This window comes from Blennius ocellaris, assembly GCF_963422515.1.
Source record: "Blennius ocellaris genome assembly, chromosome: 6".
Lineage (NCBI taxonomy): Eukaryota > Metazoa > Chordata > Actinopteri > Blenniiformes > Blenniidae > Blennius > Blennius ocellaris.
The window spans coordinates 16,346,027-16,477,053 of NC_137655.1; the positions used below are offsets into that span (position 1 = coordinate 16,346,027).

Here is a 131,027-nt window from a genome sequence, read left to right on the forward strand (position 1 = left end):
GGGTTCCCACACTACAGGTTGAGAACCATTGGTATCATGTGAGACAACAATTGTACTTTAAAAAGGTCAAACTGTGATCAAGCATCTTTTACAGCGAAATATAAGAATAATGGTGAGATAAGTGTGTCTTTAATTTGAATTTAGCACTGTAAAATTGAGTATTTACAATTGAGCTGAGGTTCAAATGCGGATCGAATGAATTTCATTAATTTGGCTTTGTGGTCTCAGTATTATTCTTAAGTCAACATATTTTACTTGCAGCACAAAATGCTGGGCCTCTAACTGGGTTAAAATCTGTCAGCAGTCGATTGTCGTATTCATAAAACAAGTGAGAAACCTTTGAACGACCTGAAATAGAGCGAGAAATCAGTGTGGAGAAATGTAGATCGTGTTGGAACAAGTTGAGAAACCAAACACTGTGAAATGACGAAACGTTCCCTTCGTTGACACAAAGCGTTTGTCGACGTGTCGCTCCGGTGTGTGTTTCCGATCAGCGCTCCTCTTCGGTGGGAAGGTGAAGGTGAATCCTGCACATCCCAAACAGATCGGCAGTATTGATCCACACTGTCGCGCCAGCGAGATTGTCAGAGGTGAGAGCGAGAGTCTTCGGGCATGACGTCGAACAATGTTGCTCCAAGTGTTTCATCCATCGATGTTCCTGTGTGATGTGATGAATGCGAACCACCTCCTTCCAGATGCGTATGAAAATGCCAGAAATCTGTGTGACCGGTATTACATGAACTCTCCTGAGCTGCTACTGGAGGAATTTAACGGTAATTACACTTTTGAAATGGGGGGGGGGGGGGGGTGGGGAAGTTAATGCATTAACTTTTTCCTGTCTGTGTTTGTAAGTTGTACGTTTTATTAATGAAAAAAACTGCAAAAAACACATTTTATGATGAAGTTTTCACTCACATTTACTATGATTTGACCTTTCAATCTGTATGATTTTAATATGCTTCAAGGCGGATTTGTGTTTGAAAAGTGACTCATGGGATGTTTTCTAATCGTGTCCCGACAGTCAAAGAGAAGAACTCGCCGGTCACAGTGGTTTATGTTCCGTCTCACTTGTATCACATGGTCTTTGAACTTTTTAAGGTGAGATTTGTCTCTTTGCATGTTTTTTTTTTTTGTTGTTGTTGTTCTTTCGTTCTAAAACATTTGCATCATTGTTGCAGAACGCCATGCGGGCCACCATGGAGCTGTATGGCGACAGCGTGAAGTATCCTCCCATCCGCGCACAGGTCGCTATGGGATCTGAAGATCTGACCGTCAAGGTCAGTTGACGGTCATTCATTCATTTCTCCACCAGTGTATTGTTGTTGTGTTCCTAAGAAGGTTGACTATTAAAGCTTGAAAGAACAACCGAGGAGCCTTGAGAGGGATGTATTATTTTGGGGCGGGGCTGAGCTTCATGTTCGTACTCTTCCGTGGTTCAAGGTGAGCGATCGCGGAGGAGGCGTGCCGCTGCGCAAGATCGACCGGCTGTTCACCTACACGTATTCCACGGCTCCTCGGCCGAGCATGGACGGCGCCCGCGCTCCTCCTCTGGTCAGTGCCGCACGTCCCGTCACCCAACCCGTGATTTCACGTCGTCGCCAGGCGACTAGATTGGGGCGACCGTGGCTCAGTTAGTAGGATTTGTCTTTTCAGTGCCACGGTTGGCAGTTAGATTCCCCACGTGTCCAGATGTCCCTGGAGCGAGACACTGAACACTTGAGTTGCTCATTGTGTGTGCTTGGATTCATCTCGATGGATGCAGGTTTGGTTCTGGGCGACTGCTTGAACAAGGTGTCCTCTAAAACCTGGCAGTCATTCTGGGGAGTTGTTTATTTTTTTTTCAAACAAATTTCATGCAGAACATTAACAAAACAATAAACAACCAACGATAACAATAGAGTAAAAGTTTGGCAGATCTTGGATCCACTGTACCTTTATTGTTGAATTCCACATATTCTTTTATTTTCCAATTTAATCAATTCCAGGTTTTTTGTTGTTTTAACATTCCTACGTTTAGTTTCCAATCTGTGTTCTTCCTCCTCTCATCAAAGTAAAACTGTAAGGTAAAGTGGACTGTGATCAGAAATATCAGAAACCCCTATTCGGTATTCTTTCACCCTGGAACAGTCACTTTTTAATTTTTTTTCATTAAGAAATAATCTAACCTGGAGTATGTGTCATGTGGAAATGAAGTGTGTATAATTCCCGGGAGCACATCCCCAGACATCTGTGAATCCAAAATCTCTTCAGGCTGTGTTGATTCATTTTGATATATATTTGTCTCTGAATAGTTGTGTCGAGGTATTTTGGTTTAATACTCCATTCAAATCACCACCAAATATACAGATACCCTCTGCTTCTGGCGCTGTAATGTGAAATAATGATTTGAATAATTGACTTGACACCACGACGTGCATTAACGTTACATCTTCCTCCAGCTTCTCCTTTACAATAAGGTATCTGCCCTCCTTTTCTTTTATTTCCTTTTAAGGTTCAAACTCGACTCCATTAGTTACCAGAATTGCAATCCCTCTTCTGTGACTTTATACATACGTTATAATACTTTAATTTTTTAAAGACATTCCTCCCAGAAAATGTCTATCATTGTCTGAAGATCGGAGTCAAGAGGTGAACTTTGTGAACTCCTCCATCCTTCCAGGTAGATTATAATTCTGGAACGTGCCGCCACTGGAGGACAACGTGGCTAATAATTGTAGACAAACACACGTCACCTCACGCACTCGAATCCAATCAGCACTCGCATTTATACACGTTTGAGTTTGAAAATGTGCATAAAAATCAAAAGCAAACTCTCAGCTGGGAGTTCATGGACGACTGCTGGGTACGAAATGTTTAATTGTACGTAGAATATTCGACTTTTCCACGTCTGGATCTCAGGCTCTTTAATCTCTCCGTGCTACTTCTTCATCCGGAGAAAGCCGATCAACTTGCACTGATTGCGACGGGTTCTTCGTTCCTCCACCCCCGGTTGTGACAAAGATGCATTTCTGTGGATTTGAATGTTTGAGAGCTCTCCCCTACCGACTTTCTCTTCAGGCTGGTTACGGGCACGGCCTGCCCATCTCGAGGCTGTACGCTCGCTACTTCCAGGGAGACCTGAGGCTGTACTCTCTGGAGGGTTACGGGACGGACGCCGTGATCTACATCCGGGTACGTCGGCAGCTCAAAGTCTCTCACTCGGCTTCCATTTGTTGCGCATTTGTCTCACTGGTTTTTTTTGTTAATTTCCAGGCGCTGTCCACAGAGTCCATCGAGAGGCTGCCCGTCTACAACAAGTCGGTCTGGAAACACTACAAGACCATACACGAGGCCGACGACTGGTGCGTCCCGAGCAAGGAGCCAAAGGACATGACCACATTTCGCAGTTTTTAGCCCCCCCGAGCAATAAACCATCCCGTAGCAAGACGCTACTTCTTCTAAATGCAGTATATGGAGGTCGAGGCGGCGCAGCAGTTTGAACACGCCAATAATCACTAGCCATCAGCGGTGCCAGGTGATTTTAGAACAGCGGGGGGATTTCTCATGCTGATGGGTCACATTCAAAATGTTACAAATACAAAATCTAAGTATTATCGGAGAACATGTTTGGTATTAAAGAACACATAGCAATGAGTTGAGGGGCTTCAATGTTGCTTTGGAGTTTATACTTCTAAGAGAAAAAGTGGAAAATGGTACAAAAATAAGTTGCTTTAGTTTGAGATTTATATTGTTTTGGGTCAAACTGTTTTTTTTAAGAATGCTACGTAGATGAAACATGGTCATGGTTGAGCATCTTTGCTGCTTTAGTTTTGCACGCAACAAAATGAGTGGTTTTTCCTGGTTCTATTCAATAATTTCCAAAACTCTGAAAACCTTTGGTACAACTTTAGCTCGTGAGTATTTTCTCCCGTAGCGTGTGTTTTAATTGAAGTATTAAGACTAGATATACTGTGGCCCACATTTTCCGTGTTCCACACAAAATGAACTGATCGTATTTGTACTTTGTCAAGAAAAAGAATCAAGATGTATTCAAGCAGTTATGAGCTGAAGACATTTTCTGCATTTTGTTTTTAAACTGGTGGTAACAAGAGGGTCGGTGGATTTATGCACCAAAAACACTCCATTTCAAATCCTGTGGTTTTTTTTCCCCCCCTACAATAATATTCAGTTGTAATGTCAGTTGTTACGCGTCTCCAAAATCCTGAACAAGTTACTGATCAATGAACAAAAAAAACACTCAACGTTTCAATAAAGCAACCTCGTGTCAAATGTTTGCACTTTTTACTGTATTGATGTGTGATACTTTTGCATGACGGCGATGAGAAACGACAGAGGAAGTGAAAATCAGTTTATTGATGGCACACGTACCGAGATTCGCCCTTTCGATTTCTATAAAAACAATTTTCATGCCGTGCCATGTGGATTTTAGTTCATAGGGGGGTCGTACTGGAGACGAGAGGAAGCACTGGGGGGGGGGGGGGGTCGTTAAGACTCCTCTACTGGCCTGGCGAGGCGGGATGTGTGAGCTGGTGTGTTTACGCGGAGCTTCGCCGTACCGTCTCTGCGCCACGGTCACGGCGAAGAGACAAAGAGCAGCGTTCATCTGGGTGAACGCTTATTTGTTTTCACTTTAGCAAAACGATCGTCTGCTATTCTACTTAGTAGAAAACATTAGACAGTAAAAAATAAACAATGGTATTTGAGTAGAAAAAAGGAAAAAAAAAAAAGATATGCAGTTATTCGGCACATGTATAAAACGGATTTATACATTTAAAACCTTGTCGCCTATCCAAGCTCAAAAGACAAATATAGTGCTTTGATTTTTTTATCTGTACAATAACTGTTCCTGCAAAGAGCAGTTTGGAAAACAGGTGTATATTAGCAAAAATATTTAAAAAAAAAAAAAGCTTACAAAAGCAGAATACATTTGACTTCCATAGGTACATGTGTGGATAATCTGCAAGAACTACATTAAATCAGGATACAGACTCTTCTAGCTTTTTAGTGGTAAAAATATTAGAATTTCATTTTTTTTGGTCACATACCTATCTTTTTGACATTCTCCATGTTTCAGTTGAACGGTCTTAAAAATAAAAAAACAAAAAAGAAACAGCCGCGGCCTCAGTCTGCAGTCGTCTTCTGTCAATGTTGTCGGCTTGAACAACAAACAGAAGGATGGGTAAATTCGTGAAACAAGACGTGTCCGTGTGTTTCTGCTTGGAGGTGGCAGTGGTGAGCGGACCCCACCCCTCACCCCTCACCCCTCACCCCTCACCCCTCAGCACACGGAGTCGGTGGGGATGGGGAGCCTCCCGCTGCGCCGGCCTTCCTTCTCACGCTTCTCCCTCTGCTTCTCCAGCTTCTCCTGGGCTTTGCGCATTTCCTTCAGCTTCTTCTTGATGTTGGAACGATCATTCTGACTCGACACACCAAGAGTCTAAGGGTAAAAAAAGGAAAGATTCCAAAAGTGGCATGATGCTTGTCGTTGCTCTACATCACTGGAGAGTTGCCGTACACGGCTACAGAATCAACACTAGAGCTCATACGACGATGTATAATCATATATGGTAAATATAAACATGTTGACGCTCCAGCAGCTCTCGTTTTTAGGAGAGTTTCAATAAAATTCGACATTTGACTAATCAAATAAACAGAGAATCTTCTGACTCAAGTCAAAAAGTTTGCCCAAACAAACCGTTGGTATTCATTTGGAGATCAAACTGGAATTTGTTTTTTTTACCTTTCAACAAATAAAACCAGAAAAGAAGCATTTTATACTTTTGGCCTTGAATGAAAAATCCTTTAAGCAGCTCCTCAACAAAATATGACTATCATGAGACTAAATTATACGAATCTACAACAAAGTGTAGCTTTATAAAAATCTACATTTGTAAACTTAATAAATACAACCTGAAAAAAAATGTCACAGTGTCAAGAGAACATTCGGCCACAAGGCGGCAGTCACATATTGTGAAAAACTTTCGCCATGGGTGAAACCTTTTGTGAGTCCAACTTCACTGTATCAGTGTTATTTTTTTTATTTATTTTTTTTTTTAAATAACTGAATAATTACTGACAATTTGTTGTCCTTTTGTTTACCTTCAACTTGTCACTGTCCAGGTTCAGGAGCTGCTGGCCGTCCACGCCCTTGGCAGTGAATTCAGGTGTGTATTGGTCCATGTTCATGCCCATCAACCAGTGACAGACCTGCTGATTGGTCCATTCCGAGACTGGACGGTTCTGCCACTGATACTCTTTGGACGTTGTGACTGGCTCGTCATCCAAGGTCTAATGGGGGGAAAAAAACCCAAAACGCATTACAAAAATGACACACCGACACAAACAAATAAGCGATGGAGACAGTTACTTCCACACATTAAAGGATTTCATTAACAGAAGAGCAGAATGGCAAAAAAAAGACAACAACCACACTGTATGCAAAAAAAAGTGCAGTGCAAGAAAAACAAGTCCTGAAGAAAGTCCCAAGTTATGTATGATGATCATACCGGAAAAAAAAAACTACAGCCAGCTGTATATATTATATTATATACATATGTGCTGATGCACATTTGCCGAGTTTCCACAGAAAAACCAAGCATGCACTGCCAGCTAATGACCACTGAAACTCTGATGCAGGTTTTTACTGAGAGCAGCCTCCGAAATGAGAGAAAGCAGATGTGAAACGTCACCGAGCAGGCAGCAGAGCATCCAGACATTGTTCTGTGGGCCACTGAAGCTCAAAAAAACCCAACATGAAACGCTGGTTTCGCAATTCTTGTAGGGGCAAAAAAAAAAAAAAAAAAAAAAGTATTAAACAGCACAGCTGCCGTAGGAGAAGCTCAGCCACAGGACTTGTTGTGACACACAACAAACGCAGCTTTGACACACACACACACACACATGCAGCTCTTATATTCCTTCTCCATTCACGATTTAATCTGTGCTATGAAAAGGAGGAGGGGAAGCTCAGAGAGCATGCTTTAGAATAGCCCCCCCTTTTCAGGCGCGACGGGGGAGGGGGGGGGGCGCCCCGCACGGCCCTTTTTTGTGACTGCGCAACAAGGAGAGCACTCACCTCGCTGGAAGAGAAGATTAAAGTGTGAGAGCGCCCAGACAGATTGGGCTCAGCAACTAACCCAGAGGTGTCTGAACTGGGACTGGCCGCGTTAGAATCATCTATGACTGAAAAACTCTGGAACAAGGTGGAGACAAGGAACGCATTTACTGAAGTAACACAGTACCAAATCAGCAGTTGTTGACGACCAGAAGCAAACACACACACACACACACACACACACACACACACACACACACACAGAGAACATGGAGAGGGACATGGGTTAACAGCGGTGCCGGCGCCGTGAGGGTCGGGATGAGTTATGCCGATTGATGATTAAAACGTGTTAAAAGTGGTGTCAAACAAGGTTATTAATTACGCACAATGATTGATCATTGTTTTTATTTTTAATGCAGCGCTAAACTAAAACCAAAGACCAAGTCCACCAGGGGGGAAAAAAACTATACTATGCGAGACGTTTCTACACGTTTCTACACCACGACAGTGTCAAAGAACACACACTCTAGTTTCTGGCATGAGGTAATGTTTTGTCTCCAGTACAGGCTGGTAAACTGTTGGATTTCCCAAAAAAAAAAAGGGGGGGGGGGATATTTTCTTACATGTAATGGGCGGGTTTTTTTTTTTTTTTTTTGGAATGAAGCAATTATTATCCAGACCTGCAGCTTGTTGCACCAGCAAGAGTGAGTTCAGAGTAGGAGTGTGAGTACGAGGCACACTTTATCTACGAGCTGCGCAGAACAGGTCGGATACAATACGACTTCCTGATTAGCCGGAGCAACGAGCCTTGAAAACCAAGTCTGGATCCTTGGGTTTCTTTCTGACGAGCCAAAAAGGATTTCTCATTAAAAAAAAAAAAAAAAGGAGAAAAAAAACTTGCTTCCCAAAACACTACCACATACCCACGAAAGGAGAAAAAACTGTGAATTATTTAGTGCACCAAAGCTGAGAGATTACAAATCCACAACGAGGATTGTTAGTAATGCTCTACAGTGTCATCTAAAAATCAAAGGTGAAACAAACAAAAAAAACATGTATACTGTACCAAATCTAACGAGCGACTGAATAAAGAAGACCAGGAGAGATTTGTCTGTTTGAAGGAAACATGGTTAAGAGATGAGTGTTCAGAGAGAGAATCACTGGTTAAAAAAAACACTTTCAGATACATCATAGTACTAAGCAGCCTCTTCACATGTTTCACGAGATGCAAAGTCACTGAAAAGCCACCAAATCCTTTCTTGCAAAGTCTCTCTGGTTGCTAACATGTGATCTGACTTACTGGAGCCTGATAATAAGACATCAGACTGACATCGTCCATCAGGTTACTATTATATGTTGTCATGATGCAGCATTAAAAAAAAAAAAAAAAGTAGAAGAATAAAAGGTGGAGAGCTAGAAAATATTGCAATTCTGTGACTCGCTGACCTTTCGTCTGAAACGTATTGAGGTCGTTCAAACTATCGGAGAGGTAAAGTCTCGTTCCAGCTGTGCTGGATGGAAACACTTCCTGCGTCTGAGGCGATACCTTATTCTTGCGCTCCTGGCTCGGCTCGCCGGCGGCCTCGCTGGCGGCGTACGGGAGGCTGCTGCTGGAGGACGAGGGCTCCCTGTCCCTGTCCCGCTCTTTGTCTCCGAACCAGGAGAAAGGCATGCAGGTCGGGATGGAGGTCATGGAGTCTGCGGGAGAGAGATTCCCTCCAGATTCCTCCAGTAACTCCGCTGAGCCCCTGGTCATTCCAGAGACAAGGGAGATGGGAGTTAGAGACACATGGGCCTTATCCAACAGGAACACTTAAAGAGCAGTGCAAAGGAGAATCCCAATAACCACATCTAAAAAGGAAAGAAATTAATTTCAGGGTCAATAATTCTTGGAATACTGCCATTTATGTTGCTAAATTTTGACCTTCTCAGCCAATGACTTTAGAACATTGTTTCTATTAGCGGCTCAGGAGGAATTTGCTGGCATGACTCAGACTCAATTTTACCACTAAGCGCTCTCCTCCAGTGGTAGCGAATGACTCACATGTCAGACATCGAGAACGATGTGTCAAAAGCCCCGAAGTGAAGTAAATGTCGATATTTTCTATGAATGGTAGACAACAGATAGTTGCAGTGATGTACCTGCTGTCCAAAGACGCCCTCATGGCCTCCTTGTCCTTCTTTCCTTTGCCACCTGACTTCCGTAGGCCCCTGTTTAACACAATCAATCTCTTCATTAAGAAAAAAACAACAACAAAAAAGCAGAAACACAAAACTAACAAAAAAAAGATTTTTTCAGATACGTGCCCAAAGTCTGGAAAGCGTCTTTTAGTTTTCCCCGCTGATGAAGCCTCGGTGAATTCCTCTGTAATGAAACAGAAATTATTAGTCTGAGCAGAACTGTATGGAAAAAACAACAAAAAACAAAAAAAACATTCTCAAGGCAACTTTTCCAGGACCCGTGTACCTTTGTGCTCCTTCCCCTTGCCTTTGGACTCCCTCTTCTTCACGTTGCGCATCAAACCGGAGGGCGAGTGTGGGGAGGAGTTGTGCTTCGGGGGCGACAGAGGGGGACTCCCGCTCTCCACGCTGTCGCCCTGCGACGGCGACAGCGACAGCGATGGGCTGCTGGAGGCCTCCGCCTTGCTCCTGGACGAATCCCTGGCCTCGCTCGGATCGTCTTTCACTGAATTCTCGGGAGAGTTGATGGACACCGGAAGGGACAGGCTCTCCTGCATGGACCTCCTCCTCCTGGGCGACTCTTGCTCCTCCTGCTCGTCCTCCTCTTCAGTTTCCTGTATAGACCAAGCGCATTATTTTTCCAAGGACAATGCTCGGAAGAGGGGAATACAAGCTATTTATAAAGCAGAACGCAGTTTTCTGCCTCATTAGGACGGTGAATTCTTTAAACATGAAAGAAAACGGAATCAAAGGATGTTCCCTGATGTATTTCAGAACTTGTAAAGATTTTTTTTTTTAAATTTTTTTTAACAACTCTGCCTTTTGAGAAAAGTGCTGCTTCGGCAGCACAACACCAGGTCGCACCTGCAAAACTTTCCTAAATATGGAATAGGACAGGGAAGGTCGGTGAATTAGTGGAATGTTTCAAACTCTTGTGTGCCGTTTCTATAGACGAGATGAAACCTCAGAGCGAGCGGGAATCCACCACGACAAACCCTCCAGTCAAATCATATGCTCCCAAAAATAAATAAATAACTAAATAAATCAACCTAACACTGTTGTCGTGGCGTTTGTCACAGACCTGAGAGTGACCCGAGGCCACGACCAGGTTTTCCTTCAGCTTGCTGCGAGACGGAGGCTGACGCTTGGCCTTCTGGGCCAGCAGGCCTTTGGCTCGGTGTGCACTCGTGTCCAGGCGCTCCGTTTCCGGGACAACCTCGCTCCAGTCCTGTTCTGTACCAGAGGAAACAAGAGGGTCACCGTCTTTATGACGGGGCATTTGTAAATGTTTAACGGCTTGGGCTGATGAAGGGTGTGACGTGCACATCCGTTCTGAAGTGTCAGTTTTCGTGGCGCTGCACCTTGCAGTGAGTCAACAGACTGCGTGTTGGTGACCGAGCCTTGGCTGCTCAGCCTCTCCTCCGCTGCAGAGTCCAGACCGGTCTGACTCTCTACAAGTGAAGGTCCTCTGGACTCCAGAGCGGTGATCTGTGGACAACAGTCACATCCAGGCTCAGTGTTGCTTCTCCAGGTCTGCTTGTATGAGCGTTCAATTTCCCCCGAGCTGAAAACCCACCCGGCTCTGCAGACTCTCCAGCTGCTCCTTGTACCACTTTTCTTTCTCATCTAAAATCTTCTTCAGGTCCTCTTCCTTTTTCACAAAGTCTATTTCTCTAGGGGGGGTAAACAAGGAAGTGCGAGTCCCATCAGCCTTCTAGTTTGTAAATGTTTCAGGCAAGTATGAGTCGAAACACAATATAGATTATTATTCTTAAATATCAACAAGTATATAATGTAGAGTCTAAAGGTCATTTCAGTCAACTTGAGTAAATCACTATCTGCAGCAACACTGAAAGACAAACCCACTTCTGCTGGAAGTCCTTGATCAGCTTCTTGGCTTTGTTGTACCGCTTGTCCAGAGTCTCGTACTGCGCCTGGGTCTCGCTCAGTTGTTCGTTCACACTTTTGCACAGAGCCTGCGCTTCCAGCCAGTAACTCTCCAGCTTCAGGATCTTGGCGCTGCCGTCCTCGATTTTTAGCTCCAGCGCAGACTCTCTTGCTTCCCACAGTGATCTGTCCTCCTCCGACGCCGCCAGCTGGACAGAAATGGGGCAATGTCACTTTGGTGAAATGACGTTTGCGAGCGGAAGGGTCACGCGTGTGGCACGTATTGTGTTAAATACGACTGGAGTGACTCCCACGGCATCCGAAATGACTTAATATGGAACATGTAATTACAAGAAGTAGCTTTGGAAAAATCATCAGTCACCATCGGTCATCAAAGGAATGAGGCAGTTCGCCAAGAATAAACAGTCAAATACAGGAAGTCCCATTAAAGTCCGTTTCTCTTTACATATGCCGGGTGTAACATTTAACATGTTTATGTTTCCATTGCATTTTTGGTTATATTGAGAGCAATTCGCATACCTTTTCATTTAGTTGGTTTATTTCAGCTGTGGCAATGCTGTGTTTGAGCTGCAGCTATGAGTGGGAAAAAACAAAACAAAACCATTTTACATGCATTGCATTAGTTGCCTAAATAAAACTACAGACAAAAAAAACCAGATAGAAAACCGTCTCATACTGATGAGTGATACCTCTTTGAACTTGAAGGCCATCTGAGAGCTGTCCATGTTGGTCGGTATGAACAAGGCCTCGGAGTCGGGCAACTCAAAAACCTCTACACTGCGCCCTGGAGAGAAATTCGATCCCAGGATCCTCTCGTCCATTCGGTCGTCGTCCTCATATCGCTCCTCCTGAAACGGGATTCCACGCATTGGCATTACATATTGGAAACAGCCGAAACACTCCCGATGCCCAAGAGCCTGGTGGGCATGTGCCAACGAACACTCCCAATGTGCAGCACGGCCTGGAGAGGAGCAGCGCAATCGCAATGTCATATTCAAACATCAGAGGGCGGGAACACAGGCCAGTCTGCGAGAGTTTAAAAACACATTTGAAGCATTGAACACCCCTAAAATAAACAGCTTCTCCATCGAGAAACAAGACAACCAACCAAACTGTATCCACTCACTGAAAACAGCTTGTCTTTGTCTGTCGACTCTAGTAAAGCTTACAATCATCCTCCGTGCAGTCACTCCGGTCACAAAAGCCGAGGCTTATGGGTTCAGACAGCAAATATTTCACAACTCTGGCAGGCGGATGGCGATTGCCGGGAACATTTTCCAACAGAATGACTACACATGACTCCTGGTCGATGTGTCTGGGAGGCGGCAAAGCGGCTGATATCCATGTTATCGTTATTACATGTTTCTCAGAAGCTTCTCAGAAGCTTCAGCATATCCAACATGGGGAGTTAAATCTTTAGTCCCGTCGTCTGAACCTCACGCGGCGACTGTCAACACACGGCGGTGTTGATCACGCGAACAGCTAAAAGTCATCAGAAGGACGAAAACTGTAATAAAGGACTGAAGAAGCCGACTCACCTCCTCTGTTGAATGTTCATATGGGTCGTCCAGGTGCTGCTGCTGCTGCTGCTGCTGGTTCTTCTCTTGCTCGAGTGTCTCGCTTATAAGGCGGGCCACCTCGCTCTGCGTTCCCGGCCTCTCTCGGCCAATCAGGAACCTGTTCATTTTTACATGTTAGTGCACTGAATAATGCAATATTTTAATTACAGCTTTGAAATGTCACACTGGAGTTGTTAAGTGTGCTTATGATAAATCATTAGCAGGAATAAACTCTTTCGCCATTTCTTTTAGGAAAGGAAGCACCAGACAGAATAGCTGAGATCATCTTTCAGAGGCAACACCCAGGAATTACCGGTACCTGCAGGACCTTTGCATTAAGACTCGTTTCACAAACATCCTTTGAACTGACCTCACTTTGCCTTTGGTGTTTTTTAGGACTGTAGCGGCAAACAGTTGGGTGACTCCCACCAGACTGACGCCATCCACCTCTACTATCTGGTCGTTCACTTGAATGCTGGAGAAAAGGAAGAGTAATTAACGGGCAAGATATCAGGCGTATCTATAGTAGAGCTATGTAGTACTGAAAATACTGTTACATCACTGTAGCTGGCAATCGAATTCGTCAAAAACATTTCTGGGCAGGAGAGAGAAAATAAGGCTCTTAGCTTGCTCGGGGGGGGGGCTCTAAATAAATCCAACCATTTCTGTCGTGTACATCATGGAGGGAATGAGGGATCCATTGTGTTTGTCACCAAAACAAGTATACAGAGTGTGAACCATGTCTTCAGACCAGAGGAGTCCAAGTCGTCTTAGTTTTGGGGCCATATTCAAATCAATTTGGTCTCAAATGGGTGGTAAATCAATAAATATATTATACCAATGTATGAGAAATTCAGAAGGATCCCTTCATTTGAGTAAAGATAGAACACTGCTTGCTGAAAATATTTACATTTAGTGGATTAAAAAAAAATCAACAGCTAATAAACATCTTGAAATCTTATCGACAACAGTGTAAACAAAGCTATGTCTCGTTCTGCATCCATTAGCATGTATATTCCCACAAATCTATCCTTACGGTATGTTGCATGCAAGCTATTGCCACATTGTGAGCAATAAGGCGGCAGGTTGTTTCTGCTGGATCGCCGGAAACATTGTTATTCTTCAGCACATTGTGATATCTGCTTTTGGATTCTGATCTCTACTCTACGCGGCACAGGGCAGCCGCTCGAGGTCAAATAAAGGAAAACGAGTTCCCTTTATTGAGAATTTGCAGATTTCGTCCGACACATTCACATGTGTGCTTTATGTCCATAAGCCACATGTACGACTGGTCTATTCTGTTCCATATGCATTACAAAGCATTTGGAGTTACTTAGTTTTTTTACAAAAACAGTGCATTTATGAGGGTCTCATTACTCACCGTCCATCTTTCTCCGCTGCGCCCTGCTCCGTTATGGTTTTCACAAAAATGCCAAGCTTTTCCAGACCCTGGTCAGCTCCCACTCCCATTCCTATGATACTGATACCAAGGCCATTGTCTCCTGAATGCAGAGACGTCGGTTAAAAAGGAAAACACAAATCACAAATACACATTCAAATTAGAATCATAATGTTGCGTGTTTACAAAAACGAATTCACAAATATCGAAGCTGTTTTTATATACATAGTCTTTACTGTAATCCGACGGTTCTTATCGAGGGCAGATACGGTCACGGAAATGTACGTCTATTCTTACGAACCCCACCTTTCTCAATCTCCACCGGAAACACATCCATCTTCTCCACTCTCTTCTCCAGCTCGTACTCTGCGGAGGCTGCCACCGGATCGACGTCATCATTACGCCGATCGTAGTCTTCATTAGAAAAGGTGCTGAAGACCTGCATCGAAACGTCAAAGTGTAAATTCAGTTTGCCAGGGGAAACTTTTATTCGCATTTTATTCCTTTGCTTTTGAAGCATTACTGAAGCCCAGAGAGCTGCTTAAGAGGCAGCAGTGAAAAAAAAAAAAAAAAAAATACACAACCAAGTTTAGTGATCCTCGAATTTGTTGTTGATCACTCCACATCAGACAAGACGTTTCAGAAACTTCCTCAGTTTCACTCGTGGTTTTAAGAAGTTGTGAACTTTTGCAGCGAGTCTCTTATAAAAAGTATGGGATGTGTCCCGAAGGCCGCTTGCTGCTTGCAATTATAAAGCAGACACACAGAGCACGGCAGTGGAAAGTAGGGCACAGCTGGGGAGAGCGAAGCAGTGCATGTACCAGAGATCAATATTTGGAAGCGACAAGTGTTGGCAGGGCTGAAACTGAATAGAAACAAGAACCCCTCCCAAAAAAAACTATTTCTGAGGTTTCAATAAGTAGATTTAATCAGTACTCAGCCTGACGGGTAGAACATCCAACTCTGCTTTGGTTTCCTTGAGCACTACCGAGCAGGAAGGGTTTTTGTTTTTTTTTAATAATCCACTCGGGGGTCACGCTAAAGTGCCTCAATGTTACGCAGAATATGGGCTCGGGATTATCCCCCATGGCAGGTTGGTGACAATAAATGTGCGATTTAGTTCGTTCTCAGTAATGTGAAGTTGCTGCCAAAAATAAAAACATTTATTTTGCTCATTAAAAAAAAAAAAAAATTAAACCTGGTTTCAGGGACAACTAGTCATTGCAAATTTAAAGCACTTATAAAAAAAAAAGAAAAAAAAGAGTAGATTAGGGTTTAGTGGACTCCATCAGGAGTTAATGCCTGATTATGGGGATGAAGCTGACAGTGGGTCGATAGCTTAAACATTATTAGTCTCTATTTGGGTGGAGTCACAATGAGGCAGGGTAAGAAAGCACAACTTGGAGATATCGCTGACCCAAGAAATACGTAGTTCATAATTTTTGACACAAGAGTGAAGTGTCTGAACTCAAAGTTTGTAAAGGGAAGCTGCAGAAATGGTACGGACGGAAAGAAAATGTAAAGAGACATTTGTAATTGAACTAAACTGATCTATTATACTTTTTTTGTAAAGTATCCTAAATCAGGAAAGTAATGGGCGTTTACAGCTGGGGCGAAAGAAAAATGATGGACATAGAAAAATATTAAATTATTATTGACAGGTTGTTTTAGAAACATTTGCTGAACTTCAACGCTTGTCAACAGACAAGGAAGTGACCGGATTATCATTTATACTGACCAGCAAGTGAATCATCTGCAAAGTCGCATAGTTGCCAGTTTGCACAATTTTGTTTTAAATTACAGGAGGCACATACTGGCACGGCACACATGAATAATTAACTAGATGCGTCATTTCTAGTCCATTTTCTGCCCTTTTCTGAAAAAAAAACAAAACATTATAGGATCCCAGCAAGACTTGATTAAGGCGACTGCCATGAGGTTGTGTGATGTCATCGAGTACAGGCTTCTACTCTTGGTGACACTCTGAAGTTTGGACCTAAAAGCGAGTCAACACTCTGTTCTCTCCGGATCCTCCGATCGAAGCCCAAAACGCTTCCAAACTATGTCTGTGAGATACAACCTTTTCTGTTTCACAACGTCCCACTGATTGTCAGTTTCATAAAACTGCATTGTGTCACCTTGACTCTAAATGTAGAGGTCATGTATGGGTAAGGTTCCCCTGGCAGGTACTTTCTTCACACGCACTCGTGCAGCGTGAAGCGAAGAGAGGTTGGACACTGGCCGAGTCTCTACAATAGTATTGTTGCTCTCCGGAGTTGAGGCAGGAATGCTATTCATGGGGCCCCGATCTCCCGTCAACTCGAGGGAGACCTTCACTGCTCGCGCGACCTCGGCGTTTCACACTTCGTATTTCCAGAAGTTCAAAATCTACGCCTAACTAACCCTCCCATCTCCAAAAAAAAAACCCACATGTTGCATTACTTACCTTTGGAACACAAATGTAATCTAATGCAAAAAAAAAAGAATGTCTCTATTTCAACTTTACTAAAATATGCAGAGTTCAAGTGAATCTTGTGAATTAGAAGACAAGAGGAAAATGTATTTTTTTCTACAGAAAAGTGTAAAAATGTCCCATATTTGGAAATTGAACAAACTGAATTGGTTGAAGCTTTTTTTGTCTTGTCGTTAAATCAAAAAGATATTTCAAAAACATTTGTTTTAATGAGCTCAGCTGTATTTATTGTTTTGTTTCAACAAAAGCAACCGTTATCACAATTAAAATTTGAAAAAAACAAAAACAAAATATGTTATATAACGACTGCTGACAAAACAATGACCTCTTCAATAATATTCTAACGTTTTGATATGGATCCGTAACGGAAATGTTTGCGTCGACATAGGATAAAAACAGTTTAATCTTTGCATTTTGAAAATTAAATCATGAAACTAGGGCAGACGGACTTTCCACCGCGGGGTTAAAAATAATTTTTAAGTAAGATTTTGACAACATCCGTACATAAAAGCTCGTGGAAAAACCCTGAAAGGAGGGAGCCCCGTTACATCCTGGGCTGTAACACCTCGCTGTGTCGCAGCTTGGCTTCTATCTTCCCTCCGTCCCCTGACTTTCCTTGTTGCCATGGACTCCTGGGCCTTTTTCAAACAATGTTCTGTTCTTCGCTGAAACCCAATCACTCAACCACGGTGTTCTTTAGAAGAACGGCGGAAATCAAGTCTTGCTATCAGCCTCTCCCACACACAAACACAAATACACAGCTCGTCATGTTGTTGTCAAACAAAGCAGTAACTTTGTTAAGAGGCAGATCAATGCATCCTTGTGTTTACATGAGCAGGGAATTCAACATGTTTTAAGGCTAAATTCTGCCTTTAAATCACTGCTTATATAGTCGCTAGCTTTCCAACGTGAATCAGCCGACTGTTACGTTGTGAAAATATTTCCATTCATTCCTAAACACAAGCTTTCAGTAAGATATGTACATTTGTTTTGGTCCGCCTTTTACAACTCGAGCGGTTTGTCTTCACTGTGTGTGTTCACATGCATTCTTGCCCACACTGAAGCTGCTCTTTCCATCTTTCCCTCGTTCCCCTCTCAACAGAATACCACTGTGGGAAATGAGTCAGCAGCTGTAAGGAACAAGCGAGCCAGCGAAACCTCGAGCCATTGCAAAAAAAGAGAAAGAAAACGAGGGCCGACCACTGAATTGGTGAGTCCATAATGTGAGCAGACCGACAAAAAGGCAACAACTCCAAACATGTTGTGGGAGTGAGCGGGAGCAGAAGTGGTGGCCTGGCATAGCTCACAGAACAATTTAGAAGAAAAATAAAATAAAAAATGAGGCCCGGTTTTTGATCCTGGACAGATCAAACTGTACCGAGCGCGACCTGTCGGCGTGATCTTAAAAGAGACGAGCGCATTGTGGAGTTCACACTCGTTGACACAAAGCGACCTGACAGGAAGAAGTGAAGTCAGAGCCACGATGGAATCAAGTTTCCAAAAGCGCTACTTGAACTGGTTCGACAGGTTTTGTTTATAAATGGCCTACAAAAGCGACTCTTGTCCTGCAAGGATCGCGAAAAGAGATAACGCACAAATATCAGCAGACCCTTACTGGAAATGCAAAACCTAACGTGCTTGCCCTTAATCGCAGGAGGAAAAACATTTGAAAGCAATGACAATCAAGTGCAAAACTCATTCCACGCCAAGTTGTTTTAATGAGCAGCATTGATGCGATGGCATTAGCATTCACGCCCGTCTTGTGGGAGAGTCACCCCAGCAGGCCAGGTGGCTGCAGGGAGATCAGATCCTCACTGACTGTTCGAAAGGAGGGCGGAGCCACGTCGGACACATTCCTCAGCAGGAGACCCGTCTTGGTTAGGAAGTGGAAAGCGTAACACGACGGGACGAGGTGCCTGTGGGTTTGCAGTCGTGACGTTTCATCCGGGCCCTTTTGGATTTGCGCCGATCACGGAAGATCGAGAGAGGAGTGTCTGTCCTGGGGAAATTCTATACTTATAAACCAGTTCATTCACCGTAATGTCATTTCACATCTTCTGTGAGGACACTTAAAGGCACCGAATATTTTTTTTTTTGGGGGGGGGGTTGGGGGGGTGGTTAAACAATCTTAATTCATGCTGAAAACTGTGTTCCAATTGTCAAACGAAATGTCTGTAGACGTTAAACAAACTGTGGGCGCGTTGAAACGATATTAAAGGAGTGTGTGCTTAGACAGCTGCTACTGTCCACAGTGCAGTAACTCAACAACAAAAAAAAGATATGCTGAATTCTTCCAGTTACAATAAAATGTGCAAACTTTTCACCACACCCCTCTATTCAGGAATGGACAATGTGGTATGCGGTCAATTGACCAACAACTGCTACTGATAGTCATGCTGACGTTGTGAAAGCAGGGTTCAGCGGCAGGTGCGGATCCCGAGCTAAAGTGCTCTGGCATAATGGTGAACTGGTACATGACGAGTATTTCCAGCCATGTCCTTGTGTGCGGTCTGCCACCACAAAAAAAAAAAAAAAAGACCCTCCTGAAGTAGAAGTAACTCCGAATATACAAAGCATACCTGCAGTGATAATGACAATGCAATTTTTTTTTGTCCCCGGGCATATAAACGCACCTCGAGCAGAGAATGTTCATTGCTCGATAACTCTTGGCTTTTTGCCAAACCGACAAGCGTCAGTGAGAAAGTCGACATCAATACACGCATCTATAGACTTTCAAATAACTGATGTGAGGTTGAAAAGTTGTTTTTTTCCCCATTAAGAACATGCCTGGGCACGCAAGCTTTATTAATGAAGCGAGTTTTATTATTTAGTTATCTTCTCTAATGAAGACCAGATATATAATTTAAAGTGACGGTACAATATTTATTCTGCACATAGAGCCAGGGGAATCAAAAAAAACTTTGCAGCCGACACATCAGCAATTTCAAGCCCTGTTGAAAATGCAACTCAACTAGATATAAAGAATACTCTTTAAAAAAAAAATCATACTTTGTAAAGGGACCACAGCACTTTTTTTTAATAATAAAAAAAAAACATCCAGTTGGTATGCAACTTTAGTTCTTTTCGGATCGAGAAGATGAAATATATAGAATATATTTGGCAGATAATTGGCTTTACTTGCCTCGAAGGCTCTCGCTCATGAAAGTTTCTCCTTCCAAGCCTAATGAAGGTGATGCATGTTTACATCAGACTTCTCCCGCGCTTCACAAAGAGAACCGTTCTTCCTCGGAGCACGTCTCCTCTGTCAAAAAGACTTGAGTTTCGCGGGGATCTAATCCCGCTGCGAGTCCAAAGTACAAAGCACTTCCTCTCTGCCAGTCAGCAACAGCTCCAGTGTGCTCGTTCTCTTTGGCAGCTCCGATTAGCAGAGACTGAGCAAAAGATGTTGTGAGAGCAGAGAGGCTTCAACTAGCTTCAGGTACAGGTTCATTCTGAGGGTTGGCACTGATAAAAAAAAAAAATGGGGGGGGTTCCTTAATATTGATTGATATGTGTGTGCATCCTCAACTGCTCCTTTTTGATTCTTATATGTGCTCTCTCGGCAATGAAATGGCGTAAAGACCAGGGGGGGGAGTAATATTCGCCATCAGTTAACTGAACACACTGGCACAAGCAATAGTTTGAGCATTTCGAGGGGCTGACAGTTTGTCTAGAGTATAAAATGATTCACAAGCACTTTATGTTAGCTGTACGACAAAGCTAAAGCACTGTGAAACAATCAAATAAGCTATTCTATATAAAACACATTTATCCAGTAAAATCATTAAAGTTTTTTTCTTCAACTGCAGAACATCAATTTAAAAAAAAAAAGAATTCTGATTTAAATGTTTATGTTTTGATCAAATCAATTGAATATCGGTGAAAGGTGAATAACTGGTAGTTTTAGGGTATATTAGGTGGTAACGTCTTATAAATACAGCTTTAACTCCAGTTCCAGTGTCCTGAAACAAGTAGTGGAAAAGATTTAAAAGCTCTAAATTGACACAAACTCACAAATAAAGACAACATTTCGCCAGTGTTGCTGCCCTTTGTGTCACAACGGTGACGAAGAGTGAGGAGAGTCCAGCCACGGTCCGCTATACTGACCATGAAGCCATGTTCTCTGTCATAGCTTCAAGCTGAGCGGATGAGGCACATCATTGTTTGTGTCCCCTTCACTTCAGGTCAGTCTCTGGTCCCCTCTCCCAGGACCCCCTGCCAGGCTGACTGCGGTGGGGAGGGGGGATCCACACCCTGAGATAACAGTACATTTTAAGGTCTGGATAAACACCAAGCTGTGTGGAATGCTTTGCAATGATTTGTCACCCCTCCCCTCCCAATTTTGCTGATACGTTGATTAGATATGGTGGTCGTGGAAAATCAGTGGTGGATGACAACATTGGTAGTTCCACCTCTCCCCGAAAACACCTACTGGAAATGTTTACAAAGACAATGTGCCAAAAAAGATAACTCCCAGTACTGAGAAACGTGAATAATGCTTGACAAACAAAAATGACAAAGAAAACAAACACGACGACGTTGTTATCCGTTTGCTTAAAAGGCCCGCTTTATGTCACAGTTCAGATCTGTCTATTCATAAAATGGGAAATAAATCAGCGCCGTCCGATCTAGCAAAAGTCTTGTTTCACGAATAGGGGTGTCCTTGAGCAAGTGGATAGACCAAGTGCCTTGCATGTGTGGGTGTGGATGTGATGAACAGTGTAAAGAGCTTTGGGGACTGCTTTACACGCTGGAAAACTGCTCTACAAGTGAAATCCATTGACCATAATAGATCCCATGTATGGACCTGTACAACACATTTTTCCAAGGTGTCTCGCTAAAGAACACTTTGACACATAAGGTACTTTACACTTTGACAGGTAAGATGGGTGATTGTTCACACAATGTCACAATGGGAAGAGGACCAACTTGAGCCACAACTGTCCTGTAATTGAAAGATTAAAGAAAATTGAATTTGAAATAAGATAACTTATCCAGGTTTTGTTGAGGAGATTTGTTGAGAAGTGTGAATGATCTATCCGAAATCCTCTGAAGCATGTCAGACAAAAAGTCCCTTATGAATGCAACCCATTATTCCCATTAGAAGGGGAACTACCCTCAATGAGTAAAAGTACCCATCATATCGTCTGACTCAGCAGTGACCCCAGGTCTCTGACTTGACGGCCTCAAGTTTCACATTTGCGCCGTCTTCTTCGCGCGGTTCGTCCTCAGCTGGAGCTCAACTTTTAGAGGGTCTGAGTCAAAGTCCACATCAGATCCAAAAATACAAATATAATGAACAACCCTGCTTCACACCCCCGAGGTTTTCCATTATCTGCTGCAGGATTAACGAGAGGAGGCTGTCAAACTGCCTGCCTCCATACTCACAAAGATTACACAAAGTATAGTCTACATATTCTTAATGCTGGTAAAGCTCGTCTGATGACATACTACAGCAGCTGTGATGTCTGCGCACTCAACGGCCAAGCATTCATTCCCAGCATCCACTTTATTTGTCCCGCGTCTGCAGGAAAACAGCGTGGTCAGACACCATTACCGAGTCAGAGGGACAGTTTAGAACTAAAGTACCATGCAATGTGATTTCGGCGCTTCAGCTTGGTCACAGACTGTCTTATGCAAACAACTCAAAAGCTACTCACCAGGATGGGATCTGTGGAGAACTTGATTTTCCTCTTTATGGGAGGCTCATCCTCATCCGACAGTCCCGGGGCCTCATAACAGTCATCGTCTTCCCTGTACAGGCGATCCTCCGCATCTTCCTCATCATCCTTCTCCTCCTCCTCCTCCCGCTCCTCTTCCATGAGGAGCTGGTCGACATCCCTGTCGTCAACAAACGCTGCATTCTCTATGCCATACACTACAGGAGAGGCCCTATCCATTTCTTCCTCCTGCTCGCCCTCCTCCTCGTCTTCATCATGCAGTTCTTCGCTGTCCAGGCCCACAGCCAAAGCGTCTTCTTGTCTCTCTTCCTTTGTATGTTCCTGAAATCTACTTTCACTTGCAGTCAGTGCTCGTCCATGTCCTTCTTTTGATATGCTCTGGGAGCCACCGTTCTGTTTTTCTGGTGAAAACGTCGTTTTCACGTCAGGTTTTATGTCACCGTCTTGTTGCAGCATCTGCTCCTCAAAAACGTTATCTTCAACGCTCTCATCCTCATTCTCGTCACTCTCCGACGATTCATTCTGAACCACTACCAGTTCGGCCCGGACCACGTTGACCCCCTTGGACTCCAACGGTGAGGTCTGGCTGGGTGATTTCTCCCCAGTGGGGCTGTATCCCACGCCGTCATTACTTTTAGCCCTGTTGGTGTTCTGAATGCCACCAGCTGATGGAGGAAGCTGCTTAATATCCATCTGGGGCGCACTATGTGGCTTTCCTCCATCTCCACCAACAGATGTCCTAATAAATCCATCGCTCGATGACGAGGAGGACTTGTAGCCATGGCCAAGTGGGGTTGTTTGCTGTGGCGAAAGAGGTTTTTGAGAGACATCAGCAGTCAAAAAAGTAGACTTGGACGATGAGCCGGTAAGTGGAAATGTTGGTTTCGCAACATTTGTGTCGACTGAAGTTTTGTTACATTTATCTTTGCCAGTGGGTTCAGGTACTGTTGAGGAGTCTGTGGCGTCTTTTCCATGTGAAGTCATCCTAAGTGAGCCGTCTCTCGTTGGAGAGGTCGCCACGACGTGTTCAGTGGTACTGTGTGGTTTAGCAGACACCATTCCTCTTTTAGCAGCAGCTGTGTTGTTGTTTTCCGAGTCATTTTCAACTATATAATTTTCTAACCTCTTTGACATGGGCCCTGCATTCAGTGACACTCGAGACGTGGGCCGTTTCTCGCCATCAGTCTTGTCATCCGGGCGACTTTTAGCCGTTGCTGATGGGGTTTGCTCTGGTTTGATAGCTGCCTCCGAAGAGCCTGACATTCTCCTTGTGTTTTTCCCCTCATCCGAGGCACTTCCCAAGGACAAACGATTTACTACTCTGTTTGGAGATTGCTTCTCAGCTCCAGGCTGCTCTTTGATGCCCCTTTCAAAGAGTTTTCTGGTCACAGAAAACTTCTCTGCCAGTGCCACTTTGTCAATTTCCACATCTTCCCCCTTGGGTGTTTTATCTAAAGCGTTGCTTTCTGGACTCGCAGCGTTGCTGACATTGACTTTGCTGGCTGGTAATTGCACCTTCGGCGGGGACACCGGGGAAACTTCAGACTTTAAAGTAGTTTTTCCTTCTTGGCACTCCGGTTGCTGCTGACCGTCCATCTGGAGGAAAATGTTCTTTATCTTGTTCACCCTGGTTCCAAAAGGCCTTCCCCTGGAGTCTTCCCGGGTGTCACTCGATCCATTTGCAAAGGTTCTGGAAGGGCCTTCGGCTTTAGATCCGTCAAAGGAGCACTTGATGGCGTGAAAGTCCGATTTGTATGCGTTTCTGTGAGGGGACGCGCTCCTGAGGGTCCTCTCGCCCCCTTTGTTTTCCGCCTTGATCATTCTGCTTGTCTGTGGGGAACAGGCTAATCTGAACGGCGAGTTTCCGAGAGGGTGTTGTTGTTGTTGACAGACAATTATCCCCGACGACTTCACGCAAGAGGTGCCATGGGTTCCGGCGGAGTTTCAACTATTCACAAGCAAGGAAGTCATCTGAAGAGGGGGAAAACAAGACGAGAGAGGCTATTAACACTAAGTCGATAGTGATTTTACTATACATATATAGCGATATTTTTTTTAAAGTAGCTTGAAACAAACAGGTTGGACGTGACATCGGTAACTTGCTGGCTAGCAGCTTCCCGACACAGCCGTGTGTATTAATGGTGACTGCTCCCAGCGCGAGCGAAGGTTCAAACGAGCCCATTAACCGCAAAACTCTTTTTTTTTTTTAATCGAACCACAAACTTCTGGCGTACTTCTCCCAAGAGGTCGAACATTCGACCCTGCCGCTGATGCCGTTTAAAGCTGGCGAACACCAGTGGAACGCCGTGCCGAAACTTCTGCGGTGACGGACGCGAGTCTCAACAATTGAATTGTGGCTTTTTAACCCGTTGGAAACGTTCACGCGAGTTTCACGCGCAACTTTGGGAGCCACCCTCACCTTTTCTTTTCTTTTTTTTCCCCAGCTGCTCCATCGTGGTAAGACGCCGAAGGATCGCCCATGGCCCCGATTATTTCCAGTCTGAAAGTTGTCCTGTCTTCTCCGTGCTCTCCGCCATCATTCCCCGCTCCAGCAGCGTTTTTTTTCCCTCCTCCTCCTCCTCCTCTCCGCACTTCCAGACCTGCCCGCGGGCTGCGCGCGCTCACGAGCCTGTCTGTGCCGCGGCGGCGCGCGGCGCAGGCTCGAGCGGCACGCACGGAGAGCACGCACACATTCCAGGCTGTAACCCCCACCGCTGCCCCCCCCCCCCTCCCTCTCTCTCTCTCTCTCTCTCTCTCTCTCTCTCTCTCTCTCTCTCTCTCTCTCCACCCTCCTCCTTCTTCTTCGAACTCCCCCGAGATTTCTCCACCACTGCACGAGCTCAGACGCACCAGGAGCGGTGGAGAGGAAAGGAAAGGCGTGGGAACAGGCTCACTGTACCCGAGCTCACCTCGACAAAAGTCCACACCTGGACCGCAAAAAAAACAACTCTCTACTGATCAGGGATCAGTTATACTATCCATGCTCTTCCCACTTGTGGGGAAACAGAAATGAGGCCTTTTCACCTGTGTGTGCAGTGCAGAGTGTTATTGCTGGTGTAATAATCAGTTACACATTAAGTTCAATAACCTGCCACAGCAGGAACACCAGCACGATCTTAAAGCAGTGATAAAGTAAATATCTTGTTTGATGATGAGGTGATGTCATCAGTTTTATCTTGCCATGTGTTTTTAAACAAAACGTATGTTAGGAAATGAAGGCAATGGCATTGAGAGAGCAGAGAACAGCACACGAATAATAATAATAATAATAAACAAAGGATTCATTACATGCAGTGCTTTACAAACGTTTTAGGCAGGTATAGGAAAAATGCTGATACAAAAGCCTATTTTGTCTTTTAACTTACGTCATTTTGATTGTTAATAAATAACAAATCGATAACAACTCAACTGTACTTATGACAACTCCTTCCTCTGTCTTCTTGCAATCGTGTTATATGATAAGAAAAGACAGGGAGTGGAAGAAGACAACCAGGACTCCGTCTTCTTCAAAATAAAAAACAAGCTGACCCAAAAAAACATTAATTCAAACATTTTTTTATCATTGTATAACCAGAGGAAGCTGTATAGATCATGACCTTTTAGAGGGTTATCACAGATAAACACTCACAAGACAAGCTCACACCTTCACCCAATTTAGAATCATACATTAACCTAATTTTTATTCAGTCGTATATTGACTAGTAACAGCAAGTTTCATCTTTATAAAGTTAGTGGAACATTACCAATGAAATATTATCTTCCACAGTCAAATTATGCCATCATTTAACTTAAAATGATACTGTTTCTTCACAATAATTTTTTTTTACCAACTACCTGTCCACAATTATCCACCATTCAAAATGAAATCACAGTACAATTCAAAAGTTATCAGACATAACCTGACGCTAACACATTTGTCCTTTTATTTCCATTCAGTCACAAAATATTATTAACTCTGCGGCTGACATCAGGATTTAATTCACTCTGATGAACCCTCAAAATCATGCCTCGTTTTCTCCACACAGGTTTGCTCCTTCAGATCTCTCCTCTTACATTTTACTGTTGTTGGTTTTCAGACCTTCAATTTTTAAAGCTCAAAAGCATCAACAGCTGACAAGTTACACGTATTCATAATGTAGCAGGAGCTTCTGTGGAATTTGCGTCCATCTTTTTTGGTTTTGCACTCACAGCAACACCGTTTCATAGAATGAATAAAGCTGAATTCAGTCAATTTGTTCCAATTTCAAGGCCCTTGTGGTTCAAGCTGCCGTCACATTGCTGTCGCTGTCTTTTACACTAGTGCCCTTGAACACAACTGCTTTTCAGATTGTCTGAAAATGATGGTTTAGAATGCAGGGAAATACGTTTTGTGAGGAAAGATAAGTTTTTGTTACCTCTTAATCCTATTGGATGTCTTCCTAATTCACATGTATCTTGGGAAAGACACTTTATGACGGTGCTCAGAGTTTTCATCAGTCTAAAGATCCCCTGTTATTTAGGTGGTGAGGTGTCGCGACCCGATATCTACATTCTTCTGCGTACCCTCTACTCATAGAAGGTTACGAGCAACAAGGAGGCAAGATGAGACAAGTTTATAGCACATAGGTATACTGTACACAAAGCCATGACAGGCAGTGTCTTTTCTGTTTTTTAACCACATCCATCCAGGTGGTTGCACCTGAAGCAAAGAGATCTGCTATGAAAACACACCAGCAACTTTTTTTTCCCCAGAGGTTTCTGAGTGTGACTCATTTACTGAACAGGCCACCCGGTGTCTCTGTGTAGACGGGCTAATTGCTGTGTGTCTCATTTTCTCTGCAGCATTGTTAAATTATCTACCGACAATGCTTGGGCCTCGATATCATCAATGTTACTGACACAGATTTTTTTTTTTAATGGAATCTTTGCTTTCGATAAGACTAAATAACATATATTAAGGACAAAACCCTCAAACCAAACCAAGTGGGATCCTAGGTTTTGCGTTTTGTTATTTAAAGTCATCAACAGTATAACTCTAAAGTAGGGCGAGAGGCAAGCTTCTCTTTTGAAGCCACTTACTTGATGTGCCACATTGTGTGGATTCTGCCTCAGTATTTCATTATGCAACGTGCTCATTGCACAACTCAAATTTATCTGTTAAGACTATACATGACCTCAATTTAAATAGGTCACCGTGGAGAGATCCTATATCCTGCACAAAACTGACTCTGCCTGCAGATACTGTTTTGGGTCATTTTGCAAATATTTAATTCATTTGGCCGAATTCATCTGTTAAAGTGGTTCCACAGTAATGTGAAACTCCTAATGTAGCTGTAGGATGAAAACTCTCAAAACACAGGGCCAGTACTTTGTGCAGTACTTGTTATTTGAAAAAAAAAAGCAGTGGACGTTCGCTCCCACACTATATAGCTGACAGTTACTGCATTACAGATTGGTTTGAATCACAAAATTAAGCCATTCTGGGTTTTTTTGTTTTTTTTGAGTTTTTTTCTGCTTTGCTGCAAAGATGCTGAGTGTGAGCAGAGTTAGATCTCCTCAGTGGCTCAGAACCTACATTGCAAAAATATCATCTTAACTGACCCAGGAAACTGAAGCTGCATGATCGAGAGGGAAAACATCGGGTTTGAGTTACACTTGGCAATCAACAGAATACATATTCCCAATATGATGAATGGTGACAAAGTTTAATCCCAAGTTGTATTAACAGATTTATTTGATTATCCAATGAGTATTCCTTTATTTTTTGTATAATGATTATGTATGAAAACACATCCTGTATTTTGGGAGCTCAACCTTGTATGCACTGAAAAGAGCGTTATGTAACAAAACACAAAGAGCACAGTAATTATTGATAAACGGGGTGATACTGTACCAAGAGGATTAAACAGATGGTGATCTAATTTTCAGGGAGATTGCTCATGTTTTTCAGTTGCCTAAAGAGAGTTCCCATTTACATTTTTCATTGCACGATGAATTAAAGATTCAAAAACCCAGCTCACACTTTCCTTCCAAATAGCATTGTTTTGTGAACTGAAAGATCAGAGTCCCTTCACAATATATTAACAAATCAGAGATTCCTGGCTGTGTGTGCCTATTGTTTCCAATTAATGTCAAGCATCCAAAAGTTTTAAAAAGAGATTTCTGGAAAAGTTCCAGTCCTCAGGCATTTCCTCTGGAGTTATCTGCCCCCACATTCCATGTGAGAACAGATTATCTGATATGGGAGCATTCATCCTCTTATACCCAGTCATGTAAATAGGTTTAAATCACATTTTGTTTTTTTGTTTTTTTTTACAGGGTACAATATGTCTTCTTCACATTTTACTCTGCTCAGTTGTTTCATGTAAAGCCACAACAATAAAGTCGTGAAAATATCAACCTGGCAGTGAAAAATGTCTGCAGTGCCAATTATAGTCCACACTTCTTCAAACATCACTTCCTTTGACTGTGGACTTTAAAGTGGCAGTGTGGTAAATTTAAGTAATGTCAAATTCGAGCATTCATTAACAGCATTAATCATGTAATATTTTTTTTTTTTTTTTGGGGGGGGGGGGGGGGGGGGGGGGGGGGGGGGTATTTGAAGTTAATAATTACCAAAACCGCCAGTCACTGTTATATTTACTATACAGTCCTACATTCTTCTCATTCGACTGATTTGACATTAGATGGATGAACAAGACTGGACAGGTCAGGATCGGATTGGATGTTAACTTGAGCACACAATGTTGTTTTTTTATTATCAGGTTTTTTTTTTTCTTTTCCAAGTTTTGTTGCAAAAATAGAATGTAATGTCAACTATGCTCCTTTAAAAAAAAAATCCAAATCACATTTGTGTTGAGTAAATAAATCCCAAACCATCACTTTGCAAGAAGAAACATTAACATTTAACAGGAATTTGGTTTAAAACTTGCTTTGTTCTAAAAAAAAAAATGCTTAACTTTACAATAGTTCTGCATCCTGGCAGTGGCAGAAATCTTTCCTCATCAGCATGCGAAATTGTGCACATGAGGGTTGCATGTGTCCACATGTTTACAATTTCCAGCTTGCAGGAGCATCTCCTAGCAACTGCGGGCCTCGGAAGCCATATAGACACAGTTCAGTGGGCTGGGAGGAACACTGCACACCTCACTGCAGCCAAGCCCGGGGTCCCTATGGCAACATTTCAGACAACAATGTACTGTATGAAGAAAATGGAAAAGAGAGCAGACGATCTGAGTCTGAGTAGTGAACGGAATCATTGAGAGAATGTTTCAAACTGACAGCTGTCAGCCAAAACCTTTCTCCAAACTCCTGTCTTGTGGTAACCCCCACTCCCCTCTTATACATATACTACTGAATAGTCTTTTAATCACACCAAATGACTGTTATCATGAAAAGTACACAAAGTTGCAGTAGCCTGTCAGCTGTTAGCTTCAAGCAATAACAGAGATGCAATGCAAGCTGACATATCTGCTCATTGTTATGTGGTACTCTGGTGCTACTGTGAGCTGCGAGCATGCAGCACGACAAGAATGTCTGTTTTGTGTTATGCATGTCCTAGCCTGAACTCGGCCTTGCATCATTCTGCCATTGATCTTGGCATGAGAGACCATGATGACAAAAATACGTTATTGTTATTGTGATAATCTTAATATAATCTTATTGTGAGGGGACAAAAGTGCATTTTGAAAATCTTTGTGGAGAAATAGTCTATTGCCCTTCAGGATTGACCTGGAAAAACTGAATTTGAAGTTTATAGACTATATTAGTTTTAAAATAGGCAAATGCACTTGCAAAATAAAAAAAATAAAAAATCACATCTAAACTCTACAAGTGCAGACAGGAGTTGACGTAACAGCTTTTGAATTCATGGCAGTATCGGCAGATCATGTTGCCTCGTTCTTATTTTGCTTTATAAAGGAAATACTGCCATCTTGCTGCAGACAATAGAACTGAACTTATAAATATTTTATTCCAAAAGAAGTCATATAAGTGGAAAACCTTAGGAGAAAGTGAAAACTCACACTCACAACATCTTAGCTTGTCAGTTATTTATGCAATGCTGAGGCTAATCTTTAAGAAAAGCAGGCATGCAACTCGAGCCATTGTGACAAGATGGAGAAAATGTACAGATCATTATCCATTCCTCCATCGTCTGTACTGCTTCACTCAACTTGGACCCGATCACAGCGGACTTACTGACCTGGGATAAGCAGAGCACACCCTGGTCACACAGGCCACTAATTCATCACAGTGGAGATCCTTATGAACTTTAAATTGCATTTAAATCCCCAATCAAGTGAATTAGTTGGCTGCATAAATCCTCGCAAACACACCACATGATGTTAATCCCAAGATAACATAATTACTACTAACAGAGTTCATCACTGGAAAAGGCAGCTGTTTGTTCATAACCAGACATGGAGGACTTTCAGTGTGGATGATATATGTATTTATTTTAGCACTGTATTAATCCACAAAGGGGAAATTCCATCCTGAATTGACCCATCTGTACATACATACATATTCTCCCAGTGCTTGTGCTGATTTTTTCCAAGTTTCCTCCTGGAAATATGTGTTTTAAGTGAATTTGTCAGTCTAACTTGGCCATGAGTTTGAACGTGAATGTGTTATTGTCTCTCTGTGTTTGTCAGCTGGGATCAGTGCCAGCAATCCCTCATATTCTGGATAAAAGCTTGGATGACTGTAGAGAGTTTTTCATATAAGTCGACTGGATTAATCAAAATGTTATTGATTCCTTTTGCAAACCTTCTCTCGAATTAATTTAAAATTCCAGCAGCAATAAAAGTACAATAAAACCTACAAGTGGGGAAAAAAAGTCAACAAATTAGTGACATGAGAAATGAAAACTAATAAATTCAATACTTACAAATGAAACTGTAGGTATTGATACGACAAATCCAGTTGTTTTAGTTGTGGTCAGGTTACTGTTCAAGCTTCTACTCCTTATCTTTCTCTGAGGGGAAAGAGCCAATGACAATATATTACGGCATATGTTTGAATGTGGCAACTCAAAAGGTCTTTATTTTTTTTTCTTTGATTTGTTGACTGAGATGTTTCCATCAACATGTCAGTGATACCAAAACACTGACAGTGAGTGACGTTATCGGTTTTAAGTCATCCGTGTGGGAAATCAGAGAAGGCTCGTGTATATTGATCAAAGTGTCAGTCATCAAATAAAACGGCCTAAAACAATGTTGTAGGTGGAACACAAACAGTTTTCTTCACAATGCCGTCAGCACAGACGGCATCACTGCAGCACCGAGCCTTCGTACTTCTCTCTCACTGGCAGTTTGTTGCCAAGGAAACTGAGCGAGACCAATGACCCTTTCATAAGGTGGCCTCTTATGACAAAGCATCATTTTTCCAGGACCATCATGGAAATATCACACTGACTGAAGACACACCGTGTTACTATTGCAGTCAGTTGAAGAAGCATTTATCTTAAAGCCGCATGTGCTCACAGGCAGTTTGCATTTTTCAGACACCCTGCGTTTGCTGCTGTATGACTGAAGTGACGACCATAGTAACTGTGTCACATTTTGCAACAGGATGCTTACGACCTGCAGAAACAAGGTCACACTGTGCTGACTGATCACTTTATTGCAGTCAAATCGCCCTACAGCAGCTGCCTCTTGCCTCATGGTCACATGAAATAACCACGCATCGCCTTTCCCCCCCCTTTTTAACTCTGCGTCTTCCCTTTGTCATTTCACGTTCATGTTACTCATATTACCTAATTCACATCATCCATAGCTTTTATTCCATTTCGGAAATTGTTCAAAGTTAATTTAGCCATACATTTACCCAGAGGGTCACTGCAGATTGATGCCTATCCAACACAATCTTAAATATATATGCCTTGCTCAAGTCTATTGCAGAGCGAAACACTTCCACACCCAAACATAATTGATACTAAATGTGAGAGTTTGAGTCACCAATTAATAGGCCTACTGGTGTTTTTAGGTAGGGGTAAGAAGACAAAACGGTACAAAAGAGTACAAAAGGAAAACTGAGAAAAGGAGAATATGCAAACTCCACGCTGTGCTCTGTCATCTACAAGAATCAAACCACGAACATTGAACCACTGTTACAACATGACATGCACTCCCCTAAAATAAACTCTCCAACAGCGTGGGTTGGCTGACTTATCCTGCAGCAACTTTACTAATATTCAGTTTAGACTTGCTGATGCATCTGTAGAGTTACATGACATTTAAAAGTGGCATAAATCTATGGGAAGCCAGATTGAGGTTTGGACACATGTTGGAGAGACTATGGCTATATTAGACAAAGGCTGTTGGAGAATGAGGCAGAAGACTTCAGAGAAGATTCATGCATGGAGGCAGTAAGGTGAGGTGGAGGCAGATGATCAACTTTGGTGACCCTGTAAAGGAGCAGCTGAAAGAAGAAGTTATAACAACAAGTCTCGAACAGTTTGAACATTCACTGAGGACCAGTTTCTACACAAAAGGATGAATTAATGAGTCGATGTGACAATCTCTGGACGTGTGAAAAAAAAGCTGCCAGTGCATAAAATGACCTCGATAAAACTTGAAAGACTGAGAAGACGCCACACATTTCACGCATCTCTGCTAAAAAATAAATAAATAATAAACTGTTGCTTTTCTCAGCTTTACAAAGCGAGTCACGTTTTTCCCCACGAAGCTGAAATCTCCACCACACATCCATCCACCCCTTCATTCACTGGACGGTGTTCCAGGTAAACACCGTCAGCACTGACTGCGCGAGGGCGCACGAGGAGCCACTGATGGTCCAACCCTCCTCCATCTCCTCCTCCTCCTCCTCCTCTTCCTCCTCCTCCACCTCCTCCTCCTCTTCCTCCTCCGCAGCATTAGCAGCAGGATCGCAAGATGGTAGCAGCGCACACTTCTTCGCATTCGTCGGAATCTGCCGAGTGGATTATTTGCCTGGACAAGAGGTAAAAAAAAAAAAAAAAAAAAAACAACCCAAAAAAAATCTGCGAGCTCTAATTCGTTTATAAACCAGTGTCTGAGCAACGGGTTCCTGTAATACCGCGATCTGGATACCTGCATGGGCTGAGTGCTTCAGCTGCAGCATTTTTTAACAAGGGTTACTTTTAACTTGCACTGATGTTGGACTTGATGCGCCACAGTTTCTATTCTTATTATTGGGGCGCACGGTGACGCACTGGGGAAGAAGCTTTAGACCTGCAGCGGTCTGAGGACTTTTCCCGACTCACCTGTCTAATATAAAAACAAATCCCAGTAGCCTGTGAAAAGCTGTTTGGAATAACGAAAGATTCTGTTGAGCTCTTTCTTCAAACTCGTCTTTTGTGTTTTTAGGAGAGCAGGGGCGTATCTATAGACTTTTCATTGGTTTCAGGGGTGCCAAGAGTTAAACTTGATTACCTGAAGTGATGTAAAACAGACAGGGCTTCCACTCACATCTATTATTGGTTTGAAAATAACATGGAACAAATAAACAAACATAACTTTGCAGTTATTTTATTTGCTGCTTAAGTTCATTCTTATCCATTGGGACACATTTGATTTGGCAACATTTCTGTGTAGTTATTACAGTTTTTGTTTGTGGTAGTGGAGACAAAGGTTTTTAATCCTGTTTAATTGAACCCCTCTCCAATATTAGACAAGGGGTGCCCCAGTATCACCTCCCCGCCCCCCCCCCCCCCCACCCCCCCCCCACCCCCCCCCCCCCCACCCCCCAAACAGGGCAGCAAGTCACAGGAACCTATTCCCAGGTGCTCAGTGGATATATATGTATTTTTTGCAAACACTCAAAGGTTATGATTTGTACTTCTTAGATTGCTCCAACGTTGTGCTCCGACATGAAGCATGTAGAATGTTTCCTTTGTCGTCTCCTGCTGCAGCTTTGTCAGCATTCAGTAACTTGAGCTGTTGATCATTCTAAATGTTTACCTGTGATGTGGAGCAGAGTTTAGTCTAAAATTAAAAAAGAAAAAAAACAACAACTCTGAAATGTACACAGGCCTTACTGTGGTCCATTCCATTTGAATCATGATGTGTGTGACATCACCAGCCTGTCAGTCAAAACTCACCTGCCATTTTAATGTACCCTAATATAAGACTAAAATGACATTTCGGTATGAAAGCATAGAACTGGTGCACGTGTGAGCCCAGGTGTAAACAGGTCACTTAGACCGACCGGATGAGGAGGGAAGAAGGATGGCTGCATCACAAAAGACGTGGTCCAAAGTGCAGCGGCTATAAACAGCAAAGTGACGCAGTGTGCCAGATGTGTTTACACAGTACTGCCCTGTGGTTGGTCGGGGGAGCCACCTGTGTCCCTCAAATCAGACGCTTCTGCATGACTCACCTTTTCCTATATCCATGTTTTACAACCACCTGCAATGGATGGTTAACATGGATTTTTCTGGGTGCGTCAAAACTGAACAACAACAACAACAACAACAACAGATTAGTTAAATAGTTAAATTGTCATTCGAGTAAAGCTTCCAGAAAGGTATGACGCTGGTTAAACATTCATACTTCGTGCCGTAACTACACTGAAAGGCAGAAGCAGTTGTCATCGGGTTCATCAGTGTTTCTATGGTACAGATTGTAACAAGCTGCCATGGTGAAAACAATCTGTCCTCACTCTGACTTCAGATCAGCACTTAAAAAAAAATAAATACAAATTTTCTTTTCTTTTTTGTGACTTTGTTGGTTTTCAGATATGGCTTTGAAAGTCAGGCTCCCACACATTTCTCTCTCTCTCTCTCTCTCTCTCTCTCCGTATTCCCTTTGAAGTATGCTATGAAGTACTCTAAACTAAACTCATGCACGCCCCAAGTGTTATGAGAGAACAGCGAGAGCCTCACACGTTTAGGGCTGCAGGTGTGATTGTACAGTCGTATCGTGGAAGAAGTGCACACGATGGCACAACGTGGCTGCTGAGAGTTGCGTTGTTGCCAAGAGATTCACGACCAAGAGTACTTCTCTTTCAACTTGCTGCTCAATAAAACGAGGTTTATTGTGCCACACATAGTTGTTTGTGAGCAGGAGCCAGAACCGTATCGGTCATTAAAATTTAAGTAAATGTGAACACGCTTTTTCTGCGAGTCTCTTTGTAGTACTGAAACTGATGTCTTTTATCCTCTGTGCCATCCGTTCCATTGTGACAGGAATGAATATCAGAGACTCGAAAAAAAAAATCTTTTCTCACTGGCAGGCAAAAACCTGTTATTAGTTGGAAACACCCCCCCAAAATTTTAGAAAATATGCAAATTAGTAACAGTTTTCCTCTCAGAATCACGCTGGATTGGTATTTTCCATATGCTGTATGAATGTTTGAAGTTTGCACAAACTCCCCGCCAAATCTAGTTGAAAACATTCCTGTAGTTCACATGCTTATCTTATGAGACTTGCTCAACATTTGCACAAACTCACCACAGTTTGCATGGAATTTACCAGATATAATTAGTATTATTGAGGGTTGCAACTGGCTTGTGAGGAATACACAAAAATAGTCTAATGGTCACATGATACTTATGTGAGACAATTGACCTACACTTCATCTATAACCTATGATTATGTGGTCTTATCCCAGTCCAGCAATCATTGATGAAGATGAGACTGCCAAGATGAAAACGCACTTTTCATTTCATCTGTTTTCCATTTATTAGAAACAAAATTAAGAAGAGTTGAAGATCAAGAGTTGGAGATTTAGACATAATGATGACAATATTTTGATGTACGGATTTTTGGAATATTTTTTTTAAAACTTTTTAAACCAAAATTGTGAACCCCTGCATTGTTTTTAAATGTTTACGAAAATGCTTCACAAAATTTGCAATTTGACGAACCATAGTAAGATGAGGGCTTTGAGTTGGGATTTAATTTTAGATGAGGTTCTGAACAGGCGTCTTCTTAAGACAATAAACAAACCAAGTCAAGGTAGATCCAGATGACAACAGGAAAACAGTTGAGCTTAATATGCAGAGACAAGTTCACAGACTAAGACAGACAGACTGACTGACAAAAGCAGACACAGGCTTCTATCCACACCAAAGGTGAATGAAACAGACACATTTGGGCCAAATCCACTTGAGGGAGTCGCATAAGATCGCATTTAAAGGGTAAGGAAAGGAAGCAGGTTACAGAATGAAAAGCGTTAAAAGGGAAGTGACGATCACAAACACATCAACAAGACATTAATGTTCAAAATTTAATGAAAAAACACGAAACCCCAATATCAAAGCACCGGGAACAGAGAACAGTGAGGAAAAATGTGGAAATGAAGCGTACTGCAAAAATCATGAACTATGAAAACGCAAAACATGGAAAAACAACAAACACGTTAGGTTGTGACAATGAAGCTGAACAGTTTGTCCAGAAATCATCACTCATATTAGACAGAAATAAGATTACTGGTAATGAAAATGTGTATATTCCCTTTTTTTTCATGGGCAAGTTGAACTCTTGTCGCCAGAGCGTTAAGTCCACTGGAATGAAATTATGATGTTTTTGATAAAAAATGGTTTTCCTTCACAATTGAAAGCTCTTGTAAATGTTTTTTTCAAATTCATACAGTTTCGTCTCCAGCCTCTCCCTCTGCTCAGGATGTTGTGGTCCTTTATAAGTTAACGTGACACAAAGAGCATAGCATGAAATCACGAATCACATGTTTTAGACACCATTGCTGGCATTACACTTCACTTTTTCAGAATCCAGACCAAGGTGTGGTTAACCAGACATACCAGACATATGCATGTTTAGTGAACTGTACATTGTGCTGTCCTGTCATTTCTCCAGACCAGCAGAGCGCTCGGGGGAAGATGTTGACATAATCCTGGCCCGTCTGAAAAACGTCAAGGCCTTCAAGAGATTTCATCCCAGTCTGCTGCATCAGATTTGTCTGTGTGGTTTCTATGAGTGCCTGGAGAAAGGCATCACCTGTAAGCTCCCACTCTGCAACATGTCTGCAGATGACACAACAACAAAAAACCAGTCAAATTATTGTCATTTTGTTGCATAAACTAGTTTCTTTCTTTTCTTCGCAGTATATCGCCAAGGAGACATTGGTACCAGCTGGTATGCTGTGCTCTCTGGTTCACTGGATGTCAGGGTGTCGGAAACATCAAGGGGTCTGGTAGGTAGTGTTGTTGACATTATTTCAGAAATGGTCTTCAGTAGGATTCTTTGTTTGTGAATTTGCTTGGTCTTGGCCCATGTGTCCAATAAAGGTTCATTTCAGGCTGTATGTCGACTTCAAATTGCTATGTGGTCATTTTGTTGTACTTGTACAATGACAATAAACTATTCTATTCTATTCTATTCTATTCTATTCTATTCTATTCATCTCAAATCTCGAGTTGAACTCGACTCACATGATAAAAGTACCCATCTGACCTCAAAGCTTTGTGTGGTGCAGGCAGAAGGATTTATTTTTTCACTAGTACCGGTGAATATTTTGAGACATTTGTTAATGCTGGAGCTTCCTACGTTTGTCTGGTTGCTGATTAAAGTAATTTCATTGCAGATTGGAGAGCGTCCATCTATTTACCACAAGTGCTCAGCAGATTGCCTCTAACCTTTGAGAGTGGTCTGATCAGTCAGAGAATTGCTCCTTGAGCTCTGTGGACGAAAGCCTTCGTTCTATTAGCATTTATCCGCCTGTGTTTTTGGATTTGTGCATGATGATCCACGTTTGAACATCATGTCTTCCAGGATGCTGTCACCATATGCACACTGGGGACTGGCAGAGCCTTTGGGGAGTCGATCCTGGACAACACCCCACGACACGCTACCATTGTTACACGGGAATTCAGTGAGCTCCTACGCATTGAGCAGCGGGCTTTCAGGTCTCTGTGGGAGGTAGGCACATCTATTTGATCCAATCCGGCAGCCTGCAGAGATCCTGTGACACATCTCACAAATGATGTTCCCTGTAACGGATCCCTATGGTTTGACCTTTATTTGACTGTATTATGCACAATAGCATACTGTAAAATCTTGGTGTGATATAATTTTTTATACACATTGTTTAATGCCAGCAGGAAGATTTTGATTTGCTCCAGATATGTTTTACAACAGATGAAAACAACCCCAAAGCACATAGTGAATATTTATCTACAGTTACATTCAATGTAGATTAAAAAAAAAAAAAAAATGGTGCAGGAGGTGTTAGTGCGGAACCCACAAGACCTTACTATAATATAGTCTGTCTGCCATTACCAGATTACATCAGTGAAAGATCTGTGCTTATTTCTCCAAGATTTCGGAAAATAACCTTAATGCAAGTTAACTCAAATACTGTGCAAGTTTGTTTCGAAAACTGATATGAAGACATTTTCCTTTTTTTTCCTTCTTGTTGCTCCTCTTTGAAAGTTGTATTTAGTTCTATAAAATTAACTATTAATGTATTAAAAAAAAGACCCTTCAAAATCTGACCAACAGCAGTCAACATCCATCCTGTCTCTCAAGTGATGTGTTATTTAAAAAAGTTAAATGTTAAAGCATTTTTCTTTGTCAAAGGTACTCACAGCCAGGAAGCCAATCTTGTCTTCAACGTAAATTTATCTAAGATACTATACATCAAGTCTGTCAACCTTTCATAAAATTTTTTTTTTTTTATTTACCTCCCTCCATAACTACAACCAGTTATTATGACCAATTTAAATGTGCCAGAGTATCTCTATTTTTCAGGATAAAGAGAGGCATCACTTTTACAAGACACCTTAAAAGCACATTCAAAAGACACATTACCGCTGGAAATAAACTGGCTCCACCCTGCTACTTTTCTGCTACTTCCCCCACAGTTTTTTTAAATTAATAAACAGAAAAGTTTTGTCCACAATAATATGCACACAGTTAAAGCAAATATGTGGCTGTTTCTCCCTTAATAAGAATCCGTTGCAGATTCAGAGCAGGTCTCAAGCCAAGTGGGTCATTTCAAAGATGCATAATTTGCTTTACATATACAGTATCTTGAATTTCTTATCAACTGTGGGGGAAGCTTAAAGCCAGAGAAACGCCACCTGCGCCTGTCTGTTCCTGTTGCATCCAAAATATCAAATGTGAAGATGGTGACTAATTTAGCTGAGCGAACGCCAACGCGTAGGTGGAGTACAGTCAGAGTCTTGTGCTATAATGAATTGATAGTTAGACCCTTGTGGGAAGGACGTGAGCAGCTAAGTGATTACACTGTAACCTTCTGCTCTCAGGTTTGTGTTTAGTAAGCACATCTTCTGAGATTAGTTTTATTCCGGTTTAAGAGGCTCGTACCTTCTGGCCACTAGATGGAAGTGCAGTTCTGAGAACAAATAGGCTGTCTGCCACCCTGCATTCACTCATGCCTTGATATTCTTATGTATCTTGTATATTCTTCTTAGATATCAGAGTATTTCAGTTCTTCAGAGCAACACACTCTCAGCATTTCAACACAAATAAAGTTGTAATTATTGCTGTGCTGCCTCTCAAATATTTAGGTTCAATGAAAATATTTTTATCCACTTTAGCTATATTATAGTATATTTATATTTAGTGCACATGAGCTGACATATTTCAAACCTTTTGTTTGTTTGTTTCATTACTACTTGTTGAGGTTATGAGTCATGAATCAAAAACCAATGTAATTACTGTCTATTTTTTCACCTCTTGTAAATTCCAGTAAGAATTGTAGGGTTTTTCTGTGTAGAGTTTGCATTTTCTCCTCGTGTGTTGGGATGGACGGACGGACGGACGGACGGACCGTTACTACAAACACCAGTTCTTGTACAAAATGGCTTTGGTGGGGAAAAAAACGTCATCGGACACTGAGGAGAAGCGGCGTTGTTTATGTGTGCGCTTGTAAACCGGGCCGGTCCACATCCGTCACATGGTGTGGGTGATCTCCTGTTGGCCGGGAGATGTCACGCCGTGAACACGCTCCTGTCTGCTCGCGGCTTGCCTCCGCTGTGGGATGGTTTCCTCTGAGAGACGGCCCATTTCCTTTTTGACCACAGGGCATCGGCGGGTTCAATTATGGGCTGCGTGTCTTGTGTCAGTGCACCAGCCAGCAGCTTTGGACTCAATGCTTTGCTCTGGGTGTGTTTACTGAGCCTCTCATGGAAGTACTTAGTAGTTATACCTTTGCCCGGAGGAAACGTCTTCAGTAAGGCTGGTCTCAAATTTGATTTTACAGCTTCTGTCTCTGGCGCCCAGATTACCTTATCTTGTCCTCAGATCCCTCTGGGCCTGTGTGGTTTGGTCATAAAAACGAAGCCAAGTGACCGTTAAGATGTCGTTTTCGGAGCACAAATGTTTAAGAGGTATTTCAAAGTTTCTTTGAAAACATTTGGCATAGTTCAGTTTTCTTTACCACATTGTAAGAAGCATGACCCAGTTTCAAAGCTCTGGATCAGTTTGAGAACTGTAAGCACTTATGTTCATTTAAAAAAAAAAAAATCCTTTTTTCACAGTGGTGCAGGAGGTTGTGGGTTCATATCCAGGTCTTTCTTTTGGAGGGTGTTTGCTCCAGGTACTTACATGCCCTTATACAGTCCAGAAACATGGGAGGTTAAATTGCCAATAGGTGTGAATGTTGTCTATCTTTGTGTTTAACCTGGGATGTATCATACCTGGGACTGGACTTGACCCTGAACAGGAAAAGAAAAGTGTAGAAGATGGATGGATGGATAAAGATATACAAAGAACATGAATTAAGAAATGTGAAGTCATCAATGTGGGGAGTGTTGGTTTGAATCGATGATTGATTCTTTTCAATTTGAGAGAGGCCATCACAATTATTATCAGAACAATACACAAGTATATGTTCTCCAATATTTACTGCATGTAATGTTTGGTCGTACATTAGATTATTCACTCTTAGATTTACGGCCATTCGCTACACAACAGATATTTCCTAAATCAGATATTCCCACTCACCTGTGGTTTCCTCTGCTCCGACACAGCAGGGATTTACAGCAGTGTTATCGATACATAGATCCTCTACTGTTAGATGTGCTGATTTGGCCGTTCTGTAACTGGAGGGCTGCACAGCCAAACTTCCCGTTGACAGATAATCGTTTAACTGAGCTCCCAGTATTTTACAGTTTGTTGTCTGTCCACCTCATTCGCCAAAACATTCCTCCAGGCAAGAGTGCCTATTTATCCCCCTCTCATTTCACCGCAATGCAGGGAACCTGCTTATGTGGGATCTTGTTACTGTTGGCGTCAGACTTCAGGCTGTGCTCGTGTCACTTTGAGCATCTTGCTTTGCGTCCTACAGGCTCCTTCAGCAGGTGGAGCTGAGCTGCTCGACGTATAATTGAATCAAGTTAATATGCATTTTTATTACAACATAAACATTGAAAATATGAAATGTCGGTATTCTTTCAACTGTGCTTGGCTGAAGAGATAGAAAGTAAGTCGCAATTCGGTCAATACGTCACTAGTTTTCCTCGCAGGATAATTTCTTCTTAACTTTTGAGGAACTTTTGGGAAACTCATGATGAAGTGATGAGTTAAACATAATCAAAATGTCCTCAAAATCTCGAATAAGTGTTCGTGCATAAACCAAAGTGTAACAGTGAGGGCAGTTTCACACTATAAATAGTTAAAACCATGTGTTTTAATCATTCTTGCACTCCGCTGTTTTGTATGTTCCCTGCGTATGCCGAAGTCACCGCATGTGTGAGTGGTTCATGGGGTCACTCATGCACGCACTCTCTCTCCCTCTCTCTATTTTTTTACTCTGCTGACTGCAGCAATCACCGCGATAACGGCTTTCATGCAGCTCGGCACGTGACAGAAGGATTGCGCCACTGCTAACGGGCAGCCGTGTGCCTGTTTGTTTAGCAGAGCAGACATGAGCCAAGCTCAGCATACGAGGAGAGTCCGACCAGGGCGCGGATGACCTGATAGTCACCTCACTCTTTACTTTGTTCCCCGCTTCCGATGGCCACTGTGGCTGAAACAACACAATTGTAATTTGTGTTTTTAGTTCTGTAAGGTGGCTCTGTCGCAGGCTGGTCATCCTGTCTGTGGCTTCGGCTGGAAAATTGGCTGTTCCCTATTTGATGTGACAAATCAAGACGTGCTGTGCATGCTTTGTGTGAAATGGAAAGTGCTCGTGCTCACGACTGGATGTATGGTCGCACGTGTGTTTGGATCTTTGCAGTATACCCGCTGGGCTTTGAGCTGAGAGCGTGGGATGGAGATTGGTGCGTAGCTATCATCCACAGAAGCAGCCTGATGGGCAGCAAGTGAAGAAAACGGGCAGTGGCAGGGATGTAACATGCCCTCTGGTGTCTGAGGAGTGGGTTAAGGAGAAGGTGGGGGGGTTGGGGGTTGGGGGGGTGGGGGGTTGGGGTGAGGGTGCTGGAAAATCAAGGCCACGTGCATCCTCCGGTGGTTCAGCATTCAAGTACCGCGACACATCTGCGGCCAGAGTGCACATTCAGATATGTGTGAGCAAAGAGCAGGATGATTGAATCAACCTTGCATTATCCCACTGCTACTGTTACATCATCAAGAATCTGCAATAGATTCCTTAACCCACAAAATACAGGAGGACCTCTGTTTGATTATTTTAATCTTCACACAGGAATGTAGCCCTGTGTATGATCGGTTTCTTTTGGGTGATGAGCTCATGATGTCTTGACTAACTCAGTTTACCTTTTGTCCTTTGGAAAAAAAACAACATTTTATAACAAATGTTGCATTGATCCTCACACTAATCTTGACATATACAGGGTTAATATCCCATTCATTTCCATATATGACATTTTTGTGTCCTCAAAAAAACAACAACAGAACACTGCTGGCGCCAAATACAAATGTTTAGGCCTGATACTTGAAATCTCCCACAGGGTTCATTTACATTTTGCTCCGTCTCACACGCCAACACTGAGGGCGGGAATGGTGTGAACAGCTCAAAAGAACTCAAACAAATAATCAGATAAACACACCAGAAAAAGACACACAATAAAATTATATTTTCCTCCACCAGAATGTATTTTGTAAGTGAAATAAGGAGGAACAAGAAGATCACATAATTTTCTCTCTTCACTTTGAGAAGCCACTAAAGCTCATAAAGACGGTCAAAATAAGATTTTGTGCACTCTCATGCTGGAGCCTGTTCAGTACCAGCTCTCATTACATCAAATTCAAGATGACTGGGGAACTGTTGCAAGCCGTGATTCTACATTGACACTGGATTTTCCACACTGGTTTTCACAGAAATCACTGTAAAATCTGAAGAAACTACAAATAATAATAATAATACTAATACTAATAATACTAATACTAATACTAATACTAATACTAATACTAATACTAATAATAATAATAATAATACTACTACTACTAATAATAATAATAATAATTAGAAAAAAATACAAAATAACCCCACCCTGCTATATTATACAGAAAAACCACTGCAAAAATAAAAAATCCAGAAAAAATATGGCAAAATCCGGAAAATACTACAGAATCCAGAAAAAAACGGGAAAACTCCAAAATCTCCAAAATATGCAAAAAATATGAACAATCCATGAACAATCCAAAATCCAAAATACTGCATAATCCAGAGAAAAACTACAAAATCACAAAACACTGCATAATTCAAAAAAATGCTACAAAATCCAGAAAACACTGCGGTATCGGAAAATACCACCTAATTTACAGCTGCTGTGGCCGATAGTGACTCTATGGAGCACAAAGGCACAGTGCTTGGAAACACTATTTATTACAATTTAGTCAGTATTTGTCGATATGCACTTTGTGCTGGTTGATGTAGTTGCAGTAGTAGTTGTATGCAATAGTATTCAGAAGCTCCATTTTGAATAAATACACTTCACATACACAACAATAAAACAGTGTAAAACAAAAATGTAAAGATTCTGAAAAGTCACTTAAAATAGCGCTAAAGAATGAAAACCCACAGTCATAGATGGCTTTCATCAGAACTGCGTATTGTAAAGAATCAGTAAACAAAGATCTTTTTCAACCAATTCAGTCAGACGTCAGATGATTATGACATTGTATTTCTAGAACGTTAAAACCTCACCCACTTCTCGGTAAATGTGCCCCAGAGGACCTGAAGGGTGTGGGTGTACCATGATATTCAAGTATATCAGAGCTGTGTTTACAGTGAAATCATTGATCATCTGACAGGAGAGACGTCTGTGCTATGATTTAGGCACTTGTGTAATATTCTGCGCTTCCCGGGTGTCAGTGAGAACTCTGGAGAAGCTGCAGCTGTCTGATCGATTGTTGTTCAGAGCGGCGACGACATCATTGTAGGAGTCCAACCTACTGAAAATAAACATATGAACAAGTGTTTTGGCACATTTTCCATTGGAAAAAATCCCCCCTCAGTAAGCTTTAATGAAAACTCTGCAGTAAAGTTCTGTAACGTCCATGAAAACAACCAAATTGTTGAATCACACATTCAGAAGGTGATGAAATGTTCATCCGTAATACAATAACTCTGTGCTTGGATCTGCTACGGGTTTTAATCTGCACTTTATCAGACTGTTGAACCAAAAGATTAAATCAATCTTTCTTCCTTTGAGTCATGCACTAAACTGAGACCTGTATCTTTTCTCAAACAGCATTTTATACTCAGGTTTCTACAAAAGCCTGCTCATTGTGTCATTGCTCAGTAATTCTTACTATTTCTTCAGTAGCGTAATAAAGTTCCATATATGTTCCGCCTCCTGGGCAGACCACAAAAAAATAGCAGCTCGACTTCAGAAACGTTTCTCCAATACTGACCTTTTCTTTGTCTGTAACGTTCAATTGATCTGTCTCTAAAGCAAGCGAGATTTGCTTAAAGGCCGAACACCTCCAGCTGATCGCAGTCACACCTCGCAAAACCTGAATAATACTGGGAATTTAATTTTCCTTCTGTAAAACACGAATTTACAATGCATTTCCGAGCCCATTTACAAGAAGGTCTCTCTGAATCGTTTCAACTGAATGGAAACAGCAGGGGGAACCTTTTTTTTTTTTATAGTCGTTATTGCCCATCTTCACATCCTGTGTGACCAACCTCCCTCAGCTTTCACACTTGCTTTGTGAAGGTGCTCATGCTGAAAATGAAGCGCTCCTCTGTGTTGTGCGTATGGATGAGTGAGGCAGAGGAAGAGAGAGAGGGAGAGAGAGAGAGAGAGAGACAGAGACAGAGAGAGAGGGTGCTCTGCTGTGTGTTCAGTGACTGTGAGTTGAGTAATCACAGAGCCGCTGCTGCTCAGAAGAAGTGAGCGGCGGACTGGTCGCCTGCTGAGCTCTCTGCTCACTCTTGACAGTGACATGAGCGTGACATGAGAGTGACCACGCGGGACAATGTGATCTGTGACGAGTGCGGCAACTTTTTGGGGGAGAACCTCGATTTGTTTGGACGGTTTTGTTCCTGCCTGGATGAAGAAGGTGTGGTGGATCTTCTAGTCAGTCACTTCCACAGCAGGTTACATGGGATGCTGGTAGCATCTTGAGGTAATATTTACAAAACAATCTTCTACAATCAACTGCATTGTTTATGACCAAACTAAAGAAGATATAAAATATGGCGGGATGTGGAGATCGCTTTTGCTTTCCTGGTTTTAGTGATGCTACACAACTAGCAGAAAACACAGCTTTTCAAACTAAAATGTCAAACATATAAATATTGCAATTTCCTTCTGCAGCTTGAAAAGTTTTGTCAGCCATTCCTTTAGAAATATTTTATTTCTGATAATTTTGGCTTGGACTCAAAAAAATTTTTTTTTATAAATGCACCTGATCTTATTAAATGTTTTAATCTCTTTAGAAACTGTATTAGTGATTTAATGTCTTTGTATAATTAGAAAGAATAAGACAAAGAAATCTTGAAGTATTAAACTTCGCGTATGTTGATTTTAAAAGTGTTTGCAATAACTTTCACAGTTTAATTGTTTTTGTTTGAAATATGTCTTTATATGTGAGTATGTAAGTTTATTATCCTGAAGGTATACAGTGCACAAGTAAGGTTGGCCTCTTGGGACCATGGTCCCCATACTGTGGGCGCCAGTGACCTTAAGTGTGCGTGTGAATGTTCAGTAGGATCACTGAACACTTTAAGAACAATTTGCATCGCTCTGGTTATGTAATATGCTGTGCATTATTGAGAAAAATACAGAAGTGCACTCATGCGCAGAGATTCTCATAACGCACACAATCTACTTAAGCGTGAGCAGCCTGAGCTGGGAAGCACTGAGATGGCAGACAGGTTTGCTGATGTGTTGTTATGGCACACACACACACACACACACACACACACACACACACACACACACACACACACACATATATATATATATATATATATATATATATATATATATATATATATATATATATATATATATATATATATATATATATAGAGAGAGAGAGAGAGAGAGAGAGAGAGAGAGAGACTACTTATATCTCCTTTCACTAGTGTATGAAGAAACATGTAATGCCATTATCAGATTATCAGACAGGGTGAGGGGTTATATATATATATTTAAGGTCCCTCCACTGTTGGAAACAGTGAAATCATTGATTGAGCACAAATAAGCGTAAAGTTATCCGAGGTTCACTGGAGGAATACAGAGTGTGTTATTGAAATGATTTCCAGACACTTTTATGCACTCTGTCCTTTTATGCAAGGATAGAAGGTCACATGTTTATGAGGACTGAATCACTATCATTAATGTGTACATCTTGATGTATTTAGCCATCACAATGTTTTCCATGATTAACATTTATAGGTTTTATTCCATGGGTTTGTGTAATTTTTTTATTGCTCAATTGCTCAATAAAGCATTAGTTTCCCTCGCTATAGGCTTGCAGTTTGAATACTTTAAGGTTGAATAATCATTATAACAGTAAAAACCACAGGCCTATTTCCTTGTGGTGTATTTCAAATGTCAGCCTGTAGAGTGTAAAAAAGAGTTACAACAAGAGCATGTGATCTTTAAACAACAAGATATGGAGCTTTATAGTAAACCTGTTTAAAAAGTATCTCTCGGTCGAGTGATGTTTTCATTTGCGTCTGATTGTGTTCACGTCTGGTAGAAACCCTTCACCAATATTGCACAAAGATTGGCATCCACATTGGCCTTTATACTGCTGAAACCAAAACTTTACCTGCATTTCTTTTGACTGGCAAACATGAACACATGTTTAATCCCCATTGCAAGCTTGATGATCCTCACCGCTGCTCCGTATTAGTTTCCAAGGTGAAGGTCACGACTGGAGGTTGGAGACTGAGTTTGTCATATAAAGAGTGAGTTCATCTTTGGTGGTTTAACCAATGAAAATAAGTGGGACTGTATACATAAAAACTGTATATGTAAAGAACACATATTACCTTCCGTAATCCCATAAACTTCATGGTTTAGTTACCAAATTTTACCATAAATGTCAGTAACATTGTCAATTAATCTGAAAACTGTTCAAATAAACCTTCATTTTATTAACCTAAATCTTTTTGTGATATGATTTTAAAAAAAATCAGCTTGAAGATTGATTGTTATTCTTGTGCTTGAAAAAAGACAAATGACAACATAAAGAGTTAGATATCTTTCTAAATAGCTGCTCAGTCGTCGTCAAACTAGGCAGAAAACTGATTATTCTAAGTAAACAATGAACTGGACTGCACCTCTCGTACAGCTGTGGACCTTTTTGCAGATCGAGCTGAGTCCCCCTGGGGCATGTCTGTGCCTTACAACTATTGATTGTCCATTTGTCAGTAATGCTGATGTGCAGTAACAACTTGGAGATCAGAAAAAAAAAAGAAAACGCGTGTAGCAGCACATCTGCCCTCCACTCAGCTCTGACATATATTTGTAAACAAATCTATTAATCACCAGGTATCAGAAATGCATCAATATTTTGTCTATGCAGGTTAGACATGTCTTATAACTGTATGATCTCATGTAATGCTCTAATTCCCTCCTGGGATTAAACGATAAAATCCACTCTGTGAATAATCCAACTGGGTCCATTATCAATGGAAAGTCTTGGCCATTTTGTTAAATACTGCCGAGCGGTCCAGGATGGAATCGGACTTTTCCCACAGTTTGCTGGGATTTGCTCCAGCACCCTGCGACCCTGAACAGAATATAAGCGATAGAAGGTGGATAGATGAACTTATTTCTTCCTAAGATAAAGCTGAATTTTTTATGAAGAGGTGGTTAGTTGAGCTGGTTTCAGATCACTTGTATGTTTCAACAAGATCACTGAATGTGAACATAAAAACAAATGAATAAGATCAAATATATCAAGACAACTGAATATAAAAGTAAAAAAAATAAAAATAAATCATGATTAAAACATAATTAAGAGTACAAGAGCATGGGATAAAAGTGCTAAATATGCAGTGCAGCATGAAATGAGTAACTTCTTTAACAACAGAGAGTTGGAACATTTAATGTGGAATAGAAATCTTAAAATACCATTATACTGACAAAATCTGTTGATATCAATCGGCTAAGTAAATAGATGACAGATTATTGTGTTTATCTGAGAGGAAACTCTAAAATTAAAAACAATTTAATGCAAGATAAATAATCGTACTCATGTAAAAAAAAGAAAAAGAAAAGAAGAAGCCCTCCAGTGAGATGATGGCAGAGTCATGATTATTGATAAAACCCTGAGTGCTTTCTGCACACCTGACAATGGCCCTAATCCTCTTCTGAAACAAAAGTCCCACCCTGCAGGCTGGATCCGGTCCCTCGGGGAGCGCGGCTTTACCGGCTCAGAGGCGTTCACTTCATTTGCTCATGTGCTCCTCAGTTTAAGTGCCCCCCCCCCCTCTTAATCCCAAATCCTTTAATTGTCTGCAGAATTGATACAATTGTGGAACTGACTGACGGTTTCACCGCTTTTTGCATCGATTAACTCTGAATGATTAGGGCCTGTTGTTCCCTACGTGGGCAGAGCCTCTGCGCTGTGGACTCGTTTTCATAACTTGGGTTTTGGTGATGGCTCATTTTGAAGGCTGAGGTCAGTGAAGCGTCTTAAAACGGCTTCTTAATTGAGGGAAAACGCTGTGTTCCCCCCCCGAAGGGTTGCTAAACTGATTAACTGACTACAGAGGGTAGAATTGAATTTAAAACATGACCTCTGACTATACTGTGCTGCCGGGGGAACAAATGGCTCTGGAGTACTTGTTTTGTTTCAGTCTCCCCTGACCTGGAGATAGGACGGCAGAGAGAATTGGCCGGGCACTAAGTGGTCCTCAATGAGCTTTTTATTGACCTGGAACAGTTGCTGCGTCACATAATCAGTTTTTGTTTATCTTTTACCTCAAATTAATCCTAAGTCATCAATCTTCTTGACAGATTTTTTTGTCAGATGATAACATTTTGGGAATCAGTTTGTAATAATTAGGTTGTAGTAGATGCTCACACTGCTGGGTTTTCAGTTTGTATCAATGTTTACAACATGATACGTTTCTCGTGGTCATGTCACAGAATTGTAATGAAAAGAATCCCGTTGTTTTTTTTATATTATAAAAGAAAGTGTTCTCACCGTCGTATCTTCTCCCCTCTTTATATTTTGAGTCTTCCCTCTCTACTTTGCTCCTCTTGTCCTTACTAGAACTCTACAACTACAAGAGATCATCATGAATCACTTGTCTTGGCTTTATTTGGTGAAATCGGTCTTGCTGTGTCAAAATGTACGAAAAAAAGTCGCTGTCTTGAAATGAAAAACAGAGAAAATCTCTGTAGATCACTCCAGGTTGGTGTGAAGTGGGTTTAAAAGACAGCTGGATACTGTGTCCATCTGTAAAACAGTAGTAAGTCATTAAAAGTCACAAACATCCATTAAAGGTAGAAAGAGTGAACATATATCGTGTCAAACTTGTTTGATTTTGAGTCCTAAAACAGATTCTTTGATTTTTTTTTGTTGTTGTTTTTTTCTTCTTCGCTAAAACATTGCCTGGAACTTGTTATGGGGCAACATTTCTTTACGGCTCGTTGGTTATGTTGGCAACAACCTCTTCGTGCAGCAGAGTCATGAATTAAATCATGACATTTACATGAGTGCATTGCTGCAGCTTGATGCTCATTATGTAACATCTGTGTCGCTGCAGGGCAAAGGGACGTATGCAGCAAATACAGTTCTATTGTATCATATTGTATTTATCCTGTGGCTTCAGTGATTTGGGATTAAATATGGCCTCAAATAGAAACATGTAATCTGACAAGAGCAACACAGGAAGAAACAAGAAGGAAAAAAAAGCAAAACAAGAATAGAAATTCAAACAGAGGATTGTCATCGCAAACAAGGACGAATCTTTGTGACTCTTGACAGATTCCCACTTATTTAAGAAGAAAATTAATTCAAACTTTGATAGCCTTCTCCCCTTTTTCGTGACAGTTCATTGAACCCTACCTTTATGATCATGTTAGGACTTAATGAGGATGAAATACCATCAATCACCCGAAACCCTGATTGACTTTTTTCTCGTCTTCATGCCAGATAATTACTTATGACAGCGTGGATGAGTTCTTTTCTTGGGGGCGGGGGGGGGGGGGGGGGCAGCTTTTACTAGAATGGACATTATTGGTAGAGAAAGAGAATAACTCACAGTCACCTGACAGCCAAGTTGTTTTCATCTTTTAATGAGACACATTTACCTGTTAAATTGTGAAATCCCTGTTGACACTGTTTATTTCATGCAACGAAGAATCAAAAGTATCAAATTGATCCTTTTTTTCCGCAGGTATTCTTGAATACCTGTTTTTATATTTTGCTCAAAGGTCTGTGTTTTATGTATCAGATGTAAATGTCAGCTGTTGAACTGTTTCCCCTTCCTTGTAACTGAAATACGCTCTCGAGCCAGTGAAAAGTGATACAATGCAGGTTTTAGTCACACTCGCTGCAGAGCGTGACGGCGTCAGTCATCTTCTGCTGTATCAGAGCCACAAAGAGGAATACATGCTGGATCGGGAAATGTTTTACACCAAAGGCACCCAGTACAAATTGACGACCATTTAGAGCTTTCCTTCAGAGTCCCCTCGAGGTTAAACATGTAAGGTTGTGATGGTCATAAAACTTTTGGTGCTCACATTTATTTCTCCCACAGGGTGACTTGTAATCACTTTGGAGATCCATTAACTTGTCCTTAAGTGGCACCATTAGGTCAAAAGTTCACTCTGGGTTATGACCAATCGCTTGCCAAACTCATGATTTTTTCCAGCTTGAAGCTGTTGTTTTTGTTTATGGATAACTGGCAAATACTAAAGTGTTAATATTAAGTAAGTCAAGTAAGCTGAATATCTGAAACAGGTTGCTCGCATATGACTCTGTTGATGTTTTCTTTGTGAATTTGGTTTAGAATGCATATTTCTGAACCGCTTCAAATTGACCTGTGTTTTGTTTCTTTGCATAGAAATACCACCACTGCATGGCTGGACTCCTGGCCCCACCCTATGGAGTGATGGAAAGCAGTTGCAGTGCTGACAGTGAGTCGCTCCAAATGACTGTTTCAAGTTGTGATTTTCTCGAACGGAACCATCCAAATTCTCTTTTTTTGACTTTGTCAACAGTATATCGTTAGTTATTGGGCTGTGCTATGGCTCAGCTCATAGAGCAAGGCAAATGTAGCGGACCTGAAGTTTCCTCTGATAGTGATGTAAAGAACCTAGAGATAGCAGAAGTGCTTTGACTCAAATTCAACTTTTATTTTAGTAGAAATGAAAGCTTCCACTATTATTGAGACTATTATTAGAAATCTATTCCTTTGTTTGAACACATATTGAAGTCACTTTTGGAGCTTTATATAATAAAGAACTTTAGTTTCCTGGAACTGGCCTATACAATATCCTTTCTGTTCCCGTCTATATATATATTACAAGATTTATATTATTTTTCTCTGCATAACTGCATCACTGTTCTACTTTATCCTATTGCATTGTGATAACATTTGATGCTATTCATGCTTCTCTGTCGCAAGTTAACTTAATATTGTCTCAGGGTCGCTCAAACAGAGCACTTAACTTGCTTCAAAGTCATGTGCTATAAAGATGATGAACAGCAGTGCGCTGCGAGAAAATCCAGAGTTTGTTGGGTCACGGTCAGGAGTTACTGCATGTCATGCTTTTTTGATAGCCGCTCAAAATTTTTTAAGACAGTGTTTCTCTGCTTCACTTGTTCAAAAGAGAGCTTTGTTAAGAATTCACAGCCTCCAACACTCACACCCTAAAATTAGGACTGGATAAACTGCTGTAGCCTTTGGAGCTGCTTTTAAAAGGGGATGTGTCTGCTTTAATATTCATCACCGGCGCACGCTTTCGAGTCTCATTGTAAGTGCAGAGCTGTGAGTACTTTGTGCCCCGTACTCTGGAGTGCTCGGGAGATTTACAGTATGCACTGTGTGCAAGGATACGGCAAGACACGGGGCTGGAGGCTGATGCACTCTCCACTACAGGACATGTAGCCCAGTGAGTTTTTAACTGTAGTGGCCAGGTTAAATGAATTAAACATAGTTTAAACAGTTACAACGCCGCGCTTCCACAGCACCAAAGTCTATATTATTTCATTCACTCCATTCATGCATTAAGCACCGCTTTACCAACAATTCACAAGCACTTGTATGTGTGTTTCTCACAGGCCACACACGACATTTACAACAATACCACAGCTTGTAAATGGTCAAATAAAAAAAAAAGTGTTTCTCCTTTCTGTGCCAGTGTCTAATCTTGGAATCACTGTGCATTCCCACTGATGTGATGGAACGGACGTGACTCCCGAATAAACGGCACGATGGCACCAGGACTGGTGCGATGGCTTCACAAAAGACTTGACGGACAGCTGTGTTAACTTCTCCAAACGATTCCCATGCAGAGAGTCTCTGCATGGGAATCGTGCAGAGACTCCCATGCAGAATCGAGTTCATTAAAATAGTACACGAGGCTGAGTTATGCATGATTGAGTTAAACGTGAATCGTATTTGAAATCGTGTCGTAAGATAAAGTGAAACGCAAGTATTACCTCAGATTTTATAGAAAGAGTTGAGTCAAATTAATGTTTATTAAACGTTGCGTTGGGTGGTGACCCTCAATCTCGGTTCTTTAAATGGCTGCTTCAAATGCTTGTTGTACGACGATTGAACAAACAATAAAATAATCTCGCGCAGAACCCACCAACACAAAGCATAGGAAACACACGGCGAGGATACAGTGAACAAAGTCAAAGCAACACACGCTTGAGGAGTGTTCCTGAATGCATCGCCGGGGGCATAATGTTACATTTTGGCGCCCTGGCTTTTTATGCGTTGTGTGGATTGTGTGTCTGGTTTTGTCGTATCGACAGTCGCAGGAGCAGGTCTAAGAATAGCTGAGTTTCCCCTGCAGATACAGTTGTGACTGAGCAGCCTCGACTGATTATGCTGTTTGTCCTGAAGGGGAGCAACACAGCAGACACTCAGAGCCCCTCAGACGGAGGAATAACCACACCCACCTCACAAACCCTGTGCAGGACTGTCGTGCAGAATAAAACGATGGTTTCAGCACCTCTTCACTGATTTTGATTTTGCAAATTTAACCTTTTTTTATGTTTGTTTGTTTTAAACCCTTTAACATCAATTTTCAGAAGAAGCTGGTTTATAATATTTTATATAACCGGAGCAAAAGTAAAAGCCGCCGGAAACAAACACACACACATCAGCAATCAATAATTCAATATATACATTGTATGAAAAGTATTGTGCATCCAGGCCAACAATCTTTATAGTTAAAAAAAACCAGATAAATCACTCACTGAAATATATGGGAGGATTTATACCATCATCTGAAAAGTTAAAACAAACACACCGATACAAAATTATTTCAAAAGTTTTTATTTCACTCTCCAACAGCAACAATAACCTACACAGTTTATCACTATTTAATTTTCTACAGTAACCTTTTCTGTGATCTATATTGTTATACCCATCAATGTGTTGGTATTATGTGTTTTCTTTTTCTTTTTAAATAAAAAAAGACAAGCATCCTTTGTCTATATTTATGTTTTCTCTCTTTCCATCAGGGATGCCAGACAAAGAGAACATAAGCAACAATTCGTTTGTTTCTGTCTCCAAACATCAGACGAAGGTAAATCCTCTGACAGGGACACACATTCATTCCTTATCGCACTCGGGTTTTATATTATGCAGCGCTGCAACGTATTATGAAAGACCATGAGAGGCTGTGGCCTTGAGACAATGCTGGCTCCTTCGCTATGTTCCCATCTTAAAATGGAACTTAAATGTTTGGAAACAAGTTGAACTAATTCTGTCATCACTTTGTCAAGTTTTTCCTGATGGGACGGTATCTTTCATTGTTAAATGCCTCGACAGCAGTGGGGTGGAAATGAACAGGGATGTGAGGTTTGTTTAAAAGTTGGGTCTAATTATAAACAAGGTGTCCAGAGCAGTTCCTGCTCCACCTTTCTCCACCGGTCATTTCCTGTCCACCGGCTTGATAACGTGGCACTACAAGCAGATTTATGGTGCTTTTTGTTTTGTTCCTGTCTGGAGTTTCGTCACAACACAATTGTTCTGTCATGTGAAAAGAGGAAAACCCATCAATTATATTCCAGTTATGTAACGAACAAAACGCCTCAATTGACTCCAACGTACATCACGGGACACTATCTGTAAATTTCTCCTACTTTGGCGACTTAGTGGACTTATTTCTCATAAATTAATGATGGGGCTTTAAAGCCCTGACATAAATGCATGAGTTGCACTGCTTTCTGAAGCGTGGCGAATGCATTTTAAATGTCACAGTCCTGCAGACCACCTCCTGGACTCAGCTCGGGAAAAAAACAAAAAAAACACCCCAAAGAGATACAGAGAGCGCTCTCATACAGTAACACACAGCGTTTGCATCCTTTTATATCATGTCCACACATCTGCCAAGATGCTGGCAGCTCACTGTAGCGGAGCTAAAACTAAAGGGTCAATTAAAACTGAAGGCCAGTAAACACAGAAAGTCAGCTGTGCATCACACAGCGACAGTGAGGGGAAAAAAAAAAAAGGGCAATTGATCCAACGTGTTCTTACCCTGATGTCTTTTAATTGACATTTACCGGAGATTCTGCAGCAAACCTCACCCTTTTCACCCTTGTTTTAATTTCAACTGCTCTCATTTTTTTTTTTGTTTCATTTTATTTTGCAGAAGTCTTTCATTGAAAGTCCAGCCAAACCCCACCCTAAATGCATTTCTCAGGTAGTAAACCCAAGCGCCTTCTGTGTGTAGGGGGTCGGTCACATGTTTATGTTGCAGGTAGACATTTGCACTCTGTTGCACAGAGATTTGACTTCATTTCTAACGGGCAGGTTCCCTCGGAGAAGATCCTCCGGGCTGGAAAGGTTCTCCGCAATGCCATCCTGTCCAGGGCGCCACACATGATCAGAGACAGGAAGTACCATTTAAAGACGTACAGGTGAGTAGTGATCAGGGCGTGGCATTTGAATCCATAAGTGCACCGGTAAACATACAAAAACAGAAATAAATTAAACAGCTAGAAGAATGCTAAGAGTTGCACTGTATTAAAAAAGCCCATACAAATCTGTATAAATGCATATATATATATATATATATATATATATATATATATATATATATATATATATATATATATATATATATATATATATATCAATGAACTATAAAGCTGAATTTGCTTTAATTTTTAAATTAAAATCAGATCTTTTTTTTTATTTCATCATCATTTTCTTCATCACATCTCATCTCTTCTATCCTACTGGGTTTACTCTTTTTTATATTGTGTAAATAATGCAAAATGCTCAGTTTTACCATCCACCCATCCATCCTCTATACCCCTTTATCTTGTTCAGGATTGCTGTAGCTAATCCCAGCTCACTATGAGTGAAGGCGCGTCGCCAGTTTATCAGACACCTGCACACACACACTCAGGGTCACATCGACATACAATCCGGGCTGACCAACTACCTCACATGGATGTTTTGGGACGAAACTGGAGGCCCTGTGCTCAGGCAGAACATTCAAACTCCACAAAGAAAGACCCATTCTGCATTTCAGCCCACAACATTTTTACTACGAGACGAGAACTCTAACCACGACACCACCTTCGTTATTACCAACATACGTATTATCTGAAATATCATGATGAATTGATTTGAAGTGACAACCTTCACATGATATATAACTTATGTAAAATGTCGGCCACCGTTGGCCCAGAGGTCAGAGAAGCTTGTTTGTACTCCTGAGGTTCGCAGGTTCAATTTACCACTGTGGGCCCCTGACCCTGCAGTCCTAGTATGTGCATTATAGTTAATGTTGACTATGGATATAATGTGTAAAATGGAGCAAAGTTAATAAAAAAAAAAAAAAAATCCAAATGAGGATCAATAAAGAATGGTAAATAAATACATTTTATAAATGTGACCTAGATCATGAGAGGATCCGGTGAAAGTTGTACTGAACATCATTATTAAATTAATGTTGTGAAACATTTGCAGTTGGGTTAACGTCATTTTAGACAAATAAATCAATGTTTGTGCTGCAATAACTTTACAAAAATGATTTAAAACAAGTTAGAAAATATATGTTTGGTTGGTTATTTGTCATTTATTTAACATCTTGGGGGGAAAAAAGTTACTGTTTTAAAACCTCCCTATATATGGCAATATTTATTATAAATAGAACAATATAACCCATGCAACATGTAATGTATTTTTAAATGAATCTAATTTAATAGTAGATGTGTAAAACAACTGATCACTGAAGGTATTTTATCACAAACCCCTGTTACTGTAAAAAAAAAATACAACAAGTACGAATCATAAAAAGACCCAGTCACATAATAAAAAAATAACACAAAACTAACAAAGATGTGTGTTTTTCAGGCAGTGTTGCGTGGGGACAGAGCTGGTCGACTGGCAGATGCAGCAGGGCTCATGCATCCACTCTCGCGTTCAGGCCGTGGGCATGTGGCAGGTGTTGCTGGAAGAAGGTGTTCTCAACCATGGTGAGTCTGTGTCTGCGTGCAACAAATCAGAAAAAAAAATTAAATAAAAAATAAATCAGAATTTCAACTCTGCTGCTTGTCTCGTTTTTACTGTGGTGCAGTCGACCAGGAGCTGAGCTTCCAGGACAAGTACCTCTTCTACCGCTTCCTGGATGACGAGCTGGAGGACGCCCCTTTCCCCAGTGAGGAAGAGAGGAAGGAGAGCCAAGAAGAGCTGCAGGACACTCTGCTCCTCCTCTCTCAAATCGGGCCTGATGCCCACATGAGGATGATTCTGAAGAAACAGTACTGCTCACAAGCTCTAACCCAAAAGCAATGTAAAACTACAGTGTAATAGCGTTTCGTTTCACGTATCGTTTTCCTTTTGTTTCTAGCCCATCTGAAAGGACAGCGGATGACTTGGAGATCATTTATGAGGAGTTGTTGCATATTAAGGCCTTATCCCATCTATCCACTACTGTGAGTACACGTAGCTGTATATAGATAGATAGATAGATAGATAGATAGATAGATAGATAGATAGATGTTGTAGCTTATTAGTGTATGTTGTCATTTTCACAGTTTCAATATTCAAATATTAAAATGTATATATTGTCTGTGTTGCTGAATGAAACCCAAACATGGCTCACGACATTTGCAAAAAATAACTAAATTCACGTGGATCAATTTCACCCCTGCAGAGCTTTAAATGTCAGTAAAGAAAATCTTTGCCTGGATGTTATGATTGCAATGCTTTTCATTGCTCTCTGCGAGCATTGATCTAACAGAGAATCAAGCCTATAAATGTGAAGTCTAAGAGTATCAGTCTTTTCTGTTGCACAGGTGAAGCGGGAACTTGCGGGAGTGCTGATATTTGAATACCACACAAAGGCAGGAACAGTGTGTAAGTAATGAGTAATGTCATCCGCAAAACTCTTTTCCCAAGCACCCGACGCTATCAATCACACATGTCCCAGATTATGGCGTATTAGATCACTGAAGCTCTTCTTTGTTCATTTCCTCTGCCAGTGTTCAATCAGGGTGACGAGGGCACGTCATGGTACATCATTTTAAAGGGCTCAGTCAATGTCGTTATCTACGGAAAAGTACGTATGTCTCCTGAATGACACGATCAGAATCATGTACCGTTGTTGAAATATTTAATCTTATTTTTCTCTGACCATAGCATTGATTTGTACCCTATTATAACTTGTGTGTGTGTGCAGGGAGTTGTTTGCACTCTTCATGAAGGGGATGACTTTGGGAAACTGGCTCTCGTCAATGACGCCCCTCGTGCTGCGTCCATTGTCTTGCGGGAGGACAACTGTCATTTCCTGAGAGTAGACAAGGAGGACTTCAACAGGATTCTGAGGGTGAGTGACTTCATAGTGTTTACTGATGCTCTTTCAGGGACAATAAAAAGCACTGTCACCCTCTGTTGGCAAAAACTCTGTAATGCAACCATGAGAGAGACTCGGTGTGTCTTTTGAGTCTGTAACATCGGCACTCTGCCATTAGTTTAGTCACTCCACTAAATATGTGTGTTGATTCTGAATAGTTTTTCTGATTGTTGTTTAACTGTGAATGCAAGCCAGGTAGTTACTTCTATATAGTTAGCAAAGATCGCCTCATAAACTCCTTTCTTGAAGCAGACTACAGCATCAGAGATTATTTTGGAATAAATATGTAATAGTGATGCTTTAAAAAGTCTGTAGAATTTATAAGGAAGACACCTATTTTTTGGACAGTGCAATAACAGAATATGGTTTTCAACATGTAACGCTCAAATCTCTCTCCCTCTAACAAAATTGGTCGTCTTACACAAGGTTATAGAGTACATTCACATGTTCACTATGATTTCACATTCATTTGAATTGGTTTCAACAAAGTTTGACATGACGTACTACTGAAGATCAAAATGCTCATCTGTTATTTTGTGACAATGATATATTTTTTTCACAAACTATTATCTCCTATTTTGAAAGTGCTCCTAAATAGTCTTAATAAATCACACACGATATAAACTTAGTCTTTACACGCCATTTCCACGGAGTTGTCAAAACCACAGTGAAAATTCACAGAACTTTTAGTGTTTCGTGAACATAATCGCAGCTTTTCCATAGTGTGTCGATGCCTTGCTAAATCACACAGTGTTCATGTACAGTACAGCTTGTGTCTTTATATAAACATTGAAAGGTTGTGCATTCATGTACCTTTTTTTCTGAAGGACGTGGAGGCCAACACTGTGCGCCTGAAGGAACACGGTCAGGATGTTTTGGTGTTAGAGAAAAGTCTGAGCAGCAGCCGAACGTCTGTCCAAGGATCCTCGGCCTCCAATTACAAGTAAACACCCCCGGCACATCGCTCACGCTCAACACATCATACGTTGGCTCTGTCTGGCGAGTCTTTAAACTTGCAACCTGCAGTCCATCTTCAATCAACAGTTCAGGCTCAGCCACCGTGCTAACTTCAGCACCCCTGAACATTTAAACCCTTGAAACAAATAAAACCCAGGTTTATTAAAAATAAAGTTCGATATTTTCTTTTCTTCGACTAAGATTGTGGGATAACAAGCTTTTCTCTATCCCTCTTGGACAATGGTCCAAACCAGCTGAGCTCAGTGGATTTAGCTACAACAGTTTAATGGCCAGAGAGAGTGAACAACAGTACAGAATCCCAACTTCATCCTCTTCCATCTGCTTGCGGTGCCGACAAGAATGTTGTTGCTTCATATGGAGCAGAGACGCCCAAAAACTTTTACAAACATTTGTTTGTACCTCATCATTTCGTGGTGGCCAATTTTAGGAATCTGCCGGTTGGTTTGTATTTTGTTTTGGGTTTTTTTTGGTAACATGTTCCTAAAAAGCAAATACAAAAGTAAATGTTACCCAGATTAGAAGAAATAATATGTATGTATGTATGTATTTATTTATTTATTTGATTGATTTGATTAATCCACCTTTAGTTTATCCTTTGGTGTTTTTGAACCACACTATCTTTTAATAATCACTACAGCCATATTCAGTGTTAAAAACTTTTTTTTTTTTAAAGGTATTAAAAAGGTTGTGACACATATGACTATTTTAAAACTGGTGTATATTTGTGCACGTCCTTTTTGCTACTCTTACTACCATTCACATACACAATATGCAACAATAAAGCCTGAAACTTCAGGTTTTGAACGAAGTGAACAGCATCAGAGCATCTGACCTGCAGATGAAAAAGCGCTGCAGCAGCATCTCAGCAGTCCTGCGCCCTGCAGCCATGAGTGTTACCCTAATAGAGGCATCTGTCACTGCTCCCGGGTCTAATATGGAGCGACATATTAATGGTAATGATGGCCCGGCTTCTCGAGGGGAAAAGGAAGGCCTGGCAAGTCACAATTACTTGTTCAGGGTCGCCCTCTAATCAACTCCACTCCTCACACATGAGAGTGTCAAGTCTTGTGTTCTCCCCAGTGAGTGGGGGACACAGTGAGGAGACACGGCGTTGCTGGTGTGGATCCCTCTTGTCATGCTGTTATCCAGCCGAGGCTGGATTGTGTTGATTCCCCTTCACACAGAAAATGCCCCCATGTCATTTTTTTTTTTTTTTTTTTTTTTGGGGTGGGGAGGGCGCTTCTCTTATGACACTTGTCCCAGATTCCTCTTCATCCTCAGCTGGCCAAGAATGCTGATTGTAAATAGGATTGTTATCAAATGAAGCAATCAAAGAGGAATATTGAAGTGACATAAATCAGTCGAGGGCCATAACTGTGTCATTAAGCACTAAGAGCCGGTGTTTCTTGATTAGTGAAGGGTGTGTTTTTTTTTGTCCTCTGTTGTTCCAGATACAAGATAATGTCTGGGACGCCGGAGAAGATTCTGGAGCATCTCCTCGAAATGATGCGGTTGGATTCCCAATTCACAGAGTCAGGTACCGCTCACCCAGCCACGTGCTGTTTATCGGATTGGAGCCATCTAATGCCATCTATCAATATGATGATCATCCAAAGTGAAGGGGTTTTCACCTCGCCAGCATATTTATTCTCTCCTCCACTCTCTCCGACTGTCTGTGTCCTCCACCACTGCACTGACCCGTTTGTTCTCGCCTATAATTAGGCACACATCACAGAGCTGATCTAATTACTCGTGCTCGCGTGGATACATATGGTTTTTGTTTGCCCGCCGAGGTGACAGCGACAGGGCCATGTGCTTCAAGGCCCGATGACGCGGTTTGATGTGGGTTTTTTTTTTCAACACCGAAAAGACAGGTGTTTGTCTTCGTTTCTGTCACAGACTCAGCTCTGGATGACTTTGTGCTCACGCACTGTGTCTTCATGCCCAACAGTCAGCTGTGTCCAGTCCTCATCGCTCAATATCCTTCCAGCGTTACGTTTCTCTGAGTGATAAAATGTCCCTTTTTCCAATCTGCAAAGCTGATTTGCACATTTCGGTTGGGCCGCTGTGTTGTAATTGTGTCACTGTTGATCCTTAACTGCCGTGCAACTACCACGCCCGGCCGTCACAGGGCTCCGAACAGGAGATGCTGGACTACACGCTGAACAACAAGCGCAGGGTGATCCGCCTGGTGATGCAGTGGGCTGATTTACACGGAGATCAGCTGCAGCAGGAGGACGCCTCCCTGGCTTTTCTTAAGGTCAGCCGATAACTACGACAGGGGACATCCTGGACGGGTCATGCAGACTTTTTCACCAAAACATTCCAGTTTTAAAAAGTGTCGACGTCGGGCGAGGTTTCAAGTATAGGCTATTTGTAGCTGTGGTTTTTTGGGAAGTCTTTTGAAAAGTGCAGCCGTGATATTGACTTACCTGGATTTAAAACTTCCGAATAATTAGAAATCAAATGTCTCTCAGAGCTGCATTATTCGACAATTTACACTGTCGGAGAAAGGCGGATCCCTTCGCTATAAATACACAGCCATGTGGCAGAAAAACCGAAAGGAGAACTAGAAACCAACATAAGCGTTGAACTTAACAATAACTGGGTGAGATACATCATTAGAGTCTGAATAGCTGTTCAATGTAAACAACAAATGTCTACAGCAACATGGTAATATATGCACAGCTGTCCAGTTTGTTGGTCTTGAGCTGATGACGACATCGTTTCTCCAATATAAACAATGGCCCTGATGACCTCCTGATGTAATGTGGTGCAGAGCTTGAGAAATCAAGGATTTATGTTACATGTACTTCCTGGGAATTTTTTTTTATGTTCTTGCCGGTGAAATCCAGATTATTACACTTTGAAATAGAGCCTATTTTTGTTTGTTTATTTCTCCGGCTGTGCTACTTCTGTACTCAAAGCCTGCGTTGTTTGGCAGGAGTTTTTCATGGCCGTGTCTAATGATGCCAAAGCACTTCCTGCCCTCAGGGATCAGCTTACAGAGCTGGAGAGAACGGTAAAGCACAAGTAAGTCCATGGTTTATTACTGACGTTTTAATATTGAAAAACTAAAATCAAACACTATAATCATGGTCGTGTTGAATGCTTTTCTTTATGTTTATATATGACTCATCAAACTAATAAACCCTCCAGTTGATTTATTGTCTTCTAATGTTTGATTTGTCAGTGCCGAAGATGCAAAGTCCTCACAGAAAAAGGTACGCGGGTGATCTTCTTTGCTCAACGTTTAAAGGTTTTGCACAGGTTTCATTGTATGAACATGAAAATGTGACTGCGTTATTCTGCCACAGCACAAAGTTCTGCTGCGACAGTTCAGTATGGGAGATGAGAAGCTTCAGAGACGTCAGCCGATCAAGAGCAATGATGAAAGTGAGTAAAGAACGAGCTTCGACATGCTTATGTGTACATTTGTCCACCAATATACTATATACTATATCTGCTGCACCGTCTCGCCTCTTTTCCTCCTTTTAAAACTTGATTTTAAGTCCATCAGACACAGAGTCATACTATTGTTCATTTTAAAAGAGCAGGAAAAAGCACTGTCCTGTTTAAGTTACACTCCTGTTTTTAGAGACATTTGAACCCGTCATCCGCAACTCAAGAAACTCGAGAAAACATGGAAAATGCTTAAACAGACAATTTCTGCTTATTTTGATTTACACAAATTTTGATCTGCATTTTGTAGCCAGTACATTTGTTTATATAACACATTATCCCTGTTTATATCTTCTTTAAGAAACTATTTGTGCCTGCTAACTATTAGCTTCAACACTTTTTGAAACGTGTATTTTTTTTTCTTACTTTAAAATGGTTTATTTTGTCAGCAGTACTTTTAGATGTAATTGAGTACAGCTGAGACAATGTGAAAGAAGTCACTTCCTGTTGAACGGCACACAAAATGCCCACTGCTGTTTTTGACCTATTTTCGCAACTATACTGCAAATAACAAAGGTGATTTTGTATTAATTTAACATTTTCACGTTTACTGAACTGGTTGATTATTTTTTTCAACTTTGACAAATACCACAAAGACAAAAACACGCAACAGTGAAAGTCCCATGTATTGGAGAACACTGTTGCCAATACACAAAACACAACTAGCAGCATTTAATTGAACAGAAAATGTAGGAAAATAACTGGGTTTACAAGACGTTCTATTGTGTCTCCTGACCTCTGGGCCCTAAAAGAAACATTAACCTTGTTGTCTCGCACTCTGCTGTGCGGCTTCACCACTCCTTTCGTTCCTCCCCGCTGACAGTTCCTTTAATTACTCTGATTCATGCCTCCAGTTCTGTTTAAAGTCTACTGCTGCGACCACACCTACACCACCATCCGAGCCTCGGTGGCGGCCTCCGTCAGGGAGGTCATCGGTGCTGTGGCCGACAAGCTGGGGTCGGCGGAGGACCTGCTGCTGGTCAACCTCAGTTCGGCAGGAGGTGAGAGCAGCCGCAGCTACTTGTTAATCAAACGATTGGAGAGAGCAAGTGGGGGGGTTTACACCGAGCAGCGTGCTATACTAATTCATCCTGGCTGATTTAGTGTGGAAATTAGCGGCCTGTTGCGGTGACTGTGTTGACTGTGAATGGCCGCTGCAGTAGGTGCCGAACAAATCCATTTTAAAGAGGCTTATGGAAAGGCCGCGATCAGATTTTCTCATAACGATCGGGACAAGGATTGATTCCGGCGGCTGCTTCTTGCTGTAGTGATGTTTCCTCGCTGTTGCCATAAAGTGCTGATGAGAGTTTCCGCATCTTATACTGAACTTTCACAACGGAAGATGAATGAATGAAGCTGAAGTCGCTCTATTAGCCAGGGGCAATTATTACAGAACATCTGTATGTCCACCCGGGGGACCATCCGTCCATCTTCGTCGATCATTTATCCAGCATAGGGTCGCTGGAGCAGAACCCAGATAGAGTCCCCAGTAAAGACAGTACTATATTGTAAACTTCTTTTTAAATAATGTCATATTGAATTGGTCACTTAACAGTAAAAAAAAGTATTTGCAAATGATGAATATGTGAGCCTGCTCTCATAAAAATCATACTTGATCACATATCAACAAAAAACATTAATATGCGAACTTGCTCAAAGTTACAGTATTAACTGTTGCATGAATGTTTCTTCTTTAAGAGTTAAAAAAAAACCCTGATTTCACGAAAGACAATATCAACTACTGGATTGCATTTGCCTTCTGTTATTTAGTCTGTTGTGAATCCATGTAAATATCCAGATAAATTTGCATTCTGCACTTTTATTTTGTTCCTTCGTACCCTACAGAGAAAGCCGTCCTTAAGCCCAACGACGTGTCGGTGTTTTCCACGCTCAGCATTAATGGGCGGCTGTTTGCCTGTCGCAGGGATCAGTTGGATTCACTGGTTAGTGAATATATTCTCAGAACTCTACCAGCTCCTTTATCATCTCTAACCACCAGCAGATTCAGTGCATCGTTGCCGATCAATAGCTGCTGTTAATCCTGACATATTTTTGAAATATTAATTAGACTGCAATATTGCTGTGTTTTTTATAGACGCCTCTACCCGAGCAGGAAGGCCCCTCCTCGGGCTCTCTGGCCAGCTTCGAGTTGATGAGCTCAAAGGATGTGGCGTACCTCATGACTTCTTACGACTGGGAGCTTTTCCACTGTGTACATGAGGTATCGTAGCCTCAACGTGATCAGAACTGCTGTAGCTTGTGTGGCAACCGGGCAACTTGGCAACCCACCCGTCGAGGGCAGGGACAGGTCAACCCAAGGGTCAATTCTCGGGGGTCACCTCAATTTGCAGACTTCCCACAGAAAGAGTCATTTATCCGTCGAAGCAATAAATAAAACAATTCACAATTTTGTGACGTCTTCTGATTACTTGCTTTCCTCACGTGTCGTCCAGGTTGAACTCGTCTACCACACGTTTGGAAGGCAATATGTGAAGAAAACCACGGTGAACCTGGACCTGTTCCTGAGGAGGTTCAATGAAATTCAGTTCTGGGTGGTCACGGAAATCTGCCTGTGTTCTCAGCTGAGCAAAAGAGTGCAGCTCCTCAAGAAGTTCATCAAGATCGCTGCCCAGTAAGACGATCTCGTTTCAGTGCTCTCTCTCTTCACTTTTGTCTGCGTGTCTGTGTGTGTGTGTGTGTGTGTGTGTGTGTGTGTGTGTGTGTGTGTGTGTGTGTGTGTGTGTGTGTGTGTGTGTGTGTGTGTGTGTGTGTGTGTGTGTGTGTGTTTGTGTGTGTGTGTGTGTGTGTGTGACACTAACTTTACTGCTGATTTCCAAAAGCTGTAAGGAATACAGGAATCTCAATGGCTTCTTTGCCATCATCATGGGGCTCAGTAACCCGGCTGTGTGCCGACTCAACCAAACCTGGGAGGTGTGTATTATCTACCAAATCTACACTACGCACACAAAATAAGGATAATTGGTAGAATAATTTTCTTTTTAACGTCACATGGCAATAAATCTTACACGAATGGAAAGTTGTTTACCCCTTTAAACAGCAAGGAAAAGCTTTGTGGCCTTCTTTTTTATTTTAACAAATATAATATGTTAAATCTGAACTTTTTAAAGAGAGGGAGCAGCAGGAGTGATCATGGGTTGAGGGTTTGGGTTAGGCTTTTATTTTATGAGATGTATGTACAGTTGAATAGTTCGTTTTTATAAACCTGCACTTTTAGTACCAAATTCATAGTGAGTGTCGTTTGAGGTTAATGCAAAGGAAAATAGCTTTAGTGCAAAACCTTCTGTATAACATGTATGAAAACTGAAGAATGTATAAATAAGAATTGCCAGATAGGTTGAACTTTAAAAGAACATCTCAAGAAATCCTCAGCGTTAAGAATTGATGATATTGTGAAGAAATTTCAAGCAAGCGTTACAACTTGCGGTTCCAAGTCAACCAAGCCATTTGTTTTTTTGTTTTGTTTTTCACAGAAACTTCCCAGCAAATTCAAGAAAATCTATGGAGAATTTGAAAACTTGATGGTAAGATGAACCAATACTTTTGACACAGTGAATCCCTGCCGCTCTGCGTGGTTCTGCTCTCTTGCAGGAGTGACCCGTGGAGACGTAGATCAGAATCCTTGTGGGTCCAGAGGCTTTTGCCACGTGTCGGGATAGTGACTGATGCCTTTCACGCGGTGACGACGAATCTCAGGACAGTGTGACTGTTTCCACAGGACCCGTCCAGGAACCACCGAGCATACCGACTGACAGTGACCAAACTGGAGCCTCCCATCATTCCTTTCATGCCCCTGCTGATCAAAGGTCAAACCTATTTACTCAGATGACTCTTTATTTTTAATATAATGTCATCTTGCCTCTGCATCCGACAATTGTTGCTCCAAACCTCTCAAATTGCTCTCATTTTTTTAAAACATCAATCTCTTGTTTTTCTTTCTTTTTCCAGACATGACATTTACTCACGAGGGCAACAAAACATTTATTGACAATTTGGTCAATTTTGAGAAAATGGTGAGGCTCTGCAGGAGCAGATTATCGTCCACCAGTTGGTGTTTATTTTTATTTTTTTAAGTATTATTTTTCAGTTAATTGATGATACTTATTGGTGATCATATCTCTCTCTGTCTTGCAGCGGATGATGGCTAACACAGTGAAGATAGTGAAATACTGCAGGAGTCAGGCATTCTGTGAGTTCCAGCTGATCTGTTTATATCACATCTATGACATCTAAAAAAAACAACAACCAACACGCCAAATCTGACTGATGCTTCATTTCTCATCTGTCCAACATAATCAGGTCCAGATTCAGCACTGACCAGCAAGAACCACCCAGATGTTTGGACCTACGTGCGTCAGCTCAATGTGATCGACAACCAAAGGACGCTGACTCAGCTCTCTCATGGCCTTGAACCCCGCAGGTCTTGAAACCACTCAGGGACGGAAATGTTTTTGCTCCGACGCCGCGTCGTGGCGCGGCGAGTGCTTACGCTGGTGTGAATTTCCTTCAACACAAGCAATCACATGGAGGACCTAATGATGATAATGAGATATTGTTTCAGGAGCCGTTGCCTGACTTGTTAAGCCTTTTATTACAGTAATTTGTGATATTTAAGCAACAGCATTGGCTGGCGGGTGAAGCACCTCTCATATCACTGTCATGCCGGCTTCACACCATGTCCTACTCAAACAATTGAAGGAATTACAGATTCTAGTGAGATCTCATTTATCTGGCTGTTGCATATCATTTCCACTGATGCTTTGAAAATGCAAGGTCTCATTTTTCCTCGTATCCAGTTGTTTCGTATCTTTTGTATTGAACGGTATTTATACTATTTAAGTTTGTGATATTTCTTTGCGTTTTGAATTGTATACAAATATTTATTTTGACATCAGCATGCAGAGGTTTATGAATGTTTAACTTTTTAATTCGTGTGAGCACAGTTCTCTTTGAAAGCCTGGCATATGGTAAATGTCTGAAAAAACCTTTTGTGTTGTAAATATTAAATATTTTAGATGTACTCGTGTGCAGGAATGTATTTATTTGTATGATCTGTATCACTGATCCACAAACCAAAGAGGATTGCTGCCATGCAAGATGCCTGGCTGATGGGAGGCGCAACCGTCAGTCAAGCAGGGGAACTTCCTGTTTGACCGGCTGAGCTGCGCCTGTCTTTATAAACACCTTCATAACATGTGCAATTAATCGCTGCTCTATATTACAATGTTTATATTTTAGTCACCTTCACAAGGCAAAAATACTACTCAAAATATTGGACTTCATGTAGTATCTTCATCAAGGAATATGAATTTAAAAATGCAAAAAAAAATTGAAAAGTATTTCATTTAGTTTTTACGAAGATATAATACTGGACAGTTCATTGTAAACAAAATGATAAAATATGTAATGTGTTAGCTAAATGGGGGGGGGGGGGCATGGTTGCAGTGTAGCAGTTTACAACTCTTTGTTGCTGGTGTATTTTGTATTGAAGTCTGGATGGATGGATGGATGGATGGTGAAGCTTATCGGCTGAAAGTTCATTTTATTCGGAATATTTTAAAAGTAACTGGTAGAATTGAATACATTCGATACATATAAATAGCGGCTATAAATAACGAATTCGAAAATGCTTTAAATACAATTCAAAGTTGCTAAAAGATGGAAATTCTTTGACTCCACACCAGCTGTAATACCGCGCGCGCCCAGCAGATGGCGGCATTGCGTTGGCATCCGCCAACATCTGCTTGCAAGTTGCGCAACAACCGGTCGAAGCTCTGCGGAGCGGGAGTGGAGAAATGAGGAGACGTCACATGAGGTTTCCCGGAACTCCGACTGTTTTCTGAAAGTTTGTGTTTGGACTCGGTGGAATCTGCAGAGAAGACGGCCCGGATTCCCCCCCATACCGCCCCCCCACCGACCAGAAGACCCCTGAATGCCGGTATGTATGTATGTTTTTTTGGAGGCAGCAGTGACAGGCTGCAGCTCATTCTTCTCAGGGGTGATCTGACCTGCAGTCCTGTTGTTTTTTATTTATCCCTGCTGGATTCACGACCTCAATATGGAGCTGTTTATAAAGTGCGATTATGAGATCATTCCAGTAATCCAGTCTGTTTAGTCTGCCCAACCTTGAGGATCCAGTGCTGGTGACTGTTTTTCTGTCTCGTGCCACCATTCTTGCCATGTGCTTTTCTGCTTATCTCTCATCGAAACTGGGGGAAAGTCATTCATCATAAATAGTAACTTTCTTCCCCCCCTGCTGTGCTTCTTTTGTGCGCTATATACATGAAGGAATTGGCACATTTGTAAAATCAACTCACTGCATTTAAGTTTGTTTGTTTAACGTTGTTTGTATTTATTTTTTGATCAAGCAGTTTCTTTTCTTCTTTTTTAAAGATGGCAAATAAGTGCAGCAGCAGCTTGATCAGCTGATGTAACTGTTCAGGCTCCAATGAGCTGCAATTTTCATTAGAATTGAATAAAGAGTAAATATCATAATAACAGGGTTGTTATCATATATATATTATCTATCTATATATTGTCGTTTAGTTTGTTACATTTATGAGTTGTTTTATTGTGTATGCGCTGTTCATAATGAACAAAAAGGTTCTATCTATTAATGTACCAGGTAGATTAATAGTCATGTGGCATTTTAAAGGGTCTATACTGAAGAAAGTATGTTTATATTAATCCGGAAGGCTCTTTTCACTCAACCCCAGTGAGCTGGCCATAGACAATGAACAGGTTTTTAACATTTTTTTTTAAATATTTTCAAAGCAGAAATTTACTCTAGGAATCTTTTCGTCATGTTTCAGTCAAAATACCTTAAATCTGTGATCAATTTCTATATTTGTATGTGCTTTTATGAGGAGAAAGTGCCAAAAATGATCAAATGTGCAGCTGAATGACTTTCTTTTCAAATACTTCTCCTTGATTGTAGTTGCTTTGTTTAATTTCTAAATGTATATTTGCATATATATATATATATATATATATATATATATATATATATATATATATATATATATATATATATATATATGCTTTGTTTTTGGGTTTTTTTGCAACAAAATAAGTAAAACCATGACAGTAATATTACACATATAACAACATAAGTCAGAATACGCTTTACCTTCAGGAAAAGCTTTATAATAATGTAAAATATAAGGAATATTAAATAATATTGTACTGATTTCAATAACATTCCTGCATGGACTTTTCGGGTAGTCGATAAGACATTTGTTATTCTTCATTTATGCGGATGTTCAAAGAATATCAAACTTTTATTTGCATTATCTTATCTTATCTTATCTTATATTATCTTATATTCTATTCTATTCTATTCTATTCTATTCTATTGTAAGGAATGCTACCATTTCAAAATGTAAAGAATCAACACCAATGCAGCTCATCTTGAAAAGTTTTTTTTTGTTTGTTTTTTCAACCAAATCGTATATCAGTAAAGTAACGGGTAACATTTGATATTCTGGTACAAAGTTTATAGACGCTTCAGGCAAATCAGATGTAAGATCAAAGCTGTGTTTATGTGATTGATTTCTCATTTTATTCTTTACTTGTGGACATCTGGCCGCCAGGCCGCCATTGCTGCAGCGCTTACAGTCGCGCTCGCTATGAAGTGTGAAACTGCCAGTGGGGACTGCTGGAGTGCTCCCATATCCCAGTAACCCTGGCTTCTTGAGTGGTCAGACAATACCGGACCTGGTTCACAGAGTAAATGACCGCGGAGGCTAAGTATAGCACGAACACAAGTAAATCAGCAGCAAACAGTGGCTCCCCTCTGTGACAATGGAGGCATTCCCCACTGTGATGGATAGTAATCCCAATGAAGACCCAGGTAACAGCCTTTTAAAAGCTGTAATTGCCGAGCCGTAAATGGGGAAATCTGTGAAGAATAACAGAGCAACAATTTCCTGTAATGATGGAATTATTTCTTTACAAGATGCTTTTATGCTCTCGCGGACAAACAAAACGACGCGATAATCAATCTGCACGGTGCTGGTTTGGAAGCATTACGCTCATAACCCTGCCTTACATGTTTGGCTGCTCTGTGCACAAGAGGAGCTTCTTTTTTCTTTTTTTTTTTTAGTTGAATGTATAAAGAGAAAATGAGCATCATTTAAGTTGTTGGGGTTTTTTTTTGTTTGAAGACAGTTTCTCATCACAGCGTCTGGCTCTCTCTGGCCTTGTTGACTTGTGTTGGCGCGTCCCGTGACTTTGGCCTTATGATCACAGCATGCCAGGCGCGCCGGCATCGTCCGTGCACAAGAAGCCCACTGCTTCACTGGTGCCGGCGATGAGGCAGAGAGGACGAGTCAGGGGACGGTCACTTAAAGGCAGCGGCTTCAGTCCTGTAGTCCAGCCGCAGTGGCCTTCCAGCGACTCTTTGAAGCACTTGGGTTTGTTTTGTTTTTTTGTTTTTTTTACCACAGAGGACTTTGTTGTGAAATGGACTTCCTTCCTCTCCCCTTCCCCTCCCACCCCGCCCTTCAGAAGCCGAGTACTTTGAGCCGAGCGTCAGGATGAGATGTCTTCCCCCGGCGTGTCTTTCGTGCAAATCAAGTTTGATGACGTCCTCTTCTACGAGAACTGCGGCGGCGGCAGCTTCGGGAGTGTGTACCGGGCCCTGTGGATCTCCCAGGACAAAGAGGTGGCGGTGAAAAAACTGCTCAAGATTGAAAACGAGGTAGGAGTCGTAATTGCCCGGGGCTTTTTCCCATATACTTTTTAATTGTCAGTGTTGTAATCATTTTAATTGCTACCCCATTCAGCGAGATGTGGTGACTTCTGTACCCATCACTCACGGTCATTATACTCGCCCACTCTCAGAAATGTGCTGCTGCAAAAAAAAAAAAGAAAGAAAAGAAAAACATTATTGCCAAAATGAAATAATGTATTTGGCCCAATTACAGAGAGAGAGAGAGATAGAGAGAGAGAGAGAGAGAGAGAGAGAGAGAGACTGCTCTTGAAACCTCCTGAAAGCACAGACTCATTGTCTTAAAGACAAAAAAAAAAAAAAAAACGAATTATCTTTGCGGGGAATTTGTCTCACACTTGTTGGCCTGTGATGAGACATGGAGAAATGTATTCATCATTTCTTTTATGATACCGCAGAAAGGATCACCGGTATCCTTTCAACTTCACTCAAGTGTTTGAGAGATGATTGTTCTGTGAGAATAATAATGTAATCCTTTCACACTGCGCGTATTGTTCCTTTAATTATAGTGTTTGGTTACAATTAAATCAACTCATTTTTGTCGGGTTCCTGCTCGCTCGGGAAAAGGTTACACGTAACGGCTCTCTGGGTCAGAATTCTATATGAATATATCTTCAGGTGTATTTGGAGCCTCCTGGCAGTGTGGCTCCGAGGCCCGGCCAGTCCACCGCTGTCGTCCAAACACAAACGTCCTCGCAGCTATTTCATACGTCCATGGGAAAAGTTCGCGCAAACATTTATTACCTCCCGAGGGACGGAATAAACCCGCCTGACTTTTCCCTCGGGGGAATCTCGCCTGTGTTACTTTCGTGAGTATTTCAGTCTAATGTTTTCAATTCTCAATGGACGACTCTTCTAATGATCGCTTGGCTTTTTTTTTCTCCACCTTCGCCATGTCAGACGTTTCCGAACTTTGTTTTAGGTTTTTTTTTTTTTTTTTTTTGTAAATTGATTTCTAACCGAGTTTGTTATTCCAAAATGCACATTCTTAGACTGGCAGAGCAGCAAACGGAACGCAAACATGCACAGGTAGAACATGCAGAGCTCCACACAGAATCCAATCTGGACTTGAACTTTGACCCGGCGGTCTAAAGTGAGAGCTCCGTGTGGACCTTCTCACTGAATAGAATAGTTCATTGTTACTTTTGAAATATTGAATCGTAAAGTACAAGTATTACAGGTATCGAATTTAACTTTGATGATGTGTGTGTGTGTGTGTGTGTGTGTGTGTGTGTGTGTGTGTGTGTGTGTGTGTGTGTGTGTGTGTGTGTGTGTGTGTGTGTGTGTGTGTGTGTGTGTGTGTGTGTGTGTGTGTGTGTTCATCTCTCAGGCTGAAATCCTCAGCGTCCTCAGCCACCGTAACATCATCCAGTTTTATGGCGCCATCGTTGAGGCTCCCAACTATGGAATCGTTACCGGTAAGTGTTTATAAAATGCGGAGCGTCGCGCCGGTTCTCTCACGGTCGCTGTTCGCAAATGAGTCGCACTCGTCCGATTCCTTTACATGATGGGGAAAAAAATGCTGCAGCTGAAGCTGTTTTGCACCAGTTGGCTCTTGTGCATTGAATGGAGTAGAGGTTTCTATGGGAGCACCAATGAATGCCAGAGGCTTCAGGAAGGCCTCACACTCATACAGTAGCTGCGTGACCCTGTTTTTTTTGTCCGTATAGGTCAGAGCCAGAGAAAAATATAGCCGCCTGGGAAAAAAAAAAAAAAAAAAAAGCTCATGGACTGTGGAAATCACGAGAACAAGCATGACTCTGGTCAGACTCCAATCCAGCTGGTCATTTCTACTTCTGGAAATTTAGCACTCGGAGAGTGACGAACAGCGCGGAGCATCTTATAGCCAGATTTCAACCTTATTTGTGATTTTTATGCTGGAGCTTCGTGGGGGGGAAATGACCCCTTCAGGAATCTACCAACCTGCCTTTCAGCAGTTAACACTGAACCAAAAGGGGAAACAGTCTCCCGCTGATCATGAGACACGATCAGCTTCAGCCTCCCGAAAATAAAACATTTCTACCTTTAAAACCTGACTTTTGCGAATTAAGTATACTCGATATCAAGACGACACTCACTGGATGCTGATCCTCGCTGACAAATCATTAGTTAACCAGCCTTCCTTTTGTTCTACCGGCAAAAATCACGCTGCCAGTGTGACGAAGACCAGCTGGGACCCGACTGCAGTTTGCACAGTGGCTCCAGTCATGAAGTTGTCAAATAAGCCACGAAGTTTAACAAAAGGAGAAAAGAAATGTGGGGACAAACACGGATGAGGGTCAGGACCGTTGCAGGCTTCGTGATTAGCAGTTATTAGTTCTAAATACCAGCCCGTGCCGCAGGATTGACGGCTGTCAGAGACGCCCACACTGCGCTTTTCACACGAGCAGCGTCCAGTTTCATTTAATTATATGATAGTCAGCTGCCGTGAGTGTTGTGAGCAGAGAGTTGTTTTTTCTTTTCCTTCTGTTTCATGTGGCATTTAGCCGGAGAGTCGAAGTGTCAGCACTGTGAGGCGAATTGAGATCAAATGAAGTAAAAATGTTTTCGTTTTTTTTTAATATGTGCAGCTTATTACTTTAAACAGAAACATAAAAAAAGGTTTGAGATATTTTTCACATGTGGAAACAAAGGCAAAACAGTGGTGTAGAGCTGAATATTTGAAAATGTATTGTGTTTTTGTAATATAATGGAAAATGATGGTCAACTTTAGTGTACTGCATGAACAATACGTAAGTAGGTTTTACCTTCCGAGATGTTCTCACTGTGATTATTTTCCTTAATTTTAAGCATTATACAGATTGCAAAACAAAAAAATAGGGATTAATCTTTTAGAGGAGTGGCTCCCACATTTTTTTCTTATCTATAACTCTCCCAATTCACCTCTAATGACTTTTGACCTCCTTCTCCAGTGATTTTTCCAGGATTTCTGTTGAAACGACATCAGTCGGGTGAAACTTCACAAAAATATCACAGTGAAATCAAACTAAGTGTCATAATCTTATTATTAGTCTTCTTAAGCACATGCAGCCACTGTCGTGGGTATTTAACCAACTCTGGCTCATTTGTTGACCAAACTATTAAAAAAAAATTTTCCATGACATTTTGGATTTACTTTTTCATTTGAGCCACGCAGATTTACAAGACCCGGGTTTGAGTTTTGTGTAGAACAGTTACTACTGTTATTGTGTGGTGAGATCAGCGCTGACATTTTCTAAAACACAGCTGTCCTTAAACACCTCACACACACACACACACACACACACACACACACACACACACACACACACACACACACACACACACACACACACACACACACACACACACACACACACACACACACACACACACACATACACTAATCATCTGTTTGCTTTGAGATTCAAGGATGTTTCTTCACATTTCCTTCTTCTTGCGAAACAAAGCAAAAGAAGCTTCTTATCTTGAAATGACAACAAATCGCCAGCGGCTGAAAGTCCACGCAGCAGCTCGCTTCTGACGTGTCGGCGGCCGTTCGCTGTCCGTTGAGGGAAAAAACCTCTAAAACCGTCGTTGGAAATAGAGCCGCTCACGTCGGCCTTCACTCAATATTTACAGTGAACTAAACTCAGGCTTCCCCTCACAGTCAGCACTTTATTCTCCATTTTCTTTTTTCCATCATATAACATGGATTCTGCTGCTTTTGTGTCGATCTGTCAACATAAAACAGGTCAGATGGAAGTAAAAAAACCGCGGCGATTGTATTTACGGTAAATGAATCTGGAAAAACCAGTCGAACGAAAGTGAGTAAAACGGCAGAAAACACACAGGTGGTCATTGTCATTTTTTTTTTTTATGAAGCAGCTTTATTGTTTCCTGTATTACTTGAATCAAACACGAGGGTTCCGGTTGGCGGCAGAGCCGCCGGTTCCTTGTGACATCTCGTCGAGGGTCTCTGTCAAATATTTGGAATCGAGGTCTTTCCAATGGGATAGTTGTGCGAGGAGTGAAGAAAAATCGGAGATCATTAAAAAAAAATTTGACGACCGAACTGCACGAGAAAGCGGTCGTGACCCGTCCGTAGTATTTTGGAGCGGCGTTAAGCGAAAGGTCACGTTGTCAAGGAGCTGCGAGGTGTTTTCTGTTTATGGAGGCAGAATCTAATTAGCACCCGATACAGAGAAAATGTTTATAGGCGCCCTGACCACGCCGTGTCCACATTCATCAGCTGTGTTATAAATTTCCTCCGACTGTTGACACACGGCGTCACGCGGGACCTGCTCCTTCTGGCTCGCGGCTCCTATCTGCAGTCGGTTGAATGACCTGCTGGAGGTTAGCGGTTGTTGTCGTCACTCAAAAGAGCTGGGGGATCTGATCAATGTGTTGTTCCAGGTTAAAATCTGTGTGTGTGTGTATGTGTGTGTGTGTGTGTGACGATCACCGCATCGTTCCCGGTCACGCAAACGAGAGTAAAGCTTTCATGTGACATTAAAGTGCCGTTTACAGCAGAGCTTGTTATCTAAACAACGCAACTGTGCAAAAAGTCTCAACTTTTACATGCACGGGGGGGGGGGGGGGGAATTATCCTCCTGACGTAGGTTTGTCTCCGGTTCTCCTGGTAAATGACAAAAAGCCTGCGTGAAATTCTGTCTCGTCATAATAAAAGTCCTTTCCGTATTTTATGGTCTTTAATTAGGCTGTTGTCTCGGTGCCTGTCCGTGTTTACAGTACTGCTTTGGGTTATGATTGGGTTATTATCCACAAACACAAGGCTCCCGCTGGGTTTGCTGGTGCTTGTTTGTCTTGATTTAAATGCTTTACTTCACAAGATAGTGGCAACAGTTTTTTTTTTGTTTTTTTCTTCTCCCCCCTCTGCTCTACATGTCTTTGATTTACAAAGGTTTTATCAAAGCTTTGTCTCGGTGTCCACAATGGAGTTATGGAGGAGATTGTGCAAAAGCTTTTTAAGTTTTGCACACTTTTTTAATGGGCACTTACCAATAAGTTTATGGAAGCTTTAAAATTTAAAAAAGCCCCCAAAAAAACAAAACAACGTTTCTTCTCCAATGACAATGTGATGAACCCGTGTCGAGGCCGGGGAGCTCGTCCAACAGCGACAGATCTGGCCGAAAGTCAAATTTCAGCGGTTTTCACACAATACTCTGACATACTGCACCGCCGTGTCTAATGTAGCGCTCAAGGAAACAGTTTTGTTACTGTCACTTTTCTCTTCGCGTGTCTTTCGCATCCATCCTTTATATCGCTTTATCCAAACACAGAGAAGTACACTGCAGCCTTGTGTGTGTGTGTGTGTGATTGTTCACATTGTTTGATTTGGGATTTGTCTTTTCAGAGTATGCGAGCGGCGGCTCGCTGTACGATTATCTGTCCAGTGACGAGAGCGAAGACATAGACATGGGCCAGATCATGACGTGGGCTGCAGAGATTGCCAGAGGTGAATCTGAAACTCATTTCCTTTGTTTGAAAATCTCTAAATAACGGCAAACAGCAGCCGAGGGTCAACTGAGTCAACACCCTGCACGATGGACAGTATTTTATGTCGTCAAGATCACGCTATTGAAGAGAAATTTGCTCATTTTGGTAGTAAAAAGTAGAAATAGTTAAAGAAATATGTTATATGGAGTGATTGACTTTATGTCCGGAAGTGTAAAACTGGAAAAAGTCAAACTACTACTTGAATTTGAAGAGGATTTCTTCCCTGGAGAAACTTGATTTCTTCTGTTTTTTGCACACTTCAAATGTTTAAAATGTCTAAAAGGTCATGAGAGTAGAAGTGAATTTTGGTTGCACGTGAGGACCAATTTTGCATACGCAATATCACGATTTATGTGAATAAATTGGAGCATTTACGCTTATTATATCGATGATCTCGTTGCTTCAACCGTCATGTAGTGAACACGTTATCGTGTTAGTTTAGAATGTATTAAATGGCCTGATCTTCACCTTCACCACATTGAACGTATCGACCTCATTACATTCATCCTTTATGTTGTTTCCATTTTAGGAATGCACTATTTGCATTCAGAGGCTCCAGTTAAGGTGATCCACAGAGACCTGAAATCCAGAAATGGTCAGTCGCTTCATTCCTTACATACACACTGAGGAAAACATCCGAGAGAAAATCTTTTAACTCTTCATGTCGTCTCTGTCTTTCAGTTGTTTTAACTGCTGACAAAGTCCTCAAGGTAAGTAATTCATTTGACTTTTTTTTTTTTGCCCCCCCCCCCGAGATGTTAATATTGAACACATCAGATCGGACCTCAGCTTTCCCAGACGGTGAAGGTGAACGTCATGCTGTTGTGTTATTTATCTCTGGTATATGGACACAAGAGGGCAGTGACTAACTTAGCATGAACTCGAACTCGCCGACAGTCACTGGTGAGTCCTGCTCATGGTTTGGTTGATGAGGAGAGAGGAGGAAAATAAAAAGGGAAATTGTACAGAGGACTGTTGGAACGACTTCCTCAATTATGTGTCATGTTGCTGATCTCTTTGCTTCATCAAGATATTCATTATTCAATATTCAAAGGCCATTGTGGTTCCTTTCAGCAGCCTTGCATGACATAAGAACCTGCTGACATTGATCCATTGATTCTATTTTATTCATTTGACTCACGTACAATAAATCTCATCGTTTGACACACATTCACGCCTGCATTTGCCTACATGTATATATGCATATATCCTAATATACATGTTATTTTTTGGGGATTATTCTGTATATCATAAGCAATGTACCTCCATTAATGAGTATTTCATATCCTTCTTGGTGGTTATCGTTGATCATTGAAGAGTTTTCTGGTGTAACTTTCTTACAAATGTCACTTCGGCTCATTCGTCTTGATTTCTGTTTGTCGTCACTTCAGATCTGTGACTTTGGAGCGTCAAAGTTTTTGACCCACACGACACACATGTCGCTGGTGGGCACGTTTCCCTGGATGGCTCCGGAGGTGATCCAGAGTTTGCCCGTGTCTGAAACCTGTGACACCTTTTCCTACGGTGTGGTGAGTTGAGAAATCTTTTGTTTTTCATCCAGACTGGTGGAATATTTGTTTTGGCTTTAGGTTATCTGAATATTTCAAACTTCATCGTGACAATCACCTACCTGACTTAGTGTGGAGGGATGCAAAAAAATGTTCTAGGAATAGAAAAGTATGGAAAAGGAGAGACGCCACAAGGTCATGCGGTGGTTTTTGGTTTTCTTCTCACAGAAATCAGTGAGTGCACAAAGTTAGTTATTTTATTCTGTTAGTTACTCTTTCCAGTGACTCACATTGACAGTTTCTGAAGGTCCTTTATTTTTTAGTTGTTTTGAAGCTACTAGAAGTTTTTTTTTTACCAATCCTTTGTCTTCAGATTTGGTGAAAATGACTCATAATGGAGCAACCAGGATTACACAGACGAATGATGAACTCAAAAGTTGCTGCGAACAACCTGAGTTGGAAAAGTCAGAATCCATCTGGGAAAAGCTTTTTCAGATAATTTGACTTTTTTTTTTTTTAATGTCAGTCAGAGTCAAAGTATGGAAAATCTTATTAAATACAATGATTGTATTCAAAGAAGCTGCACTCAGTGGTGGCTGAATAAAAAAAACAGTTGTGTGGTGAATAGTCCAACTTGTATTTATATTTCAGCAATTTCTTTTCCCGGCTTAAGTGGACAAAAGTTGCAATTTTGACCTTTGCAAACTTGCATCTTGTCAGAAACTTTGTGTGTTAAAAAAAAAAACACTGCTAAGGGTTACCTTAATCTTATTTCAGAATTTCATTTTGTGTAGTACACGAGGGAATGACTCTTTTTAAAATTGCAAGGCATCTAAAAAATTATGTTTGATCAAATCTATGTTGGATTTTACAATCGGAACAATGAGTGCGATTGCAGTGAATGAGTTTTCTGTGCAACGTGCAGCCGAATGATTGCGAGTTTAAAGTGTGCAGTTTCTCCCTGCGGCACTTTCACGAGGAGCTGATTTCTATAGTAAAATACATACATGTAATGAGAGGCAGCTGGCAAGAGGCTGAAATCCAGGAGTGCGCTGCACGTATGCAGTGAAGACTTTTTGATGTTTGAAACACGGCTCTTTGCCACCTTTTCATGGTGTCACTTGTAAGGCGTTGACGCAGGTTGTTATTTTTGACTCGTGAATACCAACTGAAAGGAAGCCAAATTATCAAGGCAGAGCTGTTATTGTACTTCAGGGACCATTAAAGCCATGGGAGCTAATATGGATCTTTTTTTGTAGTATTTTCCAGGTTGCGTTTGGGCTCCCCGAGGAACCTATAAATGTTCCTAATGATTATTTTTGCAGAATTCGAACGCCGTATCCAGTTTAAACAACAAATACTCACCTGCTCACAAGTATTTATATATTTCTGAGTTGTTGTTGTTGTCTTTTTGTTTTGTTTTTGTTTTTGCAAAACAACTAATCCTCCCACATGCATGTAAGCGTACAGTATTTCAATATTGTGATTTTGTTTACTGACCTTGGCTCTTGGCGTCTTGTGACAGGTGCTCTGGGAGATGCTCACTCGTGAGATACCCTTCAAAGGCCTGGAAGGTTTACAAGTGGCCTGGCTGGTGGTGGAGAAGCACGAGGTATTTAACAAGCGTGTTGGCGGAGCACCGACCCTCACAAATGGAGGACTATCGTCACATATGCACACACTCTATCGATCCATAACATTATCACCGCCGGCTTGACAAAGTGTTGGTCCCTTTTTATCTAAATCATCAACTTTGGGGATAAAATGTCGCCTCATATTTTCCAGCCACGAGCAGATGTCATGATAAAGAAATAGTTCTGTTAATTTAATTTCATGTCATAGCAGATCTGTGTCTGTTTCCTTCAGACATGGCATTTGGAGGGCAGTAATCCTTTTTATTGTTTGTTTTTGTGGAACTTGAAACAAGAGGATGCTCAATTCTTTTAAAGGGGTCATATTATCCATCTTTTCAACACTTTCACATGGTCTCATTGGTCTAAAAATGTTGCATTCAAAGTTTATTGTTCCCAAATCCAACTTTTCCTTGATCTTCCTCCATTAGAATATTGGATCATAGGAGCTGCATTTCAGAATCTGCTGTGTCTGTGTGAGCTGGACTGGCTCCGCCCACACATGCCCGTCTCGGGAAGAGGAGGAAGTACTTCCTCTCGTGGTGCCATGTGCCAGAGCAGAGGTGCCTGATTGTTGGAGGGTCAAACGAAGGACCGACCTTGATAGGGAATGGCCAGACCCTCGATGACACTATATGGGGTTTGATTTCTGATTGGCTCATTGGAGCAACGCACTTAAAAAAAAAATAAACAAGCCAGGGAGAGAGAGGACGGTCACTTCTGGGACGTCATTCCAGGTTTAGGGATGATTATTACTGTTGTAAAATGAATTTTGCACAATATGACCCCTTTAAAATATCAGCCCTCTCCTTTGACATTTGAAGATAAATATTCTCCTTGTGTCTGTGGTTTCAAGCATGAAATAAAGTCATGAGACCTTCAGCTTCGGCTAGAAACAGAGAAGACTTGTTTGATGAGACAAAGAAGATGAGAATTGGAATATTTAGTGAAGTTGTAAGATTCACCAGGCTGGAATTAGCTGGTTAACTTCTGTCTTGATGTCCTCATGACTGTTTCCTGAAACGGCCTTATAAGACACGATTACACATTGTAAGTGTGCGTGTGTGTGTGTGTGTGTGTGTGTGTGTGTGTGTGTGTGTGTGTGTGTGTGTGTGTGTGTGTGTGTGTGTGTGTGTGTGTGTGTGTGTGTGTGTGTGTGTGTGTGTGTGTGTGTGTGTGTGTGTGTGTGTGTGTGTGTGTGTGTGTGTGTGTGTGTGTGTTCTGCAGAGGTTAACCATCCCCAGCAGCTGTCCCGCCAGCTTCGCTGGACTGATGAGAAATTGTTGGGCAACAGAGCCGAAAGTAAGACAAACATCTCCGGCGTCTCCAGTTGACGTTGATGTTTTCACTGGCGTCCCATTCACTGGCGTCTCTGTGTTTATTTAGGAGAGGCTGATGTTCAAGCAGATCCTCTCCACCTTGGAGTCCATGTCAAACGACAGCCAACTTCCTCAACAGTGCAACTCTTTCCTTCACAACAAGGCTGAATGGAGGTAATGTGATCAGCTATTCTCCAGCCCCACTAAATGTATTTATAACCCTCTTTTTTTTTTTTTTTTCTCACCAATATACTGCCTCAGCCTAAGGAAATGTGCAACTGTTGAAGAAGAATGATGTGGAAATGTAGCCGATGGGGGCCGCGAAACACAAAAAAGGACTTGAAATCGTGCATATAGATCTTTAATAATTACACTGATAGCTACATAAAGACATGAAAACCCCCCAAAGAATCATCCATCTGGGTATACTTCCTCTCTTTATCCATAAGACCCTAAAAATAATCACCATCTTTTTCAAGTAGAAGTGTTTAATTGGCCTGTATGAGCAGCTGGAGGTTTGGTGATGTTCAGCACAGCCTGAGTCTCAGCTGTTACTTTATTCTCTGTCTGCCTCTGCGGGCCTTGTCTGCGCTCTGAGGTTTTTTTTTTTTTTTTGCCCCCCCCCACCCTCAGAAGTTATGCTGGTGGCATCTTGTCCAAGCAGCCATCTGCAGGTGGAGCAGGTTGGGCTGAATCTCAGGAAGGGAATAGAGGAAAGTGGCAATAAGCAACATCGAGAAACTCACTTGTTTTGTTGTTTTTTGGGTTTTTTTTCCCCCCCCGGAGAAGTTTGATACGTTTGCTGGCTCAAAGTGAAAGAAGAGGATTTTCAGAAATGAGATTTTAGATCATCTGGAGATTTGTTGTGCTCGTTCTTACTTTGCTCAGGTGTGCCCGCGAGCAGCGCGCCGTGCAGGCCGTGGGTGTTGTTCAATTCTTCTCAATTGTACTTCAGCTCGTCGGCCTAAAAAAGAATAAACGCCTGGCGATATTGAAGCGCCTCAGCCGGCAGCTCAAACGTAGCATTACACAATTTGTGTTTGTAGTCTCTTTTTTTGCACAGAATAACACTTTGTTGTGGTAATCCTTCAGGCCGCCTGATAGATGGAGTTTATACCTTTTGTTTTCAACAAATTTCGGGCCCAAAGTGTTTTTCTCCTTGCGCGATGAATAACAACAGAATGCAACACGTTCTGCTTTCTGTCATCAAGCTGTGGCTGCCAGAGCCAAAACTGTGATCCTAAAGATGCTCAGTGGACCTTTAAAGTGTCGTGGACGTTTGGATTCGCACGTCGTTTGAATACAACGCCGCCACTTTCGCTCCGCAAATTTGAAAGTTACGAAACAGGAGTGTGTCGTTCCAAAGACAACAACAGGGTCGTCTTTGCCCGTTTTTGGTGTGGATTGATTGTTTTTGTGCTGAAGGTGGGGCAGACCTGACGGTGCAGGGCGGCGGTGAAACGCAGAGGGGGGGGGGGCCTCGTCAGGAAAAAGTGGGAAGCGCGAGCACATGATGTGTGAGGCTGACTGTGGCGGACATTGTCTGAGCCGGGACGATCGGGGCGGAGGAATTGGGCGACTGAGGCTGGACCTTCCTGTCTGGACTGCATGAGTTTCTGGCCAGAGTGTGGGAACACACTTTCTTTTTTTTTTTTTAGACTGCTGAAGGTCAGCTGAGATTTTTACAGCGCAGCCCCATCTGCTGGCTAAAACAATCCTCCATGACATGAGATGAGCATCAAACATAAATGCAGTTTCTCAACACGATAAGAGTTTGCAAATTATAGTGAGACTCAAACGTGTGACTCGTTACTCCGAGTGAGTGATTCTAACATTACCGTCTTGTAGCAAAGTAAAACCTCCTCTTTACCAGAAAGACACTTTTGATGTTCCGAGGTGGCAACTTCCTGCTTTTATCCACTAAATTTAGCTGATGTGTCAGAACAAATAACACGATTTGAAACCATAGGTGGTCGGAAATTGAGTGACAAGTAGCCACTCATGTTGCTCGGTAATCTGGGTCTAACTCTCAGTATCATAAAGGTAGACGACCCCCTCCCCCCCAGCGGTTTTGGGGCGTCGCAGAAAGATGAACCGGACGGAGAAGGAACGACTCTGAAACTAAATCAGCTGATCGGAAGCGACGAGCAAACACAGCCACCAATCTGAGCACTCAAACACAAAATAACCACATGATCATGGCGCAAACTTCTGACTCTTGAGACTCTTCATCTGTCGGTGCGTGTCGTTATTTGTTGCTAAACAAAGGTCTGCTTGTCTGCGGGACGACACAGTGGCCAATAAATAAATAAATAAATAATTAAGCTCTCGGTGCATAAAAAAAAGAAACATCAGTCATTTAATTCCAGCCTTTTAAATGTTGCCATGCTTCTGCCGTTAGGTGTGAGATTGAAGCCACACTTGAGCGGCTGAAGAAGCTGGAGAGAGACCTGAGTACCAAAGAGCAGGAGCTGAAGGAGCGCGAGCGGCGTCTGAAGATGTGGGAGCGCAAACTGATTGAGCAGTCCAACACCCCGGTGAGTTCCTCATTACCGTCTCTTCACTTTTGGTCCACCTTCACCTCCGGGGACGCTCCGCCTCGCCGTGTCAAGTGCGGCGGGCAACTTTATCTGCGTCATCTGCATTTGTTTCTCCCCCCGCCCCCCCCCCCCCAGAAGACACTACGAATTCCCCTTAAAAACCTTTTCTTAAGTCAAGTTGGAATATAAAATAGAGGATGGGGGGGGAAAAAAAATCATAAAGAGAATAACATTTTGAGTCATTATGGATCGTATGAACTGTTGACGGCGCCGCGTTGACATGCAGGGGGTGTCGGTGCGGCTGAATAAGTACATTTGCATCACGGTGCACTGAATGAATGCAGATGGATTTAAGTCGAAGCGTGCGCTCACATGCAGCCCGAGCTTTGCTGCGTTCTTTTGCTTTTCTTTGGTATTCATTAAAGATCGACATGCGCGCGTCTCTTATGTGATGCTTTGTTTATGAATTACATCGAGCCACAAAGCTTTCATGATGCACCGTCAACAAGTGGGATTTTTTTCGTTGTTGTTTAAATGACTTCTTGATGGGTTTTTTTTCACATTAACCCTTAATGGGAAAAGAGAAAAAAAACTTTCAAACTAATCATTATTAAGTTCATAACTTTTATGATTGTGGACCCTTTGAAAACTAGTTTGTTCAATATAATGTCTTTTTTTTTTGTTCGATTTATGTTTTTCAACAGATCTTATGACATGTTAGTTGTATTTTTGAAGACTCACTCCTCAAGGTAAAAAAAGTAGGTCTTGAAATATTCTTTAACCATCCAAGCGTTAAACTTCTCCATGATCAAATACGTCAATGGGTAACCTTTAGACTGTTCACTGGTATTGTTGGAAATGTGTGTAGAGACCAATTGTCAATAAAAAAAAAGTGTAACATCTTCATATATGGCCTGCATCTGTTACAATAGTTAGAATGCCTTAAAGGTTGTTTTACGATTCACATATTTAATCTTTGGTTCTTTGAATTAAGGTCATTTAGGGAATCAATAGAAAGCCACAGAAATCTGTGTCAGTAGTTTTGGTCACATGTTTCTTTCACCTGATCAATCCTGGCAATCTTATGCAACACATCGCTTGACGAAGCCAGACTGATCTATTAAATTATTCACGGAATAAATGAGTATTAATGTACGTCTATACATGCATCTTCTGTACAAGTTTATCTAGTTTAGTTGTTTTCGGAGTCGAGTGACTTCAATTCATTTCCTTTGTTTCTGTGGGTGAAAGACAGAATGTCCATGACCTGTGACTGCATGCCCAAATCATATACAATGTGTATATCTTAACTTTGGAAAAGGATAATGACATTCTTTTCTCCTCTCACAGCTTTTCCCGTCAACCTTGCTTAAAACCTTCTGTATTTCTAAATTCCATCCCAGATTCGAAATGCTCTTCTTTCTTCTCTTCCTTTCACTCGGTGGTATGAAACTGATTATTTCTTTTACTTTTCTGTCCCCTCTTCTTTTTTTTCCTCCTGTCACCCCTGTGCCCCCCCCCCCCCCCTCCCCCCCCCCCTCCCCCGCTCTCCTCTTGTGTCGCCTCTCAGCTCTTCTTACCCGGGGCTAAAAAGATAAGTCAGTCGTTCTATCAGTCTAAGACGGAGGAGTCAAACAGTTCACAGCTGTCGTGTCAGATCAGGACCTCCGGTACTGAGGAGGTGAACCTGCAGTCGGTGATGAGGGGCTTTGAGGACGTGTTTTCTTTGGACTTTGGCCGGCCCGTGCTGCACTCGGGAATACGGGTCAACATGCGAGCCAAGCAGAACTCGTCCCGGTCCAGCCGCATCAGAGAAGGACACAAAATCCACACGGCTTTGGGACTGGGACGCTTCCTCTGGTCTGAGGACAGTGAATGACGCTCCGTTGTTGCTTTAATTAGTCCGCCCGCATCGACGGACGCTGTACTGAGAGCTCACTTGACGCGTCGCTGTAATGTGGAGGCCACGTAACCAGACCCTCGTTGACAAACGGGAATAAACCAAATATTGCAATTAATCCCCGCTTCGCCATTTCAAAGCACACATCCTCTGCTCCTCACAGCATATTGATGAACATTCAGAGGCCCACAAATATAGACACACTATTAGAATATATTTGAATCCCTCCAGCTGTGGATATTATGGATGCAATTTACTGTATGCCTAATGTTCTGGATGTATAGTGCCATGCTGTGAAGAAAGAGCCTTGTGAGCCTGTTGCTTAGAGAAGGCTAGGCTTTTATGATGAAGTGACATTTTCCTGACATTAAGATTGGCCAATTTGTTCTGGATGTGGTGGAGTGCAGTTGTTGAGACGCAGTCTCTTACCGGGATGAGAAAGTACATGTTTTTTTTCCCTCTGACTGACCTGGGTTCAAAACAGTAGGAGAGGGACTTTGCCGTGTGACTGTCGGCTTCATTGTCTTGTTATTTTCAAAACAGGATGCCTCCTTGGTGCCCAAAAAGATTCACTCGCCGCCAAAGAATTAAAACTAGGGAATCTATTGGAATACATTTTTAAAACACATTTTAAAGCTTTGCGCCACGTGGTCCTGCAAAACATTACAGTAGAGGAAACCGTGTTAGTGTTATGGTTCAGTGAGGTGTCATGCTTCACCTGGGGACAGGACATGCTTCTATGAGCAGAGCACGTCCAATTGTCTCCTCCAGTTGTTCTAATCAGTCTGTCTCATGAGGACAGTAATCCTCCGTGTTCCTGTGTGAGCGAATAATCCCGTTCAGCCTTTTTTTCTCTCGTGCCAAATATAAGCATATAATTCCCAAACATGTTGTACTCGACGTGACGATTAGCTCAGATTCAGTGTTTGCTTTACACTCCGCAAAGTCCAGTTTTTTTTTTTCTTCAGCTCTTGCTGAAATGATAGACCTTCACTGTGTTGGTTAGTTTTTTTTCCATCAGTGTTTTATTTATACTGCATTTCATTAATTTTATCATTTTATTTTGCTTTGTGTTGTTTTGTCCAGGATCCATTTGACAACTACCTATAGAACACACGCGGCAGTGCATTGAGTTTGTATCACTGCTTTTAACAACCATTGCTGAAGTGTTAATAATACAAGACAGAACGACGCGTGACTGAAAATGTTTTAATTAAAACTGTGAAACATACTGCTTCATGTTACTTCTTTTTGGAGTTTTTTTTTTTTACACTGACTTAATGTCATTATAACTAACAGCATGCACAGCCTGGTTGCTCAACATCTAAATGAGCATTGAGCGACTTTGTTGTGGTGTGAGGGCCACAACGTCCTCCTCTTTACCAGAGTGACAGATTTTAACAGAGCCCTTCTACCGCAGCGATTTATGAGTAATGGAACTGATAATGTCATGTAAAGTGCCAACGAAAGTCTGCGTATAAACTTAAATGGGTGAAAACACACGAATTTGACTTTTCTCACCTTACAATGTTGTTTTACAATATTTGAGGTTGTAAATTGACGTCGGGGTTCAAATGGGGTTAATTGACCTTCCCCCTGACGTCGCCCATTTTTGAAAATGATCTCACAAAGAAAGCAGAAAGGAGACGCATGAGGACCGGCAGCTGCCCATGACTGATCTACATAGTCCACTTGGGGGCAGAATTGTGTGAACTAAACCCAACTGCCAACTCTTTTTTTTTTTCTCTCCCCCATTTTTTGCACACAAACCCTGAACAGAAAATGTGTCCTTATTTTAGATTTTGGACTTTTTTGTCCAGTGCAAATGTGAAGGACGATAAATTCAGCAGCATGGCTGCTCATCTGCGAAACACAATAATCCTTTTTAAACGTGATATTAAGTCACGCCAGTGAGACTGTGTGACAGCGGCACGGTGTTTTTGAATGTGTTTACAACTGAACTGCATCACTGGAGGAGGCGGAAAAGCACTGTAGGGCTGAGTGGCTTTATGAGGCAGCCGCCTGCACTGAAATGTATGGCAGCGGCTGTTGATTGAGACCCACATTTATGGATAATCTGAGCTGATGCCGGATGCCGTGGGAAGAAGACAGTGAATGGGGATTACTCATTCATCGAGTCCTCTTTTCTCCAATTCCCCCATTGCATTATCTCTGTCATGGCACACCAGTCTCATAGTCACACTGATGAAATCTTTATTTTGGCTGGCAACTTTCTGCTTGATTACATTTAATGAGCAATAAATATGTTTTTTTTATTATTTTTCAGCCAAATAGATCCCGTTAGATCAGTCGGATGGACATTTCAGTTTTATATTCGACCATTAAATACGAGGCTTGTTGATCGTATAGCACAATAACTGAAAAAGTAATGGTTGTGAAGCTGCGAAAACACAGATATTTGCCATTTTTATTAACATATACTTGAGTCTTGGTGAGTTTTACTGTCGGGACCTGGCTGCCATAAACACACATTCATCATGTGTGTGTCCTTGCACATTCTGTCATTTTGTTTGTTTCCCTGCAGCTGCTGCCCACTCTTGACATTTTTACCTGGACAGAGGAGGATGTGGTAAGTATCAGTATGTGCTTATTTGGAACTGATGCATCGATTTACATCTTTCCCATGAGAAAACTAGAGTTTTTTTTTTAATACTAATATACAAGTATTTTGTTCCTTCAGTATTTCTGGATGCAGCAGATATTCGGTGCAGGTTTGTTCCCTTTTTTTTTCCCGAGTGGTTCACATCTTACATTGAACTTCCTGTTTGTTTGTGCAAAGTCATTTCTAGGCTGTTTACCCCCCCCTCCCCCTCGTCTTTGTCAGGAGATGGTACATGTGGCATGCAGCTTTATGCCGACCTGTTCAAAGAGAATCACATTACGGGAAAGAGGCTGCTATTGCTCACGGAAAATGATATGCGGGACATGGGGGTCAAGTCCAAAGGTCACGTCATGCACCTTAAGGCAAGACATCTCTAATCATTAACCCCCGACATGGCAACTCTTTCTTAACACACATTTAAAGGAGCTGGACTGTTTAAAATCACAAATAAAGGAGGTGTTCTTGTTTTGGCAGGCTGAAATTGAAAAGCTTACCCACGACTACCTTGGGTTTGTCCACTTCCCACCTCTATTGAAGGTTCAAAGTTTCTTCTATTCCCTATTCATGGCTTTATCATTTTCCGCCGAGCGTGTTTTGGCTTACACGTCTTTTCTTCCAAAAGGATGAGCTGGAGAAGGAGGTGGAACAGAGCAAAACTGTCAGTCTGGAGCTGGTGTTTGGGTACCACTGGAAACCAGGAACGGGAAAGTCTGTAAGTCTGTAAAGAAATGCCGTCAAACACTCGACTCCGGCGCATTCTGCAGCTGTGTGCATGCGGCGTCGCTTCTCATTGGCTCTGTGCAACCAGAAACATAATGGCAATCACAAAGAAATGCTCTATCCACTTTGAGCATTATTGTAATGATAGATACCCTCTGAGGAGATGAACAGAATCTTTTTTTGTGAGACTGAATCAGCCCCCTACTATTGAAGCTGTTTGTTCTGAGGATTCGCGATGGCGGCTGTTATAGTGACCATTGACGGCATCACGAGACATGTATTAAGCCAGACAAATAAACATTTCATTCTCAGCCATGTAGCACATCCACCTCAACTTGCTCACAGCCCTTTGTTAGGGTCTCAAACTGTGGTGTTTGAATTTAATCAAAAATAGCCCATTTAGCCAGAAGTCATTTTCTTTTAAAAGGCAAACGTTATTTAATCTTTCAGCTGTTCATTGTCCCATCATAAATAGTCCTCTTTCAGTGTGTTCGGCAGGGCTGAAACGAGCCTGCTAATTGCCTCCCATTTCTTCTGACATGTGGTGGTTTAGTGGGTAGAAAACACAGCAGGGAGAAGGAAACAGGAGGCTGAGAAAATGAGAGCTAATTATTTTCCCCTGCCTGGTGTCAGGTTCCGTGTCAGCCTTGTTTTTACAAACTGGAAGGTTTTTTGCACTAAATAAAACAAACCCGCACTACATTTTTTTTTCTTTTTTTTTTTTTTTCTTTCCCTTCGCCCCTCTTTGCTGGCGATGTCATGGAAGCAGCTGCACTTCTCAAAGACAAAATGAGGGCCTGCGATTGTGCGGCCACCATCTGACAGCCACTGAGGGTCCCCTACTAATGAGGATATCACCGTGCAGCCAAGTGAAAGGTGCTGAATTATGTATGAGTTGTCATTAGACGCACTCGGGTCCTAGGCATCATTACCAGACATTGTTTCTGCTGGAGTGATTAGACTCGCATAGACCTGGGAGCCCCAGTGCGACCGTCCAGGGCCGACACCAGGCCAGCGCAGGGCCACCGGTGTGTTTCTGAGCCAGAGCCCTTGCCGGAGCTCCCCCCCCCCCTCCCCCCCGTTTTTTGAGCCGCTTCCCCAGCCCCTGGGGACGACGACGGAGAGGGCGAAGGCTCCTCAGACAAGTGTGTTAGTGCCACTCCTCAGATGTCTTTCTCTGTGATCATTACACAATGGATTGGCCCGTGCCATGAACCCTTGGTGGTTAAGCAGTGACCTGTGGCTTCGCGGGCAGCTTGAAGGGATTGGTGGAATCATTACTGCATCGTCAGCATTCAATATGCAGAAGAAGAGGGCTGGGGAATTGCTCATATTGTTGCCTCCCAGTTTGATGTGTGCCATCTGCACCAGTGCATTAAAAAAAAAAGAGAAAGACATATATTTCTCCTTATTGCCTCAGATCAACCTGTTTCCTCCTTTTAGAAGACATGTTCAGTGTTTCGGATTTATATCGTCGACGTAGAATATTTGTTATTGCCTTTTTACAGTATTTTGGAGTGCAGAAGCAAATCGGACAACAATGCCTACGGATTACATTTAATTAAAGTGTCCATTTTTGTTTCCTTGCAATGATTGTATAGAGGTTTTTTATTCTACCTTATGTCCTCATTGTGTGACTTTTTTTTTTGGTCACCAACTTGCCACTGCTGTTAAACTACCTGTAGGCTGTGCTGTTGGTTTGTATACTAGATTAACAAAATTCTTCACACAGAATAGTACAATTAGGAAGTTTTCCTTGCGACAGAAGAATCCTCACCATCTCATCATTAACTTTTCATCTCGCAGGACTGCAAGTGGAAATTGTACATGGAACTTGACGGCGACGACGTTGCCGTAACTTACATCAAAGATGTCGTCTTCAACGCCAACCGTCCGGATGTGGAAATCCTCCGCATGGCTAAGGTCTTGTTAAAATGTATTTTGTGAATGTAATTTCTTTTTTCCAAACGTATTCTGGTCTGATCTGGACAATGAAGTAAATCTTTTCATGCAGCCGCCTTTTGTGATGGACAAATGGATTGTTGGAATACAACCGAATCACAAAGTGGATTACACAGTCAATTACGAGGTGAGTCAGTAAAGCTGATATACTGCACATTAACCATTTAAAATGTATATTTCTGAAACACATTTAAGGCTGGTCACGAAACCTTAAATGACAACTGTAAAGTGTTTGATATATATGTGTGTGTCTTTTTTCTTTTTTCCTTTTCCCTGGCTTTATAGAGTGACGTTAAGTCGCCGAAGTCCACCAGACACAGCTGCCTCCTGTCATGGAGTGTGAGCGGTGAGCAGGATGAAATCAAGAACGTGGAGCTGTTTATTGAAACGGCACCGGCTCACGTCGACTTCAGCCCCAGGGACAGATCAAACTCCGGCAAGTGCTTTATTGGCTGCTTCTAGCTTCAGTGACTTGAGTTTTCCCTGCATTTGGGAATATAAATAGACGGTGTGTATCCCGTGTTTCAGATATCGATCCATCATGGATGTACAACGTGAGGATGAAGCAGATGGTGAGCCAGAAATCACAGCCGTCGGCCGATGCTCTCCGTGCCCTCACTCGCTCTGAGGCTTGCACCTTGCCTCAGTTCCTGTCTGCACATGAGAGCCAGGGGTTTTCCTACGCATCGGCCGTGCGTCGCTCTCCTAACCGAGCCCCCGGTTCTCCCTGGGGCGACTCGCGCTGCTCCTCGCCGACTGCCAGCCTGTCGGCCAAACTCTCGTCTGTCCATCTGGGGTCAAAGGGCAGCAGTCCCTCCAGCACCACGTCGGAAAGCACCTTAGAGAGAGATCGAGAGCGCCGAATGAGCGCTGGGGCCATTCACGAATACCGCAGAAACAACTACTTTGGCAAAACATTAACTGTGGGAGGGGGGCAGGGAAGGGGGCAGACATCGAGCAATAGTCGAGGTGGTCACGTTCATTACAAGACCAGCAAAACGTCAAGGCAGCCAGGGAGGCCATGGTCCAGCAGTTACGGTGTCGCACCGCAGACCCGCCCACCAATGATTCCGGGTATATTGTCTGTGACAGAAAACCCCAGTGAGCAAAAAGAGGGGGCCAAAGCCAGTGACGGAGGGTGGATCAAAGTGGAGCGTCACAAGAGATTACCACGTCAGGACAATAAACAAGTCAGAGGTCGACCGAGGAGAGGGGGCAGGGGAGGGCGAGGCGGTGCAGGTGGGGGTGGGGGTGGGGGTGGTGGTGGTGGAAGAAGTTAATGTGCATTTCTTCTATGCTGATCATAGGCTTTACATATGAATTATGTCAGCGTACTCGCTCAGAAAAAAAAAAGGTGCTTTATTGCAGAATGGCTCACAGGCCCATGATGTGTATATACTTATGGTGCAAGTCCCCTTTTGAACATTTTAAAATCACCTTACGGTACATAAATTGCCCTTTATGCTCAGCATCTATTTATTGCTATCAAAAATAACAATTCCTGTTTTGTATTTAAAGACATATAGTATTACCTTCCATTATTATATTGACTATGATGAGATTTGTTTGTCAGCCTGTAATAAATTAACCCCAGTATTAGAAAAGATTTCAGATTTGAATGCTTTCCTAATTTGTTTGGATGTTTTCATTTCTGCTGATTTAGAAGTACAAAGTTGAGCTTTTTCTGGTGTGGCCTTGTCTAAATTCCTTTTCGTGCTGATAACAGATGAATGCCACCTTGTCTTTTCTTCATTTTTACTTCCTGCAGTATGTAGACCAAAAAAAAAACAACGCCCATTCCACCCTGCTTTATTAAAAGGGACTTCCACTTCTTCCTGTGTCAATGTCTACTTTGTCAATACGTTGCCAGAATTTTAATTTCATGACAAGATCGCAACCAGTCTATGTCTGGTCTCATCTGTGCAGGTAAGAGGCATCACAAAGCAGGTCTCAGGTCAACTGAACTCGATTATATATATATATGTGTGAAGATGTTTGGTTCCTTATTAATTTATCCCTTCATGCTGATCCTTTAGCTTCCAAGACATTTAACAAAGTGCAGCTGGCCTGTGTGTATGTGTGTGTGCGCGCGTGTGCGTGTGTGTGTGTGTACTGGCTTGCATTTCAACCTCAGAAACTGCTCGACCTCAGCAGTTTACCCGCCTTGTATGCAAATGATCACGCGAAATTTCGCGCCATTGGCATTTCCGTGAAAGACGCATAAAGAATAAACCTATAAGATAACATTTCCCAGTCATCGCGATGCAAGAAAACGGAGATTTAACTAAAGTTGCTTAAAATAAATGTCCTATTGTAAATCCATACTCTAATATGTTCTGAAATTTCACGCCGAGATGTGGAAGTATGGCAGCGCGTTTTACGCACCTTCCAGGACTTTGCTGTGGCGCGGGAAATGAACGCGAGCCGCGCGCTTCTGCGGGTCCTGCCAGTTCACTGCATCGTATCCCTGCATAGCTGCAGCACTGTGCTACACTGGTCCTGCTTCCATTTAGCACCACTTTGTAAAGGAATAATGCCACTAACCAGATCCAAGGTAAGGCAAAATCAGCACAGCTCAGTTTTGATGCATCATGTATTCATGTACTTTCGTAACTTTTTTTCCATTGTGAAACGAGACACCGGGAGGCCAACTTTAAAGGCAACTTCCTGTCGTTTCCTGCAACGAAGTACCACTTTTGGCTGTAACTTTCAAAATCCACACGATATCGAATTAGTCAGTGCCAGGCTTTACAGTTTGCTTGTTTGTTTTTGGGGTTTTGTTTTTTTATAACAAACTTGTCTTATGTTCACAACAATCCACTGACCGACATGTGAGGACTTTGTTCTCAGGGGTGTGTCCTTTATGAAGGAAAAACAGACACGTGGACTTAACTTTAGGACGCTTTTTTTTTTTAAACTATTGATTTCTAAATTCAAAGTGTGGTGTTTTAAATTGTATTTGTGTGTGTGTGTGTGTGGGGGGGGGGGGGGGGTGCTCTACATCATAATTAATTTAGTTTAAACTTTATTTTGTGCAAATACAGGCCCACCATTAACATGCAACCATGAAACTACAACAAAATTCTCAGCAATTGCTGTTGTTTGTGATTATCGAACTCATTTAAATCCTTTTCTGGTGTCACATAGGAATATTGTCTGTCTTGTGTGTTTGTAACCTTCACTATGTCTTGCATTAGATATTTTTTGATTTTCAAATGGTACCTGTTGTCCCTCAGAGACCCATCGTCCAGCCTGCATCCACCAGGATGAGTCTGAGGAGCTTCCGCAGCGTCCAACTGGTCCCCATGGAGACCTCCTCCTCCTCCTCTTCCTCTTCGGATGACAGCTGCGACAGCTTCGGCTCGGATGGAGGCTTTGCAAATACGGTAATTAAAAAAAAAAAAAAAGAGGCAAAGTTTGACTTGTTTTCAGAAACTGAGACTTTGCAACACCTGTAATTAATGCCTATGTGTCTGTTTGCTTTTTAGAAGACCAAACCGAAACCAACGAAGAGGGCCGTGGGGAAACCGAAGGCTTTCGAGGCTCCGTCGGAGGAGGACACGTGCAGCAGCTTCGAGGAGAACGTGATCAGCCACCAGATGGAATCAATGGTGAGGAGCTGTTGTGAGAGAGTGTGATCGGACATGGCGAATGACTTCCCTTGACAGGCGAATCATTCATTCTTTCAGAAAGTCGACGCCGGGCGTCCGCGGCGTGGCCGCCGGCCGGGCCCGCTGAAGGTCGCGTTCGCGTTTCCCGCCAAAGCGGCGGGCAAGAAGAGGCCTGCGTCTGAACCGCTGCCTCAACCTGCAGCGCGGAACTCCGACTCGGAGGAGGAAGAGGAGAACTTCATGAGCAAGCGAGCTCTAAATATTAAGGAGAACAAAGAAATGGTACAGATTTGTTCCTTACTCCCTGACCCTGATATTTAGCTTTTTTAATTTGCCCACTCATTCGTTCAATCTGTTTTTTTTAAGCTGGCGAAACTCATGGCCGAGCTGAACAAGGTGCCCGGATTCTTCCCGGGAAGTCGGATGGCACACCCTGCGTCGATCACGGTATGAAACTCCCCCCCCACCCCCCCCCCCCCCCGAAGGTGAATCGTTGAAGGTTGCCGGTGCCACGTCTCCTGAACTTGAATACGTTTCTCTGCCCCCGCAGCCCCGGAAGGCTCCTCGGCAGTCCGGGAGAACGCCGAAAGCTTGCCGGAGGAATCCCGAGCGTCTGTCTCGCCCTCACACGCGCTCCCGCACGCTGGTGGACGGACCCCCCAGTCCAACTCCGGAGGAAGAGCCCGAGGACCGCTTCAGCCTGGTTCGCAAAAGCCGCTACTATGAGGAATTCGAAGCTGTAAGTCACATCACAATTTTCTTTTTTTTTTTGTATGTGTGTCTTTGGAGCTCCCAAACTTGTGTTGCATATAGGTGTTATATCTATTGACGATTCTATCTCCCCCCGGCAGCCCCGGCGCCATTCCTTCAGCGGCGCCAAGGCCATCCCGCATGTGGTGCGGCCCGTGGAGGACATCACAGAGGCCGAGCTGCAGGGCATCTGCCACAACGTGCGCGAGAAAGTCTACAACCGAGCCTCTGTAGGTGTCCACTCCTGCAGAGTTGCAAACATTTGAGCGGCGTCTGTGTGTTTAAAGCTCCCGTTTCTGAAAATCTTGGCTTTTTTTTTTTTCTTTCTTTCTTTTTTCCTTCTCCCAGGGATCCACTTGCCACCAGTGTCGCCAGAAGACCATCGACACCAAAACGAACTGCCGTAATGGCGAGTGCACTGGGGTGAGGGGTCAGTTCTGCGGCCCCTGCCTCCGGAACCGATACGGAGAGGAGGTCCGAGACGCCCTGCTGAATCCGGTGAGTACCTGAAACGTACAGCACTGTTTTTTTTGTTTTTTTTTGTTATCATGCAAGTGTTGACCCGTCTCGTTCTTGGCGTCGTCCCCGTCAGGAGTGGCTGTGCCCGCCATGCAGAGGGATCTGCAACTGCAGCTTCTGTCGGGCCCGAGAGGGTCGCTGTGCCACGGGGGTGCTGGTTTACCTCGCTAAATACCAAGGCTTCGACAACGTGCACTCGTACCTGAAAAGGTATATTTTAAATTTGTACGGTTGTTCTATTCGGTTTGTTTTCACGTGTGACCAAGGAAGCTAATAGGAGCTTTTAAGTAGTGAGTCGATGTCGTACGAGTCTTATTCCATTAAATTTGTCGGTCTAGACAGACTTGGATTATTTAATGTGGTGATTGATTTGCATGCAAATTTTCCGAATTCCCAAGAAAATCTGCTGACGCGGACTTTGTCGTCTTTTCTGCAGCTTGAAAAAGGAACTGGAAGAGGGCAGTGAGTGAAGTGGGGACAAGAATCTGCTCTGATAATCGTGAACCTGACCCACTCCGTCAGTCTCCCGCCCATCATCCTTTTGGTTTTTGGGTTTTTTTTAATATAGCATTATGGTGCAGTGCTTCTTATTCCACTGTAACTATGTAGTTTTGAGAATTGGCTGACATCTGGAGGAAGCACATGGCCTTCTGTCAGCCTCAAAACTGTTTTTTGTTCATTTTTTTAATTTTCATGTAGTTTCCAGTCTGTTGTGATGAGCTGCTTGTAAATACAATTTTATGAAGAGATCTCGATTTTAGGCCCATTCCAACATCCTCGGATGTAAGTTTGTGGAAAAGAATACTTTGTTCGGGCTTTTTTTTATTCTTCTTCTTCATTCTGCTGCGTCAGAGCTTTCATCGAAAAATCTCGTATTTTACATTGTTTTAAATGTATTAGTTCACTGACAAGTTGCATTAATTGTAATCTGAGGGAGCCGTTTTTGTGCCTTTTTGGTTTTAATTGTGAACGCGCCATTGTTTTTAAGCCTTTTTATGAGGCAGTTTGCTATCAGAGGGATGTCCTGTTTAAAAAGAAGAAGAAAAAAAAGCCCAGTGCTCCTCCTGCTGTGGGGGGTGCAGGTGGAAAGGGCATAGGCCGAGGTCCACTGGTTCTTCACTTCCAAACCGAAGAGGATCTGTGTGATATACTACAGCGCCTGGTTAAATATCCTTCATTAGATAACTGTCACTAATGGTGTGGAAACAATTAGCACTCTCTAATGGGAATCTCATACCTGTAAATCATTTTACCCTGTTAAAGCACATTCTCTCTCTGCTCCAGTTTCTTTGCCTCATTTTCTGCCTTCCACTGCTAAGTAGGAATGGTTGAAGGTGCCACTGAAGTGGCAATAGAGTTATGGCCTGCATTTTCTGTTCAGGAGTGTGATACTCTCACGCAAAATGACATGGAATTAACCTTTGTGCCGTTCATCTCTGAAACGTACTTCATTTGACCCGCAGCAGGAGATACTCTGATTATATGACACTGTTTGAAAATAATCAACGGTTGAGCTTCCCTTACTGTAATGGCAGGTGGAGGTTAGCCCCGCCGCCGCTTGTGTACGTCTGGCTCCGTGCGTTCGTTTGGCTGAACTCTCGACTGAAACGTCCTGATCGCATTGTCCTCGTTGGCTGAAGTGTACATTTTCATTAAAAGCCTTAATTACGGAATGGTGTAAATGGCTCTCTTTTCATTTGACCGTCACTCCATCTTGAGCGGTGGCAGCTGTGACTGCTGTTATCAAAACACGGTGCTGAAACCCGGAGGTGATGGATGGTGAGAAGGCAGCTTTATCTTTCTTTTGGTTAATGGTATCTGCACAGTCTCATTGGAGGGAGGGGGTGGGATTCTTCATATTTTACGGTGAGTTTGCGTCGATTCAGGGTGCGAGCCACAACTGACACCATCCCGAAGAGCTGTCGCTCAAAAGCACGCATAAGCTTGAATAGGTCAAATAATCACCATTTACGACGGGAAATACACAGGCCGTCTTAAAAGTTCTCACACAAATCCAAGCCCAAATAAAAGATCCCTATGAATCGATCACATGTATGATTAGACACAAAATGTGCCTTTCATCTGGTATATTTCACATTGGAGCTGCAAATGTGTTTTTTTTATGGGTATAATGTGTTGGGAGTTCTTTCCCGAGATCACCTCCCCAAAAGAAAAAAAGCCTGGACTAATCCTCTCTGATCTCATTATAGTGGAGCCAAATGTTGATGAACCCGCCAACTCTCACCAAAGTGCATGCAGTTCTTGTTCGGGTTTTCCTTTGACGTGCAAATTTCATCTTTCATTTCAACAGGATCGTCACATTTTTGCTTTGTGAGTCACGATGTTGGGAGCTCTCAATCAGGCCTGGGCTTTCCTGTGGAGGGTTCGCATATTCTCCCTTAGCCTTCGTGGGTTTCCTGTGGCTACACTCCTTCTCAAAGACGTGCTGATTAGGGTGGCGTCTCTTAATATGCCTGCGTGTGTTTGTGTCTCTATGTCAGCCCTGCAATATACTGGTGAACTCTTCATGGTGGAGTTTGAAATGGCTTCAGTCAGCCACGACCCCAATATTAATAAAATGAGTATAGAAGATGGAGGTATGACTTTGTAGAGTGGGATGACAGTCAACAATTTAGCGAATACTCAGATTAAAATAATATCACGTGACACAAAATCTTCCTCAAAATTTCCGGACTGAGAAAGTGAGGAAAAACTGAAGTTTTGCTAAAATCCAGTACGTTTTGGAGGCTAAATGCCACAGATTTTGGCCACTTAATGTCATCTTTTTGAGCTACTTTAGCGACCTGATACTTATGAGGTTGTTTCTTTTCAATAGTTGATCAATATCTATTTCTTTTAATTTAACACCCAAAATTGATTCTGTGGAAACAGTGTCTTAAAAGCCCATCAGAGGTGTCGGGAGTCGGCAGAGACGAGAAATAAACACATGACGTATGGAGATACTCACCACACCAGCTGACGTAGATACACGCACCCAAAACTATTGCTAAACATTGCTGTTTATCAACAATTTGTTGTTGTTTACCCTTTACTTGTTTGTTTTTTTGCATTTCAACATCCTGACATTTGTTGAGTATATAAATGTAGAGAAGAGGCATCAAGACCCCTAATGTGAACCGTGATCACACGTTTGCAGGCAGAAGGCTGAAAGTAGGATGTGATGATCCTCCTGCACAAGCTGCAGAATACTAATTCCGTGGTCCTGGACGCCGGGGCAGACTCAGGCAGCCCACATCACACTCAGACGGGGATTTAAAGCCGCATGTCTGAAAAAAAGTTGAGGTGATTCTCCTCTGTTCCTGTGTGTGAGTGAACAGGTACTTGAAGATACACACCGCAGAGAAATAACGGTTCAGTTTTGTCTGATTTAGGGCACTGGAACATTGGAAACTCATTCTGAGCACAACAACCTGTGTCTAAACACACAATATACAAAGTAGAGTTGATCTGTGAGGGCTCACAGACTGATCATCACTAAGACAAGTCCTTTCAGTAGAATAAGATCTGGAGCAACAGTCCAAAAGCCAAAAAGCGTGCATATATAAAAAAAAAGTTTGGTTGAATTAACCCTAACCCTTTTCAGATATATAATACTTGTTGAAACAACCACACAATTACACTTCAAATACATTGTTGTCCTTATAGGGATCCTATATTTTTAACGAGTGAATTTTAGAGGTACCTATTGGCAGATTGTGTTACCGTTGGACTCGACCAGACCAACGGTCCCTCTTCTGTTTCCTGTCGTTAAATATATCAAGCTGCAAGCTTCACGTTAACAGTCATGACTGAAATATCAATTTTCAGCCGAATGAATGGATATTTACATTTTCAAATAAAAGGTAGATCATTTTAAGCATCAGATTTGTCACTGAGAAAACAAGAGGCACTTTAATGGTATTTATTTTAAAGTGATCGTATTCTTGAAAATGACTAAACTCTTAATAATTCTGTCAGCTTGGAAATTGATGGTCTTCTGTCATTACTCATGGAGTCTAAGTCGATTACTCATTAACTCACAACTGGTAAAATCACAACATGTTCATAGTTTTTTAAGTCTACATCAGTCTGACATGCAATATCCAACAGAAGATCTTTTAATTTTTTTTTTTTCCCCCTCTAAAAAGATTTCACATTTCAAAAACTATTATTAGTATAATAAAGATGCACTTGAAAATACTAGTCCTGTATTAAATACCAATGATCATCCACTTTGGGGTGATGAATATTTAGGGAAGTAATTGTTTACAACGCTCAAGCATTGAGCTGATCTGGTAATCAGGCTATGAAATACAATATTTATTCATTAGAGCAGATTTAATGAGGCCTTGCGGCGCTAATTATGAAAACCAGTGTAGCAGTAAATGAGTAGCGCACGGTGGCGGGCTGCGGGGTACCTGTAAGGAGGGACTGGGGGTTGAAGTACACTGAGTGCCATGGCACAGTGAGCAGCAACACACAGCCCTGGCTGTGGCCGTCCAGCCCACTGCTATACATCACCGGACCTGCAGACAGGTTGCAGATGGGGCGACACATCCCACCCCTGCACCCCCCCCTTCAAAAAGCATCTTAATGTCCAGATAATCTGTCTCACTGCAGGTCAACGGAAAAAGAACAGTAGAGCGAGAGAGAGAGAGAGGGGAAAAAAAAACCTCACTACAATACAGTGGAAGAGCTTCAGACAGATGCAGTGATCTTTTTTTAAACATGGACTTGATTAATTTACTGGCAGCAGTAAAGCAGAAACGGGTTGAACGCCTATTCTTATATTTGTATGCCGGTCTAGAGATACGTGGTAGGATTTCGCAGCATAATATGGGTTTGATTGACTGATATTTTCATTATGGCTGCAGGGTAGCGTGAAGACTGTTAATTTGCTTGAGAGTCCTGCAGGTCTACGGTGATTGTAGTAGAGCCAGAAGAAAAGCTGAATAAATGAAACTCACAGGGCACAATCACAATCTGTGGGTCAAAATCAACTGATTAATTATAATTTAGAATCAATCTGTCAGGCCTCTGTAATAAACACTCTTTCAGGCTTGCTGCTTAATAACCAGCTTTACGTGGTACAAATGTAACATGGTACACCACAGTGACGCCGTGAAAGGTCTTTTATTATGACTGCATCCACGTGGTATACAACTGTCTAAATACCCATTTTAGAAAATAAAATCGAAATATGAGAGAAGTTACACTCGCCGTGCTCACTTTTTTTTTTTTTTTTTAATGTTGTTTTTTTTGTTGTTGATGCAGCTCAGCAAGAAGACTTTCCACACAAGAATCTCCCACTGGCTGTGACCTCTACATCCTGTAAAGTATAGTGAGGAGAGTGCTGTTAAATGCATAGTGAGCGACTCTGGGTGGCAGGAGGCTTATGACATGTTCCTTTCCTCCTGTTCCAGGCTGGAAAGTGATGGAAACAGCAGTTTGGTCCAGGTGTCAGGGACATTATCAAAGAAAAGGGCTGCCTGCAGTTGCTCCATCTCACAGGAAATTGCCAACTCACCCTAACAAAGGAAGGCATAAGTGCACTTGCTGCTGCCTTCAAGGGGGAGCGTGATAAGATGACATTATAAATACAGAATTGTTCATGGAGGTGGAGGGGTAGGCACATCAGGCAGCTGAACTCTACAATTCAGGGTTTTTTTTCTCATGTGCACGTCCAAAGCCTATATGGGTTTATCTGAGACGGAATCTGTCCACGCAGGATTACATGCAAATGTAACAGATGAGTCGTCAATTTGTAAACAGTAATTGTCGGTGGTAACGCTTTAACCTGCGTTGGGCCCGAGGTTACAACCGCAGCCCGAGACAGTGTGAACAAAAACATACAAAAGATGCGATGCAAACTAAGACATGTCAATTATAGTGAATTCTTTGTTTGCCCTCAAAAATGGGTTTCCAATGAATCATGTAGAATAAGTTAATTTTGAGTTTTTGTGCACATTTTCATATTTTTTTTCTAATGAAAAAAATTCCACGAGTTCAATTAGATGTGAATTGTTTTTTTGTTTTTTTAGAATTCGTAAATTAAACAAAATTTAAATAATTATACAAAATACAAACACATAATGTGTCTGTGTTTCTGATAATCGAATGTGTGTGCTGTGCTCTAACGATGCTGCTCATCATAATTTGAGTCTTGAGTCCAGATATATATATAAATATATATAGAGAGAAAGTTCTCCCAGACACCTGAAGGGGGAGCTCTAATACAGGTAACTCGGCGCAAATGTTTTATTTCTCTTCAACTTTCAACAAGTTTTCACAAGTGGGGGAGACAGTGGAAAGCCTCAGTAGCACATTATTTAATCAAATAAAAAATGATGCACGGCACAAATATGCAGATCTGGAGCCACACTCAGGCTCCTATTGTGAGAGAGAGAGAACATTTCTGCACACTTTGGGTCTCTGAGGTGAGAAGAGGTTTTTTTTAATTTTATTATTATTATTATTATCAGAGCTGAATGTTTAGTGATTTGAGGGAAAAAGACAAAAAGAACTTTGTCCTGTGTGAGGTGTTTTGAAAGTTCACAGTCAGATTTCCAGCTGACTGCAGGAGGGGGAATGTGTCGGTGATGATGATGATGGTGGTGGTGGTGGTGGTGGTGGTGGTGGTGGGGGGGGGGGGGGGGGGGGGGTAATTATGACCAGGGGAACACAGGGCTGTAATCTGTAAATCTATTCTTACCCTAAGTAAGAACTGGTACATTGGATTGATTTTATTGAGATCATACATTATAAATGGGGCATGGAGGAGCTTACAGCCTTGAGATGGTGGTGCTCACGTGCTTCATTAATTTTTACTTCATTAACTCTCTCCTTCAGACCCTTCAACGGAGAATTCATTGCCGGCCATGAATCCAAGCTCGCCGGCGAAAGAAAAAAAAAAAAAAACCGGACGAGCCCGGGATGACTTTCAGTCAGAGTGGATGCACCGAGTAACGCTGTCAAAACAAATCAGTAACACATGGAATACACATAACTTCTGATCTGTCTGCATTTGGACACGAGGTCACTTCTTCTCATAACGTTCAAAGAAAGAAAAGAAGAAGCTTCTTCAAGAGGGCTAAAAGTTAGAATGAGATGTATCATGACAAAAACAAACTTGTAACCAGAAGATGGGAGAGTGAAATCTTAATTCAAGGGCATAACATTCATGCATTGGCAGTGAGGTATTTTTTATTTTTTTTTTAATGATTAGTAGAGTCGCTGTCGCTGTTCTGAAATGTATCAATGACTGGTTAAAATGCAGCCTGATAATTACAGACCCTCCTTCTCAGATAGCTACTGTATTTCTCCCGCAGTGTGTTTACTTTCTCAGCCTTTGTGGCTTCAGGAGCTCTGGCAGTCGGTTTTTTGGGGGGTTTTTGTTTCACAAAGCAAGGACTTTCAATAAAAAAAAAGAAAAAAATCCCTTTAGAATGGATCATTTGTTTAATATTATAGCCTTAAACCCAACAATATCAATCAGTCATGAAAGCACCTATGCATGCTGCTCTGCCCTGCGTCACCATTAACTCCAGACAAGTGACGGCCTCCGCTGGATCGCAAGGCGAGCAAAGGGAGGGTGTCAGGAGGTATAGAGGAATAAATGGATGGTGTCGCTTTTCTTATGCCAGCCCTCTTTTCTTCTTTTCTTTTTTTACGTTTGAACTATTTGGTAACAATATGATTGTGTTTGTGCTTTGAAGAATCAACACCCGATGCAGAACTCACACGAGAAAAAGTTGGAATAAAACTAGTTTGCATTTTTTGCTTCCACATGAGTTGCTGCCAGAGACAAACAGGTCTCTTGAGAAAGTTGTGATGAAATGTGAGGGTCCATTTCAGGACCTGTATAAATAATACATTTGGGATAATTTCCTTATTCAACACCTTCAGTTCCACAGTGTGCATGCATTTTGTTTTGTTTTCTTTTAAATGAGAGTCAATACAAGATGTCTCCAACATCACTGAAAAGCCCCATCTGTCTCTGTGAGCAGTGAATGTCTCCTACTTAAACTAAATGCTGAGACTTTTTTTTTTTAGAATCAAAACAAATTGCAATGTCACAAAACACATGTTTTTTTACACGTAGATGAATAGCACTAACACTTTGAGCTGATACAACCCTGTTGGTCCAGCCTGTTTGTTTTAAAAACACAACCTGCTGTCACATGCCGGGAGTGAGGCAGTAAATGAAAAAGCCTCTGGGGTCTTTTCTGTGGGGGGGGCACCTGGGAGCCTAGTGGGTTATAATTTGTCCTCAGTGTGAGAAAATCTCCAGCTCAAGTTTAGGGAGCTGTTTTAAGTGACTTGTGCGTCGTTTCTTCACGTCCACGTGCCTCTGGGAACTGAAATTCCCCACCAAAACACCAAAAACATGAATTTGGGTTTAACTGTTGACTCTTGTTTGTGTACCCAGCTTGCAGTATCTGGGTAATTTCCCTGTATTTGACAATACTAATTGAACTCTCACTTTACAGTGTTCATGTAGAAATAGAAAACTTTCCACACTGGTCTTCCTGTTACACTGAGAATTTTCGAAACACTACAGCTGGTCTACGAAGCCCTGAATGATTTGAGGCACACAGCACAATTCCAATCTTCTGTTATGCTATCAACCATCCACACCTCCCAGATACTTTTCTGTTCCCAGAGAACACTTTCGCTTTTTATGCGACAAATATTTACCAAAAAAATCTCCCAGAAAAACGGTGGGATGACTCCAAATCGGAACTCTAAAAAAAACAACAAGGTTTTGCTTTGCTGCTGAGTTTAATAAAGATTCAGTTTGAGCTGCACTGTGTTTACAATTCACATTTTACGTTTAGACTTCAGCTCATATGTTTTAGGCCGTTTTAAACGTCTAATATTTTTTTTAATGTCCTGTAGTATTACTTATCATTCTGCATTTCAATTGCTCAAATGTGTGTTCTTATTTGGCCACTTCAGCATATAAAGTATCGAGCTAATATAGATATGAGGCGTACGGGGAGATTTGTGAGAAACTAAAAAGTGCAACGTGAACCGAAAACATCAACAAACACAAAACAAAAGTGATCTGGGATGATTTCGTCAAGATGTAATAAATCCAGTCCTGCGTTTGACAAGCAAACCCTGTTCAGATTTTAAACCAGCTCCATACACTGGATGTGTGCCTGAGTTCTCTTCCATTCAGAACAAACGTACGTCGGTGAGCATTTCAGATCCGCCGCAACAGCTTGTGTCCCCAGCAGCGTTTTGTGAGATCGGTTTCAGAACACGTGTTAAAGTGATGATTCCCTCATTACATTTCCCATCAAATAATATCTCCAAAACACAACAGTTGACAAAAACCCAGTAAAAAACGTTCGGGGTGAGCTCTTTAAAGGAAGAATTAATGGGAGCGAAAGAAAAACAGCTCTTAGACAATTAGCACCAGAGACCACTCTGTAATCTTAAGATTATTTTCACCACTTAAAAGCGGCACACATGGTTTGTATTGTGGCAGGGCAGAATGAACAACACTTGAGTGGATTTGATTTGGTCTCCCTAATCTGCATTTCCTTTAACGTGCCTTTCTTCTGTTCCAAAATGTCAGCGCTGATCAACTCCAGCTGGAACAAGTCGGCGTCTGTCAGCCCAGTTGCAAAATGTTCGAGGAGCTTTTTTTTTTTTTTGTCTCCCAGGAGGACAGACTGAAGTGTTCGGTCTGAGGAGCGTTTTCTAGCTGTCGCCCCTGATGTTACGCAGAATCAAAAATGCACTTAATTTGTTTTTGTTTAGCTCTCAGGCTAAACCTCTTTGAGGAGACGGCGATGAGGCGCCTCATCTCACGTGTGCGAATACGCAAAGATTCCCTTCACATCACTGATGTTTTTTTTTTTTTTTAACAGATTACAATATGATAGACATATGTTTGATAGGAGCTTTGATGATTTGATCCCAGTGGGATGTTTGCATTTTATCCCCGTGTAAAATCTCCAGCTACTATAAGAGTTCCTTCTGCAGCATTAAAAAGAAACGTGCGTTTGAGATTAATCGGTGCCTCAGAATCACTTGTCAGGTGTGAATACGAGCGTCTCGCTGTGTGTTTGCTCACGGTGGAGTGCCAACGTATCCCCGGGTTCACGCCGGACGACTCGACTGAGCTTTAGAATAACAAACACGTGGCATCAACGACAAAACTTCAATAAAGGCACCTGCTCTTTCCTCAGTTGTCCGGCGAGGGCGGAACCGTTTCAGGTAAGAGCAGAGATGATAACAATGGCGAGATCCGAAACTGAGCAACGCAAAGCGCCAATGCCGGAGGGAGAGAAATCAGTCATGCAGCAGTGGAAGGTAGCTGCTTATAGCAAAGCCAAGTAGCGTTAGCATCAAAGTCACACTGTGAAAGTGTTCATGCTAAAGATGCTAAACGTGCATGCGATGCGAGCGTCTTCCAGGGACCAAAACTCAGGGACAAATTTGCAGTTCATTCACGGGAATTCTGCTCTCATTTGACCTGTGCGACATAATGAAGGTCACGTTGGGCCGTTGTGCCCCCCCCTGAACTCAAATGACTTTCACACCTCTGATCTACAGCCGCCGCAACACTTATAGAGATGTCTTGTTAATGACCCAAAAACAGACAATCTATTCTCCCCACGTGAAATAGTGAGTTAAAATAGAGTGAAATTAACCTACAATTCATATCTTACTGGGAAGCCCCCCCCCCTCCCCCCCGGGGCAATCTGGAGGACCCAGAGGGGTCCCCCAGACCTCACTTTGAGAAGCACCATATTGGATCTGGTTAACAGAAACATCCCAGAGCTATGTTCATTTAAATAACACAATGTATTTTGTGCATTAAAAAAAAAAAAAACTGTAATTGCAAAATCAAAAATCAAACCCTGGGGCTGGATGCTTAACCAAACATGCTTTGCCTGGTTAGGCTTAGTCACAGAGGAGACGTCTGGCACGCAGATTGAATTTGCTCTCTCAAAAGTCAAAGGCAGGAAAACAATTAAGTGTCTGCGGCACATATGTACCACTTGACACAGTTTTTCACATCACTGGGGCAATTGTCTGCAGAGAGCGCCGAGACAAAGCCATTACTTCCAATATCTTGAAAAGATGGCATTGTTATTTTATGATTTTTTTTTTTTTTGTTGAAACATTTCAATTAAGGCCCTGATGAAGATAATAAACATAAAGATGTGAGACTTGCACTGTTTTCTTTTGTCCTGTCATGTCCCTTTTTTTTCTTTTCCAGGACAGTTACTGCTGTTCATGCAGAGGTGCATCAGAAGGGGCTTTGGTCCCATAGGTGGGGTAGGTGTGTGTGTGTGTGTGTGTGTGTGTGTGTGTGTGTGGGGGGGGGGGGGGGGGGGGGGTGCTTCCTAGTCTCCAGAGCCCTTTCCCCTCCTCAAAACCTCGTCTTTCATTCAACGTCTGGCCCTTTCAAAACAAGGTGAAGTTCAGCAAAGTTTCTCTGCTGAGATGATCAAACAGTCACATCACTAATGGCGATGGGTGACAGGGCCAGTGAATACAGATCAGCTTTAATTGTGGTGGGTCTTACTGCCACTGTCTGTCAATCTGAGCTTTTGAATTGGTGAAAATTTGCTCTGTTCATTCTGTTAAATGATGTATCCAATTAAATGCTTTAGAATTCATGATCTTCAGTCAAGGTTAAATGAAAGCAGTTACTCCTGTCAGTAAAGTGATTAAAAGCTGCCTACATCGGGCACATTTTGTGCAAAAATTTAAATTTGGGACTAAAGCGCGAATCTTTATTCATTACGTGTGGTCCTGCTCTATAAATGTCCGGCACAGTCGCTCTTAATCACCTTGTTCATTTTAAATCTCACTTTAGTCCTTTCTATTAAAAGGCATCCCGGTATTCAAATTACAGTGTTTTACATATTCTGATTAAACCGAGGCCGGTGAAAGCAAGTTTCAGGATGGCAAATGAACATTTAAAAAGCACATTTTCTGCAGAAAACTCAATGTTTGTTATGATGACAAAAAAAAACAACAAACAAATAAAAAAAAAAAACCACAAAGATTTTCAGCTTTCAAAACATTTTCTTAACAGCTGGTAAACAATGCAACATGAAATTTTGTCCCATTACCTTTTTAACTATGATTGAATGGACACTGTGAATCCCGCTAAGCAAAACAAAGAAAAAGGTTTTTGCGACGACTGACATTAAAATGAACAAGTGCACAAGAGCAAGGAAATTAATTTCCTTTCTGCAAGATGAATGTCGTGCCACATTATTAATGAGCACATAATACGCTTGTGCAAGTAAGTTTTCTCTGTCGTGGTGATGAATGTGACGACGAAGGTGAGGGGCACGTTGACTAATGAGTATTGTCCGGGGATCTGATCTCCGTGTCCCTCTGGGGAGAAAAACCACTGTCTGAATTTCACACATCACATGATGTTAATGCTCCAAGGTTCCCCAGTCAAGCTGCTTGTTAAATACTCCACTCTGTCACTTACACTGCTTCCTGACCCGTCCAGACTTTACAATCTGGGATACAAATTAAAGCTTGTTATTCGCGGCTCCTTATGGACGGATTGACTTTGATTAGCATCAGATTATTGGTTTTAATGAGTCAGCCGGCAGTAGTGTCATTACTTGGAGAAATCAAAATCGACTAATTAATTTCACTTTTCAGGAAAGCTTGTTTACATAAAACTAATCAAAAATATATACTTCTCCTTTCCTTTACTTGTGAAACACTAAAGTAAACTTACATTTATTTCTGCATTTCAAGACAGAGGTGGAAATCAACCAGTCTTTGCCCTCTCTTTCTCTTTGTTGTAAACTGTATTCCTAATATGGCCTAAAGCTCCTTCACAAAAAAGTTCTTGAATAAATTACAGAACTATTTTGTACTTTCTACAAAATAACAATATTAACTTTTTTTGTTTACACACACCAATCACAGAAAACCAAATGTGTCTTATAATGATTAAATAAATAAACTTTGATCGAGGGATATCCTCAAATGTGTAAAGCTGGTTTATGCCTGGAACAATGATCAGACACAAACGTTAGAAGCCCTCAGCGCCATGTCAAGTTGGCTCGTGTTTGCATCGCGTTTGTGTAACTCGTCGTAAAAGTTACAAGGGAGAAAGAATGTGTCAGGAGCAGCAGAGGGACTTTAAAGGGAGCAAAACACCGGCTTCGTCGCTTTCTATCTTTCGAGTCCTATAGACACATAATGAAAAACGGGCCTGAGGGCCAAGATGCACATTTGAATTGCTGCCAAAGACATAAACTAGGCTCACTTAGGGGTCTATGGTGAATAAAGAAGGCAGCGGATTACATCAAATCTCTTCTCAAACCACTACTCCTGCACGCTGCTCCCAGTGTAGAGACCATTTAAACTCTAGAAGGGGGCCAAACATCAGCAGTTGGTCTCCTTTAAACAAGTCTGACTAAAGTAGAAAAATAAATAAAGCCTCCGGCGCTCTACTTTAATGTATTCAATTAACCGGGGTCCCTCTAGAGAACTCCAGCGCACACTTGGATAAAGAGAGAGCATATCGCCTGGAGATGAATACGCTGAATGCACTCATTCTGAAGACCATGATTGGAAATCTTCCTCAACAGGTTCTTACTTAATTAAACTTCCCTTCATCTGACTTTTCTGTCGCTTTCGAGGGAAAATTGGGAGAGGCTTATTCAAAGCCATGCGGAGAAACTTTGTTCACTATTGCATGTTGTTTACCGGGCAATTGGCGGGGGCTTGTAGGGCCCCCGTGATAACCTCCACCATCACTGTGGAAAGTCAACTCAGCCTGAAAGAACAGAGAAGTATATAAAATCTCCAGTTCAATCATAGACAATTATGTGGTGAAGTGAAAGAAATTCAGCAGCCGTCAAGTCTGAGTGGGAGGGATAATTATCTGGCAGTCATTACAGCGCCCATTATAGCATTTAACGACATTCATATACTGTATGAACATATTGCACTTGTTGGAAACATGTAAGTTGAAAATAATGAGAGCGACCGTTTCCGAAAAAATATATGAAAAATCCCGTGTAGACTGGAAAGGAGAGAAAAAAAATGCAACATGTTCATCATGCCCTTGAGTGAATGATGTATGTTAGTGTGAAATTTATCTAATTATCTCAAATATGTCTCGTGAGAATCCACTCAGTGTCCCTTTGTAGCGTATTTTCCCTGTGCAGCCCTATTGTGCAGCAGAGCCCCAACAGTCTCCTCCGTCTATTAAAATCAATCTCTCATCACATTGCCTACTTTCACCATTTGCACCACTTTTTCCATAACAAATCAACTTAATCAAGCTCATTAAGTGTCATTATTAGCTATTTATTGTTATCTCCCTCAATGTAGCGCTGACAGGTCCACCCCGCCCACGCGTGCCCCCCCCCCGATACAGGGACCTTTTGCTTGTCACAACGGCTCTGCACTCGGGTCTAATTGGCCTCAATTGTGTTGTTCTTGCATAAAAAAAAAAAAAAAAATAGTAAAAGAGATGCATGCAGAATCATTTTGCTTCAAAAGTTCTCGGCATCTCTTGAAATGATGCAAAAACAAACGCCATGAGTATGAGGAGGAAAACATTTTGAAACCCTCTGATGTTTTCCCTTGAATTGGAGGCAAGCGTGTGGAAAATAGGCATGGAGAAAGGTGCCTCGGATTTCTTTTGTGTTTAAGTGTGGCGTTAAATGCTGTGGACACTCCTTAATGTGGCATGGCGAATGTATTTCCACAGCTTGTCAGGGTGATGGACAGCGGGGCCGAGCCTCTCCATTGCGGCGGCGCGTTTCTACCTGCACACAATGAACCTGCATGATGAGGAGTGTCGACTGATGAGGGAGCGGGAGAGGGAGGGGAGGAGGGTGGATATATGTGTGGTGGTGGGTTGGGGGGGGTTTATGTGTGGAGGGTGCGGGGGAAGTTTGTCCCGTCGCAGGAGTTATTAAGTTTGTCTCTCGGACACACTTGGTTTCACCAGGGTGCTCGTCCCTCATTCATAATAGATGCTAATCTGTTCAGGGCTGACTGATGACAGAGCTTCCTGCCCTTCATAGAATTAGTCCTCAGCTTTATCAAAGGACCCAAACTGCCTGCTAATTAGACTCATTTCCTCCAGCATGAATTATTTATTTCCATTGTAACTGATCAGAGGCGATTGTGACGCATCATGCTGCCACCAGTTTTCACACAGATGCGCATGCCGCCACAAGCATTCAAACTACTCGGTTCAGTCTGTGGGATTTAAAGGCAGCCGGAGCTCGACTATGTGGGAAGCGTCTTTCTGGGAAGCGTCTATGTGGGAGGAAACCTGCTCATACGCTAAATGACAGGTTTTCATGGGAGTATAAATGGCACAAGGCCATACAAGACCTTATACATCAGAAATATAATAGATTTCAAGTACATTCGTATTTGACAGGAACATTTTTGAAGAGTTACACTTTGAGAATAGGTGGGAAATGTCTCTCTTTCTTAAGTGAACACTGGCGTAATCAAGCACTTTTACATAAGCACCGAACCCAAGTCTTCAGTATTAGTCCTTCATTTGACTCTTCAGATGTTTTACTTCATACTGCGACTTGACATTTACGTTCGGTTTTAAATGTGTGCTTCAGCGTGTCGTTATAACACTTATAATCAGCAAATAGTTCCCAATGCATTATCATTGATCAAGGTTTCTCTCAGGTACACCGATGGCCAGAAGCATATAAAGTAACCTGGTCTCTATACTTTTGTTCACATTAAAGCTTCAAGTCGTCAGACAAAGCTTGTTTTGAAAATCTTTTTTTTTCTTAGGGTAGAAAATGGTTTAGGCTTCAACCAGTTTTGATGCTTTCATTGCATTTATTTCTCTGAATGTGTATTTAACTCTTAAACAAGAGATCTGAGTATTTCTTCTAGTTTTGTATATTTATCAAATTGTACTATAAAGCAGTCTTCAGTGGCTGTGGTTTGACCCCCTCGTCTTCTTTGAATGCTTTTTAGTCGATGAATGCAAAACATGTCTATTAATCATACTGTAGGAAGGTTAAAGCAAAAATGATGGCAAATCTAAACAGGAATCTTGTGAATTTGAAATCTATTCACTGTAATTGTTGCTGTTGTTTGGGATTTTTAGGCTTAACATAAAAACACAATATGATAATTTTCTATAAAATGGTTGAAATCGGAACAAAGAGTCTGCGACTTGAACTGGGAAAGAAGAAGAATGACCGCACTGACCATTTCAGCCTCTCATCTTGATGTGGATTATTGTGGCAAATCTGGCGCTAAAGCACATTAAACAGAGGCACTACACAAATTACGAACCCTTCCTATAGCTCTTGTGTGCCACAGTGAAGGTTTCTGGGTATATTCCATAAGTTCTATTCTCATCAAAACATTCACTCCCTAATTACATCTACTTAAGCAATTTTGTGAAGGAAAAAAAACAAAAAAAAACCTGTTGTGCTTAATTGCATTACTATCTGGAAGGCAGAAATATGCAGAGCGAAAAAAAAAAAAAAAAACGTATAGCAACGTGAGGGAACTGCTAATTAGTCAGATATTTGGTATGCATTACCAAATAGCACATTACGCCCTGCACAGATAGGAGGCTAAAGTGTGTGTGAGGCTTCTGTTCTTCAAACTGTAATCAAACAAAGCCAGATGCACGGATAAACACTGGAGAGAAAGTTTGAAACGGATATTCATCGGCTCTCTCCGACCGAGCGCAGAAATGATTTCTCCCGGAGATGAAATACCTCCGACCACAATACCCCCTGATAAGGTGAATAAAAATAGTCCCCGGGCGTTACAATGGCACCAAATGCATAACAGCTCAAATATTCATGATGGGGGTATTGTACTGCATTTCAAAAGCTTGTATTTACAAATCAGTTCAATACAATGTGCTCCTTGAGCCTCTCAGCCATTTCTCTCTCAGCAAGGGTCAATACGCAATAAGGCTCAGTTTTATCTCACAATTTGAAAGTTCATTCAGAGTTTGAAGCAGTCTTTAAAAATGCCCTCGTCTCCACAATAACACTTAAAATGTTCCTTTGGTAACCGTTTCCACGCGAACAATAGGAAATTATGTCGTGGCAGAAGAAGAAGAAGAAAGAAAAAAAAATCCTTTTTATAATGAATACCACCTTTAGTGATTGCAAATAATTGCGTTGAGTGGCTTATTTGCCTAAGGTCGGGGAGGGTGACTTCTGTATAACTAATATAAGGATGTGAACCCTCACCCTCACTGATGAGGTCTATTCACAGCTCCACTGCCCTGCGCCCCCTACCCAAGCTCCTCATGCTCCGACATGATGAAGAGCAGGACGCCAAAGTTTCAAATCAATGATTTCACACAGTGATACTCGTTGGTCTGTTACATGGCGGGACGCAGCAGCGGGAACAGTGTGGTGGCTAATTATGCTTGGAATACAAAGCTCAGCAAATTAATGCTCCATTACAAGTAGAAAAAAAAAAAGAACAAAAAACAACTGTCAAAAGTTTGTGCACTTTATTTCAGTATTTGAGTTTTTCTCGACTGTATTCAATTATCATTTTAGTCAATGTATCTAATTAATACAGTCACTTTGAAAAGTCAAGGGTGCACGGCTGCATATTGAGTCTTTTTCAGTCATTATTTTGGTGAGCTTTTATGAAAAGCTAAGAATAATATACTGTGATTTTTACTCAGTGTTACAATTTACGAGCATTTAATTAACTCGTGACTATTACAGGAAGCTCGATGATAAATCCACACACGACTGACCACAACTGTGTGTCAACTGTCCATTGTTTGTCTTCACCTGATGAGTAACTGAAAACGTGTGTTTGATGTTCCAAAATAACTTGAAATTACGACAAGATAACACTTATGAGTCTGTGGCAAATAAAGCAAGATAAATATTATGTAATCTTTTAAAAGCAAGTTTTATTAAAAGAATAAAAGCTACTTCTTAAATGTATGTTGTTTTTATCTCATGTAATCAATCAAATTAGAAAAGGCCAGTTGGAGTTGTAATCATTAATCAAAAGTGGAAAACATAGACTGATATTCAGCTCTGAAGAGTCAATAATTGAAATGCATTCAGTCTCACTAAGCTGGACATTATAAACCTGATACATGATATTAAAACTGGTTTGTAAAAGATAATTAATTTGGTCATCTTACAAAACCCTACTTGATGTAGGCATTCTTACATTTCCTAAGTCTGCATGTTTGTGATTTGATTTTAAGTGACAGATGCCTTCTCTGTCATTTCATTTAGGAGAACAACAATATCTTGGAGAGCTTTTCCTATTTGGTTAGTTACTTAGATGTTTCCAGTCTCCCAGCTATCATAAAATAACACTTACAATACACACTGCACATGGGGTGATAGATGGATAACATAAAACAGGGACAATACTATAAAAGTAATGGTGGATATCATTTAAATAAAAACTCCATCTATATCTATTTATAATATGCCTACCTTTCACCTGTATATTTTCTTAAACTGTCGTTTCAGAATCCTCATTTAATTTACGCTGGACATTTGTGTGCGTCTGTCTTTGGTGTCTGCACCGACATACCCATCAATGTATGGATGGATGGATGGATGGATCGCTCTGTCTTTCTGTCCTCAACCCATTCAAGAGTAATGCACATTAATACATTTGTAATCCAAACAGCCGCACTGAAAGTCAAATGCTGTCAGATGCTTTCCAGGGACTTTGACCTCACGGTGAGCCTTCTGCACGTGAAACAAAAACGCCGAAACACAAACTTAAATTACTTAAAGATTTGATGTACCAGGTTTCCCCGTGCGTGTGGTCATCCCTATATTTCATAGGAGCAATTTACTACAATCCTTGAAGCAATCTGTGGAAATAAATTCTGCATGTATTGTTTGGTGGACACATGCAATGCAACATGCAGCCTTCTGTAAACACAATTTGAAAACAAAAAAACTCGATCCGTTTTGTTTTCGGCGCTGACCCCCCCCCGTCCCATCCGGCCGGGCCAGGTTACAGTTTACTGTCATGGATTATTAGCAGTATTCTGGCTTGTATTGGAAAACAAAAATACAGAAATGACTGCATGCATTGTCTTCCATTTGAAAAGAGATACCCAGGGAAATCATCAACGGAACAAAAAAAAACAAAAAAACATTCAGGATGCCGCCATAATTACTTTAGGGTATCCACTACTCTCTCATGGAATATATCAGTGGCCACCATGTTTGGGGTTTGACCCACAGTAGCTGCAGAAATCTTGTGCAAACAAGGGAGAAGTGCCGTACCTCCCATTATGGACGGCTCAGAGGGGCCCTGGATGAGAAAAGAAAACCCTGTAACTGAGTGACCACCTGGATAGTGACCACGCACAAGCCGCCAGACTTTCCTCTGTCCCCTCCAAGCAAGAATAAAGTAACCGCTGTGCATCGTTTATGTAGAAAACAAGCACAAAATGAGCTTGGGTGGGAAAATATTCACACATAGATGGACTGAAGTGTAATTATAGCTTTACTTTCACAGAGAAAGTCTAAATCATCCTCCAAATCTACAGACAAATGTTTAGTGGGGGAAAAAAAAACCCTTTAAACATGTAATATTTTCATTTACAGGCTGTAAGTAAAACTTACATTACAGGATAAGAGTAAAATATCATGATTGTTATAGATATGTATTACTTTTATCATCATCATCATCATCACCACCACAATCTCTTCATAATGCTTTTGGAGACACTCAAAGACACTTAACATCATCATCATCATAAAGTCAGCATATTACTTTTTGGACAAACTTCACTGGCCCTTGTAACTCTCCATATTGAGCAGATAAGATGTACAACATGAACGCCTGAAGAAGAATCTAAAGGACTGTCAAGCTTCATGGATCTTTACTGACTATGAGGAAAACCTCACAGTGGAAACAAGCAAAAAAAAAAATACAATTAAAATAAATAACAACAAAAAAAACCCTCAAGAAATTAAGTAAGTCAGACTATATGTGAACATTAGATAGGAATACATGGAAATGTTTGTAATGAAGGAAATAAATTAGCTAATTTACACAAATTATACAATACGATTATATCACAGAGTGTGATTTCTCAGATGATTACAGTAATGAGCGGCGATAGGTGCAGAAGGACCCAAGTTTTGCAGTTCACATGCAGTTCTTGCAATCACCGTAGGAGCCGACAGCCTATTAGAACTCGTGCCTGAGCGGCACGCAATTAAATGCCTCCATGCAAAGTGAGCACTCAGGCCATGTTTAATGGGCAGAGAACTAATAAAGGTCGCTCTGAGTGGCAGGAGAGGTGACTCACCTTACAGCGGCTGCTCAAACGTGCCGCAAAGGCGAGAGCATGGCGGGCCGCTGGCCCCCGTATGGACGCCTTCAGTCTCCGACCGTCACCATCCTGCACAAAGCCATCAGCATCGGCAAGCACATCACACACACACACAACGCATCAGTGCATGTACTGTGTAAGAGGAGACGCAGATGTATTTGGATGTATGCAGTATGCAGATGTATATAAGAAGAGATCATGCTGGGAGCAAGAGTTTTTTTTTTTCCCTTCTTCAGTAAAGACACCAGTTCACTACAGATTCAGTGGAGTATTTCTTCACATGCATGCATTTGGAATGTATGAGGAAAACTAGAGTAGCCACAGAAAACCCATACATGTGCAGGGGAGAACATGCAAACTCCATAGAGAAAGGCCTGGATTTGAACCCACAGCCTTCTTTCTCACTGTGGAGGGAGAACATTAACCACTTAGTATATATTTACAGCAAAATGCATCAGCAAATGTTATTATTATTGTTACTATGTAACAATATTAAAGCTCAGTAAAATGCCATTGCTGCAGTGAATCTATTGTTTTCTCAGTGTACATGTACGGTAACTTCCTTGTAACTGTAGTCAGTTATAAATGTGATATTTGCTTTAGCTCCTGCTACTTCTTCCGTAATAGCATACACAGAGAGACAACATGACACATACCATAAACCCTTGAGTCGATACTTTGCTTTTAATGGAGAAAGATGAAAATATCAATACAAGCTCATTTACAAATACATTTTGTTGCCCAGTTACTTATAGCTAATTGATTTTAACAGCTACACGAGGGATGAAGCAAGAAATCAATTGAGGGACCCGGCTAAGTGACTGCATGACAGCTCATATTGAGGACAATTCAACATAGTCTAATCTGAGGACAATAATCCACGGAGAGCAAGGCAGGAGGAGTGAATATGATCAGCCCAGTTTGACAATCCACCTCCCCGCCACCGCCTCAACAGCAATACCAAGCTGTCTGGCAAGAAAACATGAGATGAAGTGGAATAAATTTTTCTGGTAAATGTTATTACAAACAATGTGCCTCGCTGGAAAAGAAAGAGGGGAAGAGCAATCTGCGCAGGCTGACCATCCTGCGAACCGTTTATCAGCTTGAAATGCTATTTCATGCATTAATACTCCACAGACTGCATCCCCCCCACCCACCCACCCCCACCCACCCAACACTTTCAGTACAAAAGCCTCCGATTTATGATTACCAGTCAACTAAGCAATAGGCTGCGGCCCCTGCCGACACCACTTCCTTTTACTTCCCTCACCGTGAGCTCATCTCAGGGCCCCTGCAGGTTCAGAGACAAGCCTGTCAGGATAATGTGATCAAGGTGGATGCAGGCAGAGGGAAGCTAAATCGTGGCCGGGCGATGACATTCTTTGATTTTTAACCATTACAGAGTTTTCATAGAGCTGCAGTCAATTTATTTTATTTATTCTAATGAAGAGCATTAGGAGTGCCATAGTGTGCTGCACTGCACATTGATCGCCTCGTTAATCACACTTTGCAGACACTCGCAAATCAAGTTCTAACAGCAAGCACTGAATCAAGTGCAATGAAGCATAAGCTCCTTCACAATTTATGATCTTTCAAATTGCATCTTTTCAACCATTAAATTGCAAGATACCATAAATTTTTATCCTCTCTTCTTCAGTCCTGGTATCGATTCTGTCGTGTGAAAAATAGAAGAGTAGTAAATTCAGGCAGTTAGACAGAATTTAAGCCTTGTCTTCGGAAAGGAAACTGAATGGCACAAGGAAGGCTGTTAATTTGCCATTGAGAACAAATATCAGGGGCTATAAAAAAATTTTAAAGTCCAACAGGGGCTCCGAAGACTCCGACGGGCTCCAGTCCTCTGCAACCTTGAACTCTTTTACTTCACTGCCTCTCAAATGCCTTGTGCACCTTCAGGGTCTTTCATTTTTTAAGATTAGGTACCTGATGTGGTGAAGAATTAGAATTAAATCCCTCAACATCTACTGCCTGACAATGACTAGATCATCGTTTCTATAACAGGCAACTTGAACCTGCAGCTCTTTAAGGTGTCAGAACAAACCATCAGAAGTGACTGGCGAAGGAATTTTTATATGCAATATTTCACTTTCTTTTCTAACTGTGAGAAAACAGCCAGGTTCAAAATTGAAAAAAAAAAAAAAAAAAAAAAAAAAAGAACTTCCAAACTCTAAAATTCAGTACTTAAGAGTGGTCATTACATTTAACCTGTGGACATCTAAAATGGTTTCTACCTGCCCCATACTGTTCTCAGAAAATGGCATAATTGTTCTTAGATTGCGTCTCACTCACACCAAGCTGCAAGGAACACTTGTCAAACAATACAGTCAAATTAGTTCTCTGTGATTGAGCATGTTGAGGATCTATCCAGCACATTATATATCTGGAAAAAGAAACAGAAGTGCCGTGAAAGAGTGTCAATTACTGTGATAAGGTAAAGGAGAGGAAAGAAAACCGGTGAGCAGCTTCCCAAAGTGAAGGGCGAACCTCTTCACATCTGTACAGGCACCAACTCTTAAGTTGTGATTGGAAAGAGGGCCTGCTGTTACATGTGGGCATGGAAATAACAATGCCTGCATTGTGAGACCTCGTCTCGGGGAAAATTCCCCAAGTCAGACATGTTGTGTGCGCCTTTTTATTTTTCTTCAATTTGAATCGTCTTAATGGAGAAAAGCAGCTTCATGCGAACGTCTTAATTGAGAGAAACACTCAACAATGATTTTAAACAGCTAAAAGGAAATTAACCTGACTTAGCTGAAGGACGTGACATTTCCAAATGTCTTAACTAGTTCTTAAGACCGCGGGGAAGAGGAAAGCCTTCGTTAGCCCTGAGCAGAGAAAAGCGGGGCAGTGTTAATCATGTAACGCTTGTTGCCGGAGAATCTGCCAGGAGAAGGTGAGCAGCCGCTCTGCGGCAGCAGCGGTGACGGGCGTGGAAGATAACGCCGCTCCAGTCCCCCTCCGGGAGAGGTGCCGCCCAACACAGACAGTGCGTCTCCACGTCCTCTGCAAAAGTGCCGCCGGCCCGGGCAGCCAGTGTTTTCAGACGCAGACACTCCCCGAGGGAAGGCAAATCAGCAGAGGAAATAGCACGTAAGGAAAACAAACCATAAGAAAAGGCATAAAAGCTCACAAACATTGGATTGATCTGACAATTACAACCCATCTGGCTTGTTAAACTCAATCTGCTATCACACACACAGGCCTGCAGTTTGGCTTTCTGCATTTGGCTTGTTCCCAGACCTGCTGACAGCTGAAACTTAGAGGACGAGCCCAGTCCTACTCTGCACTTATCTCATATTGTTAACAATTCCCACGGAGAAAAAACGAACGCGACTGACGAGACTGTGCCCCCTGTGTGTTGAATGTTTTAACACGGAAACCAAACGTTGTTTCTTTTTATGGTTTACAAAGAGCAGCCTTTATCTCCTTTCTGATTTGCTGGTAAGGAATTTGAAAAGAACCAGTTGGGTACAAAAACAAAAATACCTGGTGAAGATTAAGCATTTTTAACCAGAAATGTGAAAATCTATCACAGCCAGTTCAGATTGTCTTTTTCAGTTACGTCAGCAGCAGACTGAGCTTCTAGGATGCAGCACCCGATTTTTTTTTACCTTTTATTACAATACACCACTTGGTTAAATATACACAGCAATGCTGTTGCGAAAACACGCTTGCAATAACGATTTTAAAAATAAAAGTTGTGCATAATTTCAGCTGAAATTGTATGCCTTCACTTGAAACGAAACAACTTGAACAAAGACGTTCTTTAAAAAAAAAAAGAAAGGGGAGGGGGGGGGGCAAGAAAATCACACAGCATCCGCAGCCTGGTTCTTTACAACAACCAACCCTATAGTTGAAATCTAAATGTGGAGGCTTTGACGTGTTAAATGTGGGGGGCTAAAACACATCACAACGCGCAAGTGTTCGATGTTAATTTGATGATCCGTGACTGAGGCGCTCCTGACACTCTGTAGTGATCTGGAGTCACAGCCGAACTGTACAATGCGCCGCGTTACGCACTCCTCCCGCGACGACTCAAACAGATAACTGGACCAAAACATTCGTCTGACTCTATAGGCAAGCACATATCAACAAGCGCACAATAGTGCACTCAAAAAGACACTTTCACCAGCCCAACAAAGGGAGATGCTACGGGGTATGACAACTTCTTGTGAACAACAAAATGCCGCCTGACAAGCTTTCAAGGGATGGTTGAGCTCTGGCAGATTACAGAGATCTTTATCTTTTCATAAAATGGAGTGCAGCATTTAAGTGCCAATGACTGAGAATACAATCTGAATTGTAAAGTGTGCCACAGCCATTACATGGAGATGTAGGGCCAGTAATGGTGAGAGTAATAGTGTGATGACAGTTTCACTGCACAGTGACATTCTCCAGGGCATTGTCATCATCCCTGACAGGTAATATGGCTCCACTGGGAATTGCGTATGTTTTACAGTTGGAGTTTCTTCTCCGTAAACACCCACCGACTCATCTTTACTTACAGCTTCGTCAAACCCCGGGACTCGCCCTGGCTTTTCAATATAGCTGCGGGTCTGAGCCAAGTAATTAGATGTTAATGTGAAATAATGGAATCATGGCGGGTTGTTACATAGGGAGAAACGCAGACCATGGCATGATCTCGGAGTGAAAAGCACAATTGCTTAAAAATCAAAACATGCTGTCAGCGGCTCACCTAAGCAGCAGAAAAATGCCCCGACTTTGGAATACATTACAATGGTAATTGCTCCGACGAAATTACCTTGTCTAAGATGAGCTCGACCAGACATCTGAGACATGCATGTCGATTGGCTCAATTTCGTGATCATTGGGAAGCAGAAATCAAGGCCTTTATGTGAGAGAAAATCAACGGGGGAATTGACATAAACATCTCGTCGGAGACATTACACTGAACAGTGGAGAGCTTCATTTTCACAGGGCATTGTTACAAATCTATTTAAAGTGAAGCCATACTCTAAAGAGCCATTCTCCTCATTACAACCGCTGCACAGCAACATGTCTATGCAAGTAGGGAGCGGGGGTGAAAGTAACAGATTACAAATGCTCACAATACTGCAATCGAGTACAATATTAGGACACGTGTACTTATACGAGTAGCTATTTCTGTAACGCTACTCATAGCAGAGTACAATTTAGACCATGTAATCAACATGAACGGTCACATCTCAAAAATATTCAAACCTTTTAACGTATTTTCTTCTCCTGCGCTTTAAATCTATATTTGTTTACCCAAGAAAGTGCTGCAGTGTCATTTTAATATAATTTTATTTAACATATTTTGTACATCTAATTTGTGCATGCCACGTTTCTAAAAAGTAACTAATACTTTTACTGGAGTATTTAAACAAGTTACTTTGATTTATGATCGACTACAATATGAGCGTTAAATGTAAGAGTAAACGTACTTAAGTATAAATGTTTAGTGGTCTTACTAACTGAAAACAAAAATGATGAATCTTTTTCCCGATAATGAATGAGACATTTTTTTTCCTTCCCTTTTTGGGAGTAGCAATACGTTTCATTTTATGTACTATAAATGTGAACACACTGTTCACTGTGACTTTAGTCGCCAAACCTGGTGCTGTTGCTTGCGCTTCCTTTTAGGAGGCTGAACAAACAGACAAGAAATGACTTAATAAACAAAAACACTACGTCATTCACGGACGCCACCTTTGATTGTTAGTTGTGTCTCCTTCTGTCTGGGCTTTTCCTCACTCACATCAAGACTGGGAGAGTTAAAATGCTTCTCGTGTCTCTGATCTGATGAGGATCACCTTCATCCATTTGAAAGGTGATTTCCGAGCAAAATTGTTTCTCCGAACACATGCTGCTTGAGCCGAGAGCACATTTTTCCAGCATGTTAACAAACATGTAATTTCCATAAACACGTCCAGTAATTGACAGCTTGATTTGGGCTCTGCCAGGAGGCTGACAGACAGTTCTTGGCTGCTTTAATGCAGACAGCACAGGCTTATGGCCTCACCAGGCTGTAATGAGCTTCTCAGGGCTTTGTCTGGATTAGACCAAGAAACACAAACAAAATCTCACACAAATCCTATCCAACATTCCTTATCTTGTTAGATTGTCATTCGCTATAATTCAAAAATGCCTCTTTTAATAGTCCAACACGTGAGTAAGATCCAAGAGGAAACAGTTTTGGTTTTGGACACACACACACACAAATATATATACATACATCCAGTAATGATCTGCAAGTAAATTAGGCAGGAAAAATATCTTTGTGTCTCTGCTGGTACACTACGCCAGGTGAAAACTGACTGTAAGCTGTATCTTCAAAAGAAACAATCATAAATATCTGGCAACCATAAAAAGTAAGTATTTATTCATTTGAATTTTAGGTGGAACAATGTCGATTTTATCACCATCATCATCATTATTATTATTATTATTATTAATAAAAAAATTTCTGGAAAAATAATTCGAATAACAGCCCAAAATAAATGCAATCATTTTGATTTGCATAAAACTACAGAAACAGTTTTCTTACGTTCTGAAAACTCTTTGAAGGACTGTTTAAATAGATACATGAAAACATAAATGCACACACACACACACACACACACACATATATATGCGTGTATATATATATGCGTGTATATATATATATATATATATATATATATATATATATATATATATATATATATATATACACATACACAAACACACAAGTCTATAATCTGGAAAAATAATATTTTTTCAAGATTATTTTGAAGTGACATTTAATAGGTGCTGAAGCTGCAGATTGTAAGTGGGGTCTGCATTGAGTACTGCAGCGTCCTGAGGCTGTTTGAGCATCAGCAGAACATTCAGGCCGGTTCTCCTCATGAGAAGAAGCTGTGCAGAGATGATGGTGTGCACAAGAGGGAAAAAAAATAGAGTCTGATAAATTTGTATTGAACAGTGTGTGAAGGATGTTAATACATATTAATGGTGACAGGAATATTTGCAAGTGAATACACTGGTAAAGGGGATTAAACATAACTCTCCATAGAAGGGGAGGTATCATCACTCCCATTCTGGCGTGGGACTCGGCCCTATCAGATTCATCCCCATGCACATTGCCAGCAAACACTAAGCTCTTATCTCTCCGCTGGGCCTCTCCGGAGAGTTTACAATTTCTCGCTTCGTTGGAGCCTGAGCTGAGCTTGTTACTGGCACAAAGGCTGAGAGGTGGCCTGGTTGAGAGCACAAAGCCGCCCCCACCTCTGGACGGACACATTTCCCTCAGATAACGGACGACTTGTTGGACAGCGACACTACACTGTCCCCATACAGTACCGCAGCCACACATCCTCCCCGCAGTGGGACTCGCAACAAAGTTTAAGTTTAAAAAAAAAAAAGAAGAAGAAGAAGAAGGAAGACATGACACAGTGGCATGGCGTCAGTCAAAGATCCTTATTAATGAGATGTGTTGCGAGGTGGCGGAAGGACATGAACTCAGCAGATGCTGTCTAGTCCCCGGGAGACACTTTGCCTTCCCGCCTATGGGCGCTATATTCTCTGAGGGCATCGCAGACAACGTCCCATTTGCTACTCCGCTGATCACATAGCTCCCAGAGGGATTAATGATAGGAACACAGACATGAAATTTAGGGTAAATGTGCCTTTTAACCACACCTAAAACTAGGTTCAGTCATTTTTAGACAAATGAACCCATTTAGTACTTAAACATATCACCGTAATGTCCATATATATTTTCCAGCCCCCTGAAACCTGCAATACATTCAGCTGGAACAAAAAAAAAAAAACACAGGCTCCACTATAAATACCTGTTCACTGTGAATTTAACAGAGTAACAGCCAGCGAAAACATGGGTAATTATTTTCTGCAACAGCCTTTCTGGCAGTTCAGACATTTGAATAAAATTTCACGACAAGAACAGTTAAATTCATCAACAAACAGCTCAGACTATCGAAACATAACATAATAAATACAAATATCATTTCATCAGTAGTAAACATGTCATGCAGCTTGATTTTAGTGATGCGAATTGATGCCATTTGAAATAAATAAACAGACTTATGAGTTGAAGCACGAAAACATTTTAAAAGGGAAAAAAAATACAAAAACAATGATTTCCATGTGAAATCAGCACCTACATGTTGCTTGTTATATTATAATGTGGTGTTGTTGTTGTTTGGCGAATAAACCTGGTTCACATGGGCCCCTAAGATAAATTATTCATGTGTAACTGACCCAGAAGAAACAAATTGTGAAGACAAAGGCCTCTTACAAAATGATGAATAAACTTGAGACTCAGAAGGCCAAGATACTTTCTGCACACGATCGTTCTGCACTGCCGAGGAAACAATTCAAAACTCACTGAACACATGCCAAGTTCAAATGTTGATACTGTAATTTCAGATTTTAGCAGAGTTTCGTTATGTGCACAGACACTGATTGCACTGTTCCAAACCACAGAAACGGACGGCTGATAGCAAATGGATGTATTTACCCGCGACAGGACGGCCAGAGCTACATAAAAACAGGTTTGGCGAAAACACAAGAGCAACTACTGTACGTTGCTGAAGCTGCGTTGACTAAAGGACTGCATGCGAGCTGACTTTGCAGCAGGAAGACGGGCAGGAACTCTGCAAGCCGTTTCGCCGTATTCCACGAAAGAAAAAAAAAAAGGGGGTTTCAGTAGGTTTTAAGTTGACAAGTTATATTAGATTGCCGCTTGTCTTACAGTGGGTCTCGCAATCCCAGCAACTTCGGCAGACATGTTGCTGAGACAGCTCCGGCATTGTTTTCTGGGACACAGTGAAATTCTATTTTCAGTTTTACTTGGTGCAGTAATTATCTGCATTGTTGGTGAGAATAAAGAAAATAAAGTGCATGAATATGTGCCGGTCAATTGGATTCTGTCAGTTCAAGCAGAATTGGGTACACAAGCGAGCAGCTTGCCAGCTTGTAATAACGATGGTGTTTGCGTGGAACAATTTCCCCTCTAAAACAGCTCATCAACAGCAGAGAGAGTCTGTCACCCAGGGTACGGAGTGACAAGTCTTCTGCATCTCCGTCTGTTATTAACATGTCTCTTACGACAAGCTCAATTATCTGACACTGCCCGCAATTTCCATTCCTTTTTCTGGCACAATGTAAAGTTCCTCTCCTTCATTTTCGAAGCTGGTCGTTTTGGATCCGGCAAATACTGATATAAGACATGTGTGGGAGGAGGAAGTGAAAACTGAGGGGAAAAACATCTGCAAGTCAAGTTCCTACAGGCTCGCAGTGCTGAGGCCTCGATAATTTCTGATATTTGTCATTCAAAAAGCCTGAATGCTAAACATTTTATTACAATAAAGTGATTTGCTGGTTTCTATTTGACAATGACTGTTATGTATAAGAGTGAGGGAGACGGGATAATTGCACTGAGAGCAAAACAAAACTTTGCATTTAAAATATACACTGCGAGGATTTGTCAAAAGCTCGAGCATCAACATCATTTCCAGATTTTTCTGCATTTTTTTTTTTTTGGCGAAAGGCCCGGCGAGTAATCTTATCAAGTCGTTGGAAATCTAAAACACCTGCATTCCTAACTTTCAAAACTTTCCAATTGGTGAAGGTGATGCACATGACAGAACGCTGAAAAACCGCCAATAAAGTGACAAAACAGCTATACTGTATTTAATAACATGCTTTTATACTTGTTGAGGAAATAAATCAGCTGAATGTTGTCCATGTCTGTATTGTTGTACTGTTGAAGCACAGAAAAGTTGACATAAAGATTGATTAGTCTGGATTTTTAATGCTGTTGCAATCAGTGATGTGTACGTGTACAATGTCTGTGACCTCCGCCGTTTCACTCCTCCTCTGCATATTGTGTAGCGGCACTCATTTAAATGCACAAATGACATATACAAATTACGTTAAAGGTGCTTTTACACAGCAAGTCTTGATTAAATAATGTGGGAGCTTGTTTCTTATTTGCTTCCCTTTAACGAACCATTTAAACGGCTTTTTCACAGAGCTGCCTAATGATTATTTTCATACTGTACAATCTTGCAATCATTCTGAATACCTCAACTAAAATAGAAGATGAATGGCATTCAAATGACTAACTCCACATTCCTTCAAATTCTGGCTCAAAGAAAATAGGGGTAGGGATCTTTTACAATCTTTTATCGGTAAGATTTTCTCTCCTCAGGATGCAGAGCCACCAGTCTGAAAAGTTCAAGTCAGATCGTAGCGAGTAACTGGGGATGATTTTGAAGATGTTATGTTTGAGTGCCCACCTCACAGGTCTGTCGGAGGTTACCTCCTGGTTTTTTGAATCTTACAGCTATGCCACTTCTACGCGTGTACATAGGGATGCATAAAAAAAAAAAAGAAGAAGAAGGAAAAAAAAGAAACTGTTCCAGCAAAGTGAAATATCGCTGTAGGTGGGAGTGTCTGGGTTGCTGTGGGGGAACGTTAGAGGAAGTGGTAATGATGACAGCTCTAACTCAGTGCAGGTGCACTAAAGCATGGCAGGTTGGTCAATTGCCCAGAACCCATTACTTCTCCCTGGAGACCAACCTTGTAATGTGCTAGGTACCTTCAGTAAAGGATTGACCTATTGTCAACAGAGAAATCTTTCAGGTTTTACATAAAGACACAAGTGTACCTCGCAAGGTTACACAGACGGGTTCAGGGTGCATTAAATGAGGGAGTGTGTCGTTTCCAAATATTACATAGCACACGTGAAAAAGCACTGGCAATACTGGTTCAGCATTAACGCTGGGATCTTTATACAGAGAACAGAGCAGGAAACCTACAAATGCCTGATGCTGCAGGACAGGTTTATTATTGAACCTGTTGAGGGACACTTTGCATATTGTAAGCTGAGCGCACAGTGCGGGAGAAGACACAATTCGCACTGTTTCTCTTTTGTGAGTGCCTTCATAGGAGCTCTAAACATTTGTGACTGTGGCGGAGATGGGAATAGGATGACCTTGTGTGCCAGATACATCTCTGTTCCTGTGTCATCTTCAGACAGCCACTGTTTGACCACTATCTGCTAGATGCATTCTATCCGACACTTGTAACAATAGTGTAAATGGGACGAAAATTGAGCTCACCTTAAAGGCGGACTTCAGTCCTCTTGAAGGCTGAAAGCCTTGGATGAGCCCAGTGCCCAGTGGCAGCTCAGAGTCCTTGTTTTGCTCCCTGAGACGTGTGTAATCAGAGAGAAAGTCCAGCAGAGATTACAGTCTTCAATCAGTCAGCGAGGAAAATGATATGTACATCATTGTCTCTGCCGCACATCCCCGCCACTGTCAGCCTGCATGCATATTACCTGTGTCAAAGCTGCCAGGGACATGACGAGAGAAACTGAGAGCCATCACAGAGCCGCCACTCAGGGGGGTGTCGAGTCTCCGAGCGCGGCAGCCGGATTCAGTCTCCATGGGGACTCTACTCTGACCTCTGGGATGTTGTTGACACCATTTAATGTACATTTTTCAGATACAAAATGTCTCCTTTCATATCTCAAATCGTTTTTCAATGGGCTAAAGGCCAGCTCTTGTCACTGAAAGAAAACACAGAGCGCACACGCTCGCAGTTTTCCTCCGACTGAAGTTCAGCAAAGTTGCAGCCGTTTGACCTTGACATGCACAATAAGGAGAGTTATTTCATACAGGGTAAAAAAAAACCCATCGGACTGCTGTGAGGAATCACTAAAATGTATCCCTCCTAATCTTCTCGCAGATCTCTGACATTATCCTATGCAATTGTCTCCACGCTAAAAAGAGACACACACTGTGTACGAGTATAAAGAACATCGTAATGTGGCAACATTTGACGTCTCGTTGTTGTCGATTCAATTTTCACAGTTGGACGAGGAAAATGTACATAGGATAAATGCAAAACAGTGGGAGAGAGGAGTTTTTATGGAGCAACGATAGATCTGATCTGAACTCCACCCTCCTGAAATAGAACATCGTCAGACCATAATTTCCCCGAGACAAGCGAGTTTAATTTGAGGCTCTGAAGGGCACCTCTGCATAGAAAAAGAAGATAGTGGAAGATAAGCTGAAGCCGCAATAACGTTTTACACACACACACACACACCATACTTTACCCCACAGTAGCTCTTTGAATTCCAACATGCAGCCCGACACTGAAAATAACAACCTAAACACACAGAAAAACAAATTCATAAGCGTGCGACTGCCATCAGGTTTACATACTAGCAGCGCTGTCCCACACCAGGTATCCGTTCACCTTGAGACGTCCAGACCTTAATGCAATGTCAACAAAAGCACTTTCAACTCGACGATTCTATTTGCCTCCTCTGGTCCTGCTGGGGCTCCAGAGGGAGGTCACCAAATAGTCTCTGGAGTGAGGGAAAAAAAATGAAAAAACAGCACTGACCTTCTACTAAATTGGCCACATTCAGAAGACAGGGAATATCAGGTTATTGAGTTGATCCATGCTGTGTTTCCTTGCCTGCGGAAAATGATCTGTGCTATTGTGTGTCTTCTGCAGTTGATCAAGGGCAACAATGTGCAGAGAATGTAGAAACACCAGGCACTTAAAAAAAAAGAAATGTAGTTTCAAATGTCCTAATGGTCGAAAAAGGAAAAACAGCATTAGTACCCTGAAGTAAACAAAATATTAAGCAGGATGGTAAGTGCTTTTCACTTATGAAGAAAGCGGCGGTTCACACCCAAAAGGAAATTAAGGACGGGCTTCATGCTTTAAATTCTGAAATGCTTCAGGGGGAAAAAAGACATAAATGAATGCAGCTGCAGAACCTCAACAATTCATTGCACTGTACTTTCAAGTTGTTGATTCCTTGAGAAAGGCAAATAATAGTCATTTTGCAAAATTGCAGGCCTATCCTTCAACAACTGGGGAAAACAGTTAAAATTGGGCCCGGATAGGGAAAAAGCAGCCCACTTGCTGAAGTATTCCATATATTTGGGACAGCATAATGAAATAAGTCACTTCTGCCAACAGTTCACATTACCTCCCAATGGTTAAGAACCATAATCCCAATTGCATTTTGAATTCTATCACACATACAGTTGGAAACGTTATTGCCTGATTACAGTCTTCCTTTCCCTCGGCACAGTTATTGTATTTATGCATTTTGCACATGAATTGGAAGAGGAGTTGAACACCGTGTACAATTACACCACTGTTCAGAAAGTGTGCTCGGAAGAAGCAAAGCTATTTGGCACAATAAAAACAAACAACATGGAGTACTGCAACGTTTGGAGTGATACCTGTCTTTCACAAAAAAAGAAGAAACACTACAGATGCATAATTGACAAAGCTTTTCTTGTACTCTCCAAAAAAAAAAAAATAAGAACCCCGGGCTGCTGAAAGCTTGGCTCATTATTCCCGGGAGGATGTGTCTTCAGGCATACATAAAAACAGAACGGGAGGGAGCTCAAAGCACTTTCCTGACAAAGTTGGTCACAGACCCAGGTGGCCGGTCGGAGTGACAGTGTGGACACTGTCACGCTCAGCAGCCACCCGATCTGTTTTCCTCCCTTTAACCTGCCGAGGAGGATCGCCGACTGATGGCAGCTTTTATCAGCAACGGACAGAAGAAGCGTGCCTCCTCCTGTTACAAGGCAATGGCACTTTGTCAAGCGAGACGACTTGTCCAGGCTCTGATACTGGACAATGCTGGAGTATGATTTGCATCATAAAAGGGTGAAGACATATCATACACAACCAGCAGCCAACAGCCTTCTGGGTATAAGTGTAAATTCTTAAAAGAATATATATATATATATATATATATAAATAAATAAAAATGGTTGAAATATTACGGATCTCAGATCTAAAGAGATATCAAAAAGGCACTCAAGATTTATCCAAATTTGCAACACTTCACAACTGGAGGGGGAAAAAAAAAAAAGAGCCCCCATGATTCTCGGCTCGGATCGTCCCTGAGGTCTGTGTATCACAGATTTCATTCCTGCAGGGGAGCAAAGATTATTACAATATTCAGATTACCGAGCAGGGGAAATTAATTGGACTAATTAACATACAAGTAAATGATGATACCGTTAACACATTTCATTAACTCAAACTGTCATTCTATGTTCCTGGTGCACTTGGTATTGCATTACAATGAATTGGATTCATTAAATTATGCAAATGAAAAGGAATGACAAAACGGACGAGTCCTTTTCAGCGTTATAGGCCACATTTTCTGACTCGTTTCCAGCAAATTGACGAAGACTCAAAAGCATGTGCTTCTCGCTCAGATTTACCAGATAAAGCTTTTCATAGACTACCATTCTAATTATGTTCACAGGCACTAAAACCAGGTAGGCTATAATGTGCTTTCAACTCCCCT

The 131,027-nt window shown here is 41.8% G+C and overlaps 5 protein-coding genes across 9 annotated transcripts in view; 4 read left to right on the forward strand and 1 right to left on the reverse strand.

Moving 5' to 3' along the window:
* pdk1 (pyruvate dehydrogenase kinase, isozyme 1) overlaps window positions 1–4,282 on the forward strand; it is a gene marked incomplete at its 5' end in the record, with an annotated part of 5,479 nt that extends 1,197 nt beyond the window's left edge. The window contains 7 exons of the mRNA XM_080498191.1: window positions 455–590; window positions 696–773; window positions 1,022–1,098; window positions 1,179–1,277; window positions 1,441–1,551; window positions 3,058–3,171; window positions 3,253–4,282. Coding sequence (XP_080354317.1) covers window positions 455–590; window positions 696–773; window positions 1,022–1,098; window positions 1,179–1,277; window positions 1,441–1,551; window positions 3,058–3,171; window positions 3,253–3,393 — 756 coding nt within the window. The 3' untranslated portion in view covers window positions 3,394–4,282. The remainder of the gene's footprint in view (window positions 1–454; window positions 591–695; window positions 774–1,021; window positions 1,099–1,178; window positions 1,278–1,440; window positions 1,552–3,057; window positions 3,172–3,252) is intronic.
* Window positions 4,283–5,278: 996 nt separating this feature from the next.
* On the reverse strand, window positions 5,279–24,814 carry ppp1r9ala (protein phosphatase 1 regulatory subunit 9A-like A; the record flags this gene model as incomplete). 3 transcript variants are annotated; one of them, XM_080497932.1, is made up of 20 exons in its annotated part: window positions 24,675–24,814; window positions 22,235–24,226; window positions 14,408–14,540; window positions 14,084–14,204; window positions 13,073–13,177; window positions 12,682–12,820; window positions 11,833–11,991; window positions 11,663–11,716; window positions 11,102–11,331; window positions 10,812–10,908; window positions 10,597–10,723; window positions 10,317–10,468; window positions 9,522–9,849; window positions 9,362–9,419; window positions 9,197–9,265; window positions 8,601–8,802; window positions 8,121–8,165; window positions 7,076–7,192; window positions 6,100–6,288; window positions 5,279–5,437 (listed from the first exon to the last, which is right to left on the reverse strand). In XM_080497932.1, the coding sequence occupies exons 2-20, from the start codon at window positions 24,074–24,076 to the stop codon at window positions 5,279–5,281; spliced, it is 4,326 nt and encodes a 1,441-aa protein (XP_080354058.1). In that variant the 5' UTR covers window positions 24,077–24,226; window positions 24,675–24,814. The 3 variants fall into 3 exon arrangements, with proteins under 3 accessions (XP_080354058.1, XP_080354057.1, XP_080354059.1); XM_080497931.1 differs by having other exon boundaries at window positions 10,317–10,498; XM_080497933.1 differs by lacking the exon at window positions 8,121–8,165 and having other exon boundaries at window positions 10,317–10,498.
* Window positions 24,815–33,129: 8,315 nt separating this feature from the next.
* rapgef4a (Rap guanine nucleotide exchange factor 4a) lies at window positions 33,130–67,480 on the forward strand (the record flags this gene model as incomplete). 2 transcript variants are annotated; one of them, XM_080497557.1, is made up of 31 exons in its annotated part: window positions 33,130–33,197; window positions 37,033–37,175; window positions 37,281–37,369; window positions 37,948–38,094; window positions 51,611–51,683; window positions 54,247–54,311; window positions 55,380–55,430; window positions 55,541–55,647; window positions 57,095–57,216; window positions 57,318–57,501; window positions 57,591–57,675; window positions 58,039–58,099; window positions 58,225–58,301; window positions 58,422–58,568; window positions 59,423–59,538; window positions 61,025–61,110; window positions 61,473–61,564; window positions 61,705–61,833; window positions 62,518–62,606; window positions 62,767–62,797; window positions 62,870–62,969; window positions 63,890–64,036; window positions 64,881–64,978; window positions 65,131–65,256; window positions 65,489–65,667; window positions 65,876–65,966; window positions 66,527–66,577; window positions 66,772–66,859; window positions 67,002–67,066; window positions 67,188–67,242; window positions 67,353–67,480. In XM_080497557.1, 31 exons carry the CDS (start codon window positions 33,130–33,132, stop codon window positions 67,478–67,480), a joined length of 3,090 nt encoding a protein of 1,029 aa, XP_080353683.1. The 2 variants fall into 2 exon arrangements, with proteins under 2 accessions (XP_080353683.1, XP_080353684.1); XM_080497558.1 differs by having other exon boundaries at window positions 62,891–62,969.
* A 1,487-nt stretch (window positions 67,481–68,967) lies between these two features.
* map3k20a (mitogen-activated protein kinase kinase kinase 20a) lies at window positions 68,968–90,360 on the forward strand. 2 transcript variants are annotated; one of them, XM_080498498.1, is made up of 17 exons: window positions 68,968–68,991; window positions 71,562–71,754; window positions 73,115–73,202; window positions 77,120–77,221; window positions 77,792–77,857; window positions 77,944–77,972; window positions 78,654–78,791; window positions 80,296–80,382; window positions 81,629–81,703; window positions 81,788–81,894; window positions 84,122–84,257; window positions 88,706–88,750; window positions 88,862–88,892; window positions 89,006–89,145; window positions 89,258–89,320; window positions 89,406–89,495; window positions 90,273–90,360. In XM_080498498.1, the coding sequence occupies exons 2-17, from the start codon at window positions 71,596–71,598 to the stop codon at window positions 90,294–90,296; spliced, it is 1,380 nt and encodes a 459-aa protein (XP_080354624.1). In that variant the 5' UTR covers window positions 68,968–68,991; window positions 71,562–71,595; the 3' UTR covers window positions 90,297–90,360. The 2 variants fall into 2 exon arrangements, with proteins under 2 accessions (XP_080354624.1, XP_080354625.1); XM_080498499.1 differs by lacking the exons at window positions 88,706–88,750; window positions 88,862–88,892; window positions 89,006–89,145; ... (1 more) ...; window positions 89,406–89,495; window positions 90,273–90,360 and adding an exon at window positions 85,831–87,307.
* A 4,371-nt stretch (window positions 90,361–94,731) lies between these two features.
* cdca7a (cell division cycle associated 7a) lies at window positions 94,732–96,848 on the forward strand (the record flags this gene model as incomplete). Its single annotated transcript, XM_080497695.1, has 9 exons — window positions 94,732–94,851; window positions 94,954–95,076; window positions 95,155–95,358; window positions 95,443–95,523; window positions 95,627–95,815; window positions 95,928–96,056; window positions 96,175–96,324; window positions 96,419–96,555; window positions 96,782–96,848. 9 exons carry the CDS (start codon window positions 94,732–94,734, stop codon window positions 96,813–96,815), a joined length of 1,167 nt encoding a protein of 388 aa, XP_080353821.1. The 3' UTR covers window positions 96,816–96,848.
* Window positions 96,849–131,027: the final 34,179 nt, after the last annotated feature.

Excerpts from the sequence above, each read along its gene's own strand:
- map3k20a (XM_080498498.1), top strand. The coding sequence starts at position 71,596 with ATGTCTTCCCCCGGCGTGTCTTTCGTGCAAATCAAGTTTGATGACGTC. Across the intron at positions 89,146-89,257 it reads GTCACGTCATGCACCTTAAG|GCTGAAATTGAAAAGCTTAC; the intron begins GCAAGACATCTC and ends TTGTTTTGGCAG. Across the intron at positions 89,496-90,272 it reads AACCAGGAACGGGAAAGTCT|CTGCACTTCTCAAAGACAAA; the intron begins GTAAGTCTGTAA and ends TCATGGAAGCAG.